General features: G+C 32.1%; 9 protein-coding genes across 16 annotated transcripts; 7 read left to right on the top strand and 2 right to left on the bottom strand.

Annotated features, from left to right (window-relative positions):
- The first annotated feature begins 912 nt into the window (after positions 1-912).
- Positions 913-7,302, top strand: LOC113517820 (cell division cycle protein 20 homolog). Its single transcript, XM_026902559.3, has 10 exons — positions 913-1,397; positions 1,850-1,956; positions 2,375-2,545; positions 3,506-3,599; positions 3,776-4,005; positions 4,291-4,437; positions 5,033-5,160; positions 5,328-5,475; positions 5,826-6,025; positions 6,574-7,302. Exons 1-10 carry the CDS (start codon positions 1,097-1,099, stop codon positions 6,671-6,673), a joined length of 1,626 nt encoding a protein of 541 aa, XP_026758360.2. The 5' UTR covers positions 913-1,096; the 3' UTR covers positions 6,674-7,302.
- Positions 7,303-7,430: 128 nt separating this feature from the next.
- Positions 7,431-25,505, bottom strand: LOC113520602 (sodium-dependent transporter bedraggled). Of its 4 annotated transcripts, none has more exons than XM_052899275.1 (15): positions 25,265-25,505; positions 21,766-22,825; positions 21,273-21,403; positions 20,909-21,190; positions 20,280-20,476; positions 18,737-18,874; positions 17,312-17,546; positions 16,164-16,381; positions 14,317-14,511; positions 13,541-13,765; positions 13,011-13,078; positions 12,098-12,224; positions 11,920-11,952; positions 10,621-10,832; positions 7,431-10,009 (listed from the first exon to the last, which is right to left on the bottom strand). In XM_052899275.1, exons 2-15 carry the CDS (start codon positions 22,776-22,778, stop codon positions 9,574-9,576), a joined length of 3,510 nt encoding a protein of 1,169 aa, XP_052755235.1. In that variant the 5' UTR covers positions 22,779-22,825; positions 25,265-25,505; the 3' UTR covers positions 7,431-9,573. The 4 variants fall into 4 exon arrangements, with proteins under 4 accessions (XP_052755235.1, XP_052755236.1, XP_052755233.1 ...); XM_052899276.1 differs by having other exon boundaries at positions 25,269-25,505; XM_052899273.1 differs by lacking the exon at positions 25,265-25,505 and adding an exon at positions 22,944-23,151.
- A 4,009-nt stretch (positions 25,506-29,514) lies between these two features.
- LOC113515869 (acetyl-CoA acetyltransferase, mitochondrial) lies at positions 29,515-31,694 on the top strand. 2 transcript variants are annotated; one of them, XM_026900160.3, is made up of 3 exons: positions 29,515-29,681; positions 29,885-30,073; positions 30,417-31,694. In XM_026900160.3, exons 1-3 carry the CDS (start codon positions 29,634-29,636, stop codon positions 31,437-31,439), a joined length of 1,260 nt encoding a protein of 419 aa, XP_026755961.1. In that variant the 5' UTR covers positions 29,515-29,633; the 3' UTR covers positions 31,440-31,694. The 2 variants fall into 2 exon arrangements, with proteins under 2 accessions (XP_026755961.1, XP_026755962.3); XM_026900161.3 differs by having other exon boundaries at positions 29,656-29,796.
- Positions 31,695-35,277: 3,583 nt separating this feature from the next.
- Positions 35,278-56,573, top strand: LOC113510468 (exportin-4-like). The gene is made up of 15 exons (XM_052899305.1): positions 35,278-35,539; positions 35,665-35,943; positions 36,815-37,642; positions 38,091-38,257; positions 38,606-38,764; positions 39,156-39,262; positions 42,102-42,258; positions 43,122-43,281; positions 47,036-47,205; positions 48,185-48,315; positions 48,638-48,789; positions 49,303-49,472; positions 50,057-50,156; positions 51,111-51,296; positions 52,141-56,573. The coding sequence occupies exons 1-15, from the start codon at positions 35,468-35,470 to the stop codon at positions 52,612-52,614; spliced, it is 3,312 nt and encodes a 1,103-aa protein (XP_052755265.1). The 5' UTR covers positions 35,278-35,467; the 3' UTR covers positions 52,615-56,573.
- Positions 56,574-59,265: 2,692 nt separating this feature from the next.
- On the top strand, positions 59,266-62,626 carry LOC113509724 (uncharacterized). Its single transcript, XM_026893129.3, has one exon. The coding sequence runs from the start codon at positions 59,534-59,536 to the stop codon at positions 60,434-60,436; it is 903 nt and encodes a 300-aa protein (XP_026748930.2). The 5' UTR covers positions 59,266-59,533; the 3' UTR covers positions 60,437-62,626.
- LOC113509726 (uncharacterized) lies at positions 61,137-65,208 on the bottom strand. Of its 3 annotated transcripts, XM_026893131.3 has the most exons (8): positions 64,710-65,208; positions 64,478-64,624; positions 63,807-64,022; positions 63,570-63,722; positions 63,194-63,419; positions 62,645-62,946; positions 62,448-62,571; positions 61,137-61,260 (listed from the first exon to the last, which is right to left on the bottom strand). In XM_026893131.3, exons 1-8 carry the CDS (start codon positions 65,007-65,009, stop codon positions 61,220-61,222), a joined length of 1,509 nt encoding a protein of 502 aa, XP_026748932.3. In that variant the 5' UTR covers positions 65,010-65,208; the 3' UTR covers positions 61,137-61,219. The 3 variants fall into 3 exon arrangements, with proteins under 3 accessions (XP_026748932.3, XP_052755241.1, XP_031766591.2); XM_052899281.1 differs by lacking the exon at positions 63,570-63,722; XM_031910731.2 differs by lacking the exon at positions 64,478-64,624.
- On the top strand, positions 62,940-76,584 carry LOC113509605 (protein inturned). 2 transcript variants are annotated; one of them, XM_052899280.1, is made up of 13 exons: positions 62,940-63,264; positions 67,197-67,369; positions 67,830-67,954; positions 69,140-70,066; positions 70,242-70,483; positions 70,932-71,022; positions 71,452-71,635; positions 72,315-72,570; positions 72,777-72,873; positions 73,414-73,499; positions 74,595-74,777; positions 74,976-75,128; positions 76,271-76,584. In XM_052899280.1, exons 1-13 carry the CDS (start codon positions 63,218-63,220, stop codon positions 76,374-76,376), a joined length of 2,670 nt encoding a protein of 889 aa, XP_052755240.1. In that variant the 5' UTR covers positions 62,940-63,217; the 3' UTR covers positions 76,377-76,584. The 2 variants fall into 2 exon arrangements, with proteins under 2 accessions (XP_052755240.1, XP_026748766.2); XM_026892965.3 differs by lacking the exon at positions 62,940-63,264 and adding an exon at positions 65,906-66,225.
- Positions 76,585-78,571: 1,987 nt separating this feature from the next.
- LOC113509825 (UDP-N-acetylglucosamine--peptide N-acetylglucosaminyltransferase 110 kDa subunit) lies at positions 78,572-93,920 on the top strand. The gene is made up of 10 exons (XM_026893254.3): positions 78,572-78,917; positions 79,198-79,408; positions 82,180-82,363; positions 85,570-85,638; positions 87,138-87,334; positions 87,565-89,206; positions 89,284-89,575; positions 90,125-90,305; positions 91,471-91,575; positions 92,118-93,920. Exons 1-10 carry the CDS (start codon positions 78,782-78,784, stop codon positions 92,275-92,277), a joined length of 3,177 nt encoding a protein of 1,058 aa, XP_026749055.2. The 5' UTR covers positions 78,572-78,781; the 3' UTR covers positions 92,278-93,920.
- A 4,315-nt stretch (positions 93,921-98,235) lies between these two features.
- Positions 98,236-102,944, top strand: LOC113509702 (toll-like receptor 7). Its single transcript, XM_026893100.3, has one exon. It carries the CDS (start codon positions 98,841-98,843, stop codon positions 102,600-102,602), a length of 3,762 nt encoding a protein of 1,253 aa, XP_026748901.2. The 5' UTR covers positions 98,236-98,840; the 3' UTR covers positions 102,603-102,944.
- The last annotated feature ends 9,380 nt before the right edge of the window (positions 102,945-112,324 follow it).

Raw genomic sequence — 112,324 nt, 5'->3', positions numbered from 1 at the left:
AGGTACTTTTTGTATACTAAATTCTTTGCCAAGTACAATAAGTAGTTATTATTCTTTGGTAAACCATCCATAAAGGATCATATAAGTAATTTGACATGTCATATTACAAAACACCCTTCCAGGTCGACCTCCACGTGGTTCCCCCTGGAAACTATCTTGATTAATTCTAATGAAATTCGCTAACGGACCTGCTTCCATCATCATCCCTCATTGGTGCTTCGCCAGCGTATACCTATAGCAAAGATTTCGAAATAAAATAGATGGAATACGTAATTCCCTGTGTTGCTCGTTGTATTTATGACATTGCCAATACGTTAGAGAGAGATAGACCTTTAAAAACCTAAAAACAAGGAATTACATAGAAGGAATGATAAAAAAAAGCTGTGAATCGTATGGTTGCCTCCTTTCTTATGCAAATATAGCTAGTAAAAAGAGCACGAAAGACATCATCAGTCGCTATTTTTCTCCATTCATAGCAATCTATAATTATGTTTGCATAAGAAAAAAGGAGGCGACCGTATGATCTAAAATTTTTATTTTATTATGCCTGCTTTATAATTCCTTGTTCATAAACCAGGCGGGACTATAGGTTTAAGAACATAGCTATACCATTTCATTGTCACCCATTAAAAAAAACTATATTCAGCAGTGGGCAGTTAACGGCTGGTATGGATGAATAGATAATTGTCACATATATCCATGCTATCACTTATTCCAAAAAAATAAATTTATCGGCACAGTTTTTTTTTATTCTATACCAATTTTTTTTCTTTTGATTCTATACCATTGTTAAACAATTTGGTAATAACTATGGCAACACAAAAAATTAAACATTCTGTTCCCAAATCTTTGAACTGTTCGCAACTGGAGGATCTGTATCCATGATCAAGAATAAATAAAAAAAAATGTAACTGACACTGACATAACAACAACGTCAAATTCCAGTCAACAAGGAATTTGAATTCAACGTTTTTTTACGAACTTCGACTATTCATTTTGTTCGTTATTTTATTCCAAAAAATATATTACTCTTCTTCGTTATTATATTAATACAGCTTTATTTAATAAGAGAGTGCGTGCGGTGTACTGTATTATAATGGCCCAGTTCAATTATTTGAACGAGCTGAACAGTCTAGCCACTATTGATGGTCCCTTAACGAGAGGGCCTTTACAGCGATGGGCGAAAAAGACTAACAATGAAAATCATAATCCTTCATTTAGTGCATCATTTAAAAATATGTCTAATGCAAATATCAGTGCTTGCAATCAGTCGATGCAGAAGCTGTCTATATCGTCAAACCAGAGTTGCAACAATAGTGTGTTGACCAGCAGCAAAACCCCCACACGAAATGATATAAAAAAGGGAAAGAAAACGCCATCAAAAAACAAATCACCAGGTAAAATACCAAGCATTTTACCTTGTGTGTGGTTAGCGCAATTAGTAATTTCAACATCTCTTATTAAATTTAGTTAATCCTTATTATCTTATTAATTAAATTTGTAAGCGAATTTCTTTCTGTTTATCTTCATTTGTGGTCTTGTATTGAATTTATTTAATCCTATGTTCATTAAATATGAAAGTAAGACTATGCGAGATGGTAATGGTAATGATGGACTTTTATCCCAGTCTCTCAACATAGTCAAACATATGTAGTTGTAAGTAAACACTATTTAAAAATAGGATAAACAAAAAAGTAACAATTTGCAATTATATATAACCAAATAATACAATTCAACTTATTTTATATTTTGTTATTTCATTTAAAATACATGCCAAACTGTTCATTAATTATTCCAAGTAATTTATACATTATATTACAAATATTTAAAAATAAAAATGTTATAACAGGTCGATCTACAACACCCACTCCAAATAAAGCATCCAAGACGCCAAATAAAGCAGACAGATTTATACCATCTAGAAGTAATTCAAATTATGACTTGTGCCATTACATGGTGAGTTCTTTATGAAACAAACAGGTACTGTTATATTAAATAAAAACTATATTGCATTCACTTCACTTATGATTCAAAGTGATTTTATGTAATAAAACTATTGTATGTCTCTGATAAGATGACATAAAAAGAATATTAAAAAAGTTAGTAGGGGCTAAAAAAAAAGATTGTCCTTAATAGAGCAGGTTTATGTTTAAGGACACAATGGAAATAAACTATGTAAAATTCTACAGTAAAATTTTTAAAAATATTTAATCTATTTTTATAGTTACAAATTAAGAATAATATTATTTGACACTAAGACAAATTCACTAATATATTTTTTTGTATTACATGTATTTAATGTCACACCCCCCTCGATAGTACTATTTCATTGGCTTGTAAATAGCATTAAATTAGTAAATTGCCTAATTGGCAGATGAGCCGTGAAGAAGACAAAGGTGAAGAGGTGGTCGCCCAAAAGGCTGCTGGAGAAGCCATTGGTCGAGCACTTACAGATACGGAGCCTGGTAGACTTCTACAGTACACCTGCAAAGCACCTGCCGCTCCTGAAGGTTATCAAAACAGACTAAGGGTTGTGTATTCACAGGTAATTAGTACTAACTGCTATGTGCTCTCTAATTATAATTTGAAGTGATGAGTTTAAATTAATAATAATCTAATATTTGTTTTTAAAATCCATCACTTTAATAGAAACTAGAGTCCAACCTAAAGTGGTTTTACAGCCAAAACCAAAACTGAACTTTCTGCCTTGGTCTATTTCGGCCGAAACCAAAACTTACTGAAACATATTTAAAATTTCTCTTCTATACTGAAATCTAGTGTGTTTTTTACATAATTATTTACACAAACACAGAGAGTTAAAGGGTTATAATAAACACTAATTAAAGTATGTAACAAATGTATCATATATATATATATATGTAAAAACATTTTAAAATTATGACATACTCTTGGAAGTAAACTTAAAAAAAAACAACTTTCAGTTAGATACACACAACACCAATACACACAAAGTTTCGGCGGGGTCGAAAGTTTCGTCTAATTTTTGGCCAAAAGTAGAATTTCTGGCTAAAACTAAAACCGAAAGTTCAGTAGGATACTAATAGAAACTACTAATTTTAACATTTTACATTGCATTTAAAAACTAGATATAACACATTTACTAATAATGTCTTTGGAATTTTTCTAGAGTGATTTTTTTTTGACGATTTTTATAGATTATTATAAATCATGGCTCATCCTTGAACACCCATAACAATACCTCTGATGTTACAGATGTCCATAAGCTAGGCATTGCTAGTGACTGATGATAAACATTCACTACTGTAATGCTTCTGTTTGCTTTATTTGCCATCATTCATATTTAAATCAGATGGGCTTTTTTGCTACTTCAGTGGTATCAAAAATCATATTAAAAAATATAATAAATTTTAATTATTATTAATTTAGTTATTTTATAATTATAATTGTAATTTTACTAAGCTAAAAAAATTTTTTTTACAAGGAATAATATTATAGACATCATTTATATTACACAATTTAACAGGCCAAAGTACCATCATCAGTGAAGAATACAACCAGATACATACCACAAGCTCCTGATAGAATTCTTGATGCACCGGATATTCTAGATGACTACTGTAAGTTTTAAAAATTATTAATAAATATATATATAAATATTCTCATTACGAAAATTGTAGTAATAGTTTACTATCAAAGTACTTTTTAAAGAAAGTTCAATTGTTTTTTTATTATTATAATTTGTGTTGCCACACTTCATTAAGCCTTAATATGATGATTGATATTCCTCTTACAGATCTCAACTTAGTTGACTGGAGTGCATCAAATATTCTAGCAGTAGCTTTGAACAATGCTGTATATTTATGGAATGCTGCAACAGGACAAATAGAGCAGCTACTATCTCTCGAAGGCTCAGAGACTGTGTGCTCTGTGTCGTGGGTGCAAGGTGGTGGTTCACATCTGGCTGTTGGCACCTCATCAGCGACCGTAGAATTATGGGATTGTGAAAGAATTAAAAGACTAAGGGTGTGTATTATTGACTACATATTGTTTATGTTTAGACCATAATATATTTGATAAATAGTTATCCTATTAGCAATAAATGTAAATACAGGTATAATTTTATACATTTATATACTAACAAATATCTATACTATTCAAACACTAGATTAATTTTATAATTACATTATTTAACATCTATCAAGATTTCCTCAAATGTCTCCAACTGTTTCTGTTATTTTTCGAATCTGACCTGCCACTATGACACTATATATCCATAAATTATTATAACGTACATCCATTGTGCTGCAGGTTATGGACGGCCATAGTGGGCGCGTTGGATCGCTCGCATGGAACCTGCACGTGGTGTCGAGCGGCGCACGCGACGGGAACATTGTTCACCACGACGTACGACAGCGCGACCATGCTGTTGCCACGTTGCATGCACACACACACGAGGTATGCGCTCTAGTATTCATTTTTGGAAGAATACGAATATTGTACGATTTTACTATAAAACTTACCAATACTGAAATTATAGACCACTGTAATTGTAATTTTTTTTTTAATTTATTAATAATTATTGAAGATATAATTTTAATGACATTTCTGTATCAATTTTCAATTATGTAGTGAAATACTGTGTCTAATCATAAATAAAAATATTTAAATATACTTACATATACATATATTCTGAATGAGCGCTTATAGCCTCTTATAAAAAAAGAATCCCAAATTGCTCTGAAATCGATCAAGTATTCTGGACAAAAGTATATGAGACAATCTGATTATTTTTACGATTCTCCTTTTTTTTGATGGGAGAAAATGGAATGGTTAACCCCGCCTGCGCTATCGGTAGACGCTGGTGAAGCATTAGTGACAAATGATAAAGGAAGATGAAAGTAGTTCAGCGCATCGTGACAAATTTCACAAAAGTTAACCATGATGGTTTCAGATGAGGGCCGCGTGAAGGTCAACCTAATAGGGTATATTGCTAGCAATGGAGCCCTAACACTAACAATCCTTACAACTTATCGACTAATAATTTTTACAGATCTGTGGCTTGAAATGGTCTCCTGATGGGCGATACCTTGCTTCAGGTGGCAATGACAATCTACTAAACATCTGGCCTATTGCTCAAGGACAACACTATACTCAAACACAATATCTGTATTCATTTAAGTAAGTTTAGATACTTATTTAATGATTCATTTTTATATATAGAACTCATTAACTTTTTTGTTGTTAACATTATATTTTGTGTACAATAAAGAATAATGAAGAATAAAGATAATAAAACTCTTCTTGAAAACTAGTGAAAGGTTTAAAATTTTTTAATATTATTTCAGTCAACATTTGGCGGCAGTCAAAGGAATAGCTTGGTGTCCATGGAGTTCAGGCATTTTAGCCTCTGGAGGTGGAACAGCAGACAGAACTATCCGTATTTGGAATGTAAATACCGGAGCTAATCTCAACACTGTAGATACAAAATCTCAGGTACACATGTTAATATAAATATAATATCTATTGTCAAATAAGTTTGGTAAATATATTTTAGAACTTGATTGTGAATTGATGCTAAATTTCAATATTTAAGAAAAAAAGTAAAATAGAACTTTCAATGCCTTGAAATTATATCTTGTTTTATTAAAACACCGAAAGTTCTCGATGTTACATTGTTATCGTGAGTCGAGTTTTATTTATATTATATTGATTATTTACTTATTTAATATAATTGTTAATTTCGATTGAAATTTCGAAAAATATGGAAATTTGTAAGAATTTACCTACATGTATTTGTCAGACTAAAATGTACTTACTAAATTGCAAATCTTTTATTTATCCAGGTCTGTTCAATCTTGTGGAGCACACACTACAAAGAGCTGATCTCGGGTCACGGGTACGCTAACAATCAGCTAGTTATCTGGAAGTATCCGCTAATGAACCGAGTGGCTGAACTGACGGGGCACATAGCGCGGGTACTGCACCTCGCACTATCGCCCGACGGCGTCACCGTATTGTCGGCCGGCGCGGACGAGACGCTGCGGTAAGTTTTTCATTATATATAAATATGAATGATGACCCCTACCTATTCTATTATACTATCAGAGTACTATGATAGATGATTGTTAAGTCTGTTGGCCCATCATAACGAATTTTTTAGAAATTAACGGTTTCCTGACGTGTGGAAAATCTAATGGGGTAATCATCATTGCCATAAGAACCATTAACTGTCCACTGCTGAACATAGGCTTCACCCAAAAGGAGTTTTGCCAGTAGTTGCCACGATTAGCAAGCAAGTTGGCTACCGCAGTTAAGCTTCTGGTGATGTTTTAAGAGGGATGGAGGGAGCTACCCTTTATGCTATGCCTTGATTTTCAATTTCCCTTAGTCACCTCTTACGACACTCACAAGAATGGGTTGGCCCATGCCGATCCCACACGGACATTGGTATAAATACCAAGAGCAGATAGCTAGTATTTTATAAAACAGTTACATGATTCAAATCTCTTAAAAGATATGCAGAGAGAAAACAATAGTTTTATTGTTTTTTAATTAGATAATGTAATTAAAAGAAAATATTTTTATTTACAGACTTTGGAAATGCTTTATGTTGGATCCATCCAAGAAGAAAGAACCCACCGATTCCAAAGCAGCAAAGTCCTTACTAAACATGAACTCCTTAATTAGATAAGTTCGTATTATAGTGCCATAATAAACTCGACTGAACAATCTAATATTATGACTGAAAATTGTGATCAATTAGCTAGTTTAATTGATATACTTTAAACAACTCTACTGTTGCTTTTATATATTTTCCCAATCTATATCTCATGCTACTGTTATTTATTATGCATCGACAATTTCTACACTTTTACTTCTGATCTTAGATAAATATTATTGTATAATTATTTATCTAAGTTCCGACGATTTATTTTTATTTTAAATGCGAATTTATTTGACTTAAGATTTAATATGTTTACGATCGTATTTTTCGAATACATTTTGACAAAAGTATTGAAGTTGAGGTCGTCAAATGTATCGCGATCTTTCTTCTTAAATTTCTATTTTGTCTGTCTATTATGTACTATATTATATCCTTTTTAGTTGTCCCTTCACTTTCAATGCTAAAACATTTAATTACCTCGGCTTCCTTATTTTGTGACCTTTATAGAACTATGTATTGTGCGGCTCACATTTTGTTTTGTGTGTATATTTACTTTAAAAATTTGAATTGATGTTTTGAATTGTTTTGATTGATTATTGTGAATTATCTATTTGCATTAATAAATATATTTAATAAAAAAGTTATTTTTATTTCAACTTATACATACAAAAATATGAAAGTGATAACTACTTGCACTCCTTAACTATTGAACTGTTTTGTGCAATATAAAAGTAATGTTAAATTCTTAATTCCACGCCATTTCAGATGTAATAAAACTAGAAAATGTGTAAAAAAATATTTATTTACTAATATATTTTGTATATTGCAACAAGTGGAATGTAAAAGAAACAAGCAAAATCAAAAAATATGTGCGATCAAATGTGTTTTATAAAAGAATAATAGTAAAACTAATGTGATGTTAAAAAATGGAAGTATTGTGACTAGAACTACAATTCCAAAGAACACAATTTTGAAACACTATAAATGCAACGAAAGGAACTTAGGATAAAAAGCTGCATAACATTTCAGTTTAAATCTAGTTGAACAACCATTGTGTCACTTACATGCTAAGTTCATTGTACTCAACACACAATGTTACTTACAATCTGTATACATCAATATTATAAGCACTTAAAAATTAATACAACTGTATACAAATGATCTTCAAATGTTATTTGTTTTGTCGAAAGCGCGCTGGTTTTTGCCCTAATATATCACCATTATCACGGTCCTATCACAGTTCTATTATGTATACAATTGGCACCTGCTAACAGGCTGCCATTTCAAAACCTTTCTGTCCTTTAAAAAGTACATTTTTATTGAGCGCTTTTACTATTTTCTTTAGCACGGCACGATTTTTCATTACGATATTGTATAAAAGTATATACATTTTATTCGCTTAGTTTTTACATTATTGTCGACGGAAAAAGAGTCCAATTTACAGATCTTGCTTTCTACTTGTATTTTGACAATAAAATCTCGCCTTGCTACGATTTATACAAGCGCTTACTAATCATAATATATAAAATACACACAAGTTTGACATAAGCCTATCTTAAATAGCTTATGTCAAATTGTCGATACCATGCAGTTAGGACTAGGAAAGTCAATCGAGCTGCTATACTATTTTTTTTAAGTAGGAATATAATAGTTTGGTAGAATGAGATTATGAATTAAGTAAAAGCAAACAAAAAGTGCTTGCCCATTGATTTAAACAAAAATGTATTCACACACAAATCGGTATAAAACAATTCCGACCATTCCAAATTTCTGAACGACGTAAAACTATGAGAACACATCTAGTCTATATATTCCATTATAACTACCATTATTTTAAACACCTATTCTGAACGAGTTATTCCTTTTGTGATAAGCTCAGAATTTATTGTATTCACACTTATAGCTAAATAATGTAAAATTCTGTTACGTTATAATATCGTTTAAGATTTAACTACATGGCTCATGAGGAAAATAACAATCAAAATACGGAGTGAAACTACAGAGATTCTCTCGGTTAAAATAAACCCTTATCATTTTCTTAAAACTAAGTAATAATTAAAATCAGTTTAACAAGTCGACATAAGTACAGTCAAATATAGAATTAAATACAATTGGTTTAGAATACTTTTTTTTTTATATTTGATTATAAAATTCTAATCTTTGCTCTTACTTAATTTTATATTTGACTTTACAAAAGCCTAATAATTAAGAACCGGCCAATACAAACTATCAATATAATCAAAATTCAAAGTCTTCTATTACCTATTAATACATGTAATGTTCTGTTACTCGAACAAAGTTATGAATTACATTCGTTGATCTCATGAACTTTATAGTCATTTTGTTTACTTAGTTTAATAAATATTTGAAATATTTATTTTTATTTATTGCACCAATTAAAAATAACTAATACAGTAAATTTTAACGAGATGGAAAAGGAGGTCTGATCGCTAAGCAATCTCTTCCAGACAACCTTTGGGCAAAGGAGAAAAATAATCAATCAGAAACATTAAAAAAATCTTCAATTGTTCCTGAAAATTGATAGACAATTGCGACGTTGCATTACTTTGTCTGAAAAGCTCTTAGGAATAGTACGGTACATCTGAAATAATCAGTAATCTCGATTTTAAACAATTGCCTCCTATTAAAACTTATTGTAAAAAAAAATAATACACTAGAAACAGAAAGACATTTTTTTTGCTCTTTTGTAAAATGCCATATTTTAACTAGCGCAATTTTAGAACTTATTGATATTATGTATGTTAATACGATCAACTAAATACGTCACAACTATATTTATAGTCTTCCTAGACCTAATTTCTTATCCTTATTGTTTTAAAAACAGAAACATCGCCATTGATCTTACATTTTAATAAAACCATTGGTTATTTTTAATAAATTGTGATGCTACATAGGCGGTTTAAAAATCATATCACAGAGGCAAGGCTACGTGTATGTGGAGAGCCCTCGGTATCCAACATGGCCGACATGGCAACCGTATTAGATATGGGTTCCGCTTCACGCACCAACTGTTCGTGGCTGGTCGTCAATGTCACGCCATATTTGAAACTCCTGCGCAAACTAGAGCGAATACTCTTTGCAGAGTCACTCTTTCTGACAAACGATCTCCGAAGGTAGTCACGTGTGAGCGACAGTGAATTCCGAGAGGTCGACGACCTTGGTCTGCTGGTTCTGGAGTCGGTTTCGTCTGTTATAGTGATGGAGGGTGTCGCGAAAACTCCGCTATAATTTGGCGGTTGAGATTCGATTTCCATTCTATCGCGGTCGACCGTCTCGCTTAATGTGATGGGTATTTGTGATGTTTCGTCGGCAGGCGGTTGTTCTGAATTGGATGATGTTATTCTGGTACAAAATAAAAAAATATGTGCTTAATTAATGCAATATGATATTTTAATTTTATTCTAATTAATTCAAAATAATCCTTTTTTTATGTAAGTAACTTGGAACAAACGAGCCAATGACCAACTCGAGAACTAGTAACTGCCACTTATAGACATGAATAGCAAGTTGAACGTTTTAGAACACTTTGTGATACTTCTGGATACCCTAAGTACGTCTTTAACATTAACTAACTTTAACATGGACTCAATTATTAAATGCCTGTGTAGTCACAAAGGTGGAATCAGTCAGGAGTATACTGAAACGTGACTCGAGACAGTTGTTGGGTTTCATGCCAATCATTCCTTTTTGGTCACAGGGAACTTATGCGTTGTAGTAACTCGAAAAAATTAAATCAGAGCCTCTAGAAAGTGACAAGCAAATTCGGATGGAATCAACATCGCTAGCGAGTCCGTGAGTTCGAATGAGTCACCCGGTGTTGCTATCTCAAGAACTCGCTAGCGATGTCGATTCCATCGTCGAATTCGCTTGCCATCTGTCTAGAGACCCAGAGTAGTTTAGGATATGTAATGGGAGAGATTTATGATACTACGAGATAACTATATTTAGAATACCTGCGCAGTCGCCTGAAACTCCGCCGTATAGTGGTGAGCAGCCTGGCGCCAGTAGCGGTGGAGTACGAGGGCGGGGGCGTGTACTTGGGCGGCGGGTCGACGGGCGGCGCGGGGCTGGCGGCGGCGGCGGCGGCGGGCACGGCGCGGGGCAACGACCGCGGCCGCTGTTCGCTCTCCAAGCCCATACGCGGTCGGTACAAGTTTTGTATGCGCTGTGAATTTTTTTTTATACAACTTAGAATGGCAAACAAGCTGACGGCCCACCTGATGGAAAGTGGTAACCGTCGCCTACAGACATGAGCAGTACCATGGACATAACAGAGTATACTGTTTCGATACATATGATATGATACCCCCCATGCGTTGCCATTCCTGAGGACTCAGGTGTTATTCCTCTATACCCAGTAAATTCACGCCATATCCCACCCTTCAAACCGAAATACAGCCATGCAAACACAACTGCTTCACGGTTGAAACACGAATGGGACAGAGGTACCCAAGCAATCGACTTTTGTACAGTCTCCCTCTGGTAATACATAAAATATCATCATAAGCCTTTAACTGTCCACTGCTGAACATAAGCCCCCCCCCCCCGCCGCTAGAAGGTTTTGCCAGTAGTTGCCATGCTTGGCAGGCGGATTAGCAACCGCAGTTAAGCTTTGGAGGTGTTTTAAGAGGGCCGCTGCTGCCTATCCCTCGCCCTCCCTTGGTCACCTCTTATACTGACACCCTTCACCCACACCTCTGACACCCACGCGAAAAAGTGTAGTCTATTCTACGCCAGGACCACGCGGACTATAATTAAAATATACTATTACACTATATCATAGCACGCACTCACGTACTTACAGACTGATAATGCAATAACAGAGAGGGGAAAAAAATATTTTACACTAATATGTACGAAATGTGTAAATCTGTGCATGTTACATTTCTAAATTTAAAATTGAACAAATAACAAATATTCTTACTATTATTTTATTTTATTTTGATTATTATTTTAATTTTAATGTTTGATCATTCGCAACTTTTTCGTTTAAAGCCGTCAACTTTTTTTATCAATTCGTCATAAAATATAAAACATTTGTTTTAACTGAAATTAATCATGACAACGAACTATGCCTACGACTTATGTAGAAAAAAGCAACAGTTAAGTTTCTTGCCCTTTGTTCTCGGCTAAAATTAAATTCCGAATGAAAGGTCGAATCATAAAAAAACACTATTCAAAAATGCTGATACTTAAATTTACTTAAATAAAACTTATTCTTATCTATTTTGTTATAAATTACACACACTTACCAACTCTTCCGTACAATCACTAGTTCCATATTCCTTGAGCAGCAATAAATTGTATATAATTAATTTTTATGTTATGCGTAAATACTAGATTACATTAAAAGCACATATGAGTACGTCGAAATAGACAAACTAGCTTCTTAACTATTAGATACAAAACATAATAAAATTTAAATCTTACATCGAATATGTCGGGTGGCCCTTTGCTCATGTACCGCCAGGTTTGTATGAAGGCCGTGATGGGTATGATTAGTAGAGTACCTTGCTGCATACACACCGCCAATTGACGCGCCCATACCGGCCAGTATCTAAACCAAAATAAAAATGAATATAATAAAATATTTTTATTGACATGTCTATCTGTCTAGGACAACCAATTTTTCAATAGGGGGGGGGGGGGAAGGATTGTTAGTAAAGTGTACTACCAGTTCCCTTGCTAGCAAAATATCCTATATCTATATAACGGTAGCATTGTGACGAATCCCAGGTGTATTTATCGATGGGCTAACTAACCTGCCTTTTAATTTTTACTTGTCATCCCTCATTGGTGCCCCACCAGTGTATACCGTTAGCGTGGGCGGGGTTAACATTCCATTGTTATCCATTAAAAAAAATACTTATTTTTCAATGACGTGAAAAGAAAAAGAAAGTAAAAAAAGAGTGCGGTGAAAATGAGTCTTTTGTTCTTATATTTTGAAACACGCAAAAATAAACACATAAAATAATTGTAGCAAATTGTCAAGATAATTATTTAACAAATAAGTAACAGATCTGTAAAGAGATCCAACACAAATGTTGTCAAGATAGAAGTAGTTTTATTAAGAAAAAACTTGAATTTATGAATAATATTAATGATAAACAAGCAGACAGCCCACTTGATAGTTTAGTAAACAGCTACTATACGCCTATATATTATTTATTCATCTCTTTTTTGTTACCTTATTTGTAGTTACAGAATTTTCTGTAACTGTAATATGGATCAAATATGGCGCTAACTAAAAAGTTAGCGCCATATTTGATCCATATTTTATTGACTACCAAAAGCACAAGTCATTTAAGTGTAATGATCTAATATATAATGTAAGGATACGTACCCAGCAGGCTTCCTCCAAGAGTAAAATTGCCTTTGTTGTCCAATGCGAAAGTCCATGACGCAAATGGCCTGAAATGTTGAAATCCAATTTCAGTTAAACTTCAGATATATCCTACAATGTTTGGGATGTTGAATGTTTAATAGTTAAACCAATACACAAGTAGACCATAAGATAGATAGTAGCTTAGATTAACAATATGTATTAGGATACTTTTTTATAATTTTATACATTATCGATGTCTATATCACAACCCTACAACGCTACATCAACAAAGGTCATTTTTAAATTTGCTCCTCCTTAAATTAGTTAAAAAGTAATTTTGTCTTAAGACTGTAAAAGTATCAAAATTTAATGTATAATTGTCATTATATTATATTATGTAGAATTTTAAACCAATTATTTTGTTATAAAACTTTTTATAGGGAATGTAATGTGAATTGTATTACTTTAGTTGTACCTAAATAAATTTAATTATAATTTACATGAGCAAAGTCACGAAACAAAGCTAGTTACTAATAAAGGTGACTCACGCATAACACAACGGGCAAGACGACGGTCCACGCGAAGCTGAGCAGCGCGGCGAGTGCAGCGGACAGCTTGCGCCGCTCGAGGAACAGCGCCTGCGCGAGCGCATCCGGCGAGTACGGGCGGCCGCGCACCGCGAACAGCGCCACCGCCAGCGCCGCGTGCGCCACGCACTGCCACCACGCGCCCGCCCACACCACGTCCACGAAGTGCACCACCGCCACGCCCGCCTGCCCACCGCCATCACGTTACCACATCTCACACACGTCACACGTGCCTTCACTACATTCAGTTATAAATTTGTTCGGTTCAGACTTTCGACTGTTTTATCTCGATTGTTAACTAAAGTGCAAATATTACTTACTTTAATAAGTCACTCAATACTTAATTTAGATTAAAAATATTTTATTTTAGTGTAAAATTTTGCAATTTGACCAGTCCTGACATAAGACATGATAAATTTCAAAAATTTTACTATTATAATAAAATTCTCTCTAAACAACCTCTGTACTTATTTAAGAAAAAAATTATATATCACGGATTCTAATAACAGCAAAAAAAACTAAAAGCAATTATTTTTGGAATTTTTGCCACTTTGTATGTTTTTTCTGGCATAATACCAGTACTACTGCATCAAATTGAATACAATTTTCACAGTTGTTTCTGAACGTCTAACTTAAAATCTGAAGTGCCTATATAGATTAGTAATGGGTATTTCATAATCTAAGGAACCAATAGTGGTAAATAAATAAATAATTATTCAAAATAATAATCCACTTACATCTGTACTAAGCAAGTAGCCAACAGCAAGTCCAAAAACGCAACTCAAAAATGTGATGGTCGTCTCCCAGACTCGAAGCGCTTTCGCGTTGATAGCCATGATGCCTGTGATCACGCAATGCCATATAGCGAGCTGCTGGGCTATACCGAAAATTATCAGGATGAAGTAGAATATCACCGCCCATACTGGGGATAGCTGCAATATACCAATACCATTATAATTTATTTTTTCAACCAACTTCAGAAAGGAGGCTCTCAATTCGATTGTATTTATGTTTGTGACATCATAACTCCATCAGTTCTAAACCGATATGGATTTTTTTTTTATCTAAAAAAATATATTTACAGGTTTATAATAATAATTTTATCATAATCGGTCAAGTAGTTTAGTTTTTAGAACAAAATAACTGGTTTGGTAGAATTTATTTCTGCTAATTTAAAATTGGGGGGGGGGGAGCGGAGGGATATTGCAAAGCCCTAGTTTTTTAAGACACAAGCTGAGGGCCCACATGCTAAAATGGTAACTGCCAATTTACCTACGAGTAGCCACTTCTGAAAACCAAGTAAATTAATTCGTGACGATGAGGTAACTGATATGATTTCAATTCTTACCTATCATTCTTCACTAATATCTTGTCAGAGTATACTGAAGCGTGAAAAGAATTACCATTGGAATCTTATAAAAAAATCTATAATGACACTTCCAGCAAAACAACCTACAAAAAGTTTCATTGATCTTGACCGACAGTTAAGTTGTACATTTGCCATAATAATACTACTCTGTCTCCCGCGGCTTCGCCCGCGTCTATAAGTATACAAAGTATCCTGTTCTAAATTAGTGTATAACCTATCCAAATACTAAATTTCATTCCAAACCGTTCTCTAGTTTTTGCGTGAAAGAGTAACAAACATGATCAAATGTTCTAAAACTCTGAAACTTTCGCATTTACGATATTATTAGGACGTATTACGCGTCATGGCTTAGTTCCTTGATCTCGTTATACAATGTGCAGTTACTTCCGATTATAAACGACGTTGTGGCCGCGATTATAGTGTATCGAATCGTTTACGCTATTCTGAACATGTATCGCCGATATTACTTACGGACTACTTACTATTGTATAATATGAAATTCGTTTCGAGACGGAAATTATACACCGTTAGTTTTTAACGATAAATATTCAATGCTTTACAATAAGATTGCACGTGTGCCTAATTTTCAACCGTCTTTAAAAGAAGGGCGTTCTCAATTCGTTGTATTTTTTTTTTAAATTTGTTACTTTACAACTCCGTTTGTTATAGCTCCGCTTACAGATTGAGAACATAGAAATTTGATTAAAATCGGTTCAGTAGGTTAGTTTTTAAATTAAAATAGTTTTGCCACAATTAAAGTCGGTTTTTATTTTGTGGTACACAATTTAATCTTTAATGCAATCTAAGCTACAGATTTATATTATATAGCTGAATTAAAGAAATGAAGCGTGCGTGAGATTGTTAAATTGTAATCCGACTTCAAATTTTAATATATCGCCTTCGCTAATAAATATCGATGATTCTTTTTGCAATCATAAAGTTGACGCCTACATTAGTATTATACAACTTTTTCATTACTGAAATCTGTTTTTTTTTTTAATTGTAAATAATTATAATCCTTACTAATATTATAAATGTGAAAGTAAATTTGTTCGTTTGTTATATTTTAACGCCTAACGATTTAACCAATCACCGTGAAATTGGTATACGCGTCCTATATGGAATGGAGAAAAACATAGACCACTTATTAACTCGGTCACGCCGACTAAGTTGCAGGTAAACACTAGTATATTCATATAAAATGGATTTACTCACAATATTAGCCGGCAAGGCCGCAAGTGTGGCCGGCACTATTTGTGTCGCCAACTGTAAAGGTTGCCAACCACTGTACGACCTGGCTGCGTTGCCAGTCCGCCAAACAGTCACACCAACTAAACTGCCATAGTGTCCCATATAACGTGTCGGCGTCGACACTAAATTCCCCGGCATCGGTTCCGATGTGGGCCATAGAAATTGGAATGACTTTAGTGTCTCTAAAATAAAAATAAAATATATGTATAAGACAATGAGAAGTAAAAGGCGAAGATATTATCAAAACAACAAGCTTTTGTTTATATAATAATTTACATAACAATTACGATTGTTACATATTTACATTGTTTGCAGTAATGCCTACTATATTTTACAATAATACATTTTAAATAGTTTCTCATCTCATTTAATAATAAATCTTTTTTCTTTATTACTGAAGGTCGTAACGCGATTTTCAACTTTTATTACACATGTTTGGATCTTGGTGCTGCTTGCTTCTTTCATCGGTGTTGGTACTTACCCTCTCCCATTTATCTTCTTTAGTCGTCGCTTGTCGATCCTCAGCATAATATGACGAGGATCGACAAGCGTTCTTTACATTTTTATTTTACTATTTATATCTAAATTTCGAACGCATAGATCGATTGTGTATTAGGTACGAGTAATATTTGTATTGCATCGATATCAGTACGAGAAAAAAGGTCATCCTCCATTTTGATATTGCCCACATCATTCGAACACCTATATTAATTTCAAACGGATTCTTTATTGCGATATTGTATATTGGATAACCCCAATTTAGTATACCATTTATTGGACCATTTATATATTATAATTACAATATATAGGTATTGCTATATATTATCCCCACATCTATTGTAAATGTACGCCTTTAATGCCCAGATTTAAAACATAACAAACATTTAAAATGCGTTTCTAAATGTGAAAACTGATTTTGATATTGTCCTATTTTTTTAAATATTGGATAGTGTTATAATCTCTTTAGATAATCTTTATAAGTAATAGGAACACTTGCTTAGTAGCAAAATAAAAGTAATAAGTTTTTATTTAACCATATCAATTATACTACTGATCTATTTCTCCGTATCAAGGCATTATTATAAAGATAAGTAACTTTTTAAATAACTCACCAAAACTGCCAGGCACGTAAACATAACCGTTATTCCATAAAATTTGAACACAAATGTTGGCCAAAAACGACCCCAGTAACAACACGGCAAATGTGAACGCTATTATACAGGCACTCTCCTTTTGCAGCACCGCATTGGTCTTCTTCTTTGCATTTTTATGTGATGTTAACTGCATTATACATGGTCCTAAAAGACCCCACGTGAGGAATATCTCTTGAGCTGCAGCAGCCCAACTCTGAAACCGTTGATTACAAGAATGACACAAAGTTACCTCCTCATTGAATAAAATATTAAACCTCTTATAAACCTATTTTATTCATTGGAGTGTTTTGTCTTTTTTTTGCGCTAAATTCTCAATTTCAAAGAAAGAGGCAAAACACTTAAAACTAAAATAGTTTTGAAGGACATTTTAATTTTTATAAATAACTGCTTTAAATGTACTTCAAACCCGTTATTTATAAACCTAAAAATCCATTTAAAAAAAATAATTACAAACAACAATGCATTCGGGAGAGTTTTAGAAAAATGCGTAATTTATTGTTTGAATTTATGATAGAAATAAAATTTCTATCGTAAATTTAAATAAATTTTAAAGGAATTGAAATAGGAGGAAATTCTCAATTCGTTTTGATTTTTGTTTATATATCATTCGATATCTTCACTAATAATAAACTTATTTTGATAAATCTTTTAGCAGTCAATAGCATTTTATGTAGCAAGTTAACCTTCAAATATATAGCAAGTAAAAAGAACTAGACATTTGATTGCGTAATATTATGAAAATCACTAGATAAGTATTATTTAGTTTAGAATGTGCTTTATCTGATACACAGATGCATGTATGCAACATTTTTTATCAGTATAATACAATATCATTTTAGCATTGTTTGGCAAAACTGCGCATACGCATAATTTCTCAATAACTTTTTAATTAGGGTTCCGTATTCGTTTTTTCAACCGATTTCAAAAAGAAGGTTCTTAATTCGATTTTATTTTTTTAGGCACTTTGGTAGTTCTGAACCGATTTGGAAAATTCTTTTTTTATATGAATTTAATTATCAGCACTTAGATTACGAGCTGTTTAATTAATTCATGTTCACGTCAAATCCCTTGTAAAGTAGGCAGAGTTTAATTAATATTTAATTGAATCCATTTAAATACTAATAACTAATAGTTATAATGAATTTTTTATTAACTTTTCCAAACACCTATCTATCTATCCTATTTAAGAGCTGCGCTCTTGTCGGTGGAGCTCTTGCCACTCACTACGATTTTCAGCGAGTCTCTTCACCTCTTGATACGACACGACACCAACTCCTTCCTTGATCTGCCTGATGTAACTATGTCTCGGTCTCCCTCTACCCTTCCTTCCTTCTATCTTACCTTCTATTATATTACACCTATATCAAATAAAATTATACATACATTGCTGTTGATAAAAAATTCACTCCATTCAGTATCCAAGAAAATGCTGGTGACAGAATCGTAAGGTATAAGCGTGAGGAGTTTCGTACACAACACCAGTATACCGCAAATAGGCAGGAATATCAGCATATACACAGCCTGCAAAGTGATATTTTATGAATGAATGAATAAATATACTGTATTTGCATTATACAATATAGGAAATAAGCAAGGCAATTTACAAACACAACGATACAATTGTATAAGTACAGTAAGGCGGTCTTATTGCTGAGAGCAATCTTTTCAAGGCAACCTTAAGGTAAAGAACTAATTATTGTACAAGTAGGTATGATAGTACTGTATAATTAAAAAAGAATTATATGTACATATAGAGTGTTTATTTTCCAAGCGACTTTTAAAACAAGGCGATTTTCAATTTAACTGACTTTTTTGCTACTATATTATGAAATATTCTGTGGTCCCGGCATATTATATAGGTCATCCCTTCCTTTCCCGAGGGTGTCGTACGAGGCGACTAAAGGAGGGCGAGGGATAGGCAGCAGCGTTTCTCTTGAAACATCTCTAAAGCCTAACTGCGGTTGCTAATCCGCCTGATAAGTGTGGCAACAAGGGGTTTGTCAGTACAACCTCCCCACCCCACCCTCGAGGGAGAGGCTTATGTTCAGCAATGTATAGTTAAAAGCTAATATGATGACGATGATGATATTATGTAATTATATAGCAAATTCTGAACCGATTTTCACAATTCTTTTTGTATTCAATAAAGTTTATTTCACTATGATACTGGTTTCATTTTAATTTTGTGACAATTGAAGCTTTAACGAATTAATCACGACGGTTTACTGACAGAATATATTGTTAATAAGCATGCTGCCAGTATTTGATACTATACGTAAGTTTCGTAAACTTAACAACTTTCTCCAAAGAAGACAGTTTAAAAAAATATATGTTTTGAACCTTTCCTACTAAATCATTAGCGTGTTTTTATGATTCATAAAATTATTTTCAAATTTCGATCAACATCTTTCTTTTTTTTTTCGGAATAGTCATGGTTTTTATATTATTGTATATTGACATTTTCTTCTATTGTCTTGTAATAGATACTTTATCTATTAAGAGGCACGTAAACGGTCAAACGGTACAATTCAATACTTATATTTTGCAAATATAACAAAAACAAAGCTGATGCGGTTCCCCCACCCTTGTCTTTATCATAAAAACGGCAATATATGCATGTTTGAATAAGCCGTTCGCCAGTGTAACATACTACATTTTAGGCGACTAGGGAATTTAATAGTCGAAAGATGGGCAGCAGCGTCCATTTTAGAATAGCACCAAAGCCTAACTGCGGTTACCAACCTCCGTTCGAAGCGCGACAACTATTGGCTAAACCCCACAAGGGGAGGCCTATTTATTTTATTCAAAAATTTGAAACTAGAAAATCTTTTTCTGAGTTCAAAATAAATCGAACAAGAAGTATAATATACATACATATGTATATTTAACAAAATGCTAATAAATTAAACTATATAAACAATATTACCTTGCCATAAGATCTGAGTCCTTTGCTGAGCGATACAAACACAATCATCCACACTACCGCCAAATTAAAGGCGACTTGAAATTTTATAGTCCCAAAAGACGTATTGGATAAACCCAAATTTCTTTGTAACACTTCTCCATGAAAATACTGTGGTAACGTTTCTTGTATTTTAAATGTTGCGTTCTTTAAACTGGCATCTGTAAACAATAATGGAACTATAAATTTCATTTTTAACTTTATATCTTTTTTTTTTTAAAGTTTTGCAAGCAGCTTTATATATTCGTAATAAAATATACATCAGATTTTAAGTTTGACCTTTAAGAGCACAACCGCATTCAAAAACTAAATAAACATACCGATAGAATAATAAAACAAATTCAAAACAATATTGTTTTGGCGTCTATTGGTCTTATTAAAATACGTTATATATAATACACAATATTTGTCCATACATCTCCATAGAGATGCGATACAACAAATAGTAATTGATCAAATTGACTTTTGCGTTGACGACCTTCACATCATATTTCCTGTAATTTAGTCATTGTCTGATATAATAGTGAATGCTTAGTAGTAGTAGCTTAGAACAAACGTTCAAATTAGTACCAACATCTTACATACTATCTCACCTTCGAAATTGTATTCATGAGGCAACGCCCATTTGTATTTATCTTCGGACGTTATAAATGAATCTCTGAAGTAAACGAATAACCATGATAGACCAATTATACTATACATTCCAATGACAGCCTGTACAACGAGTAATGCAATACCAACTCCTTGGAATATAGGCGATATCCTCCACATGTCCACTGGTCCCGAAGCTAGTACTTGGCCCATACATAAGTACAACGTAAATAACGGTATTCCAACCAAAAGTGAGAGTATTAAAAACTGTATTACGAAGCTCGCTAAAACAATGACATAACATAATTGACATTTTGAAAATAGAATACGGTTTAATTTTAAAGAGATTGTGATAAAAAAAATTACCTCCAAAATGAACACTGAATATGGCAAACCTAGATATATTGAATATTCCTACAGTACAACTTAGGCACGCCAACATGGCACTCAAACGATGAGGCCATACTCCAAAAGGAGGTTCTTCAGTCTCGTCATTTCTGTAGAAAGCAAACAATGATTAAACTAGATTATACAATATTCATTGCGAATTTATTCCACTGTAATAAAAATGACATAATTAGATGTATGACTCATAATTAAAGAAGATAGGTAATATGATTTTTTATTCTAATATGCTGTGTGCAATATAGGTATGTTCGTACATGAGGGTAATAAATAATAATTGACAATTGCATCTAACTACTACTGACTACTATAAAGAATATTTAAGATATTGCTCTACAAAAAAATAATAACCACTTTAATCATAACAAAGTTCATATAGAACTAATTTTATTAATAAGAAAATTAAATTACAACTTATAAATAATTGATAGTTAAAATTAAATGAATAGTTTACCTCTCTTCAGTGGTACCAGAAGTCGGATTCACAGGGTCTTCGGCGCCCAAGGATTCACTAGAAGAACTAGAAGCACTTGTACTTCTGGCCATACTTCTGATAGTGTTCCGACCAGTCCATTCCCCTGTTGTGACGTCACTCTCCCCTGGCGATGGTAGTGATAAAGCCCGATTCATAAGTAACGTACGACGACCCACAATAAGAGGCCCAGAACTGCCATCACTACTTAAATTCGCTGCAGTTAATTGCAACTGTATTGGGGCACTTGTTGGTCTCATATTAACATGATGTTCTAAAAAAAGAATAACGGGCAGTGTCAGAGATTCACATGGTTGTTCGTTTGATATGGCTGGTAAAACAATAGGGTCCAGTCTTCTCATCGAATTACGTATACCATCGTTGGTAGTATTTGCACGTTCTAGTGACGACACCAAAACTTCTCTCTGACTATCAGATAAATCAGAAAAACTTTTTGACCTGCCCAAATTTGCGAGATTCGCCCTGTCATATATTTCCTCTGTACAAACTTGTTCACATACTAGCCTGGATGGTTGAACACTTGCAACAACTACTTGAGTATTATCATCAATAGAACTCGGCCCCTGATAAGGATCCATTGTGTCAGCTCTTTCACCTATCACTTCTTTAAGCTTACATATCAGATCTTCTTCATCACTATCTAAACTTCTTGTACCATCATCAAGACAAGCCAAAAGAGACTTGTCTAAAACTTCATCTAAGTCATTCAAAATATCCATAAATTGGCAAAGAGCTGTAGCTTGAAATTCATCATCGTTAAAATCACTAGAGGTATGTGATGAAAAATTGGAATCAGACTTATAGCATTCTGGGATGGTTTTTTGAAGATCTTCTTTTAAATCCTCGTCATCAGAAGTTTTCTCAAAATCCTCACTGTCATTGCTATCAAATGTGCTACTTGAAGCATCACTATCGGCACTGCTCCCTGGCAGATCTTCTCTTTGTTCATAACAACCTTCTTTAACCTCTTCCATTTTTATTGCACGGCCTAAGTCATAGCCTGCTCTTTTCGGTATAACCCCTGTAAATTAAATATCCTATTAAAAAATCTTACATTTTCTTCCGACAATACACTTAATAGTCACAATATTTTATTAAAAAATAATAAACTAAATAAATGTAATAAATAAAGAACACACAGTATTTTAAAGACAGAATTTTCCACAACTTGTCCATTCTCTTTGTATGCAAAAAATATTCTGAGTTTAATCTTTACATGTTAATCGCGGGACTAATAAGCCTAATTACTGTAACATGTTGTGAAAAACAAGCCAACATTAACATTGGACTGTTAAATCTGGTTAAGTACTTACAGTCTTACAAGTCCATAACTGTCTTTAAGACTGATAAGGCAACGTGTGACTCAGATTTCTATTTATAAATTATAGAGAATATCATAGCCAAAAGAATTACTGCCTGGATTAAAAAAAGACCTTAGTGAGTTTGAATATGGCCTACACCAATATTTCCCCAACCTTATTTTTTTTTTATCAATATGTATTCTTCTTGTACTGTTTTTAAAACAACTATTCGAACAATTATTTATTTACTCTCAAATACCCACAAAGGGGTGTTATCGCCCACATTGTGAATCTATGGTCTACACCAATACTTCGGGAGTCAATTCAATAATTAAAATTCAATATTTTAAAACAATAGATCTGATCATACCATGTCCCAGTGGAATTAATTCCAATGAGGCATAATATAAACAAATTAACTGTCGCATTCACTATACAGATTGTTTATTCTTAATTTTATATAAATAAAATATAAATGTAATATATATATATATATATATATATATATATATATATATATATATATATATATATATATACACACTAGCTTTTCTCATAATTTCATCTGCATGACCTGAATAAAAAGTAGTCTATATCCTTCTCCGTCCCATAAGTTAATATGTTTATACAAAGTTTCATAGTGATTGGTTAAGGTAGAATAAGATCACAAACAAACTCACTTTTACATTTATAATATTAGTTAGGAGTATTTGTGCATTAAAATTTAAATAAATTAATAAACTTCTGATATTCATTATAAATGCATATATAGCAGACTTCACATCATATAGAATTCACTACCAATATGCCATAGTATACAGAAGCTTGTTTTCTTATAAAACTAAATTATATCTGTGACTTTGATCTGCATCAAATATTTGCTGACATGACAGACCCTATTTTTATTTTCAGGCTGTAAGTCAAGTACCACAAAAATAACTGTACATTTACATTTTATTTACAGCTAATTTGTGCAGTGATAAACAGACAGACTTTATCATTCATAAACATTAGCAAAGACATATTTTTAGAATATTTTGAAATAAAAGACAATAAAGTTATATCTATTTTTTTATATAGTTTTAATCTATTTTTTTTTTTAATTAGTATACATTGAATATTGTATTGAATATAATTTCACAATACAGTATAGATATAAATCTGAATTACTTCACAAGATAAGAGAATAAAACACATTACCCAACTATATTATCTATATTTATATGACTAACAAATATCTGTAAGTTTGTTGGTATGATTTTTTTCAGAGTATACACCTCAATGTGATTAAAAATAATTCTTAATAAATGTATGGTTATAACAGTAAAATAAAAGTATAACCAAGGTTATGTCACTTTTATAAAACAATTTCTAGATATTCATTATATATTTGTTGTTCCTCAAATTTAGAATTTTCTCCTTTTATTTTTATGTTATACTTAGGTATTGAAGTTTTGTAAAAGACTCTTCAGTTAAAAAAAAAAAAACAGATTGAAAAAAATGTTCATGAAGATACTTGTTATTAAAATAAGAAAATAGAAAACAATTGAGATAATATATATTTATTAGATACCAAACTAATGATAGTTTCTTGAACTATTTATAATATATAATTTTTTTACCCTTCCATCCATACTAAAGAATGTTACAAACTATCATTATATCACTATAATCATGGTATTTAATACTACTAAGCATGAATTATAAGTAAATTTAAAGGATCAACACATTGATGATCAGTTGAACATAATTTAAATTAAAAAGCAAACTTTCATAAAAACTTGATCTAGTGGGTACCAGGACATCATAACTTTTAAAATATGAAGCTACATCAACTTGCTACAATAACTTCAGTTTGTAAAAATTAAAGTGTAAAAGTAAGTAAAAGTCTACTTTTCAGTAAACTTCTATGAATAAAATAAATGACTTAAGAATCAAAAATGTATCCTCTACTCAGCATGCTTTTTATGGTGTTAATAATAATCCATCTGTTTTGAGGTTGTGATTCAATAGGTTTTTTACATAGAAATACACGATAAAAAGATAATAAATGAATAACAGAATAACTTTGAAAAAGACAAACACTGGAATATATAATATTGTTGACGAACATTGACGATCACTTATAGAATTGTATGATATCAAACGGAACTTCTTACCTACTTATTAATTATTACTTGTAGATTACTTCATACTTCTATAGATAGTTTTACAAAAGTAGAATTTAAAATTGAGTTCACGTATAGTTAGCACAGCTACCCATTTAATTTATTAACTAGGTGGGTATATTTTGTAAAATTAAATTTTAAACAGTTCAAGAAATAAGACAGTAAATAACTAATTTTTTTATTATGCTCACAGATCAAGCAAAGAGACTGATTTTAGTAGCTAAGCTAATTGACACTGACAAGCGATGAATTAAGTACTCTGCGTAGGAAAGAAGTCTGTCAGTCTGTATGGGCATATATCTAAGACTAAGAACAAGGAATTACATAGAAGGAATGATAAAATAAAAACTGTAAATCATATAGTTGCTTCCTTTCTTCTTATTCAAATATAGTTAGTAAAAATAGGACAAAAGATAGACCATCAGTTGCTATTTTTCTGATGTTAAATGTTATTGAGTAATACAATTGGATTATTTCTCAAAGCAAAATATAGTTATTAATAGGTATTATTAGTAATATAAAATTTTCTTATTCAATTAATAGTTGCATAAATTTTAAAAGAACATTTTTATATGTTTTATAGTATAGATTACAATATAGTTTTTTATAGTATAGATAACGTCTACAAGTACTATTAGGACACAGACTAAGACTAAGAAAACTAAGACTAAGTAACAGGCTAAAGTCCGGCCGCTCAGAGATTGCGTTTTTGATAAATCGTGATCGAATGAGCGATGTAACTTTGAACGTACAATTTAAGGCAAAATTTTAAATACCTTTTATTAACCTTAATAATGACTAATAATATAAAAAAATTAATAATTTTGCCAACGCGGGCACATACCGATGAGCTCTGGAACAGACTTGTGTCTGAAATCGAAACTTCACTCGATAAAGTTTCGATCTGGGGTGAACGCAATCTTGTTCACTTTAACCCTAAGAAGACACAAGTCTGCGCGTTCACCGCAAAAAAGACACCGTTTGTCGTATCTCCTCCTGAAAGTGATTCAGGGCACTTCCCTCGATAATAAGTCGAGTCTGGGGATTCTTGGCGTCGATATATCTAGCGACGTCCAGTTTTGCGGTCATCTGGAGGAAAAAGCTAAGATAGCTTCCAAAAAGTTGGGGGTGCTCAATAGGGTGAGACGGTATTTCACGCCAGAAAACCGCCTGAAACTATATAAAGCTCAAGTGAGGCCACACATGGAATACTGTTCTCACCTGTGGGCAGGAGCGCCACAGTACCAACTCCTTCCATTAGACCGCATTCAAAGTCGGGCAGCTCGAATTATTGACGATCGGCGTCTTACTGTCCGGCTCGACCCACTGAAACTGCGTAGAGATGTTGCATGTCTGTGCATCTTTTACCGAATTTATCATGGGGAGTGCTCTGAAGAATTGTTCGGATTGATACCTACTGCAGATTTTCACCATCGTACAACCCGCCATAAACTAAAATTTCATCCCAACCATCTGGATGAGTGGCGGTCCTCCACCGTGCTTTTTTCAAGGCACTTTCTCCCACGCACAACCACTCTTTGGAATCAACTTCCAGCAGCAGTATTTCCGAACCGATACGACAACATAACCTTCAAGAAAAGAGCATATTCCTTTTTAAAAGGCCGGCAGCACACCTGTAATGCCGTAGGTGTTGTGGGTGACCATGGGCGGCGGTAGTCACTTACCATCAGGTGAGTCGCATGCTCGTGTGCCCCCTGTGCTGTAAAAAAAAAACTTACAATAAACGTATTAATTTTAGGCTAAAATTATTAACAATTATTTAATTAACAAATATAAAAACAATAGTTTTTAAAAGTCTAACCACGTCAGACTACGCTGTTTCAAGGTTATGTCAACTGTTTGTTTTTGTAGTGATGAGACATAGTAACAAGGCAATTGTAATTGAATATTTTTGTATCTTAATATCTGTCGGACGGTATATCGTTAAATAAAACGTTTTAATTTTATATTATAATATATAATATACTTAATACATACTAAATAAAGCTTATAATACGATACAGGTACGCCCAAACAAAACATAAGAAAATGTGTCGTGATATCAATAGAATGAATTTAAACAATTACTTACTACTTTATATTTCTAGTAAAAAATGGCAATTGAAATGAAATAGATGAGCTGGCTCTGGAGTACGGTCATCATGTTCTCACCACCACTGCCAGTACAATGCCATAAAGCTAATCTAGTGATTGAAAAAACTAAAAGAGTATATTTGATGACTTTGATCGCGATATCCGTATTGATACTGTGATTGACAATAATATAATAATACATGTTAGTGAAGATGACAGCGAGTCCTCAAGCGAATTGGAGTCAGATTAAATTTTAATTTAACGTAGTCTTCATTATTTAAGTCTTAAAATATGTATTTCATAATATACACTTTCCAATAAATACAGCATTTTTATTTTCTTCCCCTTCATTACATTCAGAAATTACGATTCAATTTAATTTATTCATCAACAATTTTATTAACATTGTGTTTGAAATGTAATTCCTATAAAAAATAACAAAATATATATTAAATGGAATAAATATGTATATTGAATGCTATAAATAACATTAATAAATATTATTAATGGTTTTTTAGGGTACATCACTAATCATGAGGAATTGACAGGTGTCAGAAACCCAATCTCTGAGCGGCTGAACTTTAGTGTATAGAAAATGTTATACGACCATATAACCCTAGCAAATTCAGATACAACCGGCTTGCATACTTTTTACATAAACTGTGTCGAATATATATCTAGTAATGTAAAATTTGTTATTGTAAAATAATAGACATATCAAACATTTTCTATACACTAGCCTGCTACGAATTAGGAAAAACAGCGATTGATGGTGTATCTTTCGTCCTATTTTTACCAATTATATTTGCATAAGAAGAAAGAAGGCAACCATATGATTTATACTTTTTATTTTATCATTCCTTCTACAACCATTGTGTTGAATACCAGGTATATTCATAACCATGGGCTAACCTAAGAACACCAAAATCTTTGGGGCTATCTGATCTGCCTTTTCATTCTCACCAGTCATCATTCACTGGTGCTTCGCCAGAGTATACTGTTAGCGCTGGCGGGGTTGCCATTTCTTTATCATACATTGACAAAAAAGATCTTTGGTGATCTCTGTATCGTTCCAATTTTAGTATATGTATACTGCCGAAGCAAGTACAACAGCGGTATTGTACAGTTAAAATTTGTAGATATTCACGTATTTGTTTTTATTTTGATGTCAATACTTGAAGCTACAGAGTATTGAATATTTTAAATATGATAATTTTGTCGATCAATCGATTCATACCCAAAATATTTTTTTTTATATATATTCTATTTAAATAAGTGAAATGTTAATAGAAATTGTAAAAGTTTTCTCATTATTTATATATTATTATATCCATACAGCACACTTAATTAAAAATTATTAATTAATTATTATTATGATAAAGAACTAATTGCATTCACTGCAAATTCTTTGTTGTTAAAACTACATCACGACTAATATGATCTAATTGGAAAGAAAGAGATTGTTGGTAATGGAGTCTAGGGCTCCATTGCTCGCGATACTCTTTTAGGTGGACCTCCACGTGGTTCCATCCTGGAAACCATCATGGTTAATTTTTTGCAAATTCGGTGTATATCGATAGCGCGGGCGGGGTTACTATTCTATTATCACCCATTAAAAAAATATGATCTAATTTTCAAATAGTGCCTCAGAATTAACCCCAGATCAATCCTTCTATTGACCGTCTACGAAGCTGTTAGATATATAGAAAACACGCTAATACAAAAATTTTATTTTCATTTTAGTTTTAATTCTATAAGCAACAACAGTAAATTAATTTTAAAGATTCGTAATTTTTATTAAATATTCATATAATAGAGCTATGTTCCTATTTTTTACATCTATTTTACACATTAATTTTATCTTCTATTATTCAAAGCCATTCATTTTTGGATCCAATATTATACAAATAGGTGCCTAGAATCATAATAGTAAGGATGATTACTATGTTGAGAAAAAAATTACATGGGATGAGCGAAACCATTCAATAGGGTCAAAGGTTCTACTAAAAATAACACACCAAACTTTTTACATGTAGGTATAGGGTAAATGAGACAATTGAATATGATCTTAGACATCTTACATTAGAGTCCAATATCGTTTAATTTAGAGCGACTGTGCATAGATAAATCTATGTAAATAATAAATTGTAACGATAAGTCTATCTGCTGTATCTCATTTACGACCAGTTTTATACGGTTCATTTAGTTGCTATATTTTACACAGTTTTTTATTAGGTTTACAATTTATATTTCTAAAGAATTCATAATGATTTTCTTAAAAGGAATTAGCATCAAAATGTATTCAACAAAAAAGGTCAGTAAACCTATTCCTCTTGTAAGCAGGCAGAATCGTAAAGTCAGTCAGTCGAGCATGAACTGTCTTACATGTTAGTTGTGCTTAATAACTTAGATTCGTTACGATACGAAAGGTAATATCTCGCAACAAATATTAACCTACTAACTAGATAGTATTTGTTCTTACATATTTAATATCAAAGTGTTTCTTTTAATTTACAGTTCTTTATCACAATGGCAGCTTATTCTTCCAAGGTATCACTCAATGAAGTGGTAATAGCATCTGCAGTTAGGACTCCTATAGGATCCTTCAGAGGAAGTCTTGCTAGTTTATCAGCTACGGAACTTGGTGCGGTCGCTGTAAAAGGTGCGATTGAAAGAGCCGGCATTCCCAAGGAAGAAATAAAAGAGGTTATTAAATGACTGCCAATATTCATTGATAATTTTTACAAGTAATTGAATAAAAATATTTATGACTTCTAATTATGTAAACTAAATAAGGCTTGAATTTTATTATACATGTCATAAATATCATCATTATCTAGTATCGTGTTATTGATAGTGATAAAAATTCTCGACATACCTTAAAGTGAAATTGCGCGACCTACTGCCCGCCTAGAAAGTTTAACAGTAAAAGTGAAATATTATTTTGCACTAGATTATTACTGGTTTTAAATATTATTATTTTTAAATATTTATATTATGTTTAATGTCTCATACTGTGATGAGCTAAAATTTTATTTGTTCCTTTTAGGTTTATATGGGGAATGTGTGTGGTGCTAACTTAGGCCAAGCACCTGCTAGACAAGCTGTCATATTCGCTGGCCTTCCAAAAAGCACAATATGTACAACTGTCAACAAAGTTTGTGCTTCTGGAATGAAGTCGATAATGCTGGCAGCACAAGGGCTACAAACAGGTGATCAGGACGTAATATTAGCTGGAGGAATGGAATCTATGTCAAATGTACCATTTTATTTGAAGCGAGGTGAAACACCATACGGTGGAGTGCAATTAGTAGATGGCATAGTGTTTGATGGCCTAACTGATGTTTATAACAAGTTTCATATGGGCAACTGTGCTGAAAACACTGCCAAGAAATTAGACATTTCAAGACAACAACAAGATGAATATGCCCTATCTAGCTATAAACGAAGTGCTGCAGCTTATGAGATCAAAGCCTTCGCTGATGAGCTTGTCCCCGTACCTGTTCCACAGAAAAGAGGTGCACCACCGATCATATTTGCAGAGGATGAAGAATACAAAAGAGTCAATTTTGATAAATTTACAAAATTAGCAACCGTATTCCAGAAAGAAAATGGCACTGTAACAGCAGGGAATGCATCTACACTAAATGATGGGGCTGCAGCTTTGGTATTGATGACTGCTCAGGCTGCTCAGAGACTAAATGTTACCCCTATCGCTCGTGTTGTTGGATTTGCTGATGGAGAATGTGACCCAATCGATTTTCCTATTGCTCCTGCAGTAGCAATTCCGAAATTACTGAAAAAGACTGGTGTGAACAAAGATGATGTTGCTCTTTGGGAAATCAATGAAGCCTTTAGTGTTGTGGCAGTTGCTAACCAGAAACTTTTAGATTTGGATCCATCAAAAGTTAATGTACATGGAGGTGCAGTTAGCCTTGGACACCCAATTGGAATGTCTGGTGCTCGAATTGTAGTGCACTTGTGTCATGCTTTGAAAAAAGGAGAAAAAGGTGTTGCCTCAATTTGTAATGGAGGTGGAGGTGCTTCCTCTGTTATGATTGAAAAATTGTAAGTTAATAACAGTCTAACAGTCACTCCCTAGAAGCACTTTGTAATTATTTTACTTGTGCCTTTTTAAATGATTTGCTGTAAACAGTTTTATACAGTATAAACTACAATAATATAATTACATGAATAGGAAGAATAGCTTTAAGTAAAAATGTATTATGACTTTGATTATGAAATTTTATACAGGTGCTGTAAATGTAAATAAATATATGTATTGTTAGGAATGGATTCTATAATAAATCAAAGTTATTTTGTTTGAGAGACTTTATTTTTTTCCAGACCGGACGCTATAGAGGGACGGCCTGTACTGACCTTTTATACAAAAAATCCATGTCCTTTATGTGACATAGTTATGGAAGAGCTAGAGCCATATAAAAATATTATAGAAATTGTTAAAGTTGATATTACTGAAAGAGAGAATTTAAGATGGCTCAGACTATATAGGAATGATATACCAGTATTATTTCTGAATGGAAGATTTTTATGTATGCATAAATTAAATAAAGAATTACTAGACAAAAGGCTTGAACTGATCAAACAAGAAAGTTAAACTTGTTATGTTAATATGGCGTCCATGACCCAAATACGTACAGGTCACATCACATGTCTATACCAAAATTGGAAACTTTTGATAAAGAGCATAGGTATGTAGGTTTCTAAGTAGATAAAGTAAAACGTGTGTGTAGTGCACATAAGATTAATATACCTTAATATTAAGATTATTTATTAAAAGTACTATAAAAAATGTGTCATTTTCTATTTCTTTGCCAATGATTAATCACACACACAAGTTTTTATTAGGAATAATAAATAAACTTTTATTTGTTCTGATTTATATATGAGAAGTACCGTGGGTAACATAGTGCTATAACTGATATATCTGTAACGATATTTTTTTTTTTTTTATTCCAAGTTTTTTAAATGGTAGGGTCGTTTCAGTTAGTGTAAGTCTGATACAAAGGTAAAAAAAAATTCTTTCTATCGAGAGGAAGGTAATATATCCTGTCAGATTGACATTCACACGATCCATCTTGGAAATCATTGAATTCCTAATTTAGTCGCTTCAATGAGTAAATTAAAGCTAACTGAAACTGACATTCTCTTCAATGTATAGGTGCACCCACCTATTCTACCTACTGTTGGAATAGGTGTGTGCACCATTCTATCTTAGGTAGGAATAAGGAAATTACTAGTTATGTATTCTAGCAACCCCATTGCTAGCAATATACTCTGTCAGGTCGACCACCACATGGTTCCTTCTGAAAACCACGGAGATTTATTGAATTCATCACAATGAGCCAACTGGAGGGAAAGAGATTGTTAGTAATGGAGTGAAATAGCCCCATCACTAGCAATATATGTTGTCTGGTCGACCTCCACGTGGTTACCCCTGGAAACTATCGTGGTTAATTCTAGTTGAATTCGTAAGGATGGGCTAACTGACCTGCTTTCATCCTCATCTATTATCTCCCACTGGTGCTCCGCCAATGTATACCGATAGTACAGGCGGGGTTACCATATCATTATCACCCATTAAAAAAAAAGGGGCAAACGGACCAGACTTCATCCTCAACTATCATTCCTCACTGGTGCTCCGTCAACATATATCGATAGCGTGCAAGGTTACCATTTCATTATTATTATACCGACCGCTCCATCTTTATCTATTGAAAAAAATAATATTTCTATTAAAAAAAAATAGTTAAAAATCCAGGAAGAAGAAAAATCTGGAATTTTTACTAGAAAACCCTGAACATCTTTGTCTCTCGTCGTGTTTCATGCATTGGGTACTGAAAACCTATATCTATAAATAGGTAGATTTTGTTGTCGTTAAACTAAGAGGTTTTTTTTAATGGATGATAATATGTCGGAGACATGGGTTCGCTTTCGCACTCACCACACCTCCGACGGCAGCGACCCGCCCCCTGATGGTAAGAGCAGGTCTCCTCTCTCAAGATAGGGTGGATGGCGTGCTCACCCTACCATTCGGGGGATGCGCCGGTATATTAGCACATCCCCCAGGACCATTGGGACAATACCTTCCCACAGGTATCACCCCGGCCCCAGTGGGGAAGGAGGAGGGGCGGAACTGGGCACGCCCCTTCTTCTGCGTCTGACTCGTCTGCGGCTGTTTGACGGCGCGAGAATGGCACTCTTCCGCTCCCTTTCCGCCGCCTCCTTCTGCGACATAATGGCATCGCAGAAGACGAGCATCGCTTCCCACGATCTCTCATTGCTCACCATCCGCCGAACTACGGCGGGCAGCGAGAGATCGCTCCCCACTACCGCGGACAAGACACGACGCTCATCGGCATACGCTGGGCACTCCTCCAGCGTATGCTCCGCCGTGTCCTGGTCCGCTCCAAGAATAGTAACCCTGCCTGTGCTATCGGTATTTACGGGGGGCATCAATTAAGGATAATAGGTAAAGATGTAAAAACAGGCCAGTTGGCTCATAGTAACAAATTAATCTGAAATTAAGTACGATGGTTTCCAGAGGGAACCGGGATAGAGTCGACCTGACAGGATATATTTCTAGCAATTAGGTTGCATATCTCCATTATTAAGAATTTTTCCCCCCTTTTTAGGGAACTGATGAGCTGACAATGTTTTTTAATCATCAGAATATCTAATAGTTTTTTTTTAATGGGTGACAATGGAATGGTAACCCCACCCGTGCTATCGGTATACACCGGCGGGGCACCAGTGAAGGGTGATAGGTGAGGATGAAGCAGGTCAGTTAGCCCATCGTGACGAATTCAACAAGAATTGTTTACGATGGTTTCCAGGGGGAACCACGTGGAGGTCGACCTAATAGAGCATATTGCTAGCAATGGGGCTGTCAAACTCCATTGCTAACAATCCCTTTCCCCCCGAATATCTAATAGTTGCCTATTAGATTTTATACCACATCGAAGGATAATGGGATATAAGCTTATGGTTTGTCTGATGGTATGCAGTAAATGTTGCTTATAGATACACGGTGTACACAAACGCCTACAACCCTAAGGAAGCTTCCTATACATGTAAATTTTTAAGAAATAACGCCATTTTGAAAAACCACATACTGCCATTGCTGTAATTTTTTGTAATTTTTTTTTAAGTGTGAAAATAGAATGGTAACCTTACCTGCACTATCGGTATACCTTTGTGGGGCACTAGTATGAAATGATAAGTGAGGATGAAATAGATCAGCCAACCCATCATGACTAATTCCACTAGAATTAACCACAACGGTTTCCAGGGGGAGCCGCGTGGAGGTCGACCTGATAAGCAATGGACACGTTAGAGCCCATTATTAACAATTCCTTTCCTCTTAGTTTTTTTAAAATTGGCTTTACTTTATTACGATTATTTTTTACGTGACCTTTGAAAAATTTAAGTTAGTAATGGGATCTAACTGACTCCTACACCCTATCAGGTCGACCTCCACGTGGTTCCCCCTGGTAATCATCGTGGTTAATTTTAGTGGAATTTGTCACGATGGACTAACTGACCTGCTTTCATCCTCAACTATCATCCATCACTGGTGCCCCGCTAGCATTTACTGATAACGCAGGCGGGGATACCATTCCATTATCACCTATTAAAAAAAACCTATCGGTTGGTATCTAAATACCAATCAAAGAGTATACAACCGGATACCGGAAACACCCTTAAAAAAAACCCTTCTGCTTTTTAATCGACTTATTTTTAATACGACTTTAAAACAGGAGATTCTGTGTTTGACTGTATATTTTTTATGTAGGTATGTCCACAGATTTCTTTAGTTCATTACTTTTTATTATATCGAACTTCCAAGGAAGCGGACTTTTTTTTCTGATTTAACATGACAACTGACATTGACATGATGTCGTATATCGTTTTCGTTGTGTCGAAAGAAAATAATTAAATTTTATTCCATTTAAAATTTACTCTTCTCTATATAATATGTAAATATTTCTAATACAGTAATTAGAAACATTTAGTGTAAATTAGCGAATGTATTATATTCCATTCATCTCTTTTCTATATCTTATGTGTTTACAATAGATGAACACAATGGACAACTCTGTTCATTACTCCGCTATACAAACATTGGAGGCTGCTGCACAAATGCTTATGGTGAGGCTAAAATGAATATAATTTTACAACATTTTTTACAAATTACTATTTCTATAACCTTGACACCATTTATCAAATATTGATATAACATATTTTATGTAACATGGCCTTTGTTTATGTTTTAGGCACCTCCAAATGTGGTCTCTTCTGAACAGAGACGCCAAGCTGAGAGTGTATTCCTTGAATTTAGAAATACAAAGAATCCCTATGAACTGTGTCGTGACATTTTAGAAAAGTCCTCCTCTGATCAAGTGCGCTTTGAAGCAGCTGGGTTAATAAAATCAGCACTTATCAGGGAGTGGAGTTTATTGTCAGAAAATGATATATCTTCATTAAGAGAGTATCTGTTGAACTATTTATTAAGAAAAGACAGCCCTGCCTTTGTAAGAGAGAAACTTCTACAGGTAATTTTCTTTAGCATAAGTTTACTTCACATATATACATTATTGGGTAAAGTATAAATAAATAAAAATATAAACCAATAAGAAAGAGTGTAATCCAATAACTATAACACCATTCCTCGAACCTTTCTATCTATGTATGAAACTCAATAAATATTATATATATATTTTGGAAATAGAACAATTTCTCAATTCCTTGAATGAAATGAAAAATCATATTCAGACTATTTCCTTTTATTTTTATGGTCTATGTTCAAAGCTTTATTATCACACGGCTTAAATAGCCACATATAATGTGGGTTTGTAGTAGTTTCCTGTATAGTAATATAAATAATGTTGACATTGTAGTATAAATCATAATGAACAAATTTTCTTATATTTTTGTTTCTTATATTTTTCTTATATATATGTATATTATATTATTTATATACACATTTTTTGTCCTTATACTTCTTTTTGCATTTTTTAAAGGGCTTTTACCTTCTTTAGGTATTAATTTAACTCTATCACACCCTGTATTGATTTTTTATATATGTTTTCGTCTTATCTTAAATTTATAATACTAAAGAAGACAACAGTGATATCTTAGACTATTATAGTAACTGTCTTAGTTTCCCTTAGTCTGGGATGCAATTTACTGCATTTTTTAATTAAATTTTGTATTAATTGAAGTAACAGTTTATGAACTCATAAATAAGCCTGTGAAATGAAGGATGTTGTAATATAAAAAATGAATTTCTATATTAATTTCATTAGGCAGCTCTAGTTATTTTTTTAAGATTTTAATTTTTAATCCATTATTAGTGACCATTTTAAATCTTCTTGTCTTTATCCCCTTATATAGGACAATTCATTTAAATATATTTAATTTCAGACAATTGCCATAATAATCAAAAGAGGAAGTATTGATGATGGTGGAAGAGAAAGAAAATCTCTGCTGGGAGAATTAGAAAAGATAATTTTGAGCTCACCAATAAGTCAACAGAAATTGGCATGTTCACTGATTCTGGCAATAATGCAAGAATATGCCATTACTGTTAAATCAGCTGATGTTGGACTGATATGGGAAGTCCATTTTCGATTGAAAAAGTCATTTGAGGCTTTAGATTTGAAGAGAATATTTAGGTTTACTGTAGGTGTATTAGAACAGATTGTTCGTTCAGGCCATCGTCCAGAAGGTGAACAAGCATTGTTAACTAAGCAATTGTTGACTATTGTAGAAACAGTATTATGTTGGAGCCATGTATCACCATTGCTCTCAAAACGACTGATAGGAGCCTTTGAAGCTATTTACGAAAGTGACACAGCACCAGCTTTACGTTTGAGTTTAAATTGGAGAGATACAATAATGCAACCTGAACTTTTATCATTGTTCTTTGAGATTCACATGTATGTTAGATCTAATCCAGACTTAGCAAGTCCATCGTTGACTTGCCTTGTACAGTTGGCTAGTTTAAGTGGTGTTGTAGTTTCCGCTAGCAACTTGAAGCAACAATATCTAGAAAATTATGTAAATAGTTTTTTGAATATGATGGTATATATACAACCCGTTGAAAGGGAGATGTTAGGTATATCAGATATCTATAGGAGGTTAATTCAGTTTTTCTCTCCATCCATGATAGCAGCAACCCCTCCTGCTTTTCTTCAAAACCTAACTACTTTAACATGCCTTTGCATCAGAGGAGCAGCTATGGAAGAAAATGTGAGTATTGTTTTTATAAAATTCCACTGCAACTTCTATAGCACATTTTTAAAACTATAAAAAATATAGTACATAATGAAATATATAGTATTTCTTGGAAAATTATTAAAAAGATAGTTGTATGTTTGATACCTAATTATTTTTATAAAATCTATATTTTTTTGCACTTTTTACATCCTTCAACAATTTTTTGTTCAAAAAAAAATATCAAATGTTTACATAATTTTTATATTAGCAAGATATTTGTTTTATTTCTTTTTACTCGCCACTTCGAAATAATAAATTGAAAATATCCTTTCTGTAAAAGCTTACTGAATATACAAATTCAACACTATATAGTACAGCATATACAGTATATTATAGTTCAGTTGACAACCCTAGCTGCAACATCAACTTATTAAAGATACCTGACTTTTACAGACATGTTATTTGTATTTTTTCTTTTTAGATAAATGATGATACAGTTTGGAGAGAAGCTTTAAATAAATTTCTTCACTCCTGGTGCTCTGTAGTCCACGATACAGATGGCTATTCAGCGGAGACATTGCAAAATCCTTGTATAGAAGTATTTAATACTTATTTACATTGCAGATTGTCACCTCCCGATGGTATTAGGTAATAATATGTTTTTGTGTCTTTTGCCAGTATAAACTTCATATTTGTTAAAAGAATGCTAAATTATACTGATGATTGTAACACCGTGGAAAAATGCAAGTGTTTGTCTTTTATAAGTGAGAACAGCTGTTACTTCACATATTATTATTTTTATCCACTTTATAAGTGATATGACTTGATAGTATGTTCTCTTATCATATAGTTTCATTCCTGTTTTTCTAATCGTATACTGTTAATTGAGGTAACATTTATAACTATAATATAGATACTAACTAGCTAACAATCAAATTGTTACAACCAAAATAAATCAGAAAATTTTAACGTTTTATTGTTTTTATATTATTTAAGAGGTCTTGATAACCTTGAAGAAGATGTCAAAGACGAAATGGATGAAGATGATCGAAAACAACATAGTAATATGTTATTAACTATTGGAGCCATCGCCAGGAAAGCACCAGCACATTGTTGTCATGTGCTATTTACACTGCTTCAGGATAGGAGCAAGAGGTATGACTAAGAATTTATATCCTTAGTACAATTTTGGGAAAAAAATCATGAATGTAATAACACTAAATGTAAATTACTCTAATATGATATAATTTAAATATAATTGTGAAACTACAGAGATATCCTTTATCATTTAATTAGATTTATAAAGTTTATTTTTAAGATTCCATGCCAAAATTACTAAAAAGGAAGACTGATTAGGCTTCGATGTCTAAAATTTTGAATTTCACAATTTAAATTATGTAAAGACTGAGGCAGTTGTTACATGGCTTGGGGGGAAATACAAGGTCCTTTCTAAAGTAACTTCTCTCGTGATCACAATGCCATATTTATATGTTGTTATAATAATGCATTTCAAACATTGTTGTGAGATTCTACGTTATTTCTACAGACTCGAAACTCAGTTGCAACTCATGCATATGGGCAAATTACCAATAAGCAGTGGGGGAGAGCTAATCACCTTATTTGAAGATCTCCATTGGATCTTGATGATAACTGGTGAGTACTGTAATATAAATAAAAATTAAATACTGTTTATTGGTAAATGAACAGCATTTAATTTTCATTCATTCGAATAAGGTTTTGTAAAAAAAAAATTGGACAGAATGCTTCAGTCGGTTAGTGACTTCTAAATTATACATATCTACGAGATTTGATCTAAATATTTTGTCGCTTTAGGTAAACAACATTTGCCGCTTTTGATAGAGATACTTTATAAATGTGTATTATACATTGGTGATGAATAGAAAATGAAACGATCCTATTATTTGACAGACTTCCGATGAACGGGGTTACGGGGCGTAATAGTTTAGATAGGCGTGTAATTCCCTTCCTCACTACATTATCTACGCCCCGCCCCTTTCGTTAAGTTTCTCTCAACAATTAAGTCAATCATTTATAAATACAATAAATGGAGAACTTCCTTATTTGTACTGTGGGTGAAAACCATAATAATTACGTTTGATTTAAACTTGGCAACTATTGTATATATCATATCCTGTGTTAAATTAGGATGTGCTTTATCTATCCGCTTCTAGGTGACGTATTAAAATAAATTATATACTAGTTTTTAAATTAGATCTGCAGGAACTGTGAAAACCACATCAAATTTTGTGCAGTTCTTTTTCATGATGCTAGAACAAACGGACAAATCTTTTGAAAATTATCCTTTTTTCTTCTATTGCTCCTATTAAGACACCTTAAATATTTTTTTCTTAAATATCTCCTGTGTACAGATATTATATAGTTATAATTTTATTATATTACTAAGATTTCACGGGTGGACTCTGTAATAGATCTCTTCCACCTCATCTTATGTAGTGAGAGAGGTTCTAATTTATTTATGTATAAAATTTTATTCAAATCTGTATAGACATTTAAGTAAGATCGAACAGTTACAATAGTAGGGGGGGGGGGAAGGGATTGTTAGTAATGGAGACTGAGAATCCCATTGCTAGCAATATACCCAACCAGGTCGACCTCCTCGCGGTTCTCCCTAGAAACTATCATGGTTAATTCCTGATGAATTCATTATGATGGGCTAACTGGCCTGTTTTCGTTATCATCTATCACCCTTCACTGGTGCTCCGCTAGCGTATCCCGTTAGCGCAGGCGGGGTTACCATACCATTTTCACCCAACAAAAAAAAAGTTACAATAGTAGGAAGTAGAATTTATATGTACAAAATGACCTTTAGTCGACAACGTGAATACCTATAACATCTGAATGCAAAAGATAAACAAAAACTTAAGTATACTTACGTACTTATTTATACGTCATATATGTATATTTGTACTTATGAATTTGTGTGCGTAAGAACTGAATATAAATTACTGAATATTAACAAGTTAATACGATAATTCACCGATTTCTAAAACAGGAAGTTATGCGATTCGCTCTAATATAAAATGTACTAAATTGTTAATATATTGTCTTTTCTATTTTTACAGAATTAAATAATCAGAAGTACTTATAAAAACTTATATAAAAATTGCACTGTCTTAGCATAGAGCCCTTCCTTTCCTGGGAGTGTCGTAAGAGGTGACTAAGGCACTTAATGGTAAAGGGATGGGCAGCAGAATCTCTCTTAAAACATTACCAAAAAGCCTAACTGCGCTTGTCCACCCGGCTGCAAAGCGTGGCAACTATTGGCAAAATTCACCTTATGGGGAAGGCTTATGTTCAGCAGTGGACAGTTAACAGCTGTTATGATGACGACCTATATAAACGAATTGGGATGTTTATTTATTTATTTATTTATTTAAGGAACACCAACAGCATATTGCATTATAACAAACATTAAATATAATACAATATTAATGCACATGCCTATTATAGGTATTCACAGCATTCACTTTAACATAATTATACATTGCAAGAAAATCAAGTTACCTCATAAATGATAATTTTTTTTGTTAAAGTAATTAATGTATTTTTAGAACTGTACCTATTAGAATGATATCTCTGTTTAGAACCTTATTAAATCACATAAAGTATAACATACGACATACGAAAATGTCACATACGACTTTACATTTTTATGATAAATCCAAATAGATTTATTTTTATGGATTTCAATCGACATTAAAAAGTATTTATGTTACGCGGTGTCATCTCGAATTGTGAACTGTTTTTTAATGATTATTGTTATTTAAAAAACAAGTTGTTGTTGTTTCTTAGAGATAATTATTCCATTTTATAATTATATAATAGCATTTAGTTGGTATAAATCAACCTGAAATAGGTATAGGTAGGTATAGAACTTTTTTTAAGCATATATCTTTTCAACACCTTTCATACTAATACTCTGTACAAGCTGTATCGATATTGGTATAATAACTGAAATTCCCATTCTATCCCCATTATCCGTTAGGTAATCCGTCAGGTTGTTTACTACTCCATATTACTTAAAATATATTTTAATATTTCGACCTTGTTCCTTTAGGATTTTTTTTTATTTAACTTAGAATGGTAAACAAGCTGACGACCCACCTGATGGAAAGTGGTAACCGTCGCCTATAGACATGAGCAGTACCATAGACATAACAGAGTATACTGTTTCGTCCATGATACTACCCATGCGCTGCCATTCTTGAGGATTTAGGTGTTATTGCTCTGTACCTTCTAAATTCACTGCCATATCCCTTCAAATCGAAACATAGCCATGCAAACATAACTGCTTCACGGTAGAAACACGAATGGGTCAGAGGTGCCCAAACAAACGACTTTTGTATAAAGTCTCCCTCTGAAAATTTATCAGTGTCATACATAATGTTTGGGTTCGTTATACCTGTTCTACTACATCTAGTACTTGGAATAACGATTATTATATTTTCAGGTCATTTTCTAGCTGTGGATTGTACAGAAGGCGAGACTACAATGATACCTGCTGAGATCATATCATATAGTTTGAGAGAGAACGCGAATATCGACGCCTCGCTCAGATATTTAGTTGGCGAGAGCACTAATACTGAAAACGTTGATCCTATTCTCAGGTAGATTCTAGTACGCTCTATGTGTCTACATGATAACCTAAGATATTCAATAAGTATTTTAAATATAGTGTTTACTAGCTATGCTCCGTGGCTTCGCCCGGGTAAAATAGCACATATAGTATCTTAGTACTAAGTTAGGATATTACCTATCTGTGTACACAATTTTATTCAAATCTGTTAGGAGTTTTTGTGTGAAAGAGTAACAAACATTCTTACAAATATCCTCACAAGTTTTCGAATTTATGATTATAATATTATTTATATATATCAATATAATTATATAGTATATATACAGGTATATGTTTACTACCTATTCGTTCCGACATCGCACAGGTGTAAATTTGGCATTGTATGCCAATTGCAAACTTCGAGATGCAAACTTTCCATAAAAATATCAAAATAAGCCAATGAAACTCATCACAAAATTCATTTTGTGTTTTAAAAATAAGTTGAGAAATAGACCGTAATCAAAATTGACCGTCTCAACGTTAAAAACGACTGTCAAAACGTTTATTTTATCTAGATAGGAAAGATTTAAAAAAAATTAACAGGCCATTGCCCTTTCAATAAACACTTATGTACAATAATGTCTGTGGCCCCCACAGACAGTCCTTTATGTCGAGGCTGTTTTGATGCCAAAGAAACGGCTACTCACATAATCCTGAAATGCGTGGCCCCTTACAAATTCTCTTCTGGGCGAAGCTTGGTTGGCTATATTGGCCACGACACACGACTTTGTGCGGAAATGGAAGAACAAATTACATTAATCAATTTTGACAACATTCGTGCTATACTGACTTTATTTGGTCTTTGAAAATTATTTGTGACAACAATATCTGATTGTTTTTTTAACATTTTCATAGATTAATTGGAGAAATTCTGCGCATAAGCGCCTGGGAGTGTGCGGCATTGGAGGCAGGTCTCGGCACCGTCTTCAGTCCAGAACTATCTGCCACTATATCGTGGCTCTTAAAAATTTGGGCGAATTCGTACTTGATGGACCAGTCATCTGTATATTCCGAGGTAAATATAATAATTCAATGATACTTTTTAAATATTGATGTCAAGATTTCTTAAACATCGTTATTTATTTATTTATTCATTAGTACAAATATGTGTACATGGCGGACTTAATGCAAAAAGCATTCTCTCCCAGTCAACCATAGGGAAGTGTCAGAATACTCGAATGCGGTACTTAATTAGTATTGATATACATACATACTAAAATTGAACATATATGAACGAATAAATATATATGAATAACACATATACTTACACATATATGACATATGTTATTGCATTTATTTAATGATTAATAATTTAATTTATTGAATTCTATTATATGTTAGACTAACCACTAACCATATGATATTAGATATGAATATATATATATATATATATATATATATATATATATATATATATATATATATATATTTTATACAACTTAGAATGGCAAACAAGCTGACGGCCCACCTGATGGAAAGTGGTAACCGTCGCCTATAGACATGAGCAGCACCATGAACATAACAGAGCACACCGTTTCGCTCATGATACCCCCCCTGCGTTGCCATTCCTGAGGACTCAGATGTTATTCCTCTGTACCCTGTAAATTCACGCCATATCCCACCCTTCAAACCGAAACACAGCTATGCAAACACAACTGCTTCACGGTTGAAACACGAATGGGACAGAGGTACCCATGCAATCGACTTTTGTACAAAGTCTCCCTCTGGTATATATATATATGTATATGTATTTGTGTATATATATATATATATATATATATATATATATATATATATATATATATATATATATATATATATATATATATATATTCAATAATAACTATTATTTTTTATTCTGTTACAAGTTGGTGAATGTAGATGTTTTAGTATAACCGAATGTACTGAATGACCTTTTTGTCAAATTTGTTTTATATTCTTTTTAAAAGATAATTTCCATCTTACTACAGCAAACAATGACTGTAAATATATTAATGTATGTGCGATTTGTATCTATTTGGGATCAAATATTGTACGATTAGTTTCATTGTCAGTCTATTGCTAGCATCTGTTGATCTAACCCATATTATTATGATAATTGACGACGGTATTGTAGTAGACACGTTGTTTTTCATTCGAGATTCTATATTGTAAAGGGAATCAGAGGTCATATGTTACTTTCTCATTACCATAAGAAAAAGGAAAGGTTTTTCTTTCTGAAAGGTTGGTTGGGTTGCCATTCATCTGATGTTGGTGTTGTCTATTGATGGCAGTTATCGCTTACCATCAAGTGAGCCGCTTGCTTCTTTGCCCCTTAGGTTATAAATAAAAAAAAAAATCTATCGATAAATATGTTTATAGTTTGCTCAGGGCTCATTTTTGTTGTACGGTTTCTCATAATATAAGCAATAATGAATATAATACGACCGTTTGACCTTTAACACGCAATCAATATGCCATAAAACTCATGAATGTACCTGGTACATTCGTGCGTTATTATAACATTAGTGTAGTAGAACTCCCACTATTAGGCAAGTGCCTCTCCCAATTAGAGGAAAGTATAAGTCTATTATTATTACGCTGGGCAGAGCATAGATATAGACTACAGCATTGCTTCTTCAGTTGCCTATTACTAGAACCTTCGCATAAAAATAAATGATGACATATAGTTTTTTTATGCGACTCAGAATGACACACGATCTGACGGCTTACCTGTTGGAAAATGATAACCGTAACCTATAGATATGAGCAGCACCATGGACATTACATTGTATACCATCTCGCCCATGATACCTCTCATGCGTTACCATTTCTAAAGACTAACTTCTTATTCCATTACTGTTGTGATTATTAGCATTTACATACTTACACTGCCGTGTGGTTCCGGTATAGAATGGGCCACCCTTTCCTTTCCTGTGAATGTCGTAAGAGACGATTAGGGTAACTTAATGGTCGAGGGATGGTGAACAGCGTCGCTTTTAACCCTTAAGAGCCTGATTTTTTAAATCAAATAAAAAATATATAAGTGTATCCTTTACTGTGTTTAATAATGGGGAAAAATAGTAAAAAAATCAAAACTATATTTTTATATAATTATTTTGAAAAAAAAAAAACATTTGGTAACATGTAAACAGCCAAATATTAAAATAAAATCGATTGTAGGCGCCCAATGCGATTTATAACTCCAGTATCAAATTTGAAACTTCAGGTATTTAAGGGTTAAAATATCACTAAAGCCTAACCCGTTTACCAAGCGTGGCAACTACTGGCAAAGCCTTCCCTTATGAGGAGGCCTATGTTCAACAGTGTGTTAACTATGTTAACGGCTGATGCGATACATACTTATATAAGAGAATGAAAGTCTGGAAGAGATCGTTCTTAGCGATAGAGCCGCCCATTATTTTCTTAATGTAACATTTTGTGGTATTTGTTTGTATTAAGGTTTAGGTATTAGTAGTAATCTTATGAAGAAAATAATAAAGAGTATCTATCTAAAAAAACTTGTTGTAACAGACATTTTGTTAAGTGTATTATTGCCACAAATGCTATTGATCACTGTTCAAGGTTAAAATATTTCGGTACGTATTGTTTGGTTTGTGTGTTTTACGCTATCGTCATCCAACCTAAGTAGTTATAAAAAATATTATTTTGTTTCAATAATACTACTTACCTACCTGTATGTACCCATTTCTACGACAAAACTTAATGACAAGTTATAGAATACGATCTATTTATATATCAGAGACAGATTGCACAATATTCGTGTTTCTGTCATTAACCAGATGTGCTAGCAAGGCTGTTTCAGTTTGAAGCGTAGGAATGACAACGACCGAGGGTTACCATAGAGGTCATAGTATATTCAATGATATTTATGATCTTTTTCACGTCTATAAGTGACAGTTACCACTTTCCTGTAGGTAGGCGGTCAGCTTGTTTGCTATTCCAAGTTGCTTATCATTTTTAACAAATTGTTTATGACGCCATAAATGTCATGTAGCGATATGAATTACATTCTTTTAAAAATAATAATATACTTTTTACAAGTCGATTTAGATTTGAATTTAAACGTTTTAAATCTAAAAATTATTATTGAAATCAATTCAGAATGTGCGAAGTTGCGTAATACTATAAGCGTAACACCAGTTCTTTAGGAATGGCAACGCGTGAGGAGTACCTTGGGCCGTATAGTATATTCTATGATCTCTATGGTACTGTTTTTGTGTATGTGTGATGCTTATCACTTTCCATCAAGTAAGTCGTTAAAACGAAAAATACGCCTACAAAAGATACAAGCGAATTGAGAATCTCTTCCCTTTGGAAGTATGTATTACACTTACTTATTTACTTGCACTAGTTATAAAAATAATTAATAATAATAATGAACTCTTTATTGCGCACAATAGAGGTGTATACAAAAAGTATTTATACAGAGTGTGCATATACAAAAGGCGGCCTTATCGCTAAAAGTAATCTCTTACAGACAACTTGGCATAAATAGTAGATAAGTACAGAGAGAAAGGTATATGGCGCAAGTTAGACACAGTAAATACAAAAAGTAACCAAACAATATGCATAATATTTTAACAATCATTTATATAAAAATAAGATTACTATATATAAACATACATATATAATATAAATAATAATACATAAACATAATTATATAAATATACTAAATAGATCAAGGTAAATCACACGTTACTTTTAACGAGAAGTGATACAAAAGGCGGCCTTATCGAAATATCTTAAAAATGGTATACCATTCACAGATGTCGGCAGTATTGGAGTGTGCGTTCGGGCCAGGTTCGCGTGGTGCCGCCTGGGCCGTATCGCGATTAGCTGGCCGCGCGGCCACGTGTCTTCGGCATCTGCCTGGCCAACCAACTGCTGCTGACCATGCGGTGCGCCTGCTGGCCATGCTCGCACACCATCACCATAAGTACGTGCATACACTCCAGTTGTTTATAGAGTTGTAACTCCGAATATAAATAAGGCTCTCGAAAGTTTGCTATCGGAGGATTCTCGGATACTTCGGTCATATTGCTACAGTCCTACAATTTGAATAAGCTAATGGTTATAGGCAAAATAGAGGGAAAAAGACCACGCGGACGATCATTTAATCGATGGTCGAACTAAGTAACCGGCGTTACGGGAGTGTCAATTGCAACTGCCCTGCGAGAGGCTGAAGACCGTGCGAAATGGAGTAATATAATATCATAAGAGAGACAACAGACGCCTTTCAAGGATACGACCTTCAGTAATGAAGTAGACGAAGAGAGAGAGAGAGAGAGAGTAATGTTGTATACGGTGTGTGGACACTGCCTACTCAATTCGCACGCAGTGCCCACGCGCCCTTTAGTCACGCTCGCATACAGTTATAAGTACATGGATAATCTTCTGTTGTTTGTTTAATTGTGTACGATATATGTAAAGTATACGTACTCCATACACAACATAACACATCTATAAGTTAATGATTGTGACCTTTCAGAACTAACAGTATCATTTAATCAAAATAATTATAACGATTACGAACTGTCGAATAGTAGTTAAAAATCAAATAATTTATAAATATATAATGTACACGTAAATAACCTGCATATTCTCCGGTGTTGCGGGTGCTCATGGGCGGTAGTAGTCATTTACGTAACGTAAGCCTCATTCCCATGTGGTCCCGGCATAGAATAGGCCACCTCTATCTTTCCCGTGGGTGTCGTAAGAGGCGACTAAGGGAGGGCGAGGGATGAGCTGCAACGTGAGTCTTAAAACATCTCCAAAGCCTAATTGCGTTTGCCAATCCATCTACCAAGGGTAACCTCTATTATAAATAATTTGTTTTTTTTTTGTTTGTCACGTCCACTTGTTTTTATGAATTAATACAGACATTACCACTTTGGTAATTAATTTATTATTTTCAGACACAATCCATTGGCCAGTTGCGAGGAGTTCCTCTCACTGGTGGCTTGGGAGGCATCTGGTAGCAACCTGTCTGGAGAGCTGAGAAAAGAGCTTCATAAGTCATTCGCCATTGCCGCCACGTACGCAGAAGGTACGGAGTAATTTAATATTTTAATCCCGTAGATATGACTCTACCCACATTTAACTATTTTGCACCAAAAGTTTCTTGTACATTGCAAATTTCAATGTTTCGATATTGTATTTCAATATTGTAATGTTTTTTATAAATATTTAAGTCAAAGAAAGTTTTTTAACTATTTACTGAGATACAGGCTCGGCCTAGTTCGATGGTTAGTAGATCTAATTAAATGTATCTAATTTATTATTCAATAAACACAGTTTATTATTATTCTTTGGCATTTATTATTATTTTTAAATATAAACAATTTAGCTGTAAATGCTGCCCTTTTCAGGTGAAGTAAGAAATCGCCTCTTAGCAAGTACTATGGCGTTACAGGAGAAACTGATGAACATAATTAATATGCAGTCAGATACAGAGCCAGTGCGCAATATGCTAGCTGACACTTTAGACTGTTTCATTGGAATAACTGAAGGTGTCCATGAGGTGAATATTGCGTGCTTTTTCTTTCCCTAGTTTAGAAGTCAGATATATTATTATATATAATATATATAATCGTCCTGATATTCAAATTTGAAATTCTAATTTTTTTTTCTACTTTTCTATGTTACATAGGAAAATTATTTTTACATGAGTATATCGAGAATTTATATAATTAATTAATTTTTTGGTTTTATAGTATTTTTATTACCTGTCATTAACTGCAAAATACTAGAAGGAGACATAAAAAGTAGTTTTATGTCTCTCTGTCCATACCTCTGTCTCACCTATATTTGTCGCTAAGCGCTGACATGATGTGTCAGTTTGAAGGATGAGATATGAGCGTATATGACAATAAAATCACTGAGTATATTTTCGTGTCAAAATATTCGAAAATTTATAAGTAAAGCAAGCGTTCCTGCGCTGCGGTATCCGTACACATCTGAATCTATTAGATATTTTTATTTGAAAATGGCATATAGCATTATTACTTTTTTATAAAATTAAATCTGTTTACAGGTGGGGGAAATGGATGAACAATTCTTGATGTTAATTGGTGCCTTAGATAAAATACCCGGAATCATATTTAAATACCACAATTATCCAGGAGTAGTGTTGCCATCGTTAAATTTACTATCTAAAAGCGCAAAACGAATGCTGCATTCAGTACAACCTCAAAATGTTAATAAGTATGTTATTTAATTATTTATTCGATAGATACAAAAAGTTTTTGTTTAGCTATGAATTTAATTAAAATCTAATTAAATTCAAATTTAATATAGGCCAGTTAAATCGTTTATAAAAATGTTTATGTATTTTAATTTTTTGTATGTTGGTAACATCAACTAGGCTAATTTTGCGCAGAATTTAAAAATCTGTTGTTTACTATATGTTGCTCATTAATTATACATTATTTGACATAAAATTACTATTAACTGTTTTGTTCATAAGTACATAATATTTGCAAAAATTTAATTTAATTTCATTGTTTCTGAGAAGTTCAAATTTTTTCTCATGAAAAACAAAAATATTGCCAAATTTTTTTGGTCTTATTTTATTATTACACAGTCTTGGATGTGTTTTAATAGTAATAAGATTTTTACTTAAAGTAAATATTTTTGTATAAAATATATAAGTTGAATACAAAATTCTATATACACAATGTCTGAGAGTAATATTAAAATATGATTATTGCCATTTTAAATAATGATTAGGTTTAATGTGATGACAAAATTGCGAATAAATTGTAACTACATATAAAAAATTATTTCAGGTTTCTAGAAATATGTAACACAACATTTGAAGTGTACATAAGATGGAATTCTGGAAAAATCTCGAGTGTTCCACAAGATGCCGAGGAAGAAGCGTATGAGGTATGGTTGTCCACAACTTTTATATGGGGGGGGGGGGGGAAGGAATTATTAGTAATGGAGACTGAAATTTCCATTGTTAGCAATATACCCAACCAGGTCGACCTACTCGCGGTTCTCCCTGGAAACTATCATGGTTAATTCCTGATGAATTCATCATGATGGGCTAACTGGCCTGATTTCATTTTCATCTATCACCCTTCATTGGTGCTCCGCCAGCGTATTCCGTTAGCGCAGGCCGGGTTGCCATACCATTTTCACCCATCACAAAAAAAAAACTACTTTTATATGTTTACTTGTATTCTGTGGTTTTATCCACGTAAGTCAGTATATAAGGTATTTTATGTACTAGTATAATCTACCCATGTACCAAACTTCATTTAAATCTATTTAGTAGTTTTGGCATGAAAGAGATTCATCTGTCGGGCCTTACAATCTTTCACATTTATAATATTAATAAGATTATTGCATGATAATGCCCATTTTTGGCCATGGATACCCCTATATGAGGAGGATATTGCTCCAAATTTGTACCAGCAGTATTTTATTTGAATTTTGAAAAAGGAAGGACTTTCTTAATTCGCTTTAATTTATGTAAACGTAAAAGTAACGCTATTAATGGAGAAGAGGAGAAGTAGTCGTTTGTCACGGTATGGACATGTGATGTGCAAGGAAGAAGAGAATGTGGTAAGAAAGGTATTAGGTATGAATGTGGATGGTTATAATGCAGAGGAAGACCCAAAAAGAGATGGAAGGATTGTGTGACAGATAACATGGCCAGAAAGGGAATGACTAGTGAAATGACTGCAAATAGAGATAATTGGAAAAAAAAAACATATTATGCGAACCACAAATAGATATGGAAAAGGGCAGGAGAAGAAGAAGATAAAAGTATCAAACAATATATAATATTTAATCACAAACATTATTATTAATTTTATTTCTTATTGCTTTCAGGATATTTGCGCCCTAATGGAATTGATCTGCAGTATAGCGCGGAGTGGGTCCGAGCACGGTGTCGGCGACACTTGTGCCCGGGGACTCCGCATCTTGTTGCCACTAATAACTCCTCCGTTGCTGGCGCTACCTACGTTGGCTCAACACGCTTATAGAATGCTGCGGGATTTAGACTCTGCGGATCAGGTTAGATTTCATTATTTATTTAAAGAACTTTATAATTTGTGTGTATAATATTATCTAATTCAAATAAATTTTAGATTTTTTCCCCATGTGTCATTTTGTAGAGGCTTCATCAATAATCATCTAAAGCAATATATATCTAGTATTATAAGTAAAAATTGCATTGTCTTTAAAAGACAACAATGGGCAGACTTACATTTATAATTTAAAAATAAAATACTGCTCATATGAAACTATCATAAACAAGTAAAGGGTATAATAAATAGATTTTATTTGAGTTTGCGTGCTCAATCTTAGACCATGACAACACTTAACTTTAAGTAAGACTGTAGTCAAACACTTTTTTTTTATACACCTTAGAATGACAAACAAGCTGACGGCCCACCTGTTGGAAAGTGGTAACCGTCGCCTATAGACATGAGCAGTACCATGGACATAACAAAGTATATTGTTTCGCCCATGACACCCCCTATGCGTTGCCATTCCTGAGGACTTAGATGTTATTCCTCGGTACCCTGTAAATTCACGCCATATTCCTTCAATTTTCGCCATATTTCTTCAATCACTTCAAACCGAAACACAGCCATGCAAACACAACTGCTTTACGGTTGAAACATACAAATGTTTTGATTTTCAATTTAAATAAATGTAAATCTAGTTACTGTTGTCTATTGAAAAGAACACACTTTATTTTTAGGTTTGTATTTTAGTAATTCAATAGGTCCACTACCTATTTGTGTGTATAATATTTGAAGTGTATAACTTCCTACTTTATATTATTATGTTAAAGTAAGCCTGTCTCTTTGCTGCTTTTTTTTATAATTGAACTGTTGGTTTGTTGTTTCAGATAACAAATTTACCGATAGAAGATTTTAATATGGTAGTTACAGCGTTACGTGTCGGCCTCACAGCTGTTTCATGTGATGTCTCAACACTATGCTGTGACACCATCGTAGGATTATCGAATAAAGCGCGACAATTAGGCGACGATAATCCATACTCTTTGTCACTATTAACTCTCGCTGAACTCCTACTAATGCTTATTATTAAAATGGAAATACCACCTGATTCTATACCCGCTGCCGGGGCAGCGATATACGCGTTGACATGTGTGAAACCAGCCTTATTAGAAGGGTTGGCAAGACAGTTGATCGAAGCATTCGCGGCGAATGACCCAGCCAATGTACCTAGATTAGAGGAAGCCTTCGGTGTACTCACGAATGGCGTACTTTTCGACGGCCTCAGGCCTCACAAAATAAGATTTCAAGACAATTTCGACAAGTTCCTAGCAAGTGTCCATGGCTTTCTAATTGTAAAGTAATTATATACTTATTTTATGGCATTGGAACTGTCCTGCTATTGTCGGATCCAAGAAGCTCACAAACAAATGGAGATTACTATACTAATATTTTTTTATATTACAATTAATAAAAACCTGGCCCTTGGTGTTGTATTTTACCATGCTTACAATTGGAGCATGAAATAGAAAGAGATGTTAATATCGGTGAGTTGTAGTTTATCTTGTTTACAATCTTTGAGCACAGACAGTTAACTACCTCGCTGACGATTTTATCTGATGTCTTTATATGTAAATCTAGCTATTGCAGTGTCTTGTCCTTTTTCTTTGAACAATATTTTTAATTGTAAAAAAGGGACAAGACACTCAAGAGAAATGAAGTTTCACTTTTTATGAATAAGGTTGTAGTAATTACTGTTGATCTCATAAAAGCACGTTACAACGTGTTTCTTGATGCTCCACTGTATTTTGTCTATTTGTTTCTACCTTGTGAATGTCTCTACCACGCAACCATCTGTTTGCGTCTTAAAGATAAAATTAATTAACTATCTCCATATGTTTCTAAGCTTGTTGATCGAATCACACCAAAAATTTATTTGAAAGACTGATGACGTCTTCAATCTTAATGGAGCTTGTAGACGTTTTGGAAAATATAATCAACTAGTAAGTATTATTAATTTTGTATTATGGAATATCAAAAATTGTGTTTGCACAAAACTGTAGTCGAGGGATGTGTCTACACTACAATTGTAATTTTCATTATACAATTGGTTATGAGATCTTGAAAATAGAAATATCCAAGATTAAAAAAAAAAAGGATATATTGTGTAATGTAATTTTTTATTATCTAGTTACAGTTGACTTAGTATATAATTCTTCAAACACGTAAAAATTCAATAGTTGTACTGTTTAAATAATGAAAAATGATGAACATCTATTATTTATGTTAATGACAACGGAGTACCTGTCAAAGTTTAAAATAAAGATTTTCGGTCATTCATAATATGCTCCTAATTGATATTTTGTAAATATCATTAAATCTATCGGTATGCGCCATCTATCGCGTTGGTCTTTATAGAACTGTCAAATATATTAATTGCAAACATGTTTCTTTTGGGATCGTATTATGAAGCACCGAATTGACAATTTTAAACTATTTCTGGAAGCTAAAATTAATGTGTCGTTTATCATTAATTAATAAAATTAATTTAAAAATACTTAGATATATTTACATGATCAGGCGATTTTTTTTTTTATTAATACAATCGTCTTGAATGTCCTTTATGTGGGCTGTGTAATAAAACACTATTATACTAAAAGAGCTATAGTATTTTAACGTTTCCTTAAGAGATTGTTGCCATGCGATATCGTAATACTAAAATACTATTACAGCGTTCTCGAGTACTATAGACGGTGTCGCCGATTATTATAAACAGAATATCGTTACTGGTTTCAATTTAGAAGCAGAATTAATTTCTGTGCTCTGCGATAATTTGCATTTTATGGACGGCATCGCCAGTATATTATTTTAGTGGTGCGAAGTCGCCACCTCTTAGAGGTGTTTATCACTAAATGTTATGAGCGATTCACATCTTAATTATTGTGGCTTAGTTAAAGGCCTAAAAAATAACAGGGTGCTTCACTCCATTGTCATGACTAGATATCCATAATCTTCCTATAGCAAAATATATTATTTTTAAGTCTGTTATTATGTTTAATTTATGACTAAAATAAAAAAAAAATATATGGGAAATCACTGTAATCGTCCAGCAAAGGTATTTTAGTCCATGATATAAAATTATGTAAAGATGAAACTTATGTTAGAATCTTTTTCGTAATGACTGTATAAATACATACATACAGTAAAAATGAGATATATTCAGTTGATAAATTTTCAATGAAATCGTTTTACGAACGTTTAATGATATCCCATCAAATTTGATCTGTGTTTTAGAAGAATAGGCAATAAACGTATGTAAAAGAACAGTGAACAATATATAATCTCATATAGCTTGCATATATTATTAATTTCTTTATATTGGGACATCTGTTCATATTAGCTTTAAGATTACAGTGATTTTTCAGGATTCTTTTGATATCTGCATAAAAACTGCATAATGGGCATATTAACATTTTTTATGTCACCATTTCACATAGTTGTAGATGAAAAGTATCTTATGTTTACAACGAACTAAAAAACAAACTTATCTTTTATCGCGGTTGTGAATGTAAGAAATGAAGAATCAAAGGATTTATTGTGGTATTAAATATTTCTATAGGTTAAGTGATTAAAAGTACACAGAGTACTTGCAGCTAGTTAGAAGAATTGTGGTTATTATATGTAATTTATTGAGTTTTCAATTGATATCAGAAAAGTGAGTGCACTTGTATAACTAAAACTATGTCTGCAGTGGCAAAATCTAATAAAACAGAAACCAAATAGTTTCATTGCAGAATATAAGTCAACCTTGAGAATATAATAAACAAAACAAAAAAATTTGTGATAAGTAAATTTAAATATTTACTTATCACAAAATGTTAAAAGTCACAACATAACCATAAATATTGAGAGAGGCATTAAAAAGTGTTAAGTGCCTATGTAGATTTCATAATAATTTATAGTTAATCTTTATGAAAGTTTGGACTCTGTATATGACAAACCTGACCTTCTCACTTTCCCTGAGGAGGATTATAGACCCTCTACCAAGAAGTTATCTAGGAGTCTCGCTCTGTTGTCTGTATATGTGTGTGCATACATGCGTGTGTGAGTGTGTATATACGTGGAACAGTTCTTGCACTTTCGCGTATGTAAGAGAGTTATAAACAATTGGCTATTTGGTTACTACTTTTATTACATTTAGCCCCTGTTATAAATTACATCTTATTAAATTTACCTAAAATTATGTCTCATATTTCTTGTTAATAAAATTTCCCTTCCGCTGTTAGATTTGTATGCGCCAATTTTTATAAAACACATTAAAACATGAAAGTAAGTTTAGGCTTAGAAGCCTTCATTGAAATTTATATTTATACATAGCAAATAATAGAGCACATAGAAATAAATATTTATAGAAGAATATAACTTAGTTTATTTTTTGGTATCTGTTATATTACATTTTTAATAGATGCCTAACATAATTTTCGGAATGAATTATGAGCCTTAACGTTTGTGTTATTTCATACTAGTCTTCAAAAATAAGCCTTATTTTTATGTACATAGAGTTGAGAATTTCTTTTCGTTATTTGAAGTTTCTTACCCGAAACTAGTTATTATTTTAAAAGAAAATGTTGTAAATACAACAAAATACTATGTTCAGTTAATATTTTATAAGTGTGTTATGTGAAATAAAAAAATAATCTTGACATACTTCATGTATAAGTTAAAGATATTTTGAGATAGTAATTGTGCTGTAACATCTTGCTACATATAAGTGGTAAACATTTAAATTTATAATTTCAGCCACGTGAAGTGATATCTATTGATTAACATCAGAAAAGTTATTGGTCTTTTTTAATTAAATATTTTTCTTTCAAGGTTTCTTTACTACTACTACCACTGATTTCATAAAATTGAAGTACTTAGTTATTTTTTTATTATAAATGTAGAATAATAAGACTAATTACGTCATAAATGTTTTAAAAAATGTTATTGTAGATTCACAAATATTTGAGATTGGTGAATTTGTGTCAAATATAACAGGTAACGATACAGTACCTAAACATTTCGGAAAAATTAAGTACATAAGGGAAAAATTCTTTAATAATATTGGTTTGGTAATAACTCTGTAATCTTAAAATATGATGTAGGCACATACATTCATTTGTTATTCTTTTATTACTTAATAATAATAAATAAACACATAAGAATAATTTAATACTCATAAATTTATTCAAATAATAGTAGGTACAAATTATTTTGTTTAAAGTGTACTAACAAGTTAATGTATATATTTATCTTATTTCTTTTTATTATTATATTAATACTTATCAATTTTACTGTTTTTATTTTTCTATACCATAGTTATATAAATCTCTCAAAATGTGTATTCATTTGAGTTTATAACAATATCTAAATTGCAAATAAAATAAATAACATGGAATTATCATGTTATGAGTATTGTTAATAATAATAAATATGTGTGGAGGTAAACATAACAGTTTATACTGTTTTTTTTTGTGGATGAAAATGGAATGGTAGCCCCGCCTGTGCTAACGGGATACACTGGCAGAGCACCAGTGAAGGGTGATTGATGAGAATGAAAACAGGCCAGTTAGCCCGTCATGATGAATTCATCAGGCATTAACCATGATAATTTTCAGGGGGAACCATGAGGAGTTCGACCTGGTTGGGTATATTGCTAGCAATGGGATTTTTAGTCTCCATTACTAACAATCTCTTTGACCCAGTTTATACTGTTAGTAATCGAACTACTAATCCCCTTTACTAAAAATAGGTGGGTATACCTATCAATTATTTTATATTTTTGTATTTTTTTTTTGTTTACAAATTATCCATCTGTCAGAGACTTGCGGCAATTGCTAATATGGGTGAGGTCTATATTTTCATAATTATGTTGAGATTTCTATATATACAAATTTTGTTTGAGTGTATCATAGTATCAGGAGGCCTCTAAACTTAAAAGTTTGTTTATGTTGATTTAGTTTTAATATAAAACCAAACAATGGTTTTTAACATAAGAGAATAGAAAATAATATTGACTTCAAATTTGCTTTATTCAAATCTGCTAAAATATTCTCAATATAAAATAACTACATTACGCACCAATAACAGACGTCACTTGTACGTCACAGTAGGTACTTACCCACTCTGATATAGCAAGGATTTTGATATCTAAATGAAAAGAGAATATTGTTAATTTTACTCTATTTAGCGCCAGTATTTCTATATTTGCGTAAACTTCACATATTTACAGAATTAATTATACGAGGGTCAAACTGAAAGTCCTTAGAAAATCAAAAACTGATTAAATTAGCAAGGTAAAAAACCTATATTTTATCTTTTCAAAATAGTGTCCATTCACGTCAATACATCGCTGCATCCGATAGAACCACCGATAAAAGCATTTTGCCCACTTGTCCTTAGGGATCTCTTCGATGGCCTTCTGAAACGTAGCCACAGCTTCCTCGGCGTCTATAAAACGTTTTCCTCGAAGTTTTTCTTTTATTTTCGGAATAAATAAAAATCGCAAGGTGCGAGGTCGGGGCTATAAGGCGGATGACCCAGTAGTTCTACGTCTGAGGTCGCCAAATAATCGGTCGTTTGCCTGGCGGTGTGCGACGAAGCATTGTCGTGGTGAAGGAGGATCCTACAGCGAGGTCGTTTCTTACGCACTTTTTCCAAAACACGTGGCAAACAATTGTTACTGTACCACTCTGCAGTAACTGTTTTTCGATCCTCTAAAACAATCGTCGCGTAATTACCTGTCTTTCTAAAGAACGAGGCCACCATCTTTTTCCCACGCTTCGACCTCTCTTTATTTTAGTTGGCAACTGCTCGGAAGGAAACACCCACTGAGCTGTCTTTTAGTTTCGGGATCATAACAGTAAATCCAGCTTTTGCCTCCTGTAACTATGTCAAACACAGAATTTGGGTGACCTCCGTTAAATCTTTCATGCATTTCACGACATTAATCCACACGACAGAGTTTTTGAGCCTCAGTCAAATTATGAGGTATCCACCGGGCACAAAGCTTCCTGACCATCAAATGTTCATGGAGGATTTTGTGCAGTCATATCAATCTCTAAGCTTGCCTGGATCTGCTAATAGATTACTCTTTTGTCAGTCTCTATCATATGCCGCACAACACTGATGTTACTTTAACACTCATTAAATCAGTTGTAAACAGTGGCACGAGCAGGGGGTTCATGGTGAAAAGCCAATCGTAGTCTATCATAACTTTCTTGTTGACTTAGATGTCATCGAAAGTCATAAAAAAATCATCGCACGAAAATTTTCTCGTGTTAAGTTCATGATAAAGTTAAACAGACTCTTCAATTCAATTTGCCGCCAAATCGTAAAACAAATGACAAACGAATAAATTATATACTCAGTATTATTCGTTAAGAGTTCCATTTTCAAAATTTTAACAATTTTTTTTTATTATATTGCATTCAAAGAGCCAGTTCTAATAATTTTCAGTGTAGCCCTCGTATGTATCTATATATCATGTCTTTTAGGAGGTCGATAAATAAATGGGCAGTGGATTGCTTTTAAAATAATGCTGGCAACGTCATTTGGTGCCAATTGTATATAATAATAATAATTAATAGTATTATAATAAGTACCTACTTTATGAAGTGATTTGTAAATATGTATACAAAAGTAGACGCATTATAAAACTTTGATCACGTTTTCTTTGTAATTCTATCTAAATATTTATCTATTTAAATAAATTGTACAAATTTTATAAATAAAACTTGTTTACTTTTTTAATTTTTTATTGAATAGTATATCGAATTAGGTACAACTTGTGCATTTTGAAATTATTTCAACTTCAAATTATATTAAAAGAAAAAGTCTTAGGTAAGGCTATACTTCTTCCATAGATTAAGAATAATACCTGTTAGACTATCTGTCTACGATAGATTGTGTGACGTCAAATATATCGTTTGTCACAATTGTCACTGTTGCTGTTGTCAAATATTTCTGTCATTGTTAAAAAATGAGTCTACATTTAATTGTTTCTCTTTGGTTTTAATTTTTTTCGTACATTTATAAATTTTGCTATGAAGTTTGGACTTTGAAATTTGTCAATTTATTCACAATTATATATCAATGTATATAATACATTTAAATGGCTCTTTGTTATAATATCGAAGTGTTCAGCATTTTGTTCCATTCTCCACAACTCGTCTAATTAAATGTTTTTGTTTTGTTTACTGACATTTATTATATATTGTTATTAAGTCTTATTGTGAGAAAATGAATGTTTACAAACAAAATTTATCCGCCAACTCCTCAGTAGCATCATCACAAATAAGCAGTTACGAAGATACTGACACAACTAAAATAAAAAATTACGTCAAAGACCTATTAAAATCGCGAATTTTCTTGGGTCGCTATATAGAACGAAGATTGATAGATCAGCATATAGGCTATCGTGATGTCGTTGTAATAAGTGCAGCTGAGACAGAGTTAAAAAGAGATTTATTAGAGGGATTGCAGAAGTTACGTCATGTTTGTAGCACCCACTGGATTGGAATTACAGACAGAGAAATATTGGGACAAGGCTTATCAGGGATTTGCTTGTGGACAGAAATAGAAAATCAACCATTTGGACCTTTCTGGTTTCAAATTAAAACAATAAAATTCAGAGAGCAAGAAGTCATTGTTTTGCTCAAGTGTATAAGGCATATATCTGATGCATTTTTGGAATTAGAGCCTATATTGACAGGTGCTGCAAAGAAACAAAAAGAAATAAATGATAGTGCACCTGAGAACATACCACTCAGTGAAACCTATAAGGAGATTATTGCTAATCTAAAAAATGCTCTTTCAATAAGTAATGTTAAAGAGTTCTTCACATTTCTATTTGCATTTATAATTGCAGTATTTACTGGGAGTACAGCCTTTATTAATTTCCTTGGTAATTTTGTATTAGCATTAATAAGGGAAATGTCTATATTAATCAAAAATTCCACACCAATGTTTTTAGGTATGTTAGATTTTTTTAGTAAGATTGTTGGTGGTTTTTATATATTGTTAGCAATGTTTTTCAAACCAAACAATCCTGTTCCAATAAATAAAAGATATATTGCCAATGATAGACAACAAAGACAAAACTATTATGATAATCAACAATATGATGATAGAAATTTTGATTAAGGGTTAAATGAAGATGTGTTTGTTAATATTTATAAAATATACCAAAGTATGTGTGATCTAAAGTTATCTTCATCAAATCTTTATAAATTTGGATAAATGGTGGTTGGTGTGTTATTATATTTATTCACTTAGAAGGTATATATTTGATAATCTGAAATATGAATTTTTTTTTACATCTGCCATGTATCCTAATAGGTGTAAGGTCCAATATTATTTAATTTGAAGTTTGTAGTTAATAACATTTTTGAAGACATTCCAGATTTACTATTGCATTTCTTTTTATTAAATTTAATATATGCAAGATTAAACACAACCACATAGATAAAGTATATACTTGTTGTCACACACCTGATATAAATGATGTTAACAAAATTTGCAGAATTATTTTGAATTTTGACTATTAGTTTCATTAACACTGACCAGAAACTAGAAAGGTTCAGTAAATGATTAATAAATGTTTTATATATATCAAATATTTGAGGATATTTCATATGCTATTGCTTGTATAGGTTATTTACTGTTCATGATTTATATTTAAAGCTAGGGTGTGAGCAAATACAACTATGCATTAATTAATTAATATTATTTATTAATTTAATTTATAATAATTATATAATAAATAATGAGATTTCAAGATACAAGTAGTCTTGTGGAGTCTGAAAATGTGATTTATTTTGTACTAAGTTAACAGAGCTTGTACATTTGTTTGTAATGTCTATTACATTTTATATAGAAATATTTTTTACAGAAATTATAAAGCTTCTACCATATTTTTGAGTGATTTTATTTTTCTATAGGTACAATAATAACTGAACTCCGTATATCTAAAACAATACATAATATGAGTAGTTAAATATATAAAACAAACTTAAGTTAATGTATTGGCTATGTCATGCAATTTCAAGTAAAAAAAAAAAAAGAATTTTCTAAAAAGTAGGATTAAAGTTTTTAAGTCCTATTGTATAATTGAAGTTACATGAGTTTCAGAAATAGAAAATCCAATAAATTTCTAGATGACATATGAAGATAACATCAAATTGTAATTTGTACTTTTAAAAAACAACTATATATGCAACCAATTTGGTGTAGAAATTTTTATGTGATGTTGGATAAAACAGACGGGCAAACAAAATTTGCAAAAAATATTGTTTTCATATCTATTAGTCTCATTAAGACTCATACTGTAGCGGAGGGAGACTTAAAACAAAAGTAGTTTGCTTGGGCATCTCAGTCCCATTCATGTGTCTACTGTGAAGCAGTTGTGTTTGCATAGCTGTGTTACAGTTTGAAGGGTATGGCAGTGAATTTACAGGGTACAGAGGAATAATATCCCGAGTTCTTAGAAATGGCAACGCATGGGGGGTATCATGGGAGAAATAGTTATATCTATGGCACTGCTCATATTTATAGGCGATGATTACTACTTTCCATCAGGTGCATAAAATGTTTTATTTATCCCCCATGTACAGACATCATCTAGGTACAATTGAATTGTAAGAAAGACTCTGTTTTCCGCACTTAGCCTCTCATTTGGGCCGTTGTGCGTGGTACAATCGAATTATATTAATAGGAACTTGTGAAGTCAGTTTTTATAATTTCTTGAGGCCCATATTGACGCTGGCAGCGCATAACTCATGTTACTTATTGAAATTTGTATGACACAGCAGTGTAGGCATGTTATTATAGTACCTTTGCTGAACTTTCGAGATCTGTTGAGTACACCAGTAGGCTTCCAAGAAGGTACTAAAAATATAGATATTGTAATTAATATTGTTCTACTAGTACTGATAATATTAAGAACACGTCAATTAATTAACACAGATGTAGGCCTTGGGAATGTCTCAAATTCAGAAATCGATTTGGTTTAATTTTTCTTGAAGTTGGAAAATTTAATATTTGGAGGAGTAGGGATTTTGTTAAATAATCACACAGAGAATTTTTACATTTAATGCAGTTAGTGGGCATCGGTTGAAATAATTAGATCCCAAATCAAAATACTAAACAACCAAACCTTTGCGTTTTGACGACTGGCGATGTCTATTAGGGGACAACCCAAGTCCTAATTTGGATTTATTGCTTTTCCTTGTATTTCTCTTTTGGGTAATCTGATTAAATTCATTTTTCATTTTTATCGGCTAAAATATTTTAAAATATTATTGTTATTTTACAATAAAAAAATACAAAATATTACTTAGACATTTTTATTACCTCTGTTGTAGTATCAGTAATTACCATGTCTGCAGGTAATTCTGGTTTCTTTTCTTTTACAAAATTATGGAAAACAATATTATTCAAAATATTCATTACCGTTATGTTCATCTCACTGTTATCATATTCCATAAGCATATTTTTAAATAAGTTTAAAATTACTGGTAAAAAGACTGTTAGTTGTTCTTTCCCATTATCATTTTTACTCAAATTTTGTAACAAGTCCAAATTAATAAAAACCTCATGTAATGTCATGTACTGTCTATATTGTACTAAAGCATTGACAGTTTTATTACCTAAAGCTGAAAATATTATACTATGAGAAGACAACATTAACAGAAGTGCGATTTGATGATTAAGCATTATCTGGATTACCTACACATACCTACAATATTCCAATCAGAGTATCCAATAAGTGATTAAATTAATCAGTGTACATTGGGGTAATCTGTGGTCGTCTACTATTTGTTTGTATTGCAATTTGCTTATATTTACTTCTATATTTATATGGGCTTATATATTGACTTCTAATAAACTTCTTTTGTTTACCTTGATCTACTGGTTTGCAGTAGTATGTTACATTTATATGCTCAGGCAGTGGAGGGTGTAATAAATTCAAGGTAGCATTTAATGTTTCTATTGTGTCATACCCTAATTTAGAAGCCTTTTTCTTTAATACTTTTTTTATATCATTTGTTATTTTTGAACTAAAGTTAAGGTATCTTCGACCTTCCTCTAGATAAGCAAGTTTATATAAAAAACTTGCTGTTAATGCCTGAAAAGTTATAAGTATACAGTATTAAATACAATGTAATCATCCCTTATTTATTAATAATATATTAATATTGAGTAAATTAAATATTTAAAAAAGTTTTTTAATTATTGTGAACAATAGGCTATAAATAAAAATATTAATTGTACACACTTGTGTCATTGTATCTCCATAAATTGAGTATTTGCATGGCCATGATATGCAAATAATAACAATTGAATGATCATCAAAAACATTACACATATCTGCATATGCACATCCTTGAGTTATTTCAACTTTTTCAGTGTGAGTACATTCTTGTAGTCCCTAAATTAAAGACAATTATTATGCAGGTATTTTTTATTGCTTACTGAATTATTCTATTAAATTATTATGTACATATTTACATACTTCATTTAAGAACATTAATGCCTTCTTGGTGTAACACCCATTCATGTATAAAAATTTCTTAAGTATTCTCATATTTTTTATTATTTCTCCCATATTGCTTGTGAAATATTTGGTATCTTCATTGAAATGTATTATGAAGTCATTATATTCGAGTTGATTTAAACAGTGGCATCTTCTTGTCAATCTTTTATAAACAGAACAGTCATCATTTTCATCCTGTAAAACCAAACAATTACTGGTAATAAATATGACCATTGACCCCAACGACCATACCTATTATTCGAGGTAAAGAGAAGCCATACTGAGTACACATACAGTATAGTACAGTACACATACACTCCCTGTCTCTCTCATAAACTTCATCCTTTCAAATAAAACACATATTTGGTTATATATAGAAATTATATGTTTGTTTATACATAACCAAATGTTTATATGTTTATATAACAAATAATTGAATTAAATAGTGAGTGATTAAAATTTCTGGTTGTCATTAGATTTAAGAGATAGTATTTGGTATAGAAGACAGGTTACTATTTGTTCTAGTCAGTCAATACATTACATTCACTAGATAAAGACCTATGCCTTCATCCTTGTGAATATGATGTAGAGGCTATTTACTTAATAATTAGTAAGTAGGTGTAGTACTTCTAACATAAAACAAAACATACTGAATTTGTGGGTGGAATTGATTTCAATATATTTGATAAATTAGGTGTATCATTAGGAATAATACTTTTTAAATCAGTTTTTGATTGTATCTCTTCAAGTAAACATAAAAGTTTTCTTGTACTTTCTTTTAGTTTTAAAATAGAATCCTGTAAAAAATATAAATTGATCATGAAGAGTGAATAAGTTAATCACTTAGTTAATAAGTGAATCACTTAGAATGGTTTAACACACCAATTTGAGATGACAACATGATTCAGGACTATCTTTACACTGCAAGCATTGCTTTTCTTCATTGTTGTTTCCTCCCTTTGTAGATGAGCTAGTAGTTCTCTTTAATGATGGGGGTCTAGATTTTATGCTTGAAATATTTATTTCAGATTGTTTACTTTGGCTTCCTAGAGTCACATCTGCATCTAAAAAATCTCCCAAATTTTTATTTTCAGCAGCTGCTTGTGTTGCCGAGTTTGTTTTAACGTTTTTACTGCTTGAAGTATAGAACAAAGCATCATCTTGTTTATTGTTATTATCCATCTGATAACAAAAAAAATATTCTAATATTTTTATCCTATTCAGACATTTAACTAATATATTCTATAGTTTACACATATATAAATGGACTTATAATCTTTAGAATTGTTTTCATTTCAATTTGTGTTTGGGCATTTTTGAATTTTGTTGCACTTTATTGACATTTGGTTTTGCTTTTGAAGATGACAATGCCATTCGTATAAAAAAAATTACTGTCACTGTCAACTGTTTCATGCTTGCTTCTCAAAGTTGTATAAAGTTATATATATATATATATATATATATATATATATATATATATATATATATATATATATATATATATATATATTACCTTTATGAATATCTATTACGAATAATTTCTGATATACATATATACATTGATGCTACCTCATGATCATTAATACCAAAATCATTCTTGTTTTTTCTTAATATCCTATCTTGTTTCTTGTTTTTAGTGGTGTAAAGGGCAAAATGATACCCTTGCTAAAATAAAAAAATATAACTCAATTCTTATGAAGAAGTAAGCGTTTTAGCTCTCTACCTATCTACGGCATATTATATCTATTAGGTCCGCATACTAAACTATATAAAAATATCGTTAGTAAATTAGATTGATGAAGGGAAAAAGCATTATTATTATTATAATTGAGAGATAGCTAAAAGGTTGTCTGGTTTTATTAGCTGCGACTCAGATATGAAAGGCTTTGTGTGGAAATTAGAGTCTAATTTATATATCTAAAAATATCTAGTACATAATACATAGCTATCATGTTTATTAATATACTATTATTCGGTTTTGATCAATATTGAGATATTGTATCGTATGTCATTATCATCATCATAACTGTAACTATTTATGATGTGCATTCCTTCCCAACTCTAATTCATATTTTTTTTAGTTTTGTTTTGTTTCTATTATATCATTAGCAAAGTTTGGTTAGGTACTTTATTAGATTTCTTTTTAGTTTTTTTATTTGTTATTACAATTACATTATTATTTTAAAACAAGAAAAAGGTTTAAACAGTTTTTGTAATATCTTTTTATAGTGGCTTTTGTACAGTTTTAATGGCTGTAATAAAAGTACATAAATTTGAAGATAGTTTTCATTAATGAAATGAATAAACAACAAAGTAAAAGTAACTATGAGAGTCCATGTGATTCCGATAATGATTGGACTAATTCGTCTAATGATTCTAAATACTCCGACTCTGAAAGGTAACTTTTATGTGTGGACAGTTAAAGTATATTTAATTAATTAATTTAACACATATTGATATAAAAGAGTAGAAGAAAATGTTGACTAGGGAAAACATCTTTTTAAGGGACAATTTTACATCACTACATAGTATAAAACAAAGTCGCTGTCACTGTCTGTCCGTCCCTATGTATGCTTAAATCTTTAAAAGTACGCAACGGATTTTGAAGCGAGTTTTTTTTAATAGATAGAGTGATTCAAAAGGAAGGTTTATATGTATAATACATGCATAATATTGTAGAGAAACACTAATAAATTTAGAGGTTCTTAATGTCATGTTGTAAATAAACACATTTTTTGTGTTTACATTGCAAACACTGGCTGCATTCCATGAGATAAATCAAAATAATGTACTACAGTATTGTAAACATTAAAAAGGTCAATAAAAAATTCTGCGATGGTATATGTCTATTTCTCAAGGATAACCCACAATAACCATTTTTTGTCCTTTACATTTTATGGGAAAATGGCTTATTTACGAAGTGATTTTAAGCAATACAGCATTAGTTTTTATCCAATTAAGTACTTTAAATACATTGTCCATTTAATATAGATCAATATAAACATTTATAGTATGTAATTTAAATGAATATTTCCAAAGATATTACAAATTTAAACTGCAGGGACATAGTGGTGCAGCGGTACCGACCCGGTCGGCGGCCCATGCCTATAAATATTGCGTCGAAGGCTGCACTTTGCCCTATAGCACTTTATCATGTTTGTATTGTCTAATGATAAAAAAAGCTGTAAACTTTGTTTATAAGGACATTCTGTAGTAGGTAGGTATATTTAGTATCAGCATTGCACCTGTGCAAAGCTGGGGCGGGTCCTTAGTAAATTATATGGTTAAAAAATGTATAGTAATCTCTCTCTCTAATCTCTAGAGTTTTAGTCTTGTAACTATTCATTTCTTGATATACAATTTTTTTAGTTCTGTACCGGAATGGGATTCTGATGTTGGTGATGATGGTGAGCTGGTTTATATAAAAATCAAATATAACAACAATGCTATAGAAGATACAAATACCCCACTCTTAGAGAATTGTGAGACATTTAAATTGAGAAATAACTTTAAGAGGTCATCCACAAGACGGTCTACCAAAGGTAATATTTTTTCACAAAATCTATATAAATAAAAACATTATTTAATTAAATGTTTATAATAGTTTTATTAAGGATTTTAGTAAAATAATATTTGGACAGGACAATGTGTAGATGTGGACATTTATGAAGTTAGTGTACATTATGTTCTTACTCTCTTTGTTTTTCCATATAGATGAAAAAAATCTAATTATGGTAATATATTTATATATCATGTTAATAGTTTATCTAAAGATAATAAAAATGAGTATGAATTCAAATCATATTTAATGTGTATAGTTTATTCTTCTATTTCATATTATTGACTAATTTTTAAGTGATAATTCATTATATTTTTTATGTACATTTTATGATTATGTACATTTAAAAATTCTTTTCCCTTTAATATAAACTGAAGTACTTTGTAAAAATTGTCTTATAAATATTATATTATGATTATATTGTTACATTTTTTACTTTCCAGGGAGAATATTTAAGGTTCTAAAAGTACACAAGGCTAAAAATGCAGATAACTCTGGCAAAAAGAAACCAGTTCCACAGTCTGATTCTAGTAAAAAATTGGAAGATGATAAATCTATAGTTATTCAGGTAACATGCCATTGCATGAATTTCATTAATACTATTTATTATAAAAGGTATATTATTACTACATTATAAGCAATAGTAGTACTATTATCGTATGGATACTCCCTACTGCCCTTTGCAATCTAACCTAACCCTCACTCAAATATGCAACAGTGCTCAAATTCTTAATGGACAATCTACTCTTCATTTGCCGTTGATGTCACAGAATGATAGAGGATACAGCATTTAAAAGATGTGAAGAGGATAACTAGTCTTAGCTAGTCTTAATTTTTATCAAAATCTAGAGTTATTTAAAATTTGAAATTAACTATTTTTGTATCACATTAACCTTATAATTTTTTTAAAGACGACAATAGACATAAACATAGACAACTAATAATATCAAATTTATGTAGCCTATCTAATTAAAAATGATCACTATGTATTATAAGTGTGAAGAGTACTCTTTGTCCCTCAGAATATACTATGATATTCAGGCACCACTCATATGTTGCTATTACTGAGAACTAAGGTATTTTTTAATATAAAAATGTATATACTAGTGAACAATAACAGTGTACAAAGATAACAATCTACTAAGAAAATTAAATATTGTTTATAATATATTATAACAAGATATATTTTAATAAGATTTAACAAATTCTGGTTTTAACAGTATTAACAGCCTTTGTAGTTCTAACAGCATGAGGCTGCCCTGATCTTTTCTGGTCTTCAACAGAGGAAGTGTTGTTGTATCTGTTGATAGTACAGTATACAAACATATGGCTGATACCAAGCTTTTAAAGTGTTTGAAATACGACCCACGGTTCTATACCCACTTTGTGCAAGGCAATCACTGTAATACTATTTTCTTTAACACCTCATTCCATATTGTAATTTGATAATGAAAACGAAAAATATGAAATGGTGCGAAATCAAAAGAAGATTTTAAAATAATAAACATGTTCCAAATTCACAATAATTAAAAAGTTTAAAAAAAAGAAAAGTTTTTTGTAACTATTTATAGCCAGACTAGTTATATTACAGTTAGGGAAATTGAAAAATAATTAAATAGTATGCCCATCCCAGCTAAACAAAAATATGGTGTGTTCCCTGTAGAAAATTTTTATATTTCTATAATATTTTTTTTTATCATTGATTAATTAATATTATTAAATTAATAATAACAATATATTTTAATATTTTCAGGTCAGCAAAAATATGATATTTAATAGTGAAAAGAACTGCCAAATAGAGAAGTTGTTTGGATTAAGCTTGGCAACACATCCAAATGGCAAAATATTGGTAGTAGAAGATTTCTTAATAGAAGCATATGCCATATATACTCCGAGAATAAAGAAAGGATATTATTTACAGAAAGTAAATGGAATAGAAGTGAACCCATATAATATTAATAATGTTCTTCAAAGAATTGCTGAAGATCCTTACAACCCTAAATTAACATTCGAGACACCGAAAGATGTTGTAACTGTAGATTTATTTAAGTTATTGACCTCTAAAGATATAGATAATTCCATTATACAACTTTTAAGAGATTCTATGTGTTCTGTGTTATATATTTGTTGTAATGATGTAGAGTATCATAATAACGATGACAAGGGTGTACTTTACTGTTACCCAAGACCTTATAATCAGAATTTTTTATATAATACGAGAGGGGCTTATGTCACTCTTTGTCATTTAGCTCCTAAATCTTTAGGTACGAGTGAACCAACAACTTCTACTGTTCTCCACAACGAGAAACTTATAAATGTTACATACACATCACATTACAATGATTTGTTATTAATTGCATTTCCCAACAAACAATTAGATTTATTTGCCGCAAGAAGGGTCACTATTGATGTAGTCAGGATGTTAGAATTTTTGTATGGTTCATTAAAGTCTTGTTTTACAAAGCCTAACAATGTTGATAAGTTAGATGGCATGTTTTGTCGAATGTTTGGAGTGTTGCTCTTCAGTGATAGCAATCGTGATGTAGCAGGAAATATTGATATTAGTACAAGCAGAATTGAAGATTTGTTGGGGGCTCATGCAGTCACATTGCCTTTAGACATACGAGTACAGGTTGATGATGCTATTACAGAACTCGAAGCAGCTGACTATCGTGAATGGGTATATTTTTATATGTTTAATAATATTAAAATAAGATAATTTCAAATGATAAGTCTTATAAAGTACATAATCTGTGCAGATTTAAATTTTGCTTTATACATACATGGCTTTTTTAGTGATGAAAAAATGGATAGGAAAAAAACCAATGGTAAAACATTTCCTTTTTTTGTTCCAGACTGATGATGTAGAAAATTTTCAAAGATTGTATACTGTGATTGGATCATGCCTGTATTACTCAGAACACCTATTGAGTTCCCACTTGCAAGATGAAGATCTAAAAGAAATAAATGCGTTTCTAAAATTAAATGGTGTCTTAAAATTGAGTGTTGACAAAGAACTAGAAAAGCTAGTCGTATGGAAAGAAGTTTTTATCAATGAACATAGAAAATTCAATAATAGTGATGACAACGATTCAAGGTAAATTTATATAAATTACTTGGTATTGTTATTACATTACGATACCCGGTGTTTGAGATATAGGTATTTTTACTAAGTCATTAAATTGAATTATTCGAGAACACCTAATATATTAAATTTAGGGTTGTCCGACTAGTTTTAAAATTATTTTTTTAAAATTAGGATTAAAATGAATTGTTCTTAATATTTGTGTACAATAAAGAATAAGTAAATAAATATTTATTATACGCACAATTAATATAATAAATTATTATGGTCCCATTTGGCAATTTTTTTCCGTGTTATTGAAAAGAAGATGAAAATTAATCATTATAAAAATTAAATCGTATTTATTAAATATGAGTTGATTATCATGATGGGTATATTTTGAAATTTCTAATAATATTTATAATTAAATAAATTATATTAATTTTAGTTATTTTAGTATTAAAAATAATTTCACGTTTAGAATTCCAGATGGGCGCTGGTTTCTTCTTGTTGTTGGTAAAGGTCATTTTATACTGGCCACACTGATGGAAGCAGGTGGATGTACAGAAGATGTATGTATTCAATGCGTCTTTAATATATTAAAATTCCAGTGTCACGATGCTCGTTCACGCTAATCTTCGGAACCACTCGACCGATTTGAATAAAATGTTATGAATTTGTATTGTTTGTTTTAACTTGAGAAATAGAATAAATTCCGATAATTTAAACTTAACATTTTCTATGAGACAACAACCATTGGCGTATTTTAGTAAGATCCTTTTCATATGTACCCTTAAAAATGTCATAACTTTAGTTGATAGCTCCCCTCCTTGGGGTGAGAATTAGACATGAGGTGAGCATGGCGCATTTTGCCTTCCCCCCCCCTTTAAATTGCTAGTCATAATATTTGTTGGGTCAATTAATAAATAAATATAGTAATATTGTTTTTATCACTCATTTAAAGTAGGTCTATAGGTTTTATATATTTTTTTATTTTATAGGCAGTTGGCGCGACTCCTCCATCTCCATTTTACGTGGAAGAGTGCGAGAGTTGCTTAGCATTACTGTATGAAGTCGGTCTCGACAAGTATTTGTCGCTGTGGTTCTCTGCTAACACACAGCCGCAATTAGAGACATCGCCGGAATACCTTACGAAGTATGGAAGGAAAATGCGGGATGTAAATTGTAAGTCTATGTATTTATTTATTTATTTATATACTTTTGTACATACACTTTTAATATAGATATTAGGTTAAAACAAAAATGTCCTCAGACAGACTTATCCCTTAAAGGGGTTTCATCCAGTTAACATTGAGAACCTAAAAGGAAAATGTGTTTATAGAGTTCGTATTTCCCTGTTTTGCTTTATTTACAGTTCATAATTAATTATTTAGTGTTCATAATTAATCATTTATTGTTGTTTAACATTTCATTATTTAATTTTGCACAAAATATATTTTATGTAGGCGTTAATTGTTGCAATCATAAATATGAGTATATGTTAAACATACCAGTTTTCATTAAATATTGCGTGAAAAAAGTGAAAAAGTGAATTAAAAAAGTAGGACGTTCTGTTTTTGTTTATCGTATTCATGGACAATGCCGTTCTCTGTATTCGTTCAGGAAGGTGTTGTCATATGTTCTATATTTAAAAAAATTCAATACCAATGTGAATTTCTTTATATACCACCCATTAATAAAACGCTTCAAACCTCTGATCAACTTGTTTATCGAAGTGTTTTATTTTTGGATGAATTCTCGTGTTATTTTATTTCCTTTATAACATTTAATGTTGTTCCAGAAAGATTTCCAAAAAGTGTATAAAGAAACTTTTCATAATATGAAATCTGTTTTAATATTTCAGCTTTAAAGTCTGACACTGCATTAAAATCATCAACATTAAAACTCTCGAAGCAGACGCTAGGAGATGTTAAAAAACGTCACAATTCATCTGAGCAAATTAATGTGGCATCGAACAGCAGTGATACGAATGCAAGTAATTATGGTAGCCATCACAATTTATATGCACAATGGTACAACGGCTCTCAGAAACAGTATAGGCATTCCAGTAATTTGGATATCAGTTATTCTGAAGATTCCAACAGTTTGAAGAGTAATAGGTAAGGTATGAATAGCATTTGTTCATTCAAGTCTGACGACAATAAATTACCCTACATTTGAGTATGTACTTATTTTTTTTTATGCGAGATTTTAGGAGATAGTTTACAATTAACAATTAGACTGAAATCAATGGATGTTAAAATACAGTTACTTTAATATTGATTGATTTTAAAGAAATTATACTTTATATTTTTGTGAATTACAGTGAAATAAGCGATGACCGCGTCCAAGGCAGAAGGGCAGACAGGGAGCAGAAGAACCGTCGTGAATCGTCGGGTTCTGATTCAGATTGGGATAGACAGGTCACAAAACTATATCGTAGATTTGTTCTCTATCTTTAACATTATTCACTTGTATTAATATGTAATACCTACTAATAATAATATATTATTTTCCAATATTTTTTAATATAGTTTTCTTTTTTCTGTATGCAACTTAGAATAGCAAACAAGCTGACGGCGGTTTATAAGAGAAGGGAATTTACGTGATCATTTAAAAACACTACGATAATTAAGATGACTCAGAGAGAGTCATTTACACTAGTCGTGTTCACGAGTAGAATGAGTAGAATAGTTATGACATACTTCCGCTTCCGGGGCAGAATTTTTTCTTCTACCCGCTCATTGTCCTACATCACAAATTTTGTCCCTATCCTATTTTATATTTTATGAATCATGCAACGTGAAAGTCGAAATGTTCAAATAAGCTGATGGTGTAGGTGTTGTCTTCACGTATACAGGAACCTGAATTAAAAATTATCTTGTTTTTTTTTTTCTTTTATTATCGCTTCTTGTTGATTCTATTAGCAAATGTTATGTATTACAAACCATTTATCATAACAGGAAGTCAATAGAATGGGCAGCAGTATTGACATGTCGGATATAAGAAAGTCACTATTGAATGAAATTGACCGAGTCACCACACATAGGTAAGATATATATTCTATAATAATTTATTATTGTTCATATGGTTGCGACAGGTATATATGTATGTGTGTATGATCTATACAATGAGTACTTTTAAAATATTAAGTTCTTCAAAAAGGGTGTATAAAGGGTTTCTTCGGGGTCGGCAATGAGCACGTGACATTCCAAGTGTTAACCAGTTGTGGCCTCCGATTAGAAATTAAGAGTTAAGTAGCTTTGAAAATTTAGTAGGTTCTAGGCAGTGCCGTAACAATAGGGTGGCAAGGCTGGCAAAATGCCACTGGCCCCCGGTTCAAGAGGCCGCGAGCTCAGAATTTTTTTTACATTGTACCCGAGTATTTTATTTTACTTGAAAAATATTTTTTTTTTTACTTATAGGGCCCCATCAAAAGAATTTGCCACAGGCCCCAAATGGTGTAGTTGTGCCACTGGTTTATAATCATGCTAAATAGACCGTCAGCTTCATTTTGTTTATCATGTTTATGAGCGACAGATACCGTTTGTTATGGGGTGGCCGGCTATTTAATATATTATTATGTATGTAATAGATTGAAAGATGGGCAACTTGAGCTTTTTTTGTGGTAGTGATACAGAAGTTAATGATGATAATGACGATGGTAACTTTATCGTCATCTGTATCTCACCAAACTCACAACAAAAAGAAAACATGCTGACAGACAAACTGTCAGCATGTTTTCTTTTCATCAATAAATATAAATAATGTTACCACCGTTTTTGGTGAAAACTCTGAGAAACTACTGGTTTTTTTTTAAATGAAACTACTTCACTGGAAAATGGTAGATGCCTAATAGATATTTTCCCCAGGTCGACCTCCACGCGGTTCCCCCTGGTAACCATCGTGACTGATTTATCGTTAAATTCGTCACGATGGGCTAACTGACCTGCCTTTTCATCTTCACCAATCATCCCTCACTGGTGCCCCGCTAGTGTATACCGATAGCACAGGCGGGGTCATCATTCCATTATCATCTATAAAAAAAAATAGACATTTTCCATGGTATGAAGGAATAAAACTTGTTGTATGTGTTGTGTGTATGCTTAATAAACAGTTATATGATTCGATATATCATTTTCAGAATAACAGCAGGCGACGATAATGTATTATTTCATTTTGTACAATTTGAATCGGCTAAAGGCATACTTATAGCACCTGTAAAGAACATTGACATTCAAGCTAATAATGCGTTATATTCATATATAATTAAAACGTTTAGAACTGCCTGCAAAAGGATACATGATCTTTTACAACATAGCATAAGGTATGGTATTACTGTAGCTCATTTATGATATTGTTTGAAAGAATTAAGACAGTAGTTGATTTTTTATACGTCCGAATGAAAATATTGCCGGTGGACTTGTTCTTATTCTGATATTTATATTATTGTTAATATTAATTCTATAAACATGTTGATTTACATTATATACGATAGTATAAATTTACTTTTTATTATTTTCAGATTTAAAGCCAACCAGACCTCAACCAATCCTCTTAATAAAATACTCATTGCAGTGAAAGAGTATGGTATGTTGTTTCAAGCTCCAGTGCAGTTACTGAATCAGTGTGGTGTTAATAAGAAGAATTCTGAAACATTCCAGTTTTGGGTAGTTGGGTAATTAATAATTATTTATTAAACATTTCTTTCTTCACACACTATAATTTCCAACACGAAAGATCACCTCTCCTCATTATAAAACACATTAACGGTATTTTTATCCGATCTCTCTCATTTTAAGTTCAGTAATTTAGTAATTTTTAACTACTGGACGTGCCTCTTTAGACTGTTACATGAAATCATTCTGCAACTAACAGTATATATTGTGGGGAAAGGGATTGTTAGTGATGGGAACTGTATTTCTTAATTTTGGTGGAATTCATTATGATGTGCTTACTGGTCTGCCGTCAACCTCACCTATCATTTACTGGAGCCAAGCCAGCATATATTTTTTTTATGGGTGAAAATGGTATGGTAACCCCGCCTGTGCTAACGGAATACGCTGGCGGAGCACCAGTAAAGGGTGATAGATGAGAATGAAAACAGGCCATCATGATGAATTCATCAGGAATTAACCATGATAGTTTCCAAGGAGAACCGCGAGGAGGTCGACCTAGTTGGGTATATTGCTAACAATGGGATTCTCAGTCTCCATTACTAACAATCCCTTTCCCCCCAGCCAGCATATATTGATAGCGTAGGCAGGATTACCATTTCATTATTGTCCATAAAAAAGAAACAGTATATACAGTGTTATTCATATAGGTTACCATTGTTGTAGGCTGCAAATAATGCTTTAGCTAAACTTGCAACAATGCTTTAGGGATAATACCGCCTTTTCTATTTTAAGCGTAATATATATATTTTTTTGCATTTTTCTTTAAGTGGTATAATAAAAAGTAAATAAATAAATAAATAATGAAACATGTGCATTAGACGCTTTTGTTGGAAAAATTGTTATTACACAATTAAATTAAATTCAATTTTTTGTGTTTACATTATTTATTATTAAATTTGTCAACAGTTTTTTTTATCATACCCAGTAGAATTTAAAAATGAATACTTTTTTTTACTTATGAATACTGTGTTTGACTTTAGCGTATATATACTATAAACAATGATTTACAAAATGCAGTTTTAATTCCTATTATGTATACTTGTGTAAAAGTTTGTTTTTTTTTTAATTAGTCCCACGCTTGTATGATATATTTTTTCATGTATCTATAATCCTTACATATATTAAAATTTTTGTATTGCAGGCGTGTATTTAGCGAACCGGAACCCAAGGAGCTCTATCTATGCTACCATGAGTCTATACCACAAGATCTTACTGAAGTTGCCTATTTACTCTCTTATCTAGAGTAAATAGAGAATGTCTTCCATGTATTTTAACATTTGATGTACTTGATTTGATACTTAATCTCTATAGTCATAACATCATGATTTGATTGTATTTTTTACATTTTGTTTAAATTTATATTTACATACCTACTTTTATAACATCTTATAAGCTTTAATTTATCCGTCCATAAGTACTGAACGTTGTGATACATTATAGTTGTTATAATTATTATTCAAACTTGTTATTTTTCATTACGTCCATAAAAGATCCTACCGCATCCTTTCATTACATCCAGCCCAATATTTCTTATAAAACGGCGTGAGTACCTATTTTAATATATAAGATGGTTATTTTGATAATTCATATTATTTAATGTCTTTCTAATGTGAACTTAGTATGTCTTTTTAATAAATACAATATAAAATCCTTGCTAATAAATGTGAAAGTCACTGTTTGTTTCTGTTAGCACTTTAACGGCTCAACCGATTACTATGAAAGTTTATATACACCCCCTATATCCAGAGTCGTATTGCTATTACTTTATAAATATAGCTAGAATAAGTAGGCCTTCGTCTTGTTGATACATATATATTATACACATAATACTTAAAAGTCCTTTGTCACGGTGTTACAAAACCACTCAATCGGTTTTACTTCCCTTATCCATTTAGCTTATTTTACCTATTGAGCTGTTTTCTCTTTTTCTTTTATATTAAATTAAAAGGAAGTAACAAAACAGTGTAATAGTTAAAATAGATTTGTAGATTTTTGTTTTTATGAATAAGAGGGTAAGTGTATTGTTTGCTCTAACTTGAAAGATAATCCTGAATAGAAAAAAACTGTATGTAGGATGTAGTTGTCTTAAAAATATATTTTTCTGTATCTTATTTCTAAATGAATATCTCCATTAAATCTGCCAATCACAGATCTCAAGATTAATCTATGGTGGCAAAGAATCTTCATTTGAAGTTTAACATAGATTTCTTACATGTCAATTATATAGTAAAAAGGTTCAAAATGACTGCGCTTTTATTTTGGCAACGGATGCATATGCATTTGAAACGGTTCAGATTAAAAAGAATCGTCAAAATCGGTCCACAATCATTAAGGACCTTGCGTAATATACCGTTAATAGAGTTCGCAGGGTGAATAGAAAGTCTGGAAATATATTTTTTTTTAATTACCATATTTTTTATATGGTACAAATGATATTTTAGTAAATATTTTTGTTGTATAAGGCAATAATATCATAAGGTAATAATAATCAAATGCCAAATATATTTCAATATATGTAAAAACGTATTTTGGAAGTTCTTTTGAGAAAGAGCAAATATTTTTAAGTATTTTTCATTCTTTATAATTTTAGTCGTAGTCTGTTTTTCGCAGTGTGTATATTTAGAAAAGAAAAAGCTCGATAGACACGAACAAACGGAACGAAGAAAAACGCTAAAGGAGTGAATAGAAACGCATATACAGTGAAAAGATTTTATTAATTAGAGTTATCAAAACTGCTTTTACTAACTTAATAAAATGTTACTATTGGTTTTTACACTCGGTTAAAAATCAAAAGGCTGCCACAAAACTTTTAACAAAGTATGCGATTTAAAATACAAAATTAATGCTCCCAATAACAATAAGTTCATTGGACAGTTTTGCAAAGCATTTGTAATGAAACATACATATTCAACTATCTCATAGACTTAGAATAACGTATTTGTGTACTATTCTAAATGATAATAACATTTAGAATAGTAAAAACAGTATCAATATTAATTGATACTGTTTTTACAAATTATTTATACAGCCCCAGAGCAAGTAATCACTTTGTATAAAATGGGGATTTTGAGTTTGCCGCCATTACCCTGGTTCGTAAGTAGCATGTGTAAAAAAGATCAATAGTAAGAATATAATAAACACACATAATATCAAAAATCATAAAATAATTTATTATACAATTAAATAAATAATTGAAAAATGTAAGTGTACCCTTTAAGTAAAAAAAAAATGTTAAAAACCGGATAATACGTAAAGAAAATATTTAGCAAAAAAAAATAACCATAGACATTTAGATTGAAACAAATTTTTTGTCATTGTTAAACGATTATAACTTTTGTTTCACAAGAAATAAAGCATATATTACCTTGATTACTTGTTTGCGAATATCATAGAGTAAATATATTAGACACCATAAAAAAATAAAGGAATGTTTCCGTTATTTGTCGCACTATTGGTTGCGGCGCTTTATTCATGGTGGCGTTGTCTCGTGGTCGTTCTATACGTGTTATTCCTTTTCGTTTGTACAAATTATCATGTTACAGTGAAGCTTTTGTCATGGAATTACAATTTAACTTAATCTAAAGTTGCATCAATGTTTTTTTGTGTACGTTTAATTAGATTTTGTGTTGAGTGAAGCGTTACCTTTACAACTATGATTACAAAAATGCAACCTCAGGCTAATGTTGCTGTGCCACAATCTGTCACGACGCAGCCCCAACAAATAGTTGGAGTTACTGCAAATGCAGTAATCTTAAAAATGTCCGATATCCAACAGATATCTACAGTTGGTAAGTATTATTCAATAACATACCTTTTGCCTTAAACGTAGGCAGTAGTATTATAGGATGCGAGTGTGTATGAAATAATATTATTGTAAATCCACGCGTGGAAATTTTCCTATGGAAATGTACAACATGCTCATCTCAGGGTTCTATTTGTTTACATGTTTGTTTTTTTACATAGTAATTTCTGTTATTGTAGTAGAATCGTAGAACGTTAAATAGCAAGGTTATCGTTTTCAATGTCGATAATGTGTGTTTAGGACATTCTAATATATGCTGTTGTTAGGTCTTTTGGAGTTGGCACACCGTGAGTACCAAGCCGGGGACTATGAGAGCGCGGAACAGCATTGCATGCAACTATGGCGGCAAGATGGCACCAACACTGGGGTGCTGTTGCTACTCTCTTCAATTCACTTTCAATGTCGCCGATTGGACAAGTCTGCGCACTTTTCTACATTGGCAATAAAACAAAACCCATTATTAGCAGAAGCTTATAGGTAAGTTTTGTATTATTAAATATTAAAAGGTGTTATGAGCTTAATATCAATGTTAAGTAGGATTACTAGATCTTCAACTATTTTACTGTGTAGTTTACTATTATTACTAAGAGTTGTTCAGTGTTTCAATATATGACAAAAGATGATATGAATAAAATATGAGGTAAACAAAGTTTTCATATCTGTTATAAACTCAGCTGGGATTGAATGTTTCTTTGATATATAGATAGACTTATATTTAACATGTAAATTTTTTTATACACCATCATCATTTTAGCTATTAACTGTCCACTGTTGAACATAGGCTTACCTCTTGGAGGATTTTGTCAGTAGTTGCCATGCTTGGCAGGCAGGTTGGCATCCATAGATAAGCTTTGGTGATGTTTTAAGAGAGATGCTGCTGCCGATCTCTCAACCATTAAATTCCCTTAGTTGTCACACCCAAAGGAAAGGTAGTAGTAGCCCATTCCATGCCGGAGCCAAAAAGCTTCTATTTTTATACATAGCTTTTACAATATAAAGGAATTTTGAATATTGCTCTTCAAAAGATAATTTAACATTTTTATAAAACAATAAAAATAATAAAATGTTTCTTCGATTAAAAAGAAAAACATCAAAATATGTCCATAAGTTTGAAAGTATATACAATAATAATAATACAGGGATAAACAATATACATATATTTTTAATTAGTTCAATAATTTTTTTAATATTTTCTATTTGAAGATTTGTCATATTTTAAATATAAGTAGGTACCTAGAAAATTTATTATAATCTATGTCAAAGAAATCAGTTTGTGGCATAAAGCCAAGTTGTCTGTCTAAAGTAGTTGGTGTAATTAGAATTTTACTAAGACTTTTATATAAATTAAAAGTTATTGTATGTTCACCTTCATAATCTTTGTACTATTATTTTACTTCACTATTTCATACTCCTTAAAAGTTGGTAAAGATATATGAATGTTTACTCAATTATGTTTAAACACCTGAGTAAAATGATATTTTGGTATACAAATGGCTCTATTTTATTTTTAATAATAGAATAATTTAGTTTTTATTCATGTTCATATGAATAAAGTTACAAAATTATAATGGAATCAAGGAATCAAAGGGAGTGTTATGTCATAACCTAACAGTCATCAATTATTATTTAACACATCCATCATGATAAAAATAATAAGTGATGGATTGATAACACAATAGGTCATATTTTGAATGTCCCCTAGTCTTTAAAATAGATTAATTGTAGGTAATGACATATTTTCACAATTAGTTTCATCTTTCTTATTCTATTTCTAATTTATTAATAATACAAAAAATTTGCTTCAAAATCTGGATGAATATTTGGTAATCCTGAGGTATCTCTCAACTGTTGTGGTGGCAGTGTTTTAGGACTGGATTGAGAATGAGTCTTATGAGTAGGTCTAGTTATAAATAATGTCCATTTTGGGTTTGATTTATGGGATAAGAGTTTTCTGGTCTTCAAATTATAATCTATGAAAATCTTCATAAACAATCTGAGCGAATTATAAACATCAATATGTTCTAAATTATGACATCTACAAATCTGTGTGCACAGTGTTCTGATACAAATTATTTAGTTTTAACATTCTTAGATTTTAGTTTTTGCAAATTTATTTGAATCTATTCATTGTTATAGCATTGTAATCTAGTCATATATTAGAAGATAGAAGAACAATATTTTTATATTAGGTGTTAAATATAAATCACTACTTGAAACTGGATTGTTTGATTAAGATAGATTAATTTGAACAAAATTATATTACTGTGGATGCTCTATAACATTTGTCCCAGTTTATTTTTGTGGGTACTAAATTGTCTGGTGTATTTAATTCAAGGTGGCAATGATAAATGCACTTGGCAGTAGTAGGCCATTAAAAATTGACCTATTACATATGCCTTGGTCATACATAAATCTTTTAAATTGAATACTATTTTGTGAAAAATAGGAAATTGTTATGAAAAATATAGTTAATTAGATGAAAGTTTATCACCATGTGAATAATTTGATTGATGATGTAAAGTAGTATTTGAGGAATCTTCCGTTTTAGAGCAATATCTTATATAAATGAATCACCATTCATTAGTCTTGTTAAATCTCAAAATTGGCTTGACCAATTAAAATAATTTTATTTCCCTTTTATTCAATGTAATAATACAAAGAAAAGTTAGGAATGATATGAAGTTCACCAGGTCAGCTAGTTAGAAATAGAAATACTTAAATAATTACTTCTTATGAACATAGTTTCAATTTCGGTCTAATTATTTAAACTTTATTGAACAATAATTTTCTAATTGTTATTGTATTTTTAAGTTTCTGGTGCAATAAAGAGTTATATAAATAAATATTAAAATATGGTAGAAAAGGCGACTTAATGCTATAGGTATTCTCTGCCTCTTCTATTCTATTCTTCAGAATGTGAAGAGACACTTGATTGCGTTTTACACAATAAAATAATTTATATTTTACTGTAATATGATAAACTACATGTATATGAATTCATATGTATATTCATAAACATATATTAATATACTGTTTACATATTAATACCTACATACACACAATATACATACATTTGTACAAACATATATGTACATATCATCAATGACAGCTTATACCATTCTTGAGTTCATTAAAATTAATAGAAAATAAAAAATTGTAGGTACATAAAACTAAGGAATATTTCCATTTCATTTTAAACAAACAGCAATTGGTTGATCAGACACTGATCTATATTTACTTCTTTGTAGTAACCTGGGCAATGTGTACAAAGAAAGGGGACAATTACAAGAGGCTCTGGAGAACTATAGGCACGCTGTCCGGCTAAAACCGGACTTCATTGATGGTTACATCAACTTGGCGGCAGCACTTGTGGCCGCCGGCGACATGGAGCAAGCTGTTCAAGCATATGTCACGGCGCTTCAATATAACCCTGTGAGTATATGCTTTAATTCTTTTGCAATTTGTTACATTGTGAAGGATGATGGATTAATAAAATCACAGAAGAAAAAAACTAAAACTTGGAAAAACAAATCTTCTAAATTTTTTCAAATGGATGTTCTGGGTTGTGTCCTCGGGTGTTTATTACCTGGTTCTTCATAACACAAAGTATCCCAACTTGAGGACTAGGCGGTTGTTGTGATTTTTGGCACTTTTACTTATTTTGTTTGTGGGAAAGTAGGTATTAATTATAATTGCTTCATTGACATAAAAAATCTTAGTCATTCTGATAATACTTCTGACATGTGATAGTATTTTTGTAATTTCATTTTATCCTTACTAAGTGTCTCACCTAGAGGGGTATGTTTTCTAATTAGGTAACATATTTCACATGTGTTTCTTGTTTACTCTTTCCTATATTATATGGTGTGTATAGCCACTAGGTGCAATACTAAAATGGTTATAAGTTTTTTTTAAGTTTGGAATGATAACCATGCCATTAATTTGAGTATATCATGTGAATTGATATATTCATACTATGATAATTTCACACATATTAAATTTGGGGTTGCTTGACTTCTTTCCTTTGGTTCTATCAAGTCTGAAATTAGTCTGGCAACCCCAAATACGCGATATGAGATGGCGTAAATAATTATACTTAATACGATGTTAATGCAAAATGTACAAGTTTTATTATCTAACTGACATACAGTTTTCATGTTATTTAGTGATGGAATAATGTGTTAAATCTTTTGATTTGTTTTTTGCAAAGAAAACATATCTGTAAACAACGATTAAGAGTAACACAAAGATTATAAAGATTAGTCTTGTTGATGTAGAGATAAATTTTCATAGCCTTGAATATAAATTGTAAATTGAGTCATCATTTCCTCCTAGTGCGATTGCTTTAATAGATAATTGACTCTGCTATTGTTGCTTTAAGCTTGGGTTTATTACCGACTATATTATCATAGTACATCATGTACATGTATTTATTAATGCCATGTTTAGATATACTAAATTTTCCATCCGTTACTTTAACCTTTACCATGTGGAATTGTAACATATTAACAGAATATACTATTTAGTATGGAGGGATATGATTTTAGTATTTTATGTGTTCCAATTTGTTCTTTCATTTATAGAAACAGTTACACATATTGTTTGAATTAATAAGCTTCTTACTATACTTTTAAACATATTTCGATAAAATCTATAGATTTATATTATATAGTAAATTTTTTACTATATTTACAACCCAAGAATAGTCTGTTTCTTATTACTCTAGTGTGTAGTCTACTATACTGAAAGTCTTATATATTGGACACGTTAATAAGCTCACGAGGTGTTATTATACCCAGTCTAAACTCTGCGTATTACATAGTTTAATTAATTTGTATCGTAAATAAACAGATAATATAAAAAGCAAGATAGCAATTCTTTTTTATGTATGAACGATTGCTCTTAACTCGATCATGGATTGTAAATTATTCTATTGCAAGACATTCCAGGAATAAAGATTATGGTGTGTTAATTTAGAAATAGTTCACTTTATCAATTGCTATACAATATATAATCTAAAGCATATCAGTCATATCATATCAGTAAAAAGGCAAATAATCTCATGACAATAATTTTAGATTGGTTAGTTAGAGGAATAGGCCCCACTGTATTTGTTGTATTGAATACTAGCTGTCCGCCCTGGCTTCGCTTGGGTAGATAAAGAGAAATTAGTAGTTTAGATTATTTTTATTAGGAAATTTTTTGATACCTTGAGATATATTTTTGTAGAGAACTCAAATTTTTTGAAAAGAATATATACTATGTTACTCGCATATAATATAGCTTTCTATAGATGCAAAAAATTTTGAAATCAGTTTAGCAGTTTCTAAGTTTATCTGTTACAAACTAAACAATTTAATCTTTTGTCTCTATAATATTTAGTATAAAAAACATATAGATATAGATTTATTCACTCGCAAGTTTGGCTGTGGTCTGGTAACATTTTATAGTTATCAGTATAAAAAAAACAATTTTCTATTTTTGTGAACGACTACTTAAAAAAAAAAGGTTTACAAATGCCTTAAAAGTTAATCGTAGAACAAGTTCTTTATGTGCAACTTCACTAGATGTATCAGTCAATCAAAATTGGGAATTTTATTTCATTTTGCTTTAAAAGTTTTTAATTATTTTCTTACATCGAATCTTTAAGTTTAGAGATTTAAAAATTGTCAGAAAGCCATGTCAGAAGCCTTCACTTAGTATAAAAGTCGCCTAGACACTTGCCGTGTGGTCCCGCCATAGAATAGGACATCCCTTCCTTTCTCGTGGGTTTTTTTTTTAATAGGTGATAATGGAATAGTGACCCCGCCTGCGCTGTCGGTATACGTTGATAGGACACCAGTAAAGAATGATAGGTGACGATGAAAGCAGGTCAGTTAGCCCATCGTGACAAATTCCACTAGAATTAACCACGATGGTTTCCAGAGGTAACCGCGTGGAGGTCGACTTGATAGGGTGTATTGCTAGCTATGAGTCAGATCTCTAGATTACTAACAATCTCTTTCTCCCCTCTTTCTCGTAGTTGTCGTAAGAGGTGACTAAGGGAGGGCAAGGGATGGGCAGTAGCGTCCCTCTTAAAACATCTTTAAAGCCTAACTTGCCAATCTGCCTGCCAAGCATGGCAACTACTGGATAAACTTTCCAAGGCTGACCTGATGATTATATTGAAGATACTTGAGATAAGAGTACTCTTGCATCGTATCGTAGTATTAATAAGAACTAAAAATCTGCAGGATCATATAGGTTCGTTTTAAGAGCAAATTTAAAATCATTAAGAAATATGTAAATTTTTTACATAGATTTAAATTTTAATAAATAATACAGACGATGTAAATGTTGAGGTAGTAACCAAATTTTATTAAAATAAATGCATTTAGTAAGATAGGATTCAAAAAGGAGTTAGTTTCACACATGTAAACTAGGTGTTTCCAACGAATAAAAGCTTTTTGTTCTAAATTATACATAGATATATGTTTATATACTTTTATTATAAGACAGACTTCAAAAAATATTAGTGTTTATACAGTGCACCAAGTACATCTTATATTATTAATTTTTAATATAATTTTATAACAATGCTATAATTATTGTAATTTCAATGTGCAAAGCGACTAAAATAGATATTTATTTTGTTGCAGGATCTTTACTGCGTAAGAAGCGATTTAGGCAATTTGCTCAAGGCCCTGGGACGTCTAGACGAGGCAAAGGTAAATAAGATTTCGTGTTACATTTTCTGGTTTGCTCAGAAGTTAACAGGACTCTTTGTCTGTTTCTCTTTGTACAGTATTAAATTAGTGTACTCTCTGTTTCGCTAGCGTACAAAGCATTGCGTAAATATTCCCTTAGACACACTGCAAACTGCGTCGAAATACTGTTCTCATAATGGTTTCAACAATATATGTTCATATAATATTCCATGGTCTATGTTAAACGTTTTGTTTGTTTAAACCATTATCTGTAATGTGTGAACAAGATAGAAAACAGAACACCTTGGTTTTATATATAAACATTGTTTGTATCTTGTTCCGCACATAACACTCGCAAAATATTGATGTAAAATTATGGAGTTTCTTCAATATTTTGCGTGTAGCATATTGCGTAAAAGTATTAATTTTTCACACAGTATTCAATTCAAATATGCAATTTTAACCTTACGACCTCTTATACCTACTGTAGAATTACGGATAATGATAAAGTAATATACCTACTTATATGTTGTTTTTAAAAACAATCTAATACACATAGATAATGAATTGATTTAAAATATACATTTTTCGTTGTCTAATATTGTGTGGAAAATTAAAAAGAAAAGAGAGAGTATGCTAATATTCATATTCTAACATTAACATTTTCATGCATTGTATATCCTGTTACCTTCCCTATTACTTAGTTTACATTTTGGTCTATGTAGAGATTTATTATTATATTTCGATTGAGGATTAAAGGAGTTAGTAGTTATTCATTAGTGGTATGATGTAGTGAGTTATGTTTATATATAATTTAGTCATCCACATCATGCCTGTCTGTCATTGCTCTGCTAGAAGACAGTGTGAGCTGACAATGATCCTTTCAAATCACAAACATTTGATTTGTAATATAATATGAGTAAGTTTGACAATCAGGTGATCAAGTTTGACTCAAAATCAACTAATTTTGTTATATTTTCACAAGGTGTTGTCTGGTAAGACAGTAGGTGTGACCGCTGCTGTATCTAGCTGGGTTACGGTTGGTACGACACTCGCTATGCCGCCGCGGTGACAACATACCTGCATCAGGTAAAGTGGAAAAGGTTTGCAAGAAATAATACGAACAGGTTATCGGATATGACTCGTTGCTCTTTGAATATCATTGTCGTGACCATTTTTTTCCATCGGTTAGGAAGTGGAAGCGCTTCATGCATCGTTCGATAGATTTTTTACACTCTGATCTTGTTGGGGTGTCACTATTGTGTTGGGTTGCTGGTCGTTTGCATTTCCTACTGATGTGTGTGGCTGTCGGCGTAGTCTCGTGTTGTTAGGGAGCATTTGGCGTAAATTTATAATCGGCCGGATGATGTTGGCTCATTTGTTTGTTGACTTGGATGTCCCAGCATCAGCCGACGCTATGGTGTAATTATTGAGATTGGCGTAAAAACATTTCAGAACTTCATCACTGTACAAAGGTAAATGAGATTGGTTGTTAATATATTATTTTTCCGTGTGTGTAGGCTTGTTACTTGAAGGCCATCGAAACGAGGCCTGACTTTGCAGTGGCATGGAGTAACTTAGGATGCGTATTTAACGCACAAAGTGAAATTTGGTTGGCCATACATCATTTTGAAAAGGCGGTGGCATTGGACCCCAATTTTCTGGACGCTTACATTAATTTGGGAAATGTCTTAAAGGAAGCAAGAATATTTGACAGGTAAGATAAATAGTCTAAAATAATTTCAATAATATATTCAATTGTTTTCCTTATGACATTCATTCGTCATTGTATACATTTATTGAATACGTCAGCAGTTTAGTAATGTTAATAAGCATTCTAATACTATATAGTCTAATGATAATGTAATAATCTTACTTTTTTACCTGTTTCTTTCTACTGTATGCATTGAATAATAGGTACGATAATTTGTTTATTATTATTATCAGGGCTGTAGCTGCCTACCTTCGTGCTTTGAACTTATCTCCCAATAATGCTGTTGTACATGGAAATTTGGCTTGTGTATACTACGAACAAGGATTGATCGACTTGGCCATCGACACCTATAGAAGGGCCATAGAATTGCAACCTAATTTCCCAGATGCTTACTGTAATTTGGCCAATGCCCTGAAAGAAAAAGGTCAAGTTGCTGACGCGGAGGAGTGTTACAACACCGCTTTACGTCTTTGTCCTTCTCATGCAGATTCTCTAAACAATTTGGCAAATATAAAACGCGAGCAGGGTTATATTGAAGAAGCGACTCGATTATATCTGAAGGCTTTAGAAGTGTTCCCAGAATTTGCTGCTGCACATAGCAATTTGGCATCTGTATTGCAACAACAAGGGAAATTAAATGAAGCGCTCATGCATTATAAGGAGGCAATACGAATTCAGCCCACTTTTGCTGATGCATATAGTAATATGGGCAATACGTTGAAAGAAATGCAAGACGTAGCTGGCGCGTTACAATGTTATACCAGAGCTATTCAGATAAACCCAGCATTTGCTGATGCTCACAGTAATCTCGCTAGTATTCATAAAGACTCTGGAAATATTCCCGAAGCCATACAATCATATAGGACAGCATTAAAACTAAAACCAGATTTTCCTGACGCTTATTGCAATTTAGCCCATTGCTTGCAAATCGTATGCGACTGGACAGATTACGAGGCCCGTATGAAGAAACTTGTCAGTATTGTGGCGGAGCAACTTGATAAGAACAGACTCCCGTCGGTCCATCCACACCATTCCATGTTGTATCCTCTAACACACGATTTCAGAAAAGCCATTGCTGCCAGACATGCTAACTTGTGCTTGGAGAAAGTTCAAGTTCTTCATAAGCCTCCCTATAAGTTTGCGCGCGACCTCCAAGGTCGACTGCGTATAGGTTATGTTAGCAGTGACTTTGGTAACCATCCCACATCTCATTTGATGCAGTCTGTGCCCGGATTACATGACCGTGGGAAAGTTGAGATCTTCTGTTATGCTCTAAGCCCTGATGATGGTACGACTTTCCGCTCAAAGATCGCCAGAGAGGCGGAACATTTTATTGATTTATCTCAAATTCCGTGTAATGGCAAAGCTGCTGATAAAATATATGGAGATGGCATACATATTCTTGTCAATATGAATGGATATACTAAGGGTGCTAGAAATGAGATATTTGCATTGAGGCCAGCCCCTGTTCAAGTCATGTGGTTGGGTTATCCGGGAACTAGCGGGGCAAGTTACATGGATTATCTAGTAACTGATGCCGTGACGTCACCACTGGAACTAGCAAGTCAATACAGTGAAAAGTTGGCGTATATGCCCCATACATATTTCGTTGGGGACCACAAGCAAATGTTCCCCCATTTGCAGGAGCGTCTTATTCTTAGTGACAAGGTGAAATCTCATAACAACTTGGGTATTGTCGCAGACAATGTTGCAGTTATCAATGCAACTGATTTGTCGCCGCTTGTTGAGAATACTGACATAAAAGAAATAAAAGAAGTGGTTAGAGCCGCAAGACCTGTGGAAATTTCTCTAAAAGTTGCCGAGCTTCCAACCACCACGCCTATTGAGACCATGATTGCTTCAGGTCAAGTACAGGTATTGATAATTCATTCCCTAAATATTATTTCGCGTTTTATAATTACCAAAATTCAAATGTATTAATTCGTTTTCAGACTTCTGTCAACGGTGTTATTCTGCAAAATGGTTTAGCTACGACACAAACAAATAATAAAGCGGCGACAGGCGAAGAAGTGCCGCAGTCTATAGTAATTACGACTCGGCAGCAGTATGGTTTACCTGATGACGCGGTAGTTTATTGTAACTTTAACCAGTTGTATAAAATCGACCCACTGACTCTTCACATGTGGGTGTACATCTTGAAACATGTGCCAAACAGTGTACTATGGCTCTTGAGGTTCCCGGCTGTCGGCGAACCCAATATCCAGGCGACTGCATTGCAACTAGGTGAGAATACTGCTCCTTCAAATTGTTAATTTTATCCTTTGCTAATTTTAAAATAAATGCCAGTACCATGATATCTGAATGATGATACTGTTGGATTTAAAAATAAGTTTGTAGTATTAGTAATGCTTTGTCATAAATCCTATTATTGAGTGCCCATCAAAGTTCGACTGAACGATTAAGGGTTCTTTTTAAATTTTTTATGAAAAAAACCTTCAAGAGGAAAAAACCTCATAAATTTTGTTAGAATTTAATTCTACTTTTTATTCGATTGCCGATAAAAGATTGTATATATATATATATATATATATATATATATATATATATATATATATATATATATATATATATATATATATATATATATATATATATATATATATATATATATATATATATATATATATATATATATATGATGTATACATATGTATGTTTAGGATCTTTGCTTTGACCGGTAGCCTAATCGGCTTTCGTTATTAATTTTAATTTTGTGACACAAAACATAATGTTGTAACTGTAACTTTGTTACATTCATTTTTTTTATTGTAGGTGTCCCACCCGGACGTATTATATTCTCAAACGTGGCAGCGAAGGAGGAACATGTAAGGCGTGGTCAGCTAGCCGATGTCTGTCTCGACACTCCGCTGTGTAATGGGCATACTACTAGTATGGATATTCTGTGGACGGGCACGCCGGTTGTCACTCTGCCGGGGGAGACCTTGGCCTCAAGGTTAGTTGTCATCATCATTATTCCAGCCTTTATATTCTTTTATACATTTACCATGGACTTGCATAATTCAGCTCTTATAATAGTATATAAGTACGACATGAAATAGAACAATCGTAAATTAGTATGACAGATGTTTTTTTGTACAAAAATATGTATAAGTTAAATATACATACAACTGTGCTATATAATCTTTACAACGTAGGTTTTTTTTTTATGGGGGAAAATGGAATAGTAACCCCACCCGCGCTATCGGTATACACCGACGAGGCACCAATGGAAGATGATAGGTGAGAATGAATGCAGGTCAGTTGGCCCACCATGATGAATTTGACTAATTAAATATAATTAAACATGATGGTTTCCAGGGGGAACCGCGTGGAGGTCGGCCTGAGGTATATGGCTAGTAATGGGGCTATTAGACCCCATAACTAACAATCCCTTTCCCCCCTACAACAAAGGTTATGTACATAAAAAAATTATCACCAAATTCATCATCATGATATCAGCAGTTAACTATTCACTGCTGAACATAAAGTCCATAACGGGGGGATTTACCAGCAGTTCCCACGCTTGGCAGGCGGATTGGTTTTGGTGATATTGTAACGGGGACGTTGATGCCTGTCCCTCAACCGTTAAATTCCTTTAGTCGCCTCTTACGACACCCTCGGAAAAGGAAGGGGCCTATTTTATGTTAGAACTAGATGGCATCGACATATTATCATGGTGTAATCAAAGATTGTAGTATTAGAATTAAAATAATGCCGAGATAATTCAGATAAATTATCAATATTTACCTAAATGATCGCGTTAATTCCCGTTTCTTATAAACCTTAAAAGAGTGAGTTTAGAAATTTACAATCTCAGTTTTATGTTTAGGTAAAATATTTTAAATTAATTAAAATGCTGTTAAAACATTTAATTGTACCAATTTTTTAATATAACTCATTTGTCCTAAGTGTAGTTTTTTTAATGAGTGATAATGGAATGGTAACCCCGCCTGCTCTAACGGTTTACGGCTGGCGGGGCACCAATGAAAATGAAAAGGTCAAGTGTGAACTCAAGAGATTAACCTGTGTATATGAATGAGTCTGATTTATAAAAGTATTCATACATAGGCATCTTAGTATGATATGTCAAGGTTTGAGCAATATGCAAATTTTTACAGAGTGGCAGCGTCTCAACTAAATACTCTTGGATGTCCCGAATTAATTGCCAGAACGAGACAAGAATACCAAGACATAGCTGTAAGATTAGGAACTGATAGAGAATAGTAAGTATATTGTGTAATGTAAAAAGAAAACGTTTTTAAAAATTAAAATTTGTTTTGTACAAAGTAAATTCGAATTGATGAAAATAATGTTTGGAGATTCAAGTTAAATAAAAAATATCTACAAATTTTTTGATGAAGACCTTGTACGTTAATAAAATACTTGAATGATAAATCATAAATAGGCAAGTTTTAAAGGTAGAGTTGTTTTTTTTTTAAATAATAAATATAACCACTTGATTACATTTATTTTTATGTTGCCTTTTTCAAAATTACAATATTTACAATTTTTAAAATAGATTTCTATCTTTTTAAAGATTTAAAAAATGACTAATTTTGAAGTTTCATTTTTTTTTATTAAATAGGTTTACTTTTACATTGATTAAAATTAAGTCTGTTTTTACGAAAATCTTATATTACATGAAATTATATTACAATCTACTATAATTAACATGTACTTAACGCGTGCAAGTTAGTCCTTTCAGTTGTATGGAAGTACTCATTCTTTTTGAAGGGTGGTAATAATATTTATTTCTATTCCACAGTTTAAAAGCAATCCGTGCTAAGGTGTGGACGGCACGAACGGAGAGTCCCCTTTTCGATTGTAAGGCGTACGCAACCGGTCTCGAGATGTTGTACAACAAAATGTGGGCCCGGTATGCGAGGGGCGACCGCCCGGACCACATACAGGCGATAGAGAAGTAGATGAGAGACAATACCGCAGAAGACAGTGATAGTGAGTGGACAGCTAAGAAACGCCGTTGGTGCTAAGTGACAGTGGACTTATAGTGATTGCTGATTAATTGCCTTTTGTAGGGAGCGGGTAGCGTGTATAATATTACACCGTGTAATACCCATGCGACATACGCCAGTTGATCTTTTTTTCATACATATTCATTATGTATAAAATACACTGAACTTACATTATCGTATGAAATGTCTGAAAAAAAGGACATCAAGTAATCGTGGATTAGCAATTGAGTTTGTTTAATTTTTAATTAAGATTTAGTGTTTGAAGTATTGATCATTGATTCTTATTAGAAGTTATCGTGATATGGAATTCTTGCAGATGTAAGGAGGTGTGAACTCATTTCTTGATTACGGCTTCTGTCTATGATATAGCGGAACATGGCTAAACTTCATACCGAGGTAGTATTCTTCTTCTAGATGGTTCTCTAGTCAACTGCTAATAAATACTAGATTGCTATTACCTTGGATGGAATTTAGAGTTGACATTTAATTTATTGCTACTATTCTTAGGTACTGCATTTTCAAATTTACCTTGCATGTGAAACTTATATAAAGAAAGCAATAAAATTGGATTTGTCCATAGTAATATATATCGGGGCCTTGCTAGTAGTACTTATTTATTTGCGAGATTGTCTTATTTTGCAAATGTGTTACAAATATCTATAAATTTTTTATGTATACAAGTTTGCCTACATTATATGTCATTATATTCAAATTCTAGTTCATCCTATTTAATGATATAGCCCACTATTGCAATATAAATACATTAATGTTATTACAGTATATAATGTGTGTAACTGTTCTCTGCTCTGTTTTGTAACAATGAAGAAGAACAAAGTCCCATTTTCAATTGCAACTGCCAAAGGTATGAATAAGAGATCGTTATTTAAACTGTAAGAGTGCAACTCATAACACCAAATTGTTTAATCAGTAAAGTCCAGAGCCTATGTAAGACTGATTATCTGGATACCCCAACGTACCGATGATTAGGTTAATTAGTTCAATTTAGTTATTTGTCACATATGTGGGTGACATCCTTCTTGAGTGAAGAATTTATATTTTTAAGTGACTCTTTGTGATAGTATGATAAAGATGGCTATGGAGGTCGTATTTTAACGTTACGCTATCTATAGACATCGTTTCCTCAGTGATTTATGTTTTCTTCATGTAGCTTTTATTCTAAATAATCAAAATGGCTACTTTAAAATTAATTTTTGTATATAAAAGATTTTCTGTTGTGTAAATATTACGACTTACACCTGAATGAATTTGGGTTATTTAATATATTTTAACATTTTTTCTTGCTTGCGTTTATAATTGTGAAATGTATTTCTCTGGAAGTATTTGAGTTGAACAGTGCTCTGTAACAATTGTAATGTTTTTATATGACGCATTGTAACCGTTAAGGCAGCGATACCATCGTAATGACTTTCCTAATCATACAGACCGTTTTATTGAAGAAATATCACTAGTGTAAGATTTCTCTATATGTGTGAATCATCGTTAATTTCATCTCATTTACGGCTTAATCTGATTGGAATGTAAATAAATACTAAACCTTACAGTTGAGCATAATTAAGTAAAATTGAAAAATAATATTATTGTTGTTTTATTTTCTCTTCTTCTATAGCTAGCAAATTGCGCTGTGCACCATTAAACCCTAAACGGATATATTGTCAGTCTTCAAAAATTTGTTCTTGGCCGCCAATAAACCTAAATCAAAATCTGTTCTAAGTACCTATTTAATAATGTGGGCATATCGAGTATTACGTTCAGTATGTATGTAAAAAAATACAATCTACCTAGGCAATTGAAATTTGATAATTTTTAAAAAAGTGAATCCGGTCAAGTGTACATTGTAACAGTGGAAGAGTAGAAGTTTCTGTAATTTTATAAAAAGAAATGATAAATTTATAAGAACCCTGTTTTTATTAGCTATCCCATAGACAGTAAGGAAACAAACTGAGTACGTATTGAAACATTACAAGTATGATTAAACGAGCTAGTAACAATATGATTCCCTATAAATGCCAGAAATTTAATTGTACGTAGACACTAGTAGGTACCTATATTTATATTTAAAATGAATAAAATTGTAAGGCAAAATCGTAATCGCAAAAATAAAGGGTATAAAATAGGGACCTAACGGTGGCTATTATAAGTTAGACACTGTCTACCTGGTACGCCATCAATAGAAATGGGTTGAATGGATTTCAACAAAATTTTATAATAAAGTAAATAAATAATTGACAAATTAAGATTTTAATATCATAGTAGACCATGAACATGTTTTGATTTCTTTTTTCTCTTAACATGAATTTATAATGTAGAGACCTTTGTTACCTGTTTCAAAACTCAATTCCTTCGCAGACGACTACACAACTGTCTCGCCTTTTACTATATGAGGTTACATCGTGAGTATTTTTTTTTTTTATTTTATATCAGTACAATGATTTTAAAATATTATTGAATGATATTTGAAAATAAAGATCTTATCTAAAACATATTCATGAAAGGAGTGATATGAGCGGTAGTACCTGTAGCCCATAGACATGGTTTCTTGCATAGACTAAGTATACCGTACTACGTCCTTATAAGGTTTATCGCTAGATGTACTAAATTGATTATAATAATATCGAAATGTTGATATTGAAGTATCTACTTAGTGTATGTGAATTGTATAAGTTTTCAAGTTAGATGCATCTGCTCATATAGTAGGTATGTATTTATGGTAGATCTAAGAATATAAAGTAAGATCAAAATTCCCGTGCAGTTAAAAAGTAAAAGGTGCAAAAGTACCTGCACGGATTAGATATATGGAAATAAACACTACGATAATGTCGTAATGTTCATATTATATTTCACTTGTTTCTTTATTTTACTTTCACACCAGCTATAACTAGGAATATCTTCGAAAATGTTGATAAACATGTATGTATGGGACTATTTATCAGAGTAGTTGAATCTGTGTACTGTCAGATTTTAATATTTCAACTTGATTATGCAGCGTTCGAAAAATTACACTTTACGTACCTACTACAAAGTTTAAAGTTTTTAACTATTGTATCTCACAATAACTTACGAGCTATGACTATTACAACATACCTACAGATTTTAGACTAAAATAACGCATGGGCTTCGCAAATACAGTAACTAAACTGAATAATTATTTTCGTATTTATCTCTTATTTAACATGTTTATAATTAATAATGTCCATGTCTTTTCTAGCTTTTAACTTTAACATTTGCAATTATTAATGCAAGTTGCATAAAAATATAATAAAAAATAGTTGTAAAACGAGATTACCTACTAGTAACTCTGTGACGAGGCTTCAAGTTACCAATGATTTCTAATGGAAAAGCTTATGCTTGCAGTGTGAGACAAGTGTAGTGTAACGTGACTTCAGTATTAGGTAACCAGAATGGTAATATTTGTTGATAAAATAGATTCAAATAATATCTATTTCGACGTTCAGATATAGCCGAATAATAGATTGAAGCAATATACCGAATAATAGATCGAAGCAAAGAAATCATGCAATTTGAAGTTTAATTTTTTCCGAAATTTATTCTTAAGTCAGAGAACTTTGTGTAAAACGAAGTCGGCCTAGCATTCTTGACACCATAAGGCGCACCGACATAAGAATAGTAGGTAATATTTATTTTAAATGAATGAGCATGAATGTATGGAATAGTAGCTTCGTCTGCATTAACACCTGGTATACGTTGAGGGAGTACCAGCGAGGGACGATAGAAGAGGACAAAGGCAGGTCAGTCAATCCATCAAGATGAATTTATTAAGAATTTATTTCGATGGTTTCTAGGGGAAACTACGTGGAGTTCGACCTAACATGGTATATCGCTAGAAATGGAGCTGTTAGTTTCACTAATAATCCATTCCTTCTAGTAAGTAGTATTATTCAAGTTTAATGTCATTATAGTACCTTTAAAATAGGTTAAAATGGTTTTATTAATCTTTATTACGGCCTAGAAATACACGGTTCGGTTGATTTGCTCGCCAATAAGTGTTCAGTGTAATAATATGCATGTACCGGTATATTTTCACGAACTGTTGCCATCGACCTACATATAAATTTATTCTGTCTGACTCATATTCCAATAATCCCCTAGTGAAAACATACAAATGGGAAGAGAGTAATCATTTAATTAAATGCAACCTAGCTATATATTCTATTGTAGTTTTTGTAATGTCGTACTTATCATGAGTACAATGATATGTACAGGAGATTAAATAGAAGTCGTCAGTATCCTTTTAAGGAAATATTGTAACAGTGAAAAAAAAATTTTATTTTCTTCTAAACTAAAAATTCTTGAGCATCCCCTGCATCTGTAAAGAGTAGGAGTTCTATTATACTTTATCAACTCATGTTTCTTAGAAATATTTTCAGTTTGATTGGTAGGACATTCCCTTAAGAGGATGCTAATTACGCGTGGATTTTAGACGAAGCAAAAGTAATGATATCATAGACTTAGTACATACTTAGACTTTATAAACTAAGAATGATATAGACCACTTCCACATTCCGTATCAAGATGAAATATATACAAGTTTTTAAATTAGACCTTCAGGAATAGAATCTTGTAAATAACATTATTTAATAAATTTATTTTGATGTAGTACTTTTTGCAAGATGTGGGAACAAACAGATAGGCAGACGAAACTTCTAAAAATTTTTGTTTTTGGCACCATTAGTCTTATTGAGCCTTTATATATATATACATATATATATATATATATATATATATATATATATATATATATATATATATATATATATATATATATATATATATTTAAATATCTTCATGTATAGCTGTCGTGTAGTTATATTTTTATAAGAATAGGTCGATACATTTTTGTCTAGTTTTGGGTAGTGATGTAATGTAACAGAGACTTTGTTGCAAGTCAAAAAGTCTTGCTTGGCTACCTTTGTCCCACTGCATCACGGAATACGCCAAACATATGAGTTTTACTCATAATATCGCAATGGATATCAGAGTTGATTTTGTTGTAAATTGCAAAAAAAAAATATTATCGCTTATTACATTCGCTTTATATTACTACAGACTAATCTATTTGTTACTATTAGAAGTATTTGTTATTTTTGATATAATTTGGGATAGAGTCGGTGAATAAACAGCATTAATAGTTAGAAGGTTTTATTAATTATCACAATATTGTACACCGCTCTACGCGTTGACATTGATGCTCCTTTCCACCTTGGGTTTCCTGGAAGAAAACTCTTGTAGAGTTAAATTCGCTTTTGTACACTTGCTTGCTTTTGTCATATTTTTTTATGTATTATTATTGTGTACAATAAAATATAAATAGAAAAAGGAAAGAAGATTCGTGAACATAAATTCCTAGTCCAGCACTTTCTGAGCATAGACTAAAAATCATACACCCTTTTTTTCATTCTAATATCCAATCTTAGATATATGATAGTGATGTACACATTGATTTCAAAAATTTTTGTTTCAAAAAGGAAGAAGTTTTCTAATCTCCTGTATTTTTTTAATTGAACTGGAACTTGATGCTTCAGACCATCAAAAATGGAAGTTTCTTTTGCGAGCCCTATGTCCTCGATAAAGGCGAAAAGGAATACATCAATACTCCATAATATTTATTTATATAAGTACGACTTATTTTCAATATAACAGTTTTGTATACAGATAGCAGTTTAAAATGTTAAATTATTGCCCTAATTCTTTAAATATGATACACTGGTGTGATTTTCGTTATGTACTTCAAATCATTAGTATCAAATAAATAATTGAATTAAAATAAAATTACAATTGGAAAGGTTGACTGGTTTATTTTGAGTTGATGTCATTCATCAAAGTCAAAGGCTTGATGTCCAAAGGATTATTATGATTCTCAGATGTTTGTCTTTGTATTCACGTCATATAAATAGGTACTTACTTAGACCTACTATTTAAATAGTTCTTTTAGTACTACTTTGACATTTACAAATATTTTACAGTGGGACGGTTCGTATGTATAAGCAATCTTTATAGACGGATTAATTAAAAATACAGTGGGTGGATATCTTCATCAGAAAAATCTGTCGAATTAAAATATCTATATCATGGACTCTATGTGAGTTCAAATGTACCTATTTGTGACATTTGAAATTACGTTCAGAATAATAAAAACCGTTATTTATTTTTAAATATCAAAACTATTGGGGTTACTTAATATGCGACAATAGGAGAGACACGGTGCGGTCTGCGGGTTCGTATTCCACTCGCTTGGAGCGGCGCGCATTCATGGCATTTCATTGTACGCGGCAGTCGCGGCCTCGCCTCCGCGGGGGGATCGCGTGCTTGCGTTGCCATGCTGCGCCACACGCACACTGCTCTATTTACAACCCCGTACATAATCATTGTTATCGAAACATTAGTTCGCGGTACTCGCGTCGCGAGATGAACATGACCGGTCACCACCCACGAACTTTACTTTCATTCATCAAAATTTGACAAGTGATAAAAATGAAATGGACACAGTGCGGCTTACAATGATAATTAACGCGATATTCTTTTGTTTAGTGATGGGCGCGGCGCTTACGGAAGCGCCTGACGATGCAGATCCATGTTTACGTGTGTCCGGTGAGAATGGTTTTGTGGAGTGCAATGTACGGACGTTGTCGTCGGACAAGGATGTCGTTGGTTCGATGCACTCGGATGGCGCGGAGCGGCTCGCAATCCGATGTAGCCCTCTTCTTCTCGAGAGCACACTGCGGGATCATCATTTTGGAAAAATGCAAGGTTTGGCGGAGATATCTATAAATAACTGCAAAATTCTTCGTCTTCCTGGTAACGTGTTCGAGGGTTTACGAGGCCTAAAAACATTGAAGGTACGCACTATGAACACCGAGTGGAATAGCAATAAAGAGCTTGATTTGACATTAGGTGCATTTAACGGCCTCAGAGAATTGCACACTTTAGACTTAGCATATAATAACATCAGAAAGATATCGTCGGACCTGTTCTGTGCACTGGAAAATATAATTTCTCTCAACTTGACTCATAATAAAATCAAGTTTGTCGACGAACTGGGCTTTGGTCATAAATGTGGCTCTACATTGCAGACGATAGATTTGAGTCACAATGATATTATGTCGTTACCAGCTGACTCGGAAATTCTGCATTTGCGGAGACTGACGCAGCTGTACCTGCAAAATAATAAAATAAGTGAGTTGCCTGGTGACGTATTCAGTGATTTACTTTCGTTAAAAGTTGTAAATATTTCTAATAATGCAATAAATTATTTACCAGAAGGATTATTTTATAATACACGAGAAATTCGTGAAATTTATATGCAAGATAATGAGCTGGAAATTTTGCCCAAGAGAATATTTAATCGGTTGGAACAATTGCTCGTTTTAGATCTTTCGGCGAATAAATTGAGGAGCGACCACATAGAAGATGAAACGTTTAGTGGTCTAATAAGATTAATCGTGCTCGACCTGTCCCACAATGCGGTCGCAAGGATCAGTCGCAATATGTTTAAAGACTTGTTCTTTTTGCAAATACTTAATTTGAATAATAACAGCATAGGACATATTGACGATAATGCCTTTTCACCGCTTTTTAATTTGCATACATTAAACTTGGGTCAAAATAAAATACGCACTATCGAAGATCATGTGTTTAATGGACTATTCATATTAAATAAGCTTAATTTAAATAATAACTTATTGTCTTATGTTAGTGATAATGCATTTAAGAACTGTTCGGACTTAAAAGAATTAGACTTAAGTTCAAATAAGTTAACAAAAATTCCTGAAGCAATTGTACAATTACCTTTTTTGAAATCCTTAGACTTGGGGGAGAATTTATTGACAGAAATAACAAATAATACATTTCAAAATTTGTCGCAGTTAACCGGGTTGCGTTTAATTGACAATCAAATTGGAAACCTTACTGCTGGTATGTTTTGGGGTTTACCTAGCTTGCAAGTACTTAATTTGGCGAAAAATAAAATACAATCGATCGAGACTGAAACCTTTCAAAAGAACACGCAATTGGAAGCCGTTCGGTTAGATGGTAACTTCATTTCTGATATAAACGGTGTATTTGTGGCTTTAACAAAGTTATTATGGTTGAATTTATCTGAAAATCATTTAGTTTGGTTTGATTATGCCTTTATACCAGGAAGTTTGAAATGGCTGGATATTCATGCAAATTTCATTGAGATCCTTGGTAATTATTATAAAATTCAAAATGAATTGCATGTTAAAACATTAGACGCGAGCCATAATCGTTTGGTAGCTCTGTCAGCGATGTCTATACCTAATAGTGTCGAGTTACTGTTTATAAATAATAACTTTATATCGAGCATAGAGATCGATACGTTTTTAGAGAAGGGAAATTTAACTCGCGTCGATATGTATGCCAATGAGATTGAAAGTTTGGACATAAATAGTTTGCGCGTTTCGAGAGCAGCTGATGATCGAGCTCTGCCCGAGTTTTATATTAGCGGAAATCCTTTCAGATGTGATTGTACAATGAAATGGCTTTTACTTATTAATTCCATTACTTCTAGACAATATCCACGTGTGATGGACTTGGAAAATGTGATATGTAAAGAATCTTATGTACGCGGTGTCAAATATCTTCCAGTAAGTTCACTCCTAGTAAAAGATTTTTTGTGTAAATACGACAGTTATTGTACAGATTCTTGTAATTGTTGCGATTTCGTTAACTGTGATTGTAAAGCTGTTTGCCCCAGAAATTGCTCTTGTTATCACGATTCGTCAAAAACGACTAGTGTAATTGATTGTTCTGTAAAACAATTAAAAATAATACCTCACGATTTTCCTGTAGTTGCAACTCATATATATTTGGATGGAAATGTATTTAATGATCTCAATGAAACTATTTTTAACTCAATGCGTAACGCTATTGTTATATACTTGAATTCTAGTAATATTATACATATTCACAATAACACGTTTAATAAACTAGGTGCTCTAAAAATATTACATTTAGATAACAACAAAATAAAACGTTTACTGGGTCTCGAGTTCTCTAAGCTAAGCAACTTGAAAGAACTGTATCTTCAGAGTAATGTTATTGAGTATATTTCAAACGAAACGTTTTCCTCTTTGGGCGCCCTGGAAATTTTACGCTTGGATGGAAATAGACTCGTAAATTATGGAGTATGGCATTTAGACAATAATAAGAAGTTGCAAACAGTATTTATTGGTAGTAATTCTTGGTCATGCGATTGCAAATACTTACAAGGTTTTTTAATTTATATTTCACAAAATGTCGAAAAAATTATCGACATCAATAATTTGTGGTGTATAAATGAGAAAATGAATCCAGCAAAGAAGCCATTGCATTTAAATATTACAGTGTGCAGTGAAATAAGTGATTCCTCTATGATAAGTGCATTTTTTGTATCTAATAACTTGCCTCTATTGGCATCTGCTTTGACTGGATTCATGCTTATTTTACTCATATTAGCTTTAGTATTCACATTTAGATATGCTTGCAGAATGTGGTTGTATTCGAACTGTGGGATTAAGCTTTCTCCTCTAGCCGGTGCCTTTAAGGACGCTGATAAACTTTATGACGCTTATATTTGTTATAGTCCTAAAGACGAGGAATTTGTTATAGAGTCGTTGGCACGAGAATTAGAAAATGGTTATCCATCTTATCACCTATGTCTGCATTATAGAGACGTACCGCAATTTGAGGCTACGTACGCTCAGTTTCCTGATTTGGTCGTCGAGGCAACGGAAGCCTCGAGGCGTATTATAGTAGTTCTAACAAAAAATTTTATCGTAACTGAATGGTCACAGATAGAGTTTCGACAGGCTCTACAGAAAGCGCTTCGGAAGAATCCACATAAATTAATAATAGTCGCCGCAGGGCTCGTCCCACGAGATCCGGAACTAAAGTCATACTTTAAAACGGGTTTAGAGATAACGTGGAAAGAGAAACGCTTTTGGGAAAGGTTACGTTATGCGATGCCGCTGTCGAAGCGTCACGGTCAAAAGTTAAAAAGACTCAATTATGGAAGAAATTCTAACACATATACTGTGGACGCATCTGTGTTGAATAGTACTTGTCAAACGCTCTGTGGTAAGTCGGCAAATTCTGTGGAGCGCTCACCATGTGACCGCCCGCTTTCTGAACATATCTATTCAACAATTGACTCGGATTACTCGTCTAATGATTTCCAAGGGCGCCCTAATCAGCCACAGTCCGTGGTTTTGCAGCATACTGTTCAAACGTACCTGGTATAGAGAACCTCAGTAAACATTAACCCAAATGATCTCCCATGATTGATCTGTAAAGCCTTAGACGTAGCCTTAGGCAATCGCTAAAATCTTGTTTGATTATAGACGAAAATCGTCCGATGTTGTAAATAATAGAACTTTATAATCAATTTCTATAGTAATGTAACTTTTGTACAATTATACCAAATTTTCGCATTTCAAATGATATGCTTCTTCGTATTTATTACTTTTTTTAATAAAAAAAGTTTTAAGTATTAATTGGAAAGACTGTAAATTATTGTGTAGTTGTATTTCAATTGGCTGATGTTTGTATAGGTATGTAATTAAAGAAATTTATGAATGATAAAATATGATTTTTAATGACACTTCCTTCCCTTTTAGAATGCGGCATTATGTCGATGGAGTAATAAAAATGCGCGAGCAACATTAAAATACATGTTTTATTCTGTTTTCAATGCTGTTTTTATGAGAATGGCTAGATATGGAGCAGCTGGCTTGTATAAACAAAATAAAAATGGAACGCAGCCGACGTAGCTCTGTACGTCAGCTACCAATATTCAACATTAGATATACCGAATATGCTTTGCATGCATTCACAAACTGAAATACGTACATATATTAGGTTTTACGTGAGCTTTCATGATACACCTTGAATTTTAGTAGTTTTCCGGCCTTCAACTTGAGGTCTTGACAGATAGATTGAAATCTAGATACAAAAATTAGGGCGAACAGAACTCTTTACAGTTTCATTTATTTTTATATATTATTTTAATTACAAATGACTTTTCAGATTATTCTGGCAAATTTTATTAACAAGAATCTAATTATTTATTTATTCTACTAGAATAGATAAATCTTTTTTACACCAGCATCCAAATAAGCTTAATATAATGCATGAAATAACGTTTTTTACATATCGACGATAGCTTTTGGATGAAATAAGTATATAAAGATTGTCCTCAAGATACCGACAGCAAAAAAGCTCGTGTATCGATTTCATGTTTTTCTGCTACCTACAGTTAGACGGAACGGTCCCTCTTGCTATTTTGTATGTATAAGAAAAGTCTTCTCATTTATAACTTAGCTACATAAACTTTATATGCCGCATGGGACTTGAATTGATCACTTCGTCTTTGCCGTCTTTGAAATGAAAGGCATGTCATGGTCTTATAGAATATGTATGTAAGAATATTCTACGTGATGATTGTGTAGTATGTTATAATTTTATTTCGGTCATGGCTTTTCAAAGAATTCTTTAGAGTTGTTTCGGTTAACCTAATATTTTAAAAATAAAAATACGTGTCTTCTTGTTTACAGTGGAGTTTCTGCATAACAAGTACTAAAGCTTTATATTGAGGTTCCAATACAGAAAAAAATTGCATTTGTTTTATGAAAATTAAAAATTTTGCTCTTATTTGCAATACCAATTAAATTAATACAAAATAATTTTGGACATCTGTTATCCAAAAATTAATTATTAAACACGATAACAGTCATGTGTGTCAATATTAAAAGACAGAAAAATTTTGTTTTTTTTCTCTCATACATTGATTATTATTTATACAAAACTTAAAACATTAAAATATATTTAATTTCAAACATTAACAAAAAAATCATTATAAAGGCCTTTAATATTAATGGAATAGAAAATGGATGGAATGGACCCAGAGATCATCGTCACCGGTAAGTAACTAATTGATTATTATGTACATTTGTATGAACCATAATAAATTAGGCGTTATCTATACATATTTTGAAAGTTATATTAATTCTGTTAGAATTAAAGTTGCTATTATTTTTTGTGGAACTAAATAATAAATTTAAGAATAATGCAGCAGTAACGAGCAGTCACTATGCAGTTTTAATATAGATAAAACATTTACATAGACAAAACATTTAATTACATAGACAAAAATCTTTTTTTATGGCTTTACCTAGTACGACTTGAAAATATACATATACATAGAATCCTATATTCCATATATTTGACAATGTAACAAGCTATTAAATCTTCTTAATTTTTATGTGTCTGTTTGCACTGATATAATTGAAATTTTGTATTTTTGCTTACAAAATTCTAATTATCATTTTGTTCCGCAAAAAAGCAGACACTTCAATCGTGACTAATTTTATATGCAGGCATCATGAAAGTAACTGTATGACTGCAAAAAATTATCAAAATCGGTCCAGACAAACGCACAAAAAATAAAGACAAATTGTGGTAATTTTCTTATTTACACGTACATTCGTTTACCGTATAAACAAATTATTCAGTCGGCTTTTCCATTATAGGAGTAACATCAGCAATAATCTTACTAGCTGAAGCAACGATATTCGCTACACTAAAACACGATATGCCAACTGCCTATTCACGGTACGTTGGATATCCATTAACGTCCATTCATAGTAAATTCTTTTTTATTTACGTACTTACATGTTGTATTGAATTTAATGATTGCCGGATGTAGAAACCACCAAATTATACCATCGCATCGAGGGAAGTACACAGTCATTGTTAATATTTAAGTAAAATAGAAATGTGTTGATTACGGCAGTAGGGCCATGTCCGTATATACTTGTATTGGGATGAAAAGTGACCGATGTAAAACATGGCTCATCTGTGTAACAAATTTCATATATAGATTTTCACAACCATAATATTATAAAAATGAAAGTGGGCTTGTTTGTAATCTCTTGGCGCTTTAATAGTTTCACCAGTTGTCACAAAATTTAGCATATATATGTTTCATTTCGGATGGAAAAGGATGGATAATTTTTATCTCAGCATTCAATATAACTTGGTAATGAATGAAGTTGTAAGTACACTAGTTTATACTAATAACCCTAAACCGTGACTTTGTCCGCCTGAATTAGGATAAAAGTAATAAGAAAAGTATGTATTTATTGAGGATATATTGTACTGAGTAAATGACATTAAAATCCGTTCGGCCGTTCACGTGTTATTGATTAATGAACATTCAAATATCCTAAAATAATGGAATGCATTTTTTATCAGGCATATTCTTAACATTTAGTTCATAACTAAAATATTGTTTATTATAATGTTTGTGTGATATTGTGTTAATTAACGTGATTTATTACTTAAAACTAATTATTCATTAATGGATTTGAGGAACAATTATTTAACTAAAAATAATTACTTAAAAATAATTATTTAAACTTTTTGAAAAATATTAATCTTCTTTTCCTTTTAACTGTTATTTACTACTTTATTCACTATTTTATTACTATTTTCCTTACAATTTTCTATAAAAACACGTCTAATCTTGTTAACTATTAAATTATAAGGCATAAAACGATTGTCTCATTGACAAGTCGATGTAAAATTCGATTACCAAGTGATTTTTGACGCAGCCCCCACACACTTGCCTAACCGAATCATCGCGGGCTTGAAATTTAAAGCATGGTCCCCTCGTGCCAGCCTATTAAATTTATTGCTTGTAAAACGAGGAGCTAATTTAGAGTTACATTTTATTGTGTTAGCTTAACTACTTTACTGGCGCGAGTGGCGCCACGGGTGTGCACACATAGCAAATTCTGTGTATTATGGGGCAAACAACAAAGGAAACTAAACCTTAGTCAATGTAACTAAGATTGAGTAAACAGGAAGGGCAACAGAAATATTGATATCAGGACTTCTTGCCTATGTAAGTACGAGTATATGTATCTAGAGGGAACTTTATTTGCTGTGCTTACCTTCTTGTAATAAAACGGTAGGGGATGGTAGGCCCATTCTTACAATTTACCAAACTAGTCTATTTTTATTGTTCAGCCGTAATTCTGTTGTTCTATCGACTTCATAATAAATTTAGACCTTGGACGTTATTGATGCTTGAACCTAATAGGAACAATGAATTTGTTTGTGCCACGCAGTCTTGAAGGAAATTGAACGGCATGCACCTTGAGTAATTCTACCGTTAATATTTTATTGAATCGTTCGCCTTATAAATTTAGTTACTTAGAGCCTCCTTGTATTGCTTATATTTTCTTCTAAAGTATACCCAGCTTTTCCTAGTTGCTTAGTCAGCGTAGTAACAGGACAATATACTTCTTTTTTAGGTAGAAATCAATGCCCAGTAGTAGGATATTATGGCATGGTATACACTCACAGTAATTCAATATTTAGTCTATGATACAGGTAGATGTTATCAACGTTATATTTAATGATGTCTATAAAAACTGGGCGAGTAATTTGGTACCTGATATTATTTTTTCCGTAGTGTATATAATTTGGAATCCTCTTGCCGGCATAGCTTATAGATACGGGATCGAATCTTGTCGGGATGGGAGGGTTTTCACTTCATATTTAGGATTCTCGAATATACCTACAATTATCAATTGTGACTGATATCAGATTGCTCATGGTCTTTTTTTATAATGGAAGTAAACGAACATATTCGTTTTCACCGTGGCAAGGCTATGGCCTTATTCTATTATCAGAGTAATTGGATTTGTTAACGGTGTTTCGTCCGAGAGTAAGTCAGAAATTGAAATTCAGTACAAAGTTATATTATAGTAAGGCATTGAAGGTTTTGGGGTCGGCCGGAATTGAACTCATGGTCACTAGGTCTTGTGAGGAACTATGAAGTAGAACTATGACTATGACCACAATATAAGTAGTACTATTATTTATTCTGTGGTCATAATAATAAACCACATTCATTATGCTGCTTTTGAAATAAAATATTTTATATTAAAATATATTAATGGAGATATAAAACAATTATGTCTATCAAAGGTAGAATTAAAAAAATTATGGAATTTAGATAGATACCCATCTATATTTGATATTCTTACGCTTTAAGAAATCTAAATAAGATTTTAATAAATAAAATTCAATTTAAATTCTTAGCTTTATTGAACATTTAAATAACGAGCTATGTGACTACGTTTTTCACAATAATGTCTTGTTAAAATATACAATTACGATAGTTTATGCAGACTTATTTCGATATAAATTTTACACTTTAAATTTTCAATTTCAACTTAATAAAATAGGTGTTAGAGGTACTCTATCTGAGATTTATCTAAATCGAGATAGTAAATGAACTTTAAATTTTTTTCTAATGCCAAATTTATGCGAAGGGAAAATGAACATTGAACAAAGATCTATAAGATTTATGTCACTCATTTTCGTAGATTTATATTTGGTAAAACTGTTTTGCAATCAGCAGAGACGAATTTAAACGAGACCGTATTTCTTTACAGTTTTCATTACGATTTGCACAAGGTGTAATTATAATCAAATTTATTTTTTAGCAAAATTTTTATGTAACTATACCTATTTTAGGCACATTTGTATTTGGTAGGTAATTACGTATAATTTGTTGTTTTTTCCAATTGGCATAGCTGTCATCACTCTGTATCATTAAGAATTTATCTTTAAACAATCTTATTATCTATGTCTTTAAATATATATATTTATATAATTATATATATATATATATATATATATATATATATATATATATATATATATATATATATATATATATATATATATATATGTCTATGGTTTATAATTAATTTTCTCCATCCAAACGTTGCTAGAAAGAAATCTCTTTTAGCGATAAAGCCATCTATTGTTTTTTCCGTGTAATCTTCTTTGTAATTGTATTTATATTAAGTTTACTCCTATATTTTTTTTAAGGAAACACTAAAGAGTATCTATCTATCTATCTTTTTATAAAAATAATCACCAGGGTAAAGAGGTTTTGGTGTTATTTTAAGATAAGTAATTGCGGTTACTGAGATGTATTTTAATGTCTTATATTATTTTAGCTTTATCTTTGAAGGACACGTCTATAATTTTAAACATGCCAATATAAAAAGTTGCTAAGTAGTTTTAAAAAAACACAACAATATAATTTACTGTTTGTGTTGTGACTTCTTGGTGGTATTTTAAATACACTATTGAGACCTAATACAATGAAAAATTTTGCAAGTAAATAGTACTTATATACCTGCTTCTTTATCGCCGAATTTTCTATTTTGTATGTATTTCATTTCTCGATGTACTTCAGTATATCGGTTATATAATATTAAATAATAAAGTACAGCTATTTTATATAATGTTATATAATTTTAATGATCTACCAGAATAATCATGCGAACAAAATTTTGTTTGCGTCTAACTAGAAAATGAATATATATTAACATTATGTCAGTTAGTAATCAGCGGCTTCCTCCTCGTGACGTAACCCTTTCTTATTTCTTGTATACGCCTAAATTACATTATGGAGTAATACGTGCAAAATGTCAAGCGTCTATAAAGTAGTTTTTGTTGTTCGTCGGTAAGCCAACAGAATAAAACAAAAAACTCCACAACATTACCTGCGTGGAATATGCTTGCTTTGGGTCCTACGGGATTACTCAAAAACTCTTTCCACTGAATGCCTTCTGTCGCATAAAGAATATCTGTGAAAAAATTTGTAAATTCGGCAGTTTTCCAGTTGGACTGTACTTTGGTAAATATGTCTGTCGGTACGTTTCATTTATTAATTTAGTTAGGAATCAAAATCATTAGTATTCTTGCAAAGGAGTATGGTAAAATTGATAATTGTTGCTTATAGATATATAATGCCCTGGACATAACAGAGTATACTGTGTCGCTCATAACACTCTTTATGGGTTGCCGTCCGTGAGGACTAAGGTGTTGTGCCTCTGTACTCCGTAATTTCATTGGCATGTCGCCCTCTTTATACCCAAACACAGCCATGCAAACACAATTGCTTCACAGCAGAAACACGAATAGGACAGAGGTACCCAAGCATACGATTTTTGTACAGTCTCACTTTGGTACGTACTACTTTATACTTCGCATCACTTAGGGTTATCGGACATAATATTAAACACCTATATTCATGTCGTATATTTGATAATGGTGGATTTACATACGAGTACATGTCGACATTTTTGGCACTTAGCTCACATAATGGCATTGTTTTGATCAAACGCTTATAACAAAGCACGTGTCAGACACGCGCCAACAGTCGTTTCACCCTGAATGTATATTGCATACGAATTATAGTGTTCATTCCTAGAATTTGGTTCTCTAAGCCTATTATGTATTAGAAATACGTTTGTTAAGACATCGATTTGCACATAGGCCGGCTAGAATTATGATTTTCCCTTCTGTCATGCGTACCTATTGAAATAAATTTCTCTCCAAATAAATACCGGTGTCGGCTTACGTAATCCGAGGATTTTCGTGTACGAAAATCAAGAAGTGTTTGAAAATTTTATTAGGATAAACGCACACAGTTCTATTACTTAGTTGGCTTTCGATATCATAAGTATTGTAAAAAAAGACGCCTCTCTATGAGCCTGTTTTTCCATTATTGTACTTATAATTTTAAACTACTTATCAGATTTACGTGATTCTCTTATAAATTCTTTAATAACATATTCAAGAATTTTTTATAAGGTTGTATTGTAGGTTGTGTTTTGTCACATTTTTGTCACATTAGGTATCTAAAAGTGGTAAAAAAGTTTACCGTTGGTTTTTTGTGAACGCTGCTTAATTCGCCTATAGAACCTTATGGAAGGTAAAGAATCGTTTTACAAAATTCGTCAATAAGTATTATATCTATTTATATAATAATTTTCATATGTAGGTATAACACTTAAAGCATTTAATAATTTAAGCAGTAAATGTTTTGAGTTAATGGAAATAAATGAGTTAATAGATGTGAATGATAGTACTAGTTTTTTTTAAATGGATGATAATGGAATGGCAACGCAGCCTGCGCTAATGGTATATAGTGGTGGGGACCAGTGAGGGATGATAGGTGAGAATGAAAAGACAAGTCAGTTAGCCTATCGTGATGAATTCACTTGGAATAGAACACGATAGTCTCCAAAGGGAATCGCGAGGATGTTGACCTGACAGGGTGCTAGCAATGGGGTTACTAATCCCCATTATTAACAATCCCTTTCCCCCTGGATAGTGCAAATTTATTATTATAATTATTTATTATTTAGTATTATATACTGCGCCACAGTACGTTCTCCTGTTCCATTTTTTCTTACCAACAGATAGTTGTATCTGTATTAATTTTCTTCCCATGGTTATAATCTTTCTTGGTACCCAACATATAAATATTTTTTTTATACCTGTGTGTGTCAAACAAACACACGGCCCGTCTGATGGTAAACGATTATCGTAGCCTATGAACGCCTGCAATACCAGGGGCATTAAGCGCATGTACCCCGTAGAATGCTGTAGTCTCTTGGAAAAACCTCAGGGATCTCATTCCTTGCTTATTTACGATTTTTAAAACACGACATTCCTTCAATGTTTGTTACGTTAATGTAAATTTTAAATGTAAGATTTATAAATATACTTTTATAAGGGGAATGAGCATTGTGGGCAAGAAAATGCTTTTTATCCACTAGTCCCGGCCAGTCACGTGCGCACTAATGGCAGTAGAACTGCCTGTATCTGATGACACGTGTTACGCTTATGATATAATACCACATCGTGTACAAAACAAAGCAGACACTTTATCTGGTTTGCGGTTACCGATTTTAATATATTAAATTATGGAGGGTGACATTGTATAGTTTTGTTTGCATGCGTAGATGCCTTCGTCTTATCTATTATTGCCGCCGTCAAGTCAACTTACAGAACACAAAAACTGCTTAGCGAGAGAAACAGAGAAATAGAGGTACCAACTAATGTAGATAATTTTGTACACAGTTAATCATTGATTAATTAAATAAATTATATTGCTTGGTACACAGTTAATAAGACCAGTTAGGGCAAAATTATAGGCGTAGGCAGCAGTGTCCTTCTTAAAACATATCTAAATGTCTAATTGCGGTTACCAACCCGACTGCCAAGCATGGTAACTACTAGCAAAACTCCCCTTATGAGAAAGGCTTATGTTCAGCAGTGGACAAAGTTAATGATTATGGTCAGTGTGTTTAAGTCATAGATTAAGGATTGTACTTATTACGGGTCAGGTGATTAGAATTATTGATAAAAGAATTAATGATTATTAAAAATTTTTTTTTAACATAATATCTGAAAAGAGTAAAAATCGATTTCCCTGTCCAGTTCTATTTTAAAAGAAATGATATGCTGAATTGGTAAATTAAAAAAAAAAAAATGTGTTATACAAATAGGTCATACAATGCAAAGTGCTTAAAACTCATATAAATAATGTACATATATATACGCTCCTGAGCGTAGTCACAGATGAAGTAGAGATGGTTTTATAGAATCGTGAACAGTGGACTAGTAACATGCAGGCAATTTTGTTTGCATTTTGTTAAGTATTCTTGTCAAAGTATAAAATAGAACGTGCCTAGAGTCGAGCCTATCAATGTCTATCTTAATTATTTAAGTTTCTTTTAAGATTGTTCTATTAACAGAGATTGAGTTGAAAAAAGAATTTGCATAAATTTACAGAAGTGAGATTCTCAATTGAAATAGTGAACTACGTTCTGAAAGTGCTAAAAATAACAATTTCATGATGACACGATACATAAGAGTTACAATAGTTTATGAGAACTCCTCTTTAATAGAAAAAATGCTGAATAGGAATGTCATTACTTTGGTCTTTGGTGATTCTTTTTAGAATTTAGCTGAGATAGTAGTTTAAATGAGAACGCTTTTATCATTTGCTAGACATATTATTTTAGTGAAGAAAGCATATACTTACACAAAAAATAATTAGTTTTAATGACATTTTTAATAAAGA

Source organism: Galleria mellonella, unplaced genomic scaffold (assembly GCF_026898425.1).
Source record: "Galleria mellonella isolate WM207_F2 unplaced genomic scaffold, CSIRO_AGI_GalMel_v1 utg57, whole genome shotgun sequence".
NCBI classification, from domain to species: Eukaryota; Metazoa; Arthropoda; class Insecta; order Lepidoptera; family Pyralidae; genus Galleria; species Galleria mellonella.
The sequence above is the reverse complement of the archived record's forward strand: the minus strand, read 5'-3'. Positions and strand labels throughout refer to the sequence as shown.

What these genes read in the sequence shown, in the direction of transcription:
- LOC113517820 (XM_026902559.3), top strand. Translation starts at nt 1,097, where the DNA reads ATGGCCCAGTTCAATTATTTGAACGAGCTGAACAGTCTAGCCACTATT. An exon ending in ATGACTTGTGCCATTACATG is followed by an intron (nt 1,957 to 2,374) that starts GTGAGTTCTTTA and finishes CCTAATTGGCAG; the next exon opens with ATGAGCCGTGAAGAAGACAA. An exon ending in AAAGAATTAAAAGACTAAGG is followed by an intron (nt 4,006 to 4,290) that starts GTGTGTATTATT and finishes ATTGTGCTGCAG; the next exon opens with GTTATGGACGGCCATAGTGG.
- LOC113520602 (XM_052899273.1), bottom strand. Translation starts at nt 22,980, where the DNA reads ATGGACAAGTTGTGGAAAATTCTGTCTTTAAAATACT. An exon ending in TCATGAATACAATTTCGAAG is followed by an intron (nt 20,477 to 20,908) that starts GTGAGATAGTAT and finishes TATTGTTTACAG; the next exon opens with ATGCCAGTTTAAAGAACGCA. An exon ending in GTGATTGTACGGAAGAGTTG is followed by an intron (nt 10,833 to 11,919) that starts GTAAGTGTGTGT and finishes AAAAATTCACAG; the next exon opens with CGCATACAAAACTTGTACCG.
- LOC113515869 (XM_026900160.3), top strand. Translation starts at nt 29,634, where the DNA reads ATGATTTTCTTAAAAGGAATTAGCATCAAAATGTATTCAACAAAAAAG. An exon ending in AAATGTATTCAACAAAAAAG is followed by an intron (nt 29,682 to 29,884) that starts GTCAGTAAACCT and finishes TTTAATTTACAG; the next exon opens with TTCTTTATCACAATGGCAGC. An exon ending in CCAAGGAAGAAATAAAAGAG is followed by an intron (nt 30,074 to 30,416) that starts GTTATTAAATGA and finishes TGTTCCTTTTAG; the next exon opens with GTTTATATGGGGAATGTGTG.
- LOC113510468 (XM_052899305.1), top strand. Translation starts at nt 35,468, where the DNA reads ATGAACACAATGGACAACTCTGTTCATTACTCCGCTATACAAACATTG. An exon ending in AGTCATCTGTATATTCCGAG is followed by an intron (nt 43,282 to 47,035) that starts GTAAATATAATA and finishes TACCATTCACAG; the next exon opens with ATGTCGGCAGTATTGGAGTG. An exon ending in ATTTAGACTCTGCGGATCAG is followed by an intron (nt 51,297 to 52,140) that starts GTTAGATTTCAT and finishes TTGTTGTTTCAG; the next exon opens with ATAACAAATTTACCGATAGA.
- LOC113509724 (XM_026893129.3), top strand. Translation starts at nt 59,534, where the DNA reads ATGAATGTTTACAAACAAAATTTATCCGCCAACTCCTCAGTAGCATCA.
- LOC113509726 (XM_026893131.3), bottom strand. Translation starts at nt 65,009, where the DNA reads ATGGATAATAACAATAAACAAGATGATGCTTTGTTCTATACTTCAAGC. An exon ending in CATGTTGTCATCTCAAATTG is followed by an intron (nt 64,625 to 64,709) that starts GTGTGTTAAACC and finishes TATTTTTTACAG; the next exon opens with GATTCTATTTTAAAACTAAA. An exon ending in CCAGTCGTCAAAACGCAAAG is followed by an intron (nt 61,261 to 62,447) that starts GTTTGGTTGTTT and finishes GTATTGTTTTAG; the next exon opens with ATATACGGAGTTCAGTTATT.
- LOC113509605 (XM_026892965.3), top strand. Translation starts at nt 66,125, where the DNA reads ATGAATAAACAACAAAGTAAAAGTAACTATGAGAGTCCATGTGATTCC. An exon ending in ATAAATCTATAGTTATTCAG is followed by an intron (nt 67,955 to 69,139) that starts GTAACATGCCAT and finishes TAATATTTTCAG; the next exon opens with GTCAGCAAAAATATGATATT. An exon ending in GAAAATGCGGGATGTAAATT is followed by an intron (nt 71,636 to 72,314) that starts GTAAGTCTATGT and finishes TTAATATTTCAG; the next exon opens with CTTTAAAGTCTGACACTGCA.
- LOC113509825 (XM_026893254.3), top strand. Translation starts at nt 78,782, where the DNA reads ATGATTACAAAAATGCAACCTCAGGCTAATGTTGCTGTGCCACAATCT. An exon ending in GGCGACTGCATTGCAACTAG is followed by an intron (nt 89,576 to 90,124) that starts GTGAGAATACTG and finishes TTTTTATTGTAG; the next exon opens with GTGTCCCACCCGGACGTATT. An exon ending in GGGGAGACCTTGGCCTCAAG is followed by an intron (nt 90,306 to 91,470) that starts GTTAGTTGTCAT and finishes AAATTTTTACAG; the next exon opens with AGTGGCAGCGTCTCAACTAA.
- LOC113509702 (XM_026893100.3), top strand. Translation starts at nt 98,841, where the DNA reads ATGGACACAGTGCGGCTTACAATGATAATTAACGCGATATTCTTTTGT.